Source organism: Amblyomma americanum, chromosome 6 (genome assembly GCF_052857255.1).
Source record: "Amblyomma americanum isolate KBUSLIRL-KWMA chromosome 6, ASM5285725v1, whole genome shotgun sequence".
NCBI lineage: Eukaryota > Metazoa > Arthropoda > Arachnida > Ixodida > Ixodidae > Amblyomma > Amblyomma americanum.
In genome coordinates this window covers 128,606,416-128,733,303 of record NC_135502.1, presented here as the reverse complement: position 1 = coordinate 128,733,303, position 126,888 = coordinate 128,606,416, and the positions used below count along the sequence as shown (strand labels likewise).

General features: G+C 50.9%; 1 protein-coding gene and 1 pseudogene across 1 annotated transcript; both read right to left on the bottom strand.

The window, feature by feature from the left end:
- Positions 1-5,406: 5,406 nt before the first annotated feature.
- Positions 5,407-119,095, bottom strand: pio (zona pellucida domain-containing protein piopio). The gene is made up of 10 exons (XM_077627991.1): positions 118,799-119,095; positions 92,658-92,699; positions 55,673-55,730; positions 30,642-30,847; positions 29,445-29,581; positions 19,787-19,935; positions 17,845-17,926; positions 17,073-17,235; positions 10,777-10,945; positions 5,407-10,635 (listed from the first exon to the last, which is right to left on the bottom strand). The coding sequence occupies exons 2-10, from the start codon at positions 92,688-92,690 to the stop codon at positions 10,409-10,411; spliced, it is 1,224 nt and encodes a 407-aa protein (XP_077484117.1). The 5' UTR covers positions 92,691-92,699; positions 118,799-119,095; the 3' UTR covers positions 5,407-10,408.
- A 6,228-nt stretch (positions 119,096-125,323) lies between these two features.
- Positions 125,324-126,888, bottom strand: part of LOC144095505 (uncharacterized) — a 3,061-nt pseudogene continuing 1,496 nt past the window's right edge.

The window sequence follows — 126,888 nt, the reverse complement described above, 5'->3', positions numbered from 1 at the left end:
TATAAGACATCTCAAATGCTGAGATTCACACACGCGCAGTAGCAACGCCACGTTTCAAGAACAACAATTCTTTTTTGATCGATAAACAGATGGGGTGCTGACACATTTTGAACCTTCTTTATCAATGCACATAGCTTCGAAAATTTCCCGTTCCGATTGCGTTTTTAGTGTTCCTAGAATGCTTGTTTCATGCAAGATTGGTGTGCAGGGTACAGGGTCAGGGTCGCCAGGGTACCGTTCGATGAGACAGCGTTTGCAGTGCACCGCGAGATTCCCCCCCCGCCGATATGGATTCTGTTGCCAAGCGGTGCTCTCTCAGCCATTCATTAACGCATCTTCCTGATTGCCCGATATAAGCTTTGCCACAAGTGAGCGGGATTTTATAGACAACATCCATTTTGCATGGTACGAACTTCCTTTGGTGGTTCTTAGTGCATATTGGCTTCCTTGCCTCGCTGTTCACGAGTGGGCACAAGCGCACTAGTTTCTTTGGGGCAGTCAAAACAAGATCGACGCCACACTTTTTCGCCACCTTTTTTAGACGGTGCGACATGTTGTGAACATACGGCATAGCCACAAGCTGAGTCCGCCGCTGGGGATCGTCACGGTTATGTTGCTTCCCAGTTCTCACTTCCTTCAGCAGCTTTTCCGCAACAGATGTCAGAGTTTCCTCTGGAAACCCGGCGTTCTCTAGGCGAAGCTTTTGCAGTCTCACACTTTCTGTGATGCAATGCTCGCACGATTTGTTGAGAGCAGCGCGGAAGGCATTCATGGCAATACCCCTTTTTACAAGTTTAGAGTGCGCCGATTGATAACTGAGAATTTCTTTTTTTGTTCTCGGCTGGTACATCCAGCAAACACGTGCCTTTTCAAACCTAATACATATATCAAGGAACTGCAGCCTCTAGTCGTTTGGAATTTCGGTTGTAAAGGCTAGACCCAGGCTACAGGAATTAAAAACATCAAGCACATTTTTCAACACATCGTTCGGTTTGTCAGACTGTGTTAGATTCATTACTACAAGGTAGTCATCAACATACCTAAAAATGCGTTTAACTTTGTCAGTGTTAATCCGCGCGACAATGCGTTGGTCAATGTATGCTAAAAAGACAGAACTAAGAACGGGGGCGATGCAGGACCCGATGCAAATGCCATCCTTTTGTACATGAAGGTGCAATTTGCATCGGGTCCTGCATCGCCCCCGTTCTTAGTTCTGTCTTTTTAGCATACATTGACCAACGCATTGTCGCGCGGATTAACACTGACAAAGTTAAACGCATTTTTAGATATGTTGATGACTACCTTGTAGTAATGAATCTAACACAGTCTGACAAACCGAACAATGTGTTGAAAAATGTGCTTGATGTTTTTAATTCCTGTAGCCTGGGTCTAGCCTTTACAACCGAAATTCCAAACGACTAGAGGCTGCAGTTCCTTGATATATGCATTAGGTTTGAAAAGGCACGTGTTTGCTGGATGTACCAGCCGAGAACAAAAAAAAGAAATTCTCAGTTATCAATCGGCGCACTCTAAACTTGTAAAAAGGGGTATTGCCATGAATGCCTTCCGCGCTGCTCTCAACAAGTCGTGCGAGCATTGCATCACAGAAAGTGTGAGACTGCAAAAGCTTCGCCTAGAGAACGCCGGGTTTCCAGAGGAAACTCTGACATCTGTTGCGGAAAAGCTGCTGAAGGAAGTGAGAACTGGGAAGCAACATAACCGTGACGATCCCCAGCGGCGGACTCAGCTTGTGGCTATGCCGTATGTTCACAACATGTCGCACCGTCTAAAAAAGGTGGCGAAAAAGTGTGGCGTCGATCTTGTTTTGACTGCCCCAAAGAAACTAGTGCGCTTGTGCCCACTCGTGAACAGCGAGGCAAGGAAGCCAATATGCACTAAGAACCACCAAAGGAAGTTCGTACCATGCAAAATGGATGTTGTCTATTTAATCCCGCTCACTTGTGGCAAAGCTTATATCGGGCAATCAGGAAGATGCGTTAATGAAAGGCTGAGAGAGCACCGCTTGGCAACAGAATCCATATCGGCGGGGGGGAATCTCGCGGTGCACTGCAAACGCTGTCTCATCGAACGGTACCCTGGCGACCCTGACCCTGTACCCTGCACACCAATCTTGCATGAAACAAGCATTCTAGGAACACTAAAACGCAATCGGAACGGGAAATTTTCGAAGCTATGTGCATTGATAAAGAAGGTTCAAAATGTGTCAGCACCCCATCTGTTTATCTATCAAAAAAAGAATTGTTGTTCTTGAAACGTGGCGTTGCTACTGCGCGTGTGGGAATCTCAGCATTTGAGATGTCTTATATTGAACGTTTTTTGAGATGTCTTATATTGAACGGATGTTGTGGACGCGACTGGTGAGCTGACTCATTAGCTCCCAGCAGAACGGGGACCGTAGTCATCTGTACCTCATAGAAACAAGAGACAGCCTAAAATGACTGATCATCTAGGATCTGAGTCTCCAGACCCGGGTCTTCCTGAGCGTGCCACTCTGAGTCCTGTGTTTGCTGCCCAGAAACCATCTGTCATCCAGGTATCACGACAGCTGGACACTCCTTCTGAGGAGTAAGTGGAGGTGCTACAGCCAGTGGATGCGCGACAAGCCCCTTCGTCGCTCGAGTGCAACAGTGCGCCGAGTGAGGTGATAGCCTCTAGCGCGTTTGGTGCTTCGTCGGCTGTCACCATTTCGCGCACTTTTGCGTGCGCTCCCAGACGCCTTTAGAGCGTGTGGGGGTAGCGGTCTCGGTCACAAAGGAGATGCCCTCGACTCAGCGTGGCAAGCTCAGCCGGAGACCAGCTACCAAGTGACAAGGGGGTTGGTCGTTTGGGGCCCAGCTTTCGTCGGTCGCAAGCCAGAGAATGGGTCTGAGCCAAAGGTTCACAAAACAAAACAAAGTTTATACAGCAAACAGACGATACAGAGTATTTCACAATCACTTGTACGAGCAGATACGAAGTGATTTACAAATACGATGCACTTGTGAAAAATAACAATAGAGAGAGAGATAACAATTCAACATCTTTGCACCTAAAGTGCACAAATACAGAGAGAGACAAACAAACAAAACACAATTTGTTCACCGGGCATTGCGACAGTCCGACGACTTCAGGAGTTCGACAGGGCCGATCCGCAGGCTGGCGCACGTTGCCTCGCTGGTCCTTGGCTGGTCGAGTGGTGTTCTCCAGGGAGTCGAGTGGGCGCGCTTCTCGGAAGCTTAAACGGCGGCTCGGACTAACCGACAGCGGTTGAAGCCCCTCATTTATAGGCGCAGACCGCGTCTGTTTGTTCTTCGCGCCAGGGCAGGCGCGCACATACACGCAGCTTGAACTGCACAAACTCCTTCTCATTCTCGCGCCAGGCGCGCGACCCCATTGGTCGAGCGCGGAAACCGCCTTCCAGAAATTTCTGGTTCCATCTCGCATGCGAAGACGCCGGCGCGAGAGCGAAAGGGAGAGGGTACCACTTTAGCGCGGACAAGGTTATCCCCTTTCCGTCGACAACGAGCAGAAACTTCTCCGACATTCTAGATATATCGATGCCGCGCGCGGCCATGCCTCCCTCGGCGCCGCCGCGCCGGCGAGTTGAGTGGCAGCAGCACGCGCAAAGCTACGCACTCACCGGGGGTCCTTCCCCGCTGTTTTTTTTGTTTTATTTTACAGCGCGCGAGCGCGATTGCTTACGCGCTGCGCCCTCCCTTTCGAATATGCGCCGAATTTCGTGACATCGGCGGTCAGCGTGGCTGCGAGCGACGTGGTCCGCTCGGCTTCATAGGCCGAAGCCTTCGCTGTCTCAAAAAAAATGTCACGGACAACAGCGTGCCTTTAAAGCGTCCTTCAGATGAGGAGGTGTGTGTCGTTGGCGATGAGCAGAAGGCATCCGGTGTAGTTCAAAACGAAGGGCTATGTCTGCCCTACAGGCCGTCGAATTGCAGGTGGCCCACGCCCCTCCATGAGATGGCGTTTAAAAATGGAGAGCGTCGCATCATTTCATGTCGCTACCCTTAACGTTAGGGGTTCGCATAATCGTCAAAGGAAACATCAGTTGCGGCGTCTATAAATGCAGTGCGAGTGTGGCAGCCATCCAGGAAACCAAGCTGCCCTCTGATGAGGAGACTTAAGCTGCTCTCGGGCTGTTTTTTCCAGAATTCAATGTTATCGTTAACCATTCGAGAGGCTTGTGCAGAGGATGCATGCTGCTCTTGGGCAGCACAGTGTGGATTGCATAGATGACGAACATGTCATATTGCATAGATGACGACGGGCGACTTATATGCTTTGACAGCTTAATTTCGAGTGTACAGTGGCGAATTATTCGTGTTTATATCCCCGTAAAGCAGCAAGACATCTTATTTTTTTTTCACTCTTTATTTGACATTTGCGCACGGACCATAAAATTGTACTGTTGAGAGATTTCAACTGTTTTTTAGGAATAATGATGATGATGGTTATTGACTTATATGGCACAAGGGCATTTATGGCCAAAGGGCGCCATGACACAAGGAATTTTCGACTACTCAATGTTGGGTAAAAGACCCATTTTCCAAGCATTTCACCCCAGACAAGCCGATAACCAGGCCAGGGGGAAGCTTGTACCCATTGTATCACCGGTGGGTACCCTGCGGCACTGGGGATCGAACGTCGCACTTCCCGCATGCGAAGCGGATGATCAACCACTTACCACCGCTGCGGTGTGTTTGTAGGGATGAAGTCCGAGCAGTGTTAAGTAAGCTTTATGACCATAGTGCTGCTTTACTTACTGATTTGGCGTGTAAATACAGCCTTGTGAGAAGAGAATATTCATTTTTCTCATTTTTCATTGTTCCTCTAATGCTCGGCTTTACAGAATTTACGCTTCAGCAGACGCGGTAGCCAACATCACCTCAAGGTCGTCTATAACAGGAGCTAAAAGCACTTCATGCTATCTGAGGGTCTGGCGCAGTGCTCTAGTGAAGTGGCCAGCGCAGCTCCACTGTTCGCGCCGGCCTGAGTTCGAAATCCACTTCGGGAGAAACTTTGATACTTTATTCTTCATTCTTTTGTGATGATGTAGAGGTGACATGTGCTTTCGGACCATCAGGCGTGGACAACTACAACGACGGATTTCCCGCCTCGTGAGTCATATAATGCCGTCGCATTAATAAACCAAGTTCTGTTCTAACCACCCACCTCCTTCACTCGACGGCAGTTCTGATCTGATAGGACGGGCGAAGACTTGGACCCGAGGATCTGTCCGGCGGCCCCGAACCCCCAATTCTGACAACACTCATGGATGAGGAGAGTTGTGTGGCTGCTCCGAGGGAAAATGAACAGAGCAGCTGCCTTATGCCAGGCTTGCGCAGTAACGGAATGCACAGGCTTGACAGCGGAAAAAATCAAACCACGTGATGACATACCCTGAAAGACATTTTATTTTTCACAAAAAAAAAAATAAAAGGTTCACGAGTAGATGTACACAGAAATAACCACATTCTGTACACAAGTGGGTCATGAACATTCGTGCTACGAAAGAGTTGACATGGGCGCAAGGATACGCCCGTTATTTTTCTAAAAAAAATAAAGACGCGATGAAACAAAATAAACAGCATAGGCGCAGTCACCACCGAAAGCAGTAGAACATATGTACGACTTGTCTAGAAAGGCACTTCTGCAGCAGAGCTTGCTGCTTTTTATGCAGGGCAGCCTATCTGCTGGCTCTACAACTAGTAAATAAAAAAAAACAATGAACCGGACGAAGTCGTGCGAGATTCGTCCTGTTACGGCGCGAAACAAAAGGAGCATGTGTGTTGTTTCAAAAATGAAACGTCTGGGAAGGCAGCAGGCAGTGTGGCGTATGTCTGTCGTGGCAGTGTTATGTCTTGTACAGCACAAACAAGTAACCAAAACTAAGGTAATTCTAGGAAAACGGCAGTATGAAAAACCGCTGCAGCTCATTTCAACAGCGTGAGTAGTAGGGAGTAGTGGCCTTGTTTACATTGGTTACTATTAGAAAGGCTGACCAGCTGTGCTGGACATTTCTAGCCTGTGGTGCAATCTATACGTGTCGGAAAGAAATGTATGTACACGGGGCATCGTGGAAAGAATTTCGTTCTCTGAAACGACCGTAAGTGGCGTTGTAGTGCTTTACTGATACGAGGACCGACGGAAATGCCTGCTTGTGTGGCAGTGATTGGGGCAAACAATGTTACTATCCGCAGATCGTGGAAACCAACGTGGGTGAATCGCTCCTTTGTCCTGTTCTACAGCGAATGGTCGGCAGATGAGCGCCTTCCATCGCAAGTCTATCTTTCGTTGCAACAAAGCTACAGGAGCACCACACCTTAAGAACACGCATGCTATATACTGCTGGCCTCCCGTATACTAGGACTAATGAAATCCACGCTGCAAAAGACGGTGGTTCGGTGATGAGCGGCATTGCAACACAGAGAACAAATTAGACCTTTCTCCAAGGGGAACTTTCTTTCATAGTGAGCTGAAACTTACTCATCTCACATAAAGCGAAAATGGCTCTGAGGTCCGTCATATTGCCGCTACACAGAGATAGAGAGTACGCATGCAGTTAATTACCATTAGCGCAGGGCACAACAAACACACTGCTCTGCTGTGACACAGCGCGCAGAGCAGATCGTCTCCGCAGCCATTCTCCAAGGGCCCACAACTGCGCCTCGCGAGCCGCGATCGATGCCTGACACAATGGCGGCACGCGCACGGCCCCGTCGTTGGCACGCAAAACGTGCTCCGAGATGCCGTCTTCAGTTAGTGTTTTGTTCGCTCCTGAACGCAAATGCACGCCGGATGGGACGTGTAGAGATAGCAGTACGACCCGAGACCGGACTCCTCCTTCGAACACGTGTTCTTCCGGTTGTGTTCCCCGGCTTGACGAAACGTTAATGGTTCGAAAGATCAGAATAAGTACCTTTCGGGCAACGCTGCCACGACCGAAGCCTACACACGCGGCCTAGTGCAAGCGAAACGTCTCGGGGCATCGACATAGACGACAGCACACGTAGTGCTCATCGGAAGAGCTTTAAAGCGCAGTAACCCAACACACGGCTCACGAGAGCAGTTGCGTGGTGCCGTGCACCCGCACACCGTCGAAAAATGGCTGGCTTGGTTCGTATTTTACGAGGTATCCACGGCTCGTACGAGATATAATGTAAAGTAAAAAAAAAGGTAGGGACAAATGCAGTTACAAATAACTCTGTAAAAGACGGACGTTGACTACGAGGACGCACTGAACGAAATACAGGGGCCCCGTCACCGGCTACGAGAACACCAACAAGCACGCGTGGTTACGGCTCGAAACACTAAATGAGAACATGGCGCACAGCCCGCATCAGGCAAGCACGAACTGTACGCGTGAATTGTACATAAGGCCACGGGTAAAAACCCTGGCTGATTACAGAAAAGGACGTCACTCAGTGGAAGCACTGCTCGAAACAGCGTCGTGTACGCACCAGAATGCCTCGGCAGGCAGACCACCCAGAGAGACCGCTGAACGATGCACTACAGAAACTACGAAGTATAGGAGCCAGCGTCTGCCTTTGCAACCATGCTTAATGAGCATAAATGAGCAGACATGACCCAAAGTCCGGAGGGCGTCGGTTAAGGTAAGGCCACTTGAGAGGTTTGGGAATGTGTCAAGGTTGGTCGAAAATCTTTAGGACAGTAAATCGCGAGGCATCAGTTGAAAATAGCGACGGAAATAAATTTGATTCAACTGTAGTATGACAGAACGTACTATATAGTTGCAGTTGCGATGGGAAATACTGGGAAGCAAGGGAGTACCGTTACACTTTTAATTTGAAGCAGGCGGCTCGCGCACTCGTGCTGAGCTTGCCGGGTGAACAGAAACAAAGCAGAACACACGCGGACCTTTTGCTTTTCGCAGTCCTTATCGCCGAAGGCAGGCAAATGTGCGCGTGGCACTTGGAGCGCAACACGCTTGAAAACAGTTCTGTGGAGTAGTAGTCTTGTGCCACCGAAAGAAGACAAGCAAAAAAAAAAGCGAAGAAAAGGCGAAGCATATACGCATATGAAAATCCTTTTGGCACGAACATGTACTACAGCATCTGTATGTGCGCTCAGATAAACGGCTAGCTGCCTACAGTGTGGGCTGGACGGTCCATCGTCATTCGCGTTAACGCTCAAAGGCGCCCTCTGCGTCGTCTTCGCAACTCGCAATAATTATATCGCAATAAATTAAGAGAGCGTAGACGGACAGTAGATACAAAAAAATAAACTGGAGAATATGGAACACTGTCCCCGTTCCATAACGGCGTATGAGAGCGTGCAGTGTGCCTAGTGCGTAATAAGCTGAACAAATGCCTCTCCAGCGCCATGCCGAGCACCTTTCCATGCTTGGCTTCAAATTTACACGCAGCGTCTAGTCTACGTGGTTTTTAGTGCGATCTTTTCTCTTATTTTGCGAGCTATGCGTGGCGTTGTAAATTTGGGAGAGGAGGAATGGAGAACGTTCTAATGCGAGTTTACACTCTATATCTTTTCTAGCACATAGGCTGCATATGTTTCTCGCTTTAGCAAGACATTTCAACGGCCAAATGTCTGGAGACTCAATGGATACGGTGCAGTTTATTCCGTGAAACACGCATTCATGTCCCATTCTCATCATTAACAAATGCAAGCAACGTCAATTCACAATAGTTCGATTACACCTACGTCTATTCAATGCTTGAGAAGGCAGAAGTAAGTGCCCTGTGCTACACATGTGGAATAACTCCAGAGGACCATCATATGATGAAGTAGCAAACTGCGCAAGGGCCATTAGAAGGTATAGATAGGAAAACAATACCCTCCTTATGCTAAGTTTTGCCTCGTGCCCATTCATGTCAGCTAGCCACGTTACCAAGCATTGCTGTCAGCAGCCAAAAGGCAAGTTCTGTATTTGAGGGTAAAGAATGTGCTTAATTAACACTATTTTTGCAATAAACGACAGAACCCACTGCTGAAGAAAATCCACTCACGCTTGGCACGATCCGGGAAATGGTCGCATGATAAGCGTAGTAACGAATGCATTTTTTTTTCTTGCATTATGGCAACAGAGGAACATCAAACTTGTCTTTCCGTACATTGCGCATCTGATATTGAATGAGGCTCTTGTTCGTGCAGAGTAAACTTATATGTACGGCGGTGACGACACTGATTTTTTCTCTTGTATGTATCGTAGCCTTCACTGTCGTTTCTGCAGAAGAACTAAAACAATGTTTCTTTCCAAAGCGATCTAGTAGGCTTGTACACAAATGAGGCACAAGTGAGAAAAACAAAAACACGGCTGGGCTTGGATTCAGTGGCTGTACATTACACATGCACGACGGCATCGACATGACTTAAACAAAAAATGAAAAGTAACCAAAAATTGGCTGTGAAATGTATTTCAAGGGTCGTATCGATTCCCAGTTTGGACATGTTGATAAGAAGTCTGTTATGTTTACCAAACTTATAGCGCTTTTTTTTTTTGTAAACAGGCATGCTGTACGAGCGGTAGCTTTGTTTTCTCAAAGCTGTGTGCGGAAAATTAACCTTATCCAACCAAGCTCGGCAGTGTAATGGGGCAAGCCGTCGCACTGTCGAGGAGTTGCGATTGTACAGGGTTCCCGAAGGAATGCTTTTGTTCCTGCAATGAAACATTCTAATCTTAGTACGGCAATCAACGATGGCATTGAATGAGCGCCGGTAGCAATGGTTTGGGAGAGGAATAACGGTGCCGTAAGAAGGGCAGCTGCTCAGCTGCTGCACGTACAGCTGGGAACATGAGAACAGGAGAACAATGCCGGAAAACCAACTGCTTTTTCTTTTCTTTTTAACTCTAGCCGGGAGTCACTCGACATGCTTCTAAAGAACGACTTCGTGTGGCGACTGAAACACTTTGATGCTCTCTCGCAGAGCCTTACGCTTGTATCTAGCAAGGCGCTGGATGAAGCAAGCGGGAACCAGGATTGCTGGACACCAGGAAAATGAGTCCAGCTCAAGTTTCTGTCGAAACTGAAAGTGGTGACACATCTACACCAACTTCGGCGTCCGCACTCTTTACAGGAACATCGTGGTGCTTCCGGTTAATGACGACTAAATTAATGCTGCGCTATGCCCGCATCTCAATGCCAGCGGCGCCGTCTGATAGCGCCTCGTAACCTCTAGAAAGTGCGCTTTATACATGGGGCGCATCACGTCTTCGGCCGGCTCGGACTCGTCGCTCGTTTCAGTCGACAGACGAAGATCACTTCTCTCAGGCGATATGCGCGTTTTTGGGAGCTAACGAATTCCTACGGGGGAGGCATTCAGCTGCTCTATTTTCGGCTCATGAGCGCCGACTGCTGAAGGATGCGCCGGGCGTTTGGAGCGGCCCGTGCGAGTGACTCCCGGTGGGGGGCGCCTATTCCCTCGAGTATCCGTGGTTGGAGTAGGGTCCCGAGTAGATAGAGCTGCCGGCGGTGCTGGATCCCTTCCTGCGGCGGCGGCGATGCAGGATGCAGGCCACCAGCAGCATCACGGCCAGCATGAGCAGCACGCCCGCGATGGCGATGCCGATGGCGAACTTGCGCGAGGACACGCAGAAGTCGTGGTCCGACGAGCTGGCGGAGGAGGTCGGCCGGGAGCTCACTGCCAAACGTCGGGGGGGGGGGGGGGGGGGGGTGAAGCGAAGAGAAATATAATAGGGGCGATCGTAAGCATAAAAAAAAAAAAAACAGGCGCGACCCACGTCGGCGTAAGGTGCAAAATTCTCGCACTCGGTGCGCTCACCTTCAGGGTCCTCGGAGTCGGTGACTTCATTGACGTACAGTCCGGAGAAGACCTCGATACTGAGGTCGCGAACGTCTTGCTCAGACTTCTCCAGGGCGGTCAGATCTCCCTTGGCCTCGACGTCACGTCGACGACGCACGTTGTGGCGCACGTCACTGCAGTCAGGCGGCTGCGGATGACAATCAATCAATCAATCAATCAATCAATCATTCAATCAACCAAACTTTATTCGACATCACATAAAGATACATGGAGCGGCAAAATGCCCCAAAAATGGGCTTGCGACGCTGATCGAACATGAGGAGGAGGAAAACTTCAGACGTTAACAGACGTTACAGGACGTGGCGCCACAAATATCCGTCAGCAAAAATTTTTTATGCGTTTTGTGGAAGATGAGTTATATGCATAATAATAATAATAATAATAATAATTGGTTTTTGGGGAAAGGAAATGGCGCAGTATCTGCCTCATATATCGTTGGACACCTGAACTGCGCCGTAATGGAAGGGATAAAGGAGGGAGTGAAAGAAGAAAGGAATAAAGAGTTCCCGTAGTGGAGGGCTCCAGAATAATTTCGACCACCTGGTGATCTTTAACGTGCACTGACATCGCACAGCACACGGGCGCCTTAGCGTTTTGCCTCCATAAAAACGCAGCCGCCGCGGTCGGGTTCGAATCCGGGAACCGAGGGAGCCGAGCGCCCTAACCACTGAGCCACCACGGCGGGTAGTTGTATGCAGTCAAATTTTGAATTTCCGCATCTTCGCGCCTTTCTCTATCTTGTAAATGAGTTCGATGCTGGGCTAGTTGGATTTCTAACAAAGTATACATATTTTTTTTAGTGCACCAAGAACAGGAACACAAAGAACGAAAGACAAACACTAGCGCTATCTTGCAAATGATTTATTCAGGGAACAACGACGGCATATATATCCACAGGCCTGCGCTGGTGCAACCTAACAAGTCACTTGGAAACTAGCCAGAGAAAAAAAAAGTCATCGCATTAGATGTGATAGAAAATTCACCTCAGCGTTGTACAAGGCAACTGAAGCGTCACTCACACAATCTGAGTCCCTTATAAAAAATGCCTCCAAGGTTTCACGAGCGGTTTTTTTTTTGAGAGGCCGATATGGTGGCCGTGGTTTCTCATCTGCGTCAGCCAGTTGGCACACATGACCGTGCGAGTGGCCGCCGCCAACATATCAGCCTGCCGCAGCTGCGGGGCCGCCGAGTCAAGGCTGCAGGTGATTTCGTTTGCTCAAACCACGCTTGAGAGCAGCACGATCGTGGCGCGCGAATGCGTTAGTGACGTGGTTTATTTTTGTATTTCGCGGGCTTTCTTTGGAGCTGCGAAGACACGCGGGAGGGTTTCCCTATCGTAATGATGGAATGAAGGTGTTTGAAGGTACTCTACAACTCTTCAAATGCAATTTGTTGTCTGAAGTCAATATTTTTTAATTTCGATAATTAAACTATTAATTAATTGCGAAAAAATTTGCATATGGTGCGCAAGATGGCTGTCACTAATATTCAGCTGGCTTCACTCGCCTGTCTCTAATAATTTATTTTTTAACCCTTGGCTCAAGTTAGCTAGGACACCCGGTATATGCCGCCGCCGTTCCCTCAATAAATCAATTGAAAGTTAGCGCTCGTGTTTGTCCTTCGTTCCTTGTGTTCGTGTCCTGGTTGCGCTGAAATATGCATACTTTCTCCCTCCTCTCGTCAATTTTCACACGCTGAAATTTCGGCGCCCCTCCCCCAGCCCCACTCACTCGGTCCCTTGCGCTAGCTCCGTCGGCTTCCCTGAAACACTTGAGAAGAAAGCAGTGCTGATATTTTCCTGTTCTGCATTTTTCCGCCCCTTCTTCCTTGGTTTCTGCTCGATGTAAAGAGGAACTGCGGTTCTCGTGTCGACTAGCGCAGCTTTGTGTTCCTGTCCTATAAGAAATTTCAAAGCGCGCGCGCAAAAAAGAAATGGAGGACGCTTAAGCTTCGCCTATAAGAGTGGAACGCGACAGCGTGTTGCAGCACTGCCAGGGAGTCCACGGAACGCCATCTCCCCGTTCGGCGCGACGCCTTGCCCGTTAGACAAATCGCACTGTTACGTACGTACGGTTAAACGGACGCGCGGAACGGCATACCACGTAGAAGCGCTGCCAGGCGCCTTGCCGAAACACGCGGGACTCAAGTTGCGATTGCAGATCGTCGGCATATCGTTCTCGACAAACCCGACGCAACGAACGCCAGCATAGCTTCCGCGCCGAGCGAACGGGCAGCAAGCCGCAATTTAGCTTCGTGGTGAACACGCTTTGGATGTGCGCTGCGTTGTTCGCCGCTCACTGCGTGATTCCTGCGTGTTCGCACGGCCCTACTGCGCCCGAACGAGACGAGCGGGAGGCGCTGCCGTCGCGCGCTATCTGTTGCGGCAGTGGCGTACATTGCGAGGAGGAGGAGGAGGAGGGATTTTTCGCTCACGGCCAACGCCACCGACGCCGACGACACCGGCTTTTCTGCGACAGGGGGCCTTAACGCCGACGCGTTAATAGATAAGCATCGGATACTCGAACTCTTTTCGAAGTTCCTGAAAGCGCATACAATTCGGTAGCGCCGTGGGTCTATAGCTGGCTAACGCCAATGTTACAGCCTCCGCGCGTCTACTATGCTTTGGTTGGGATTGGTACGTTCTCAGAGCTCGTAACTTCTCTTGCCGAGCGCATACCATGGACTTATCAGGATTTTGAAAGGAATACCGCCATTAGCTTATTTGGGTCGTCTGCAGAAAAATAAATAGCATCCTTCGTTGGAAACTTTATGACAGCGACAAAAAACACACACTTGCAGTTACATTTTCGAGCTGTGCGTTTACCGAGAACAGGAGTATCATTAGCATATCGATCGGGGCGCAGATCTTGGGATCTGCGTGAAATGCTTAGTTGCCATGGTAAACTGCACGAAGCAGCCTGTTTTCAGAAACTACGGAGTAGACCTCCTGTTCCTTTCCATCCTTGTTTTTTTTTGTTTCTTTACCTAAGTATTTCTCTTTCTTTGGGCCCTCAATGACAGCACTGTAACTACTGAGCGTGAGCGCATCTGGCGTTTGCTAACGCGTACACGAAATAACGTACAATCGCGCGTGTAATCGTGTTGTTTAGTATTCATCGAAGTAGCGATGTTACCAGAGCATCACAGGCTGCGGCATTTTCCTGTCTCGAGAGAGAAACAGTGTGCGTAAGTACTTCTCGCCTTGGAGATTGCGACCGAGACAATTTGCCCGGCGGCTCTCAGTTCGCCATTTATGCTCTCCAGTCGCGATAGGTGGACGCTCAGTCATCACAAAAAGTAATAGGTTCACGGCCACCGTTCGCGGTAACCCCAGGTTACGCGAGCAACGCCCGAGCGGTGGCGGTCCTCCAAGAAAGTATTCACCGCCTGTCTGTATAACGACGAACGATAACACGCGCACACATCGAGACCACGCTCGCCTTTGCCCTCGCCACACGCCGGACAGGGGAACCCCCTCCCTCTGTGCCCTCAATAGGCGATCCATAACGTGGATTCCGAGAACCCCGAGGTGAGTTTCCCCGCGGAAGCCCTTGACAGAAAGGCTAGACAGTATGCGGCAAGCGCTCGAAATGGAGGGAGCATGAAGAGTGCAATGCTTTTTTTGCACGAAATGAGTGCCTTCTGGGTCCTGTCGGATGTTGGTACGTGGTCTACTTTGCCTTTGTTTTTACCTGAGTTCGCGCGGCGGTTTGCCGTCAGCGCCTGCTGCCCTCGATGACGGCTACCATCGGTTAGAATATACCTCTAGCGTTGACCACCCTCCAAACGAGCATGTAATCACCGGGCCAAGCAGACGCCGCTTGCTCGAGAGGTTTTCAGTCGCATCCGTTTGTAATCAAGCAGCTTTAAAGACCCGCCCCCGCGACCTTGAATTGGAAAGTGCGGTACCATCTCTGTTGTCGGCCTCGATGCAGCGATATATACCGAGCCGCAGAACTCTAAATGAGTGCGTCCGCCGGAACTGAAGAGAGCGTTGAAAAGGTGACGGGGTGCTAAGTTGCATGGTGTACGAATCGCAGGGCGAGTTTAGCATCTCTCCAATTAGCTGTATGCGAAATGAGGCCAGATAAGCGGTGAAATTAAACACACTGTCGTGAATGCCTTCACAAGTTTAATGCGAACGAATCGTACTTTTTTTTGCACTGCATGCAACTACAAGCATGTACTGAGTTCCATAAGCCTGCGTACTTCACAGGAGGCGTACGACTCACTGGAACCCTTTTCTGTATCTCACTGCGAAGGGTTCTCGACTGTAGGAAACAGACGTAAATCATTAGCCCGGAGAGGAAAGAACACACATAAAGAAAGTCTGAGAGAGGCACAGACTGTCCGCATCGATGGGCATATGCGCCTCTCGTTCTGCACAGCACTACTTTCACGGTCGAGAGAAGCTAACGAGCCTGCTGTCTATTTCCCCTTTGCACAGGGGGCTAGCAATGCCCGCTCCTGCTCTAGGATGTCGGGCTCCTTTTTGAAGAATACTAAGAAAAACGCTCAGCACTCCTTCATCGGACTCCAGACTATATAAATAAATTAAATATAGAAATAAATATGTGAGGAGCCGCAAACGTTCGAGAATTTTTTACATGGGTGCACACAAAACACCTAGCAACGAAGATAACATGATTTTGATTTATAAATTCAGAAGGATTGCCCTATCATTTATACCGCGTCAGGAACGAAACGTGCGAAACGCGAGTGCGGCGTGCAAAACACAAAATTCACTGTCACCCTCACTGTTGCAAACTCGTATTTTGAACTCCTTCATCTACCACCGCAGATGCAATGACTTCAAGATAAGCTTGCGAAGGCTGAGGCTGAAAAGTGCTTTGGCCTTCGGCGCAGTTCCTGCATGCAATGAATATAAGATCGAGGTTCAGCGGAAGACTGGGGACCAGTCCGCGCTACATCGGCATTTGCCAGATGGCGACAGAAGTCGGCATGGTGACAGTTATGCGACTCCGTCCGCGAGTGCCCATGCGAAATATCTTCGCGACTTTTGCACCTTCCTGGAACAGCTCAAGCAGCGCGCATTTTCCGCTGTCCTTTGGCGCACCTTTTTGCTGCTGTGAGCGAAAAGCAGGAGAGCCGTTATGCCTCAACGGGACTCGTCAGCCCATGGAATCTGTTATCAGCACCGGCCGGCGTTTGGTTTCAGCTCGGCTATCAGTAGCACAAGCTGAGTGCAATGATGTCTTTGTCCCCGCAAAAAGAAACAGGATAATTCGAACAGCATGGTTACAACGATTGGGTGCAGAGCCGCCGGATAACGTATTCCTGTACTGTTGCCACCTATATGCTGAAAGCTATCTTCAACCCGATTATTGCGCCCACTGTACTTACACGGGCACTATTTAATATTTGCTATTCAACCTGCCAATGTTTTCCTTCACATCGAGAACAGTGGGCCAACCGCTAGTGTTAGAACTGCTGAACCGATCTCCACGTAAGCGCTTAGAGTACACAGCGTTTCGCTTCAAGCTTTTATTGCACAGTTCCATTTCGCCAGGAACTAAGTTTCGAAGTTTTTGTATCTACAGGGAAATTCTGCCAGATTTTGCTGCCTTTCCCCTCTTCTGGGTGATCAAAGCTATCGGGGCGTATACGTTCGTCTTTCCGTCGAAAGCGTAGACAAAATATGTGCTGGTGCGAAATGAAGCCCTGCACCACATCTCGAGCCAGAAGAGTCGCGCTTCGTGAACTAATGGAACATTCAGGCCATGTGGCTTCCACCTTAGAGTTATTCGCGGTGACACAGAGCTGCCTATAGCTATGCAGCTTGGATACTAGTAGCCCATGGACCAGATTCCCTTTCCAAGGAAATTTCACCTCTTGCTGACTTCCACCGAATTGCTTCGCTTCACATTTTCTTTCGCATGTCCTACGAGTTCGATTGGAGTCGTTGCGTCAAGAGATGCCCACCTGGTTGGCAGTGCCGCCCTTCTAGTCGGGCGATAGCAGCGGGATAGATCGTCGAATCCGTACGGAGCCTTCGTGAAATACAACGTTCAATTACGACTTACCGCCTAGCCATTTTCGTTTACGGCAGCATGGCTGCAATGGTAAGGTGGCACTGCAGGCTATAAGTTGTCAATTTACCTCAACAAGGGGCAAAAAAATACGCGGACTCAAGGGAAGAAAGCACAGGAGAGTTTTTTGGCGCCTCCCAAAATAATGCGGAAGGCGAATCCTTGTCCCGGAGAAATGATTCGCTCAAAGTTGGGGCCACGCACCACGTCATCGCAGCCGCCGCTGGACTTGAGGCAGAGTCGCACGTTGCACTGGTAGTAGACGGATGAAGTGTAGGGGAACTTGTGCGCCTGGAAGGTGACTGAGGCACGAGTCTTGTTCATCGTGTACTCGAACGGGCCCAAGATCTCCGGGTCCACGGGACATCTGCGCAGAGCGCGGCTATCGTCAAGGCGAGCCTCTCACTCTGCGCACGCTGCTGCTTTGCACCGCGCTAAAGTCGTCTACACGCAATACAGGAGCCGTGCACCGCGCGTCGAGTAATTTCAATGTGACAGCAAAACGGTGACATATGACTGGAAAAAGCGACAAATTCGTACGACACTTCATTGCAACGGATTCATCAGTCACAAAGTCTTCTAGGTTCTCTGTTCCTCGTCGTGTCGTCATGCTGGTTCCATGTCTCATTGTTAAACCAACCAGCTAGCTAAGCTGTATGCCCCACGTGGAAACTGACTAAGTCTCCCTGCACTTTGATATGAACTTGTTTATCAGCGTCGGGGGCTGGTTCTATAATACGTCCCTGAGTTAACGCTCGACAAAACCTGAACTATCCATATACGTGGCTATTGCCTGCTTCTACAAATTGTGCACAGCTGGTGCCCTTCTTTTCGAGAAAGCGTCACGGCGAGACCTATAAATGTGTCCGAACGACTGTTCGTCGCTTTTCAGGACTATAGCAGACACCTTGGCAAAGTCGCGGCAGCTGTGCTTACTGCTCACACAGTCTGTTCGCTATAGAAAATCGCGTCTCACCCTTCGTTGTTGATCAGTGGCTGCTCTCCCCAGTTGAGGCCGTCACGAACGAGACAGTTCGTGACGCGCATGCCGTAGGTTTCTGGAAAGAGGAGGAGAGGGAGCGAGATATGTCAGTCGTTGCCTTGCATACTTGAAGACACACTGAACGCGTTCGGGACTGGTGTGAATTCTGCCATGACTCCCTTACTCATGTTTCGATTTTTTACCAAGATTAGTCGGGACATGTGCTATTTAGAGCTTTTCGTTCGTGTGTTAGAAAGAAATGTAAACAGCAAAAAGAACCCACCCTTCCAAAAAAAAAAGCTTGAGGAGACACGTAAGCTTCGCCTTAACGGCACGACGCGGTAGCATTAATGGACCGCTTCAGAGGCCTGCGCTCCTGTTTGCACAACACTTCGCACAGGCGGACACTGTTCTTTCTCTCACCATCAAGTAAGAGTTAACCTGCCCTTAGGATTACGATGCGATTAGCACTAGAAATCCCTCCTGCGCAAGTATACTCCTTGGCTGTCGCGTGGGTTCTGCCTGCATGCCCATATATGTGGAATTGGTTAGTCTCTCCTTCACGTTCATGGATCGCGGGGAGTGCTCATGCCACTCCTGGCGCAGTGGTGCAGCAGTTAAGCGATGTGCCACTGCAACCGACAGGTGGCTATTGGGAACACGGCCCCCCGTGGGGCTTGTGAGACTCAGGTTGCGCTTCCGAGCAACCTCTTGCGACATATAATTAAACTGCCATCTGCCACTGTGGGCAGCGTGCTCACAATCCGCTCAGTAGGTTCAGAACCCGCCACAGTGGGCAGGTTCTGGTGACGTCACAAAGTCACATGACCTAGGTGACAGTTGGGCCACCCGCTTTTCGCGACACGCCAGCGCCGCCGATGGCGGGATTGCTGCTGAACAAGACCCTTAAAGCAATCGCGTTAACACACCACACAGGCGTTTATTCGCCGCGTACTTATTGATTGGAGGTGATCACTTCGTAGAGAAGGCCGCCACTCACTTCTTGCACGGCGGAACGCACACGCGCAATACCCTATACTCTCAACTGCGACGTATAGTCGCTTGATCGGGTCTTTTTTTTTCAGTTCTCTGCGGAGAGTTATAGATTCGGTTCAGGGAGCACTGTCTTAATATGCAAGAAAGAGAGATGAAGGTTGAAAAGAAGTTCGAGGGAGGGGGGGGGGGGGGGGCGCACATGTATAGAAGATCGCACGTATTTAGCACAAAATGTGAAACCACTCCACTGGTCATGCGCCAGTGAGTGCATGACTTTCATGTCAGGGGCAAGTTTCGTGTAACTTGCCCTGTGTCCTGTTCTAGAGAAAAAGCAAGCCTTAGAGCCATCTCTTAACGTTCATTAGGGACCAGCGATATACGGTGAGGTGTGGTATGGTATGTGCTACGGTACTGTATGGTACGGTGCGGTGTGGTGTGCTATAGTATGGTACAGAATGGTACGAAATGGTGCTGTCTGGTGTCGTATGGTATGCGGCACGGTGCGGTGTATGGTATGGTGTGGTATAGTATGCATGGCACGGTATGGTATGGTATATGATACGGCACGGTACTGCGGTGTGTGGTATAGTGTGCTATGGTATGGTGTGGCACGGCGTGGTATGGTATTTCATGGTATATAGAACGGTATGGTATGTGGTATGTGGGTTTGACATATCACAGCTACACATGCGCTATACAAGAGACGTGCGTTACGTGGAGGGCTCCGGGTTAATTTCTACCACCCGGGGAGCTTCAAAGTGCACTGACACCACATAAAACAAGGGAGTGTTTTTTTTTTGCATTTCGCCTCATCGAAATGCGACCGCCGGAGCCCGGATTTGGCCCCGCGTCTTTACTGAACTTGGGTGCCGAACGCCACAGCCACTGAGCTGCCGCGGCGAGTGGAGCCGTTGTAGGGTCGGACGGTCAGTGTACCCACCCTGGTAATCGATGCTGATGACAAGCGTGAGCGGGTCTCCGATCTTGACGTTCTCGGCGATCACCTCTTCCTCAGAGTCGCCGACGAAGATCTTCATGCTGCAGCCTGGCATGGGCGCAGTGGCCACCAGTGGCGTCGTGCCCAGCATGCTGCCGTAGAAGAGGGAGCTTTAGTCAGGGCTGGGCAGGTCTGCCCTTTTACACTTAAGCTTGCTTTCATGCATGCCGGGAGACGTGGGGAGGCAAGGTGGGGAGGGGGGGAGCCAACGTTATCGTCATGCTCTACATGCTGGGGCAGGGATTGTCAGGGGAGCGCGTCCGTGGCTCTACATGCTAGGGCAGGGGTTTTCGAGGGGAGCACGAAATCTCGTTGCAGTCATTTTGTTGGAACAATTTGTTGGTCAATTACGCGCCCTAAAAAAATGAAACCCGTCACAGCGCTGCAGACGGCTGCAGCAAAGCGGGTCCGAAACATCCAGAACTTCTGGAACTTTCTTGTTTCTCCATAATGTGCACTCTAAATATATAACTCTCGCGGATGCAAGAACATTCGTGGAGTAAAGTGTGTACAAAGTGTGTGGAGAGTGCTCAGAATGATCGCTCAGCTTCATTATTCGTTTAAATTTGAGCTTGATAATAAACCCACAACGAGGAAGAATTTTTGTATACCGTTATTGTTATGGTTTGGTTTGGTTTATGGGGGTTTAACGTCCCAAAGCGACTCAGGCTATGAGAGACGCCGTAGTGAAGAGCTCCGGAAATTTCGACCACCTGGGGTTCTTTGACGTGCATTGACATCGCACAGTACACGGACCTCTAGAATTTCGCCTCCATCGAAATTCGACCGCCGCTGCCAGGATCATTATTGTTATGGACGACACGCTTCAGTTTCATACCGTTACCATAAACCTGCCCACCATCTCTGACGGCTCGATCACAAAGAAGGATCATGAGTGGATTGATGCGTTGGGCTTTATGCCGCATACGCAGCTGTGGCTATCATGCGCCGAATACGAGGTGGGAAACATCTGACTGTTGTGCTGGTGGGCTAGTTCCCAAATTGTTGCAATAAGTTGATTAGAGAGAATTAATACGTGCCCTAGTGTACAAACAGCAAGTGCGCACTGCAGTGAGGGAAAGTGTGTTAAAAAAAAAGAGCCAGCTAGGTTGTCGCAGTGAGGTACACGTGTTGTACCAGCCGGTGTTGTCTTTTCCAACTATACGAAAGCGCTAGTCATGTGTTCGTTACGGAACCTAACAAGGTTGCGTGCACTCATAGACAAGCTGATCACATGCCGAGAAGGGGCCCCATTAGAGTGGTATTCTTCCGGGCTAGTTGGTGGGATTCCGTTTGTGGGGCCAGGTTGAACACTGGGACGCAGGGAGACACACACCACATCACTGTTCCCAGGCAAGTCGGTGGGATTCCACAGGAATATTGTCACGTAGTGGTGACGGCAGTCGAAGCAGCGATGAAGACGGACGAAAGGGTCTTCTAAAAGAACTGTTTATTGGGCTGACTTGCACCCAAAATGGACTGAATCACTCGGCGGCGGCGAAGCGACAAGAGTGCTCGGCGGTCGTCGAACAGAATGCCGGCCGCTGTCGGCCGTGCTCAATTTAAAGCTGATAGCGAACTTTCGAGATAAAGAGCGCAAAGTTACTAGAACATTCCGGAACAACGCAGAATCAGCTCTGCCTGGCTGCGATCAATCGAGATAAATCTAGTCGCGTCTTGCGTAGCAAACAAAGCGATAAAGTGATGTGGCGGCAGATTTGAAATACGAACACGCTGCTAATATTCGCGGCATTACTCCCCTCTCAAAGAAGCATCGACCCGATGCATTGAAACAAATAATGCGACTAGTAAGGAAAAAAAAAACGGATCTTGCGAAAATAGAGCATGGAAATGCAGCGGCCTTTAGCGCGCATAATACGGCTTCAGACGTACTACATGGACAACTTCTGGTCGTACGCGGCGTCGCTGGGATGCAGTCATTGCGTCAGGGATGACTTCATAATCCAGTTCACCCAGCCGACGAAGAACCTTGTACGGGCCGAAATAGCGGCGCAAAAGCTTTTCACTCAATCCACGGCGGCGAATGGGCGTCCACACCCAGACTTGGTCTCCTGGCTTGTATTCCGCATTGCGTCTTCGTAGGTTGTAGCGTCTGGCGTCGGACCGCTGCTGATCTTTGATCCGTAATCGGGCAAGCCTTCGAGCTTCTTCTGCGCGTTGTAGGTAGGCGGCAACGTCGACGTTCTCTTCTTCTGTAACGTTCGGCAGCATGGCGTTTAGCGTGGTCGTGGCCTCCCTGCCATGGAAGAGCCTAAAAGGCGTCATCTGGGTGGTCTCCTGCACTGCGGTGTTGTAGGCGAAGACGATGTAAGGCAGGATGACTTCCCAGGTTTTGTGTTCGGCATCGACATACATAGCGAGCATATCGGCGATGGTTTTGTTCAGGCGCTCGGTCAGTCCGTTGGGCTGCGGATGGTATGCAGTTGTCCTCCGGTGGCTGGTTTGGCTGTAGCGCAGGATGGCTTGCGTTAGTTCCGCCGTGAATGCTGTTCCTCTGTCCGTGATGAGCACATCGGGGGCGCCGTGTCGAAGAAGAATGCACTCCACGAAAAATTTGGCGACTTCTGCTGCTGTTCCGTTCGGTAGGGCTTTCGCCTCGGCGTAGCGGGTCAGGTAGTCGGTCGCTATGATGATCCACTTATTTCCAGATGTTGACGTTGGAAAAGGGCCAAGCAAGTCCATGCCAATCTGCTGAAAGGGCCTTAAGGGAGGTTCAATGGGGCTCAGAGATCCTGCTGGTTGTGTGGGAGGAGTCTTTCGTCGCTGACAATAACGGCAGGTTTTCACATAGTGTGCGACATCGGCAGACAGTCGGGGCCAGTAATACTTGTCTTGAATGCGGCGAAGGGTGCGAGTAAACCCGAGATGTCCAGCTGTCGACTCGTCGTGTGAAGCCTGTAGAACTTCTTCGCGGAGACAAGTAGGTACAACAAGGAGGTAGGCTGTTTTGTTCGCTGTAAAGTTCTTCTTCACAAGGACCTCATTCTGCACACAGAAGGAAGACAGTCCTCGCTTGAATGAAGCGGGGGGTAAAGAAACCTTGCCTTCCAGGTACTCGATGAGGCCTTTTAGGTCGGGGTCCGAGCGTTGCTGCCGAGCAAAAGAGCTGGGGCTGATGGGTCCCAGGAAGGCGTCCTCACCGTCGTCCGGCGGCGGTGCATCTACAGGGGCTCGTGAGAGGCAATCGGCGTCAGAGTGCTTGCGTCCGGACTTGTAAACGACGGTGACGTCAAACTCCTGGAGACGCAGACTCCATCGAGCGAGTCGGCCAGAGGGGTCCTTCAAATTGGCAAGCCAGCAGAGCGCGTGGTGGTCGCTGACCACCTTGAACGGTCGTCCGTAAAGGTAGGGGCGGAATTTCGACGTAGCCCAGATGATGGCAAGGCACTCCTTCTCAGTTGTCGAATAGTTAGCCTCGGCCTTGGAGAGGGAACGGCTAGCGTATGCAATGACTCTCTCCAGCCTGCCACTTTTTTGAACGAGGACGGCGCCTAGTCCCACGCTGCTTGCGTCGGTGTGAACTTCAGTATCGGCGTTTTCATCAAAATGCGCAAGGATCGGTGGGGACTGTAAACGACGCTGAAGTTCCTTGAAGGCTTCTGCTTGCGGCGCTTCCCATTTAAACGGCACGTCTGCCTTCGTCAGTTGGGTTAGGGGCTCGGCGATGCGCGAAAAGTTTTTCACAAATCGTCGGTAATATGCGCATAGTCCGAGAAATCTGCGCACTGCTTTCTTATCGGCCGGAAGTTGAAACTGTTCAATAGCAGCTGTTTTCTGCGGGTCTGGGCGTACTCCTTCCTTGCTAACGATGTGGCCTAGAAACAGCAGCTCTTCGTAGGCAAAGTGGCATTTCTCTGCTTTCAAGGTTAGGCCAGACGACTTGATTGCGTCTAGTACTGTTCGAAGTCTTTTGAGGTGCTCTTCAAAGTTCGAGGCGAAGACAACGACGTCATCTAAATATACCAGACAAATTTGCCACTTCAGGCCTGCCAGCACTGTATCCATTACTCGCTGAAACGTCGCTGGTGCGGAACAGAGACCAAATGGCATCACCTTGAACACAAACAGCCCATCCGGAGTGATGAATGCTGTCTTCTCGCGATCTCTTTCGTCGACCTCAATTTGCCAGTAGCCGCTCTTGAGGTCCATCGATGAGAAATATTTGGCGTTGCAGAGGCGTTCCAGTGTGTCGTCGATGTGGGGGAAGGAGTAGACGTCCTACTTTGTTATGTTTTTCAAGCGGCGGTAATCCACACAGAATCGAAGTGCGCCGTCTTTCTTTCTCACTAGAACAACCGGTGCCGCCCATGGGATGTTTGAAGGCTGGATGACGTCGTCGCGAAGCATTTCTTCGACTTGGTCCCGGATGGCTTGTCGTTCTCGCGGTGACACACGGTAGGGGCTTTGACGGAGAGGTCGGACGTGTTGATCCGTTATAATGCGAAGCTTGGCAATTGGCGTCTGTCGCACCTTCGGCGATGTCGAAAAACACTCACTGTAGCTTTGAAGCAGATTGCGGATCCGGTCTTGTCTGTTCCGGTGCAGGGCTGGGTTGATGTCGAAAGTGGGCGAGTTCTCTTGGTCAGGCGAATCTTCTGCGGAGGGGTCGGAGAGGGCGAAGGAGTCCCGTACGTCAGATATTTCGTCGAAGAAAGCAATGGTCGTTCCTCTGTTAATGTGCCGGTATTCTTCGCTGAAGTTAGTCAGCAGTACTTCGGCCTGGCCATTGCGCAAATGTGTGATGCCTCTTGCGATGCTGATTCCTCGGTCTAGGAGCGACTGCATGTTTCCCTCGATGATGGCTTCAGCGTTAATGACTTTCGTGGCGCCTACGGTAAGGATAACGCTTGATCGGGGTGGGACGCTCACTTCTTCCCCCAGGACACTCAGGGCAACGTGATTTTCCCGAGTTTTCATCGAAGCGATGGCTTCGTCCGTCGAAAGCGTGATCAGCTTGGATCGCAGGTCGATGATCGCCTGATGCTCATTAAGGAAATCCATACCCAAGATCACTTCGCGGGAGCATTGCGGTAGCACAACAAAGGTCGCATGATAGGTATGTCCTTTGACAGTCACTCGCGCTGTGCATCGTCCTGATGGCGTAATGAGGTGTCCCCCTGCGGTGCGAATTTGTGGGCCGTCCCAAGCCGTTGTGACTTTTTTCAGCTGCGCAGCGAATGCTCCATTTATCACCGAGTAATCGGCTCCTGTGTCGACTGGAGCGGTAACTTTCCGGCCGTCGATAGTAGCTTCTAAGTCAGAGGTCCTGGCTCTTGCATTGCACGTCGCTCTTGGCGTCGGGTCACGGCTTCGTCGCGTATGCGAGTAGCGGGTGGGGCGTGTGGTCGAAGCTCTTCTGGGTGGCGGCATCGTTTTCAAAGCAGCCTGCGTCGTGGTCGGGGTTCTCATTGTGTGCGGCGTCGGTGCAGCGAGTGCCGGTTCTTAATGCGGCGTCGCGGGTGCAGCGTTTTCATGGGGCGTGGTCGGTGGAGGATCTTCGGCGTTTCGCTCTTGAGCAACCTCACCTCCAGAGGTTGCTGCCTTCAGTTTCCCCTACGGGGGCTGGGGGACCTTCCTCGTACCGCGGCTGCGTAGCTGCGGCGTGGCGACGCAAAGCACGAGGTTGACTGCGATGGTGAGCGCGAAAAGCGGTTCGGCGTGTACTCTTCTCGCCCCGACGCGGTGGCTCAGTGGTTAGGGCGCTCGACTACTGATCCGGAGTTCCCAGGTTCGAACGCGACCGCGGCGGCTGCGTTTTTATGGAGGAAAAATGCTAAGGTGCCCGTGTGCTGTGCGATGTCAGTGCACGTTAAAGATCCCCAGGTGGTCGAAATTATTCCGGAGCCCTCCACTACGGCGCCCCTTTCTTCCTTTCTTCTTTCACTCCCTCCTTTATCCCTTCCCTTACGGCGCGGTTCAGGTGTCCAACGATATATATGAGACAGATACTGCGCCACTTCCTTTCCCAAAAACCAATTACTACTACTCTTCTCGACGCAGGTACTCGTCGAATTCCTGCGGACGTTGCCCGAAGCGTGGTGGTGGGGCGTTAATGGCAAATCCTCGAAGACCGATACGTCGGTACGGGCAGTGACGAAGAATATGGCCGGCCTCACCGCAATGGAAGCACAACGGCCGGTTGTCGGAAGTCCTCCAGGCGTCGCATTTCCTGGGGCTTGAGCGTCGGTCATAGGCTGGGCGGTCGGGGGCTGGGAGGCGGCGTTGTGGAACAAGTGGCTCATCTCGGGGAGGACGTGGGGGTTGTCGTTGGGGCTGGGCAGTCCTTACTGCAGCGGCGTAGGTCATGGCCTGGGGTTCTGTGGCCGTCGGGGTGCCAAGTGCCTGTTTCACTTCTTCCCGTACCACGTCCATCAGAGTCGCTGCTTGTGGCTGTGGGGAGAATGGCAGTAATCGGCATAGCTCCTCTCGGACGATTTCGCGGATAACTTCCCGCAAGCTGTCGCTGGTGGTGGCCGGCGTGTCCGAACGGATTGCACAGGCAGATGAAGGACGATTGTACTGCCGAGCTCGGACGTCGAGGGTCTTCTCAATCGTGCAGGCTTCTTGCATGAATTCCTCGACTGTTTTTGGCGGCTGGCGGACGAGGCTTGCAAAGAGTTGTTCTTTTACGCCGCGCATTAAAAACTGAACTTTCTTTTCCTCGGTCATCCCGGGGTCGGCGCGGCGAAATAGGCGCTTCATCTCCTCGACGTAACCGCGGGCGGGCTCATTCGGAAGCTGGATCCTGGACTCGAGGAGTCGTTCGGCTCTTTCTTTCCTGACGACACTGGTGAATACCTTCAATAGTTCTCTCTTTAATAGCTCCAATGTCGTAAGGGACGACTCGTAGTTTTCATACCACGTGCGTGCGGAGCCATCCAACGAAAACACGTGTCCAATTTTTGCCGCATCATCCCACTTGTTGAATGACGCCACGCTCTCAAATTGATCCAACCATTCTTCAGGGTCTTCGCCTAGGGATCCATTGAAAGTTGGCGGCACCCGCGGCTGCTGCAGTATGATCGGTGTCGACATCTTCGGCGAGGTTGCGGTGCTCGTAGCCGCGTCTTTTCGCTGTCTTGTGCGGTCCGGCAGTTTCCCGAACTCAGGCTCCTCTCCCTGGAGACGTCGGCTGGCTCGCTGAGCTGCTGGCTCGTCCTCGGGTGCGAAGCGCTGAGGGCTGGCTTCACGACTTGATGGGGGCGTCTGGAACATGGACGGCTACCCCGCACCTCCACCAGATGTCACGTAGTGGTGACGGCAGTCGAAGCAGCGATGAAGACGGACGAAAGGGTCTTCTAAAAGAAAACTGTTTATTGGGCTGACTGCACCCAAAAGGGGCTGAATCACTCGGCGGCGGCGAAGCAACAAGCGTGCTCGGCAGTCGTCGAATAGAATGGCCGCCGCTGTCGGCCGTGCTCAATTTAAAGCTGATAGCGAACTTTCGAGATAAAGAGCGCAAAGTTACTAGAACATTCCGGAACAACGTAGAATCAGTTCTGCCTGGCTGCGATCAATCGAGATAAATCTAGTCGCGTCTTGCGTAGCAAACAAAGCGATAAAGTGATGTGGCGGCAGATTTGAAAAACTAACACACTGCTAATATTCGCGGCAATATGTTCGGCGTCTCTCCCTCCGTCCCAAGGTTTCAAGATGGCCCCACAAATAGGTCACATCGGGTCTTTCACTTAATTCAATGAGCGATTTTTTTGTCCTTCTTCCCGACTCGCTGCCTTCGTACGTTTATGCAAACTCGCATGATGGGGAGCATGACGATGCTGCTAGGTGGCGGTGAAAAGAACAGAGGTACTTCTAATGGTTCCGTATTAACTCCCTCGCCGCGGTCACTTCCCTTCCCCCCACCCTGCCTCCGCTCCGCCCATGACCATTCGTTGAAGTGTCCAGATGAGAAACGTGGGGTGAAGAGCACGGCGACCTCTGGGCGCCCTCCTCCAGTGGCCCAATTTCTAGGCATCCACTGAGTGCTCCGTTAAATATTTGGAGGTACAAAGCAATTCATGACACTGTTTATAAGGTTCAAAGGCAATAATGAGAGGCTGTTTACGAATAAATTTATAATAATGACAACAACGACAAAGCCCTCCAGGCACACTACAAAGGAGACCGCAACGAGCCTGACTGGTACAGACATAACGCGTTCCCACCAAACCTAGACTCACTGCTTTTAGCGGTCACTGTCTCTGCGGCGCAATTTTGATTCGACATCCGTCCGACGGACCTTTCGCCTTCCAGCGCCTGGCAGGGCGCTCCCCAACGTGGTCTTGTCAGCTAGGGTAGTAAATTTCTCCGCGTTTGCGTCCGTGCCACCTGTCTTGTATTGCGTTCTTTTTCCGGCGAAGTGGCAGCCGAAGGGCAGACTCAACGCCGTGCGCTAGAAGGAAAATAAAGCTCCACGTCCGGCCTGAGAGGGACTCGCGCGTTGAATAGAAACGCAAATGCGGGCGTGACGTGGTTGACAGGCATCCCGGACAGATTAACCGCGCGTCGGCGCGTTTGTGCGCCTGCAGCGCCGCCGGTCGCCCGCGGCCGTGCCCCCTCCGGCGCCTTCTTCGGGACGCACCGCAGTGCGGCGGCTGGCGTGGGATGCAAAATGTACGCGAACCGGGCAGGCTCGTCACGGAAGTCTCCCCTGTCGCGTATATCATTGCGATTCTACGCAAGTTGCAGGCCCGGAACGTTCGTTAATGCACTGAACCGCGATGCGTCGTTCTTGCAGATATGGGACCTCCGGCCCAGAAGGAGTTATCCAGTGTTCTGAGGACAACTGCCGCAGTCGACTATCCGCTAACACCTTTCTTGCTTTGTTCAAGAGACAAAAACGTATTATGAGTAATTAAAGCACCTGAGAATTCTGAGACTAAAACGACTGAATTCGCAGTAAGGTAGCACGTTATTTTTGGCAATTTCATTCTTGATGTGATAGTTTCACTTCTTATGCCCTGATTATTTAGTTTTCACTGATGTTCTTCGCTCTATAGTCTCGAGTTCTTATCTCTAGCGTGTTGCGCAGGGGTCTTCTCGAGTACTCACCTATATGGGGTCAGATAAGTGCGACGTGTCACAGCCCTCGAATTTGGCTTTTGTTATTTCTTTTTGAAAACTGCAGGGGCCTCACGTCACAACAGCAAACGTCAAAGAGTTGCACAGGCGAATTCCGCAGCGGCCACCCAGGAGGGATTTGCTTGAGGCCAAATGACAGGTGGCACCGGAATAACTATGCTGTTCAATGAATTCAGAAAGGCGCACCGAAGCAGTGATTTATCCGACAGCACTTCTGTCTCTTCGAAAATATCGGCCTTACAGCGCCATACTGATTCGTACCATGCGCTGTCGTTACTAGCTAAGATGAAGGTACCTGATGCGCTGCATGTAGCAGGTTCAAAGTGACCGCTTTGGAGATGGGAGTAATTGCCTAGCCGTGTGGCTACAAGGGAAATATATGCAGGTTCCTCCTAAACACATAAGACCATGACTGCTTTGGAGATTCGCAACCGGAGAGAGAGGTGGAAAGACAGATGCTACAGCCACTTTTCGATACAGCTGCACTCTACAGGCATACCTGACGTTGAAGAAGTTTGTGATGGTCTTTTCCTTTGTCTGGTACCGGCACCGGATGTGGAAGCCACGACCCTGGTTTGTGACCAGCTTGCGGTGGGGCTGAACAACAACGGTGTTGAAGTACTCGACTCCTTCGTCCTGCGACCATCGAAAGTAACGTTTCAACGAAACTGCAATCAGCGAACAACCTGACAGAATAGAATTTTGAAAATTAGAAAAACAGAAGCCATGGCGGCAACAATTCTGAACAGCACCTGTGTGAGCAAGTTGGCTTGACGTAATATGTATGTGAGGAGCTGATTGCTTGACTGGAAAGAGAGGCTTGCTTTTCACTGCTTACGTCTAAGGAACAGTCGTGTCAAAAGTAAGGAACTAAGGAATTCGCTTCTAAGCCATGCATTGGGGTCCTTGCACCGTCCGTGCAAGTTTTAACTCTTTAATTCCCAGATTATGAAGGCATGAAATAAAAAAACATTGCTCCCATATTATGCTAGCTAAAGTACCCACGTTCAAAACCAATATATTAAAACTTTAGCAGGGCTTAAATTTGAGAAAACGGTAAGTCGGCAATTAGCAACAAAACAGCACTTGTTCTATTTCGTGCAGCTAGTCTGAAAGACCAAACCAAAGGCAACACGAATGCCCAGCGACTAAACAATGTTCCACCCAACAATTGTATTTATATTTCCCGGAGCATACACATTTCGAGGAATTATTGCACGCTGCCTGGAAGCCGCAGTTTGCGGCCCCTGTTTCTTCACCCAACTTGGTCACAGTGACGCCATACATTTTGTCCGGAAAGCGCTGGCTGCTGGGAATGTGTTGACTTCAAATTTTGTCTCCACACTTCACGTGTGCACGGCGTGCAAACGGTACGCGGCGAATTCGCGACACTGGGCAGTAATGGTGAAGTTTCTGAAGGTTAATGACGAGTTCCTGTCAACAAGAAGATATTTGTAACGCTGCCGATGCCACACACCGTGGCCTAGGAGGAAATCCTTTGGCATCTGCAGTCTTGACTAATGATGTACAACTAAACACGTAGCGGCTGATGTAATTTATCCTTAAATTTGGCGTCTTTCCTTTTACAATAAGGCGACTGTCAAACTGGTCGTCGAGCGCTACGTGCAAATTAGCGGGGAAATTCCTCGAAAGAGTAAGACGCGCTGCCCGAGCGGAGGCCAAGAGCGTCGCGTACCACTTCGGTGCTCATGGTGTTGCAGGAACGCAGCGGCAGCGTGTAGACGATCTTGTCGCGAACGTTGCTGTACTCGGCCATGCAGGTGGAGTTCTTGGACAGGCCCTTGGGGTAGATCATGCCGTTGAAGTCGTGCGTCGCCTCCAGCGTCACCTGGATGTTGTTGCTGTTGCATTCGATGTTCACGTCCGACGCCTCGCCGCCCTCTGCACGTGCGCAAGGAGGTTAGGGAATGCGTAAAATTACCGTTATTGTGCGGTGGTCGATAAAACGATTAGACACTAACGATATATACTTGTAAAAGCAATACCAACGCTGATGTGAGAGGATTTGTGCAAAACATAGAACAAGCGGGAATAAGTAACAACTTGAAACCTTTTCAGTTCCAAGTGTGACGAAGACAGATAACCGTGACGTATATGAAGGTAAAAAAGTGTTGCTATTACGTTCGGTAGTAGTCTGTAGGATTACTGAACAAAGCAGCAAACGAAAGCGTCGTTGCACTCCTCTGGATTTGGGAGAAACGTGATGATGGGTCATTGCAGCAAAACACAGCGGTGCTGAGAAGGACATTATGCAAGAGGTCACTCCGCGTTGTCGGCATGCTGAAGGATGATTAGCATGACCAAGTCAGGAAAGCTGCGCGTAAGAGCATAGCCTTAATGATAAGCGGCACTTATCGACGAGCAAAGCTTTTCTTCATTCCTTTCTGAAGTAATCTGTGAGACTTCAGGTCCAATTGCTCTCAAGAAAGAGAGGCTCCTTACAGTAATAACTGACTGCACACCACCCAACATGGGCAAATTACTAACTGCAGGTTAACGTGTCCTTTAGTATGTCATTCAGCGAAAAATAACTTTCTCTCCTTCATTCCGTCTTCTGGCGCCTCATCTAATGCCCGCAACGTCGACTTTCGGAGGCAGCTTGAGACCTCACGAGAAGCTCGCTTAGTTTAACGGCGCGGTGCAGGAAAAGAATAAAAACTAAACAAGTCGGCTTTTGGAGGAGCAAGGGATAGTCTAGTTGGTTGGCTGTGTTTATCTCGTGCAAATCCTCCATATATCTTTCTCGCTCACGCAGGCGAGACGCAAATGGCCGTCCGCGTTATTCTAGGGGTCTAGCATTGCGAGGTACGTCCTCTGGACCGCGGATATCGCGGTGGTGGACGGTGTTTGTCTTGCCGACGCTGGGCACCCCCGGACTGGAGGACTCTTCTCCTCTCTTCAGGGGAGCCGCTCTTATGCAAGCGCCTTTCTTTTCCGCAGCGAAGAAAACGGGTGGAAACAGGAACTGGTGGCCCGTAGCTGGAGGGTTCTGCGACCTCTCAGAAGGCCGCAAGCCCGCGCTCTTGCCAAAGAGAATGCGTAGCCCCTCCCACTGCGCGCACACACGCACCGAGAGAGAGAAGAATGGACGGCAGCGCCGTCTCGTGTCAAGCCACGGCGGCGCTAAGCCGTTCTGACTAAATTGCCTTCGGGCCCCGGCAGAGCTCATTAATCAGTGCGCAAGCGAAAGGGGTGAGACGGGGCGGCAACTTACGCGCGTCGGGTTCGTTCGCCCTCAAGGCGGAGCTGCCGCGCTCGTTCATGACCGGCTAACCCGGCCAACTCGCTTCTCCGAGCGGCTCCCGCCCCCTTCCTGGCCCTGGTCGGCTAGGTTGAGTTAGGCTTAATGAAAAAGTGCGGGTTCTTCCACAAGTTCGTCGTCCTCGACCACTCGATCATGCGGCGCCTTATGTCCCCCTTCTCAGCCTCCCCCCTCTCTCCGCCCACTTTATTTTTTATCGACTCCTTCCGCTCTCCGAGGTTGGAGACCTGACTGTGCGTTCGACTGATCGTCCGAAGCTCGTAGCGCATCCATCATGGCGGAAGCACCTCGGTGTGCGCTGGCGCGCCGCGCGCATCCCAGCGGGAGACAGTGCGCCGGTATCTGCCGCCGTCTCCCCGCCACGGCACACCGGCCATTGTTCCTTTCGCCTTGGTGCACTCTTCGTGTCGCTCGCGGTCTGGTGCCGCACGCAGCGGAGGCCTCGTCGCCGCCTTCGCTTTCTGCAACTTTGTGTCACTCCGAAGCACGTCGCCGTCATAATTGCTGCCGCTCGTCGGAAGTTCGATGAACGTCGCTCGAGCTTCCTAGCGAACGCTGCGTAGCTTCCTGATTGAGAGAGTTGCCGATGAAGGTGTTCCTCTATAGTGCTTCATTTCTCGAAGCTGGATCTCCTGTGTCTCCGGGGGACGGCAGCGGCTGAGTTCGCCGGGCTGAGAGGCAGGCGTATTTCGCGTTGGGAATACCGGACGGTAGAAACAAAGTTAAGGACGAGACTGAACTGGACGTCGAAAGAAAACCGCAAGAGAAACAGCCTTCTGCGACGCATGTGGGCGCGGGACGTCATCCAGAAAAGAAAAACGAATAGCTTCTTCAACCAAAGGTCTCCATTTGCAATACATATTAATAATGGCTTCGGTGTGTATCATTGAAGCCTCTTTCATCACGTTCGACTATGTATGTACTGTCAATGCTTACGCTACTTTTGTTTTAATTTTACGTTCGCTGACTCCTCTAGATCGTTTCTCCGCCGGTGCGCCCGTAGCTAGCACATCGTGAACTCTGATCGTTGGCCAGTTACACTGCTGAACGCTATACCGAATCGGCAAAAGTAATTTGCAGGCACGTGTTTGCAGGAAACAACGATTGTATACACGCTATGCGCAATATCTTTTCGCCATGACTGAAATAATTCAGCTCATTCCTGCAAAGCTGCTCATACCAGGAGGCGGATCCACTACTCGACAAGACCACCAGCCAGGCGAGAATTTTCATCTTCCCACGTTTCGTCCCTGGGTGCACTACAACAAGATGCTCCGACTCCTCGCATCGGCTCAAACTGATCCGTTTTCTTAATTTATGCTGATTTGACTACATTAGGGCCAGCGCCTGCACTCATTGTTCGCGCTGTCTTGCCTGCAAGCGGGCCGCTGCTTGATAGATGATACTGTGTTTTTTCTCATTCTTTCAGTACTGCGGGGAGTAAAACGCGCTTTCGGTTGTGGCGTTCCAGCCGAATAATGCCGCTTTTTTTTTGCCGTGACAGCAGCCCTCTGGCGACGAAAATGCCCTTGAGAGGGCACCGAAAATATATGCTGGTAACTGCTTTCAGGTACTGGTCTGCGTGGTGCATTACATCTTCCGGTTAACATTTTTAGAACGTTTTTATCTTTCTTTGTTTTCTTGGTTTTTGCTCTAGGAGAAGCGAAGCTACAGAAAACACTTCGGCCGCAGACAAGTGCCGAAGACAAGTGTCACATTCTCGAGCACATGCCCTACATCTACATATTGAGCGCATGTTCGTGACTGCGCCGGATGACACATAGAATTAATAAGGAGTTTTAGATAGGGGGTCCTACCCATTAAGGGTATAGGGGAATTGCGGGGCGCCAGTGTTCATGCCGCGAACAACAACGCCCCTCGGGTTATTGCCCTGCGCATGCGCACTGGCACCCCGCTATTCTCCTATCCCCCTAATCGATAGGGCCCTCCTGTTCCAAAGCTCTCTAATATACCGCCGCTAGAGCGAACGCGGCAGCCGTACAAGACTGCAGACCCTCTTCACAACATTGCTAACCGCGGAAGAAGCCATTTTGGTAACGCCTCCCGATAGCCAACGGTTACTCTCAGGACAAGGCTTAGTAACCTGCCAGGGCAATCCCTCTACGACCACGTGATTCTCCCTAGGACTATTATAACCGCTGTTAACAACGTTTATTGAACATTTTTAACGTTGCAGACAGCTCGAAGGTGCGACCGCATTGCCTATAATCATGATTCGAAAGCTCCTTGTAGCAGTGAGTCGTTGACTGTGTGCCTTCTTGGCTGCACCATGATGGCGCCGCGGGGGGTTAGCCGCGCTTTATCTCCCTGGTGTGACGATGGTGATGACGGCACCGATGATGACCTGAGCGAAACCCAGTAAGCGTCCGCCGCTCTTCAAAGGCAGTATATAGTGGTGCCGGCACTTCCGCGCCGCCTGACCGTTGGGTTGGCGGCCGGGTGGCCGTTCCGTTGGCCCTTTTGTGCGTGGCCAACTCGTCCTTTGTGCGCGCGTCCCGCCACAAAGGGCGTGGGCGCGACTCTCGCGCATTGTGGCGACGCTTCTCTCTCCTTTCCCTGCGGCGATGATTTTTGTCTTTGCCGCACCTCTCTCACTCACCGCGTGCGACCTCGGTCGCCTTTGTTTAAACGTGCGCCGTTGAAAGGGCCTTTTCTTTCACAGCTCTGTGCCTTCACTGTTCTTCACTCCACGGCTGTTGATGATGAATATTTACTGCACATATGCGCGCTGAGCAGTGCAATATAACTCGTCCACGTGTACGAGACCAACTCTTCACTCATGGCCGGGAACAAGAAGGAAGAAGCCAACCTTCCGGTGACAGTCCAATGCGTATGATGCAGCTAAGCATCGCTGGGGAAGCTTACCTCTAATACTAACTTGGAGCGTCTAAGTGCAATAAATAAAGCGCGGCAGTGTACCACTGACGCTTTTCGTTTAGACTACTTACTGTGTGAGCGTGATGTGATGCGAAATATTGACAACGCATTCGGCTGTCTGTTGCATACAGCTGCGTCAGTTGTATGCAACCGTGCCATTCTTGACACTCACAAAGGCTGCATGGTGAAAATCCGAGACGTACTCTGGCTGGTCCAAAATTTACAGGTTTGAAACCTGTCGCGAGGCGCCTGCGGCGGTCGTGAGAAGTGCTATATGGTTGTTCAAAGCGCCGATTAAGTAAAGTTGCAGGGCGCTATACCAATAGCTGATGAGAAAACATGTATATCCGGCTCAGCCTGCTATGCTTGCCAAAGTTCGCCGCATAGTATGCCCGAGTGTTGAACCGAACTTTCGCGACGGATAGCATTAAAAAACTCTGTCGTTACGTCACATTCCCGCCGCATTTGGTCCCCCCCCCCCCCCCCAATATTTTGATTGCTACCTCCTGCCCTGCTTTTGAATATTATCTGTAACAATGTCTCTACTTGAATTTGTTAATACAGTTGACTGATTCACTGATTGCTCGACCAATTGTTTGATTGATTGCTTGCTTGATTGACTGACCGATCAATCAATTATTAATTAATTAATTGAGTGAGTGACCAACCCATCTCGTTGATGGTTGAGGATGTACTACCGTTTGCCCGTCATTTTCATGCTAAGGGTCCAGCTTAACATTTCACTCAATGCATGCCTGTTCGTGTGAGAAAGACTAACTGATTAATCCTCCCTGGATGTTACTTTTGCCAAGGACTAACAGCGCACGGGTGCTGAAGACATCCTCTGCCGTGCTGCTTGAACGGAGCCGCTGTCTTTGTCCTGCCCGTTTGTCCGGAGGCCTGGCGGGTTTGTCGCTAAAGAAGCGTGAGAACAGGAATGCATGCTTTCACGGTGTCCTCTAACACGCAATTAAGAGAACTGGACCGCAGCTACGGCGCTATCGGAGGAGGCGCTATCTGCAGTCCGAGAGACCTTCGCGACGCCGCGTTGCACCACTACACGACTGCGCGTCCGCTTCGTGGCAGTCTGACGTTAGTCCGCAGTAGCTGTGGCACGTGTTACGGGCCGGCCGAGCGACTTTTTTGCTGTCTAAAAAGGCGCCCACCTCGCGGCATTGGCGAAAGGCACGGCTGGGGCGTCCGGCCGCTACCGGTTCTGATGGCTTACACGTCGCCGACCTTCGCGCGGATGTGCCCAGACCACGATCGCTATCTTGCGCGCACAGGCACATATGCGACCGGCATAGAAATTTCACTCGACGTATGAGCAGTGCGCGGGGCGATATTGTCGCATCCTGGTTTATGCGCAGTTTCTCTGACGCAAGTGGAAGACAGAGAGAGCAAAAAGAGGAAAAGTGATGATAATCTGGCGCATGCGCATGTAAGAAGCGCCGCAGTATTTAAGGTTATGTCTCGTCACGATTACTGGCTCACTCCGGGCGGTGGTTATGCCTTACCGGTTCCGGTTTGGCGGGATTCAAATCCGTGTTCAGGAAAGAAAATTGAAACGGACGGAACGCGGTAGTCAGACCATTTGTTGAAGATCGGCGGTAGGTCCAAGCTGTGTGCTTTGCTGAAGGTTGTCCGATAGCCTGCGTCTACGCATCACTTCAGCTTTGAGGCGTAGTTTGTTTTTCTATTCGGCTACCTTTTGTCGCCATGTTCACCTTTTCCGTGTGCCGGACGTAGTATACATATGCAGACGTAGATCCGGTTACCTCAACTTTCTTTTCGGTTCTCCTTCGCACCGTCCCTCTATATTTTTCTGACCCTCCGAATTTGTGCAAACGGCAGTGAAAGGAAAGCTTTGCAGTTAGCAGGAGGTCGCTAATGACACGCTCTGTGGAGAAATCATCACCACCGAGAGGCATCCACTGCTGGAGCAAAGGCTGACCACAGGGAGAACGCAGCGACTTGCAGTTATTTCTGCCAGAAGGCACCCGCCAGCCACTCCATCTCAGCAAACCTCCCGGCCTCATCTCTCCGCTCAATTTTCTATCGCCCTCGATGCTTATCTCTTCTGCGTATAACATAGCCTGGCTAGGTATTTCTCGACTCCATTTTGAATAACATCAACATGCTTTCGTTCCGTAATCTGCGCTCGCCTCTGTCCACCTCTTTGCGCTAGCCTTTAACGTTTCCTTCCCTTAACAGGACAGAGCTTGGGCACTGCGGAGAGCGTGCACTGCTTTCTTTACCATCTGTCGAAGCAGCGGGGCACGCCAGAAGGCCAAACTGGCGGCGGTGAGCTAAGGAGGAAGCGGTTATGCGAAGTGCATGCCCACTCTGCGGGCGTCGCCAGAGGGGTGCTTGAATCACGCGGCGAACACCAGAAGCCGGGCCGTCATGCACCGCCGACTCCGTCGAAGCGGCCCGTCCTCCACCACCCGCGGTCACGGCGACGGTCATGTTCGGCTCGCAAGGACCTTCGCGCTGTCTGGGCTGCCGTTCGCACCTCTCGGGGCAACTCCGCGACGCTCAATTCGGCGGCCAAGGCCGTGGAATCGTGCACAGCTGGCGCTTCGTCGAGCCTCGGTCAGCGGTCTGGCTGCGCGCCAGCGTTTTCTGTTTGCGTCCTGCGCCTCTCATCTCCTTGGTGCTGAAGTGGCCATGTGCGTGCATGCGCGAAGATCTCCTCACCTGGTGCTCGCCTCTCAAAGGACGCCGAATCTGTCTCAGAAGTTGGGCAACGGCGAAAGGAGCACGGAGGCGGCGGATAATATCGCGTCACGCCTATGTTTAAACCGGCCGCTCGCTCTCTATCCAACTCAGCTTCCTGGTCGAAGCAGCGGGCAGCGAGGCTTGAAACCCATTTTCTCGCGCCACAAAACTCCCGAGACTTTCGTCCGAAGCCGCAACGCGATAAGACAAATCTCGGAAACTGCGGCAGCCCTCGTGCGCATATGCACGTTTTGGCGTCGTTTGAGTATAATTTGGTTGGCAGAAATTGCTCCCGCTGTCGTAACTATATCTCGCGAATGAGCGCGAAAAATAAAACCTCTTTCATAAATTGTGTTACTTAGCGCCGTTCGAAATGGCACCAGTTTATGACTAAGCGAATTCGGTATAAAAGATGGGTATGAATTCAGTTGTCCTCGGTTGGTACAGCAGCGTGTACTCGGCACGCAAAATAGCATTTTTACGCCTCTTGTAATTTCATCTGATTTTCAAAATGATAATTGAAACCAACGTCTAGTCCTTCCTATTAGGTTCCGATTCGGCGAGTAGAACGGCGAGTAAAACGCAAGACGCGTTAAACTCACTGGTTCACCCAACCGCGTTCTCAGTCCCAGTGCCTGCTTGGAGACATTACGGTTTATGAGACGACGCTCCTTTCACTGTCGAGGCAGCGCTGAGCTCGCCACGACGCCTGTACCATCAAAACGTTCGCTACCTTGCTCCACGGCTTGAGAACAGCCCGCGGGAAACTGCAGACTTCTAGCTCGGTATTGTACAACTTAATAAAGCCGATTAAGCAGGGTAAACAAAGAAGTCCATCTGTTCACACGTTACACAGGCGCCCCATGAACAAATGCAACAGCCAGACACTGTTCCGTGTGGCTCATCACAGCGACCACAGGCCGGGTTTTTCACGCTGAGCGCTGTAGAACGAGTCTACACTTGGTCTAATGCGTTCTCGTCACGAGGTTGCCACTGTGCGAGCCTGGAATCGCGTCGTCTGAGACTCCCTTATCCTCGTTCTAAGAAAAACGGCTGCACAGACACCGCCTTCCCCGTTGGCACTCCTTTCCTGCACTGGCGACGACGCGACGGCCGAATGCGTGTGCGGTTATGTCAAGACGGAAAGGAAAGAGCTTTACGCAAGCGTCTTCCCTCTGCGCGGCTGGCTAAATGTGAAACATCCTGTTGTCGAGAATTCAGCCATCTCGCGAGAAAAATGAGCAGAAAAAAAGAAACTGGCTGCTTTGAATGTATCGAGCGACTGTGCCGCATTAGCCATATTGCAGGATGTGTCTAGCCGTTAATGATGTCTCTAAAGTGTCTAAAAGTACGCCCCTGACTTCCGGACGTAGTCTGTTTGCTTCCATGCCTTGCGTCACCCGACGGGCGGCGGCTGAAGAAGCTGGTAGTTTACGCAGCGTGCACGCGCTTGGCACAGCTGCGAGGCAGCGGCGTTTTTATGAAGGTGTAACGAAATGCTTCACTCCGGACGATGGGCAACGCAATTGTAAGTGATATCCTATAGCGAGGGAATTCCCTTCGCCAGAGCAGGCACAGTGCACTCCAGCGTACAGAGAAACTTTACTTCCAAGTGCAATTCAGTACTCATAAGAAGTGCAACTAGTAGTTTAGCAGTAGTACAGTCAGTAGTGCAACTAGCTGTAAGCTATTGGTTATTTTTTTCGGATACTGACATTATGCATGTGTTGCTGCACTGCATGCTTTTTTTCTTCCGTTTGCAGCTTTTTTCAGGGGATCCCCCGCCTGTGTAGACATTTTCTGTGAGTGACAGCTTGAATGGAGTTAAATTCATTGCTACCGCAGTTTTAAGTGACCATTGTCTTCCGCCTTTCCTTTTTTGAGAGGTGTACGTTGACTCGTGTCATAAAAGGAAAATGGGTATTCGTCTTCCTTCCTCGTGCCGTGTTTGCAGGCGACAGCTTATAACCTGCTTAGCGCCACTTATAACCAGCTTAGCACAATGCTACTCTTGTCTTTTCCTCGCTCGGAGAGGAACAGTTCGAAGCAACTATTTCAGATCGCCCTGCTACCACTTACTTCCAATCACAATATCTGCGCTAAGCTTTTTGTACTGAACCTTTATGCGAAGGGACATGTTCAGATAGCTACACAGCGCTATGAAATACTTAGAATTCACTCAAGATGAAGAAACCGGGGCCAGAAATTTCGGACAATCGTTCAGTTAATGCTTCTGTCATCACACGCCGCCTACGGCTTCAGCGATTCATATTTTATGTGAATGTTTACCTACTGTAAATTAGCTCATGTGTTTAGTCAGGCTTGGCTAACAGTGCAACATCGCAAAAAAACTTAGACTGAATGTGAAGGAGAACTACGATGCGTTTAATTTAGTGCAATGCGGTTGTACAAGTACGCATTTCGAAAGAGCCCGAATCAACTTGTCCTTGAGAAGATGATGTACCCACCATGAAAGTCAGCACTAACGCCGCGATGTTGGAAGCAAAAAATTGCAGCGATGGAGCAGGCGTTTCGATAGCTAACCCCGTTCTTTCATAATGTGACCCAATGAGCTATCATTTCCCTGATCTCGGCCAGAGCGTTCTCATGGTACCTGGTCAGCTGAAATTTCGTCGAACTCTTGACTATGTACGTAATACTGGTAAGACTGCATCATAAGAAGGCTCGAAAGCAGTGTAGCTGCGCTGCAGAGTAGATTACGCCTTACTTATAGACTGAAAGGCAAGCTAGCCTGCGGATTCAGCCGTATAGAGTACACTTGTTGAGCCTATTTGAATGGATGTTTTCATCATGTTGATATTGCATGACGTGAGTGACTACATTTGTAAAAATAGTAACAATGATTGTATGCGTATTCGTGTAATTTATCACCACAAGTGAACTACCCTAGAGTTCTGAAACTGCCACGAGGGGAAACAGCGAGTAGAAGTGAGAACATAAAGTGCCCGCACTTGTTGAATACGCGTGTCCAGTGCGCCTACAGGGACGTAACGCAGTAAGCTGGGCGAGTTGAATAATGTACACGATGAAAAAATCCGCCCCGCGTGTTCCTTTCGCGCTATTTTTCCACCATACAGGGACGTACGCAGCTTTCGAGAGGCAGCCGCAGCTGAAGCAATACAAAGCGCAGCACTCTTCCTCGTCGGTTTTTGTGCCTGAATTCGTCGCTAGTCGCCGCGACGCGCACTTGCTTATAATAAGCTCGCGCGCGGACGTAGTATGAGGACGTAGTACACAGCTACACCCCTGGAAGGAATTAGCGCGCTCGAACGAGAAGCGGCCTTGGCGAGGCGCAAGGATGTCTTGTGCTGACTCGCGCGTCGCCCCTGAAGAGGTCAAGGTCTGTATCGGGACGTGTATTCCGTCTTCCTCTAGGCCTTTGCGTAACCGAGTACGCTCCACGAAGAAAAAGAGCCTTCTCCTAGAGACATTTGGCGACGTCGCGAATTCAAGCTCCGCATGCGGGAAGCAATCCTTTTGTGTCAGTTTTTCTGTTTGTTTGCACGGTGCACTTCTTTCGTCCGTTGCGAAAGAAAAAAATGAGATCAGGGTGTAACGCGAAAGGCTCGAAAGATACATCACGGGTCTGATATTTTCATAGGATGCAGAAACAGAGAACACCTATATAGCGGCCTTATCGGCACTGGCACGACGGTGATGATGCGTGCCCTTCAACGTACCAAAGCTATATGCACATGCTCTACACGGACGGTCTAGTGTACGGCTCCGGATTAGCTTAGACTATGTGGGGTTCCTCGAAGTGCACTGACATCGCACAACACACGGGCGGTTTCACGCTGCAGCCGCCGCGGTCACGCCAGCACGAATCACTGCACGCAACGTAGTAAGAAGTCGCTCTTAAATTCTAGCTATGTTGGCCTAATCATCGTCCCTTGCCGTAACCAAGCCAGCATGTCCATGCCGAGCCAACGGGACGGGTTTTCGCTGTAATAGAGGCGATGCTTGCAAACATGCTATCTTACAGTCGTCTCGAATGACGCAAGGAGTCGCGCGCGGAGAGTGCGGGAGAATCCATGCCACGTAGGTTGCACGGGCTTCATAGTGGCCCCCATGTTTGAGACCATGCAGGAGTGAGGCGAAAGTCTGCAGGTTTCCTTAACCCGCTCATCACCATCTGCTCCGGTATGCACTGTTGATGCTATGCTCCGGGCCCCATCACGGCGGCCTAGACGTCACGTGCAATCCATCTTTAAATGACCGCTTGAAGACGCTCTACTCGCTAAGAGTTTATCGGCAAGTAATAAAGAAATAGACTCCCATGCGAAGAAGTGAACGCGAACCCTTAATTCAACTTCACTTCAGCTTTTGTTACATGCGTGTCTGATATTTGTGGACCGCCTGCTTGCCCAAGCCGGCAGGGAGAGTGGGACAGCGCCGCCGTCCGCGGAGTCGGCGAGAGAAGCAGGAATGTGGCGCCCTTTCTTTTTTACCCGTACACGCGTCGCGAAAGGAAGACGCGGCCTTGAGGATGCGCGCGGACGTTGGACACGGCGCGCGGAGGAATGCCGCCCGAGGCTGCTTCGCCGGGCGGGCAGAGAGGGGGGCGCATTGTGCTGCTCCGTCGAGCTACCTAATCTCCCAACCACGCTGCCGGAGAAAGAAACACGTCGGCTAGTGCGAAGAACACAATCGGCAAAACGGCAGGTGCAAGCGCCGACATGCGAGGTGCGCAGATCAATCAGGCTTCGCCGCAATGCACCTGCATCGCCGCGGCGGGTTAACTCACCCGCCAGACGCGGGCCGTCCGGGGCGAAAGCCTCGGCCCTGTGATAGGCGCGGGCTTTCTCTCACCTTCATTTCTGCTGTTACTTTCAACCGTGGGAGTTTGACGCAAAGGACGATTGATGAGCCCAAATAAAAGAGAGCTAGATCTTGGAAAGAAAGTGTTCCCCTCGCTACACTTTCGCTTTCTTCACCGAGAGGACGCCGAGGAAAACTTGGGCACGCTCGGCGAACCCTCTGAAACAGTCGCGTGCTTCACCCAAACAAATACGGACGCATTTAATCGCGTATAACCAGCTGGTGTTTTGAAGCTCTCACCTGTAAGTTCTCACCTCGTCGGGCTCAGGACACACAAGCGCAGACGCTGGCATTTCATTTAGAAAACGTTTGGCCAACCATGAGCGACTTTTTCATCGCGAACACTTCCGTCCAGATCTTGCTCTCACGCCACCTTCACTGCTGCAACGTAGATGTGAATGCAATTTTGCACTGTCCGTGTGCTCTGCTAATGACAACTCAATCCGTGCTGTATTCAGGCGTTCTCAGCCGTTTAACAACGTTCGGTGTACTTCACTGAGTCCTATTTTTCTCTTGCTTCTTTCACTCCTTCCGTCATCCCTTTTCCCACGGCGCTGTTCCGCCGAAGGAGAAACAGACACTGTGCCCTTCCTTCGACGATGACGAATTATTGCTGTTATGCGCGAGCGTGCAAATTATCCGCGGTCGACACTGCACTCACTGCATCGTGGCCATTGAATGCGCTCAGCAGCGGTGCGCCCGTGTGTTGAGAGGCAGTCCATGTTCGCTTAGTTGCGAAACGCAAGAGCGCATGTATCGGGCGCGTCCCGGCGAAAAGGAAACGATCGCCCGGCGAAAAGGAAACGGTCGGGCGACAAAGAGATGCCGCGGCCTCATCGCGCAGTGTGGTCACGTCTCTTCGAGACTGCAGCGGAGACTCGCTCTTTTGTCGCTCTCTTCTAGCTCCGCTTTTTCTTGATATTTTTTGTTAAAAAAGCAAGGTCGAAGCGCTACAGGGCTGGCCGCGAGGTCACCTTCTCGATTGCCACTCCGCTCGTGCAGATAGCCAGCGCCAAGGGAGTAAGAGGCGCAATAACGGGGCTTTCGCGAGGGAATTACGATAGAGGCTCTCGGATGCAACGCGAGATTTCCCTCATCGCTCCACCCCCTCGCCCTTGTACCCGTCCGATAACAGCGACAGTATAGGCGGCTGCGTTGCTTAAGTCGCTCAGCGTTTTCAATGTCGAGACCTCTTTCCGGGTGAAGCAAACGTTCCTTGATTAGGCGCACGGACCAATGGCTTTCTGCACTACTGGCGAGGAAAAATCTGCTATTCTTTCCTCAGACTACTCGCGTCTAAGATCGTTCGTCTCATATCTTTATGGTCTTAATATACTGCTAGCCTTGATAACCTGTTCAGGCAGGAAAAAAAAAAGCAAGAATCGGGTCTTTCTTGACGCGTTTATGTGCTTTATCGCTATACCACAAAGAATTAATATTGTATTCCGAACACGGCCGTACACAGGGCACGTGTCAGAGCAATATGCGGTCTTCCGCACAGATGTATCACTTCTTCTCCGACGGTGTCAGTGAATCGTAACGGATCGTACCAGTCGCCGTGAGGCCAAGGCGAATGCTAAACGGTCAGGCGATACAGACGCGCGGGAGCCGCCAGCGAGAAAATCGCCCCATGGCGGGATTTCCAGAATAAATGCATAGAGATGGAAGCCGACAGTACGTTACGCAGTGGAAACGTGCGCCCCATTTAAACGTGCGACTTACTTGATCGAGCGCAGCAGAGGTTGGCATGCGAGACTGATTTTGATTTGCTGCTGGAGAGGCGATGTGCCCGAGGCTCGCCGAAGGTTGGCAACCGTTCTTGGAAAACGCAGGACTTTTACAAGTACGGCACCTGTGGCCGTTCGAATTTGTATTCTCAAATGCGTCGAGACGCTGACGGGCTCGACCTTCTCTTTATCGAATTAACGTGTGGACAGTTACGTAAGCAAGACTACACGCGTCCTTTTGGCTAACCGTGCGACGTTAAGCAGATGCACCGGTCGGCGCAGGACGAAGTATATACAGGTATCTGGAAGAAACCGCAGCTGCATAGACACGCGAATCCTCTTCAACTTGGCACTTCACATGACAGGGTCAAGGTGATTACTTTAGCGCACAAAATAAATCCAGTGAATGAGGGAGTACACATGAGCAGCAGTGCTGGCTAACGAAATCAAGGTAGAGGAGCGGGCTAGCTGGTTCTTCATACCTTAAAACAGCGCAAAAGGACGCGAAAGATATAAACGACTAAGTACGGTGCCCAGGAGTTAATGAAAGCGCTCACGAGACGCAGGCATCGCTTCAACTTCATGAGCGTACAGTATCTGCAAACCATTTGGAGCGTAAACTGCAATGACCGCTGAAGGACCTAAGAAACGCAACACACGCCCTGCACGTTGTGGCTGTAAACGAAAACGACCGCCGCGGCAGCATGAGGGGCTGCCTCACCACACCGACTAGAGCAGGCAACTTAGCTAATGCACGACAACTCGACCATATTATTAGATCTCTGGCGCAGCTCTTGAAATGTTCTTCAGCGTTTTATGCGAAAGAAGAAGAACAGGTGGGTTAAACACCTACCTCTGCTTGAAATAGGAAGCAAAAGGCGCCTTCAAGAAAATGATGCTTGCCAGAGGAAAAAGCTGAAGGAGGCATCGCATGGAATATGACGGACATCTCGAGCCTGTTGTATCCAGGTGTCTTCATTTACAGTAATTGATTTCATGCCTGTATTAACAATCTTTATCCACCTCCGCTTCAGGCTGCGAATGTACGCGAAGAAACAATCGCAGAAAAGAGCAAAAGAAGAAACGCCTGAATGGGTGAGGAGTTTGTTGGTGCAGCCTGATAGGTCTACGCTGATTATAGAAATAATAGGGAAAAAAGGAGCATTTACACGTCCCGGAGCAAAAGGAGTGCCAACAGTTGTTTTATCCTTCAAAAATAACACAGTCTTGGAACTGTTTGTTGGAAAAAATCTACTTGTACACGATTCCAAGCAAAAAAGAAAACAGCATTGGGTTGTTACGCCATGTCCCAATAGCAAACAATAAAACTCGAAAATGAAGGGCCTTGAGTAAACTGCATCATTGTGTTGTGCGAATTCCTTCACTACCCTTTACATCGCAGCACACGTGTTCTCACAAATCGTTGCCTTTCTATGTTACCCCCCGTGATGACTTGGTGGCCGTGAAGTGATACGGGTTCATGGCTTCGATCCAGGCTGCAGCGGGCACGTTTAGAAGGCAACAAAGTGCAAAAGAAAATGCACTCGTGGGCCGATATTTTGGTGCATATCAGGAACCCATAGGTGCTCTTCTCTGAATAAAACTCTCTCTCTCTTTCTGTATCCATCTCCGACATTCTCGCACAAAAATTTTGAAAATTGAAAAATTTTAAGACACTGTGATGAAAATATTGAAGGTAATGGTCCATTCTTCTGATATGGAGCAAAATGTTTCTTTTAAAGCGTTTCCATCGATCGCATCGAACAGTTAAGACCGGTATAGAAAACCAATGGGGAACGCTTTTGACGATAGCTTTAACGTTAACAGAAAAAAAAAATAGAAGACTGCCGTCGGGTGATCTGCGGATATACAGATTGCTGCAGTGAAATTTTATATTATATGAATAAATTGCGTTCATAAACGGTTTCCCGCTCAAAAATGCTTTTGTCCCGAATTTTTCGGTATGACAGAGCCCGAGGTGGTAGAAATTGATCTGGAGCCCTCCTTTAGGCTCCGTGGCTCGTATGCAATTAAATTAATATTTCTGCGTATTGGTTTCGTGCCAGTTTTGTTCCCCACTTAGATTTTGCATATGCGCAGTGTGATCTTGAATGAGAACACTAATTTCGATGTATAGACCTGAATCTAGCTCGCGGCTACAGGTACGATAGGCCGGAATTAAATGTCAAGAGTGCCTGGCAACAATGCAGAATCAATCTGCTTTTTTCCCCTTTTTTTTACGTTTAGCTGTGGCGATGAACATGCGTGAATCATGTTTCTGTGCAATAGCTCTGGCGAGTTGTAGGTTCGTCAAGCGGTCGATCTTGCGCTCCACGCTTCAGAGACAACGCATAAGACAGCGTTCGCGTTTAACTACGCCTTGGTAGTACAAGCGAGGAACCAAAAAAATCACTCGCATGAATGGATGAATGAATGAATGAATGAATGAATGAATGAATGAATGAATGAATGAATGAATGAATAAACTTTATTCCCGTCATCATGCTTCAGAGACAACGCATAAGACAGCGTTCGCGTTTAACTACGCCTTCGTAGTACAAGCGAGGAACCAAAAAAATCACTCGCATGAATGAATGAATGAACTTTATTCCCGTCATCATGCTTCAGAGACAACGCATAAAGGGCGGTTCACATGCAAGCGAACTGGCGAACAGCGGCGCGGCGCTGCGAAGCGATTCGCGAGCTTTCGTTTCACATGCATCGCCGCTCCGTGTTTCCCACCGCTGCGAAAACCAATGTTGCGGGCAAAAGATATGCGCCTGCAACCGGTTTTGGTGGCCTCCAAAAACACAAAAAAAGCGTCATATAAAAGCACTATTTTGTCATTTCTTTTCATAGTTTATTTAAATAAATATAATTATTGCGTTTTAAGCATTAAACAGCGCTTTATACAATTTCTTTCCTAAACAAAAGTTCGTACGTGCGGCGTACAAACTCGCGTGGCAACGCCGGGCCAGTCTAGCCACCCTTGCCGGGCGGTCATTGGTTGAGATGCGGTGCTGCCGCGTCGCCGCCGCGAAAATTTCCAACTTGCCCGAACCTCGCCGCTCCAGCCGCTGCGGCTTTCTCTGCCGCTTGAGAGAGGGTGTATACGCCGCGGCGGCGGAGTTCGCGAGCGGTTCGCTTGCATGTGAAACGGGCTTAAGACAGCGTTCGCGTTTAACTACGCCTTGGTAGTACAAGCGAGGAACAAAAAAAATCACTCGCATTAGTGAATGAATGAATGAATGAATGAATGAATGAATGAACTTTATTCCCGTCATCATGCTTCAGAGACAACGCATAAGACAGCGTTCGCGTTTAACTACGCCTTGGTAGTACAAGCGAGGAACCAAAAAAATCACTCGCATGAATGAATGAATGAACTTTATTCCCGTCATCATGCTTTAGAGACAACGCATAAGACAGCGTTCGCGTTTAACTACGCCTTGGTAGTACAAGCGAGGAACAAAAAAAATCACTCGCATGAATGAATGAATGAATGAATGAATGAACTTTATTCCCGTCATCATGCTTCAGAGACAACGCATAAGACAGCGTTCGCGTTTAACTACGCCTTGGTAGTACAAGCGAGGAACAAAAAAAATCACTCGCATGAATGAATGAATGAATGAATGAATGAATGAATGAATGAATGAATGAATGAATGAATGAATGAACTTTATTCCCGTCATCATGCTTCAGAGACAACGCATAAGACAGCGTTCGCGTTTAACTACGCCTTGGTAGTACAAGCGAGGAACCAAAAAAATCACTCGCATGAATGAATGAATGAATTAACTTTATTCCCGTCATCATGCTTCAGAGACAACGCATAAGACAGCGTTCGCGTTTAACTACGCCTTGGTAGTACAAGCGAGGAACCAAAAAAATCACTCACATGAATGAATGAATGAACTTTATTCCCGTCATCATGCTTCAGAGACAACGCATAAGACAGCGTTCGCGTTTAACTACGCCTTGGTAGTACAAGCGAGGAACCAAAAAAATCACTCGCATGAATGAATGAATGAATGAACTTTATTCCCGTCATCATGCTTCAGAGACAACGCATAAGACAGCGTTCGCGTTTAACTACGCCTTGGTAGTACAAGCGAGGAACCAAAAAAAATCACTCGCATGAATGAATGAATGAATGAATGAATGAATGAATGAATGAATGAATGAACTTTATTCCCGTCATCATGCTTCAGAGACAACGCATAAGACAGCGTTCGCGTTTAACTACGCCTTGGTAGTACAAGCGAGGAACCAAAAAAATCACTCGCATGAATGAATGAATGAACTTTATTCCCGTCATCATGGGGCCCCACGGTCTAAGCGGAGACAGTTTATTAAAAACCACTCGTGCGAACCACTGCCTTCGAAATTTGATTTCATGTGTATCGTATGCCAGGTTGTGGTGCACTGGGTATATAAGCGATGTGTGTCTTCCGTGCAGCAATGAACTGAACTATGCACGAGAAGCTACAGCGTTAGGCGACTGTTGAAGCCCGGTTTCAGACCCACAAACGAGCGCACTGATTGTCTAGAATGACCTTGAAGGGACGGTTTGGTCCAGGTAGGTTACCAAACACGCCTGAATATTGCGCACATTATTTCAGGACATACGGGCGTCCTACCCCAATAGCAGCATCTATGCCGCCGATTAATATCGCCTCTCAGAACGAGCCCGCGTTCGACCTACAGCACTGCGCCATGCAGCAGGCGACGGCGCGTGAATATCGACGCCCCGTATGCAACGGACACCGCATTCGGGCCAGTTCAGTTCCGCCAAGCGGAGCTCCCGTGGCGGCCGCACTCGCAGGCGTGACCTGTGGCCACCACCTTCTCAGGGCGTGCGTGCCGATTGGTATTCCGCTGCGCGGTCGCGCGGCGTCTTCGTCTTGTTCTGCCGAGTTCCGTCGGGCGTCGTTTTCATTACGACCCGATTGTCGGGTGGCATTCCCATCGCGGACGGCGCCTATCGCGGACCGCCATCAGCGTCGCTGGAGCGAGACGCCAGCAATTTTCACGGTCTCCGCGCCACCTGAGAGTGGCCTCATCCCCCCCTGCACGCGTTCCCTAGGTGGTTCCTGGTTTGGCCGACGTAACCTAGAGACAGCTAACCGGATAGCGCAGTGGGGAACAAAGGGCGCTGGTGTCGATGTTAAGTTCGATTTCGCGGCTCGGTGGCCCTAATAAGACGCAAGGGTGCAGGACCAACTGCGTGTAGGTCAGCACCAATCACGATCTGCTTGGCACCCAGACATGCATTATTTTTTTGCACCTTTTTTTTTTGCTTTGATCAAAAGTGAAGCTCAGTACGTCTCTTCAAAGGAAAAGTTCTCGCTGTGGGACGGAGGAGACAGGGCTACAATCCATCCCTCCTTAATTCTGCTGCTTTTCGGCAAACATAGAAAACCATTAGGACTGTACAGCACACGTGGCTACAAATAGCCAAGGCAGCAGGTCTCATTCCTTGCAACCCTTACCCACAACGTTAAGCACATTAGATCTTACCTGCCGGTGTAAAGACTGGTACGAGAGTCAGCTCTAGCAGTTATTGCCTGCAGGAGTTGTTTATCTTAGTGAACCGCAGCCATGCCGAACTGTAATTAACTAACCCGGCAATAAGCCTTCTTAAGCGTTATTCACGTAGCGGGCGCATGCTTCCAGTCTATTTCAGTTGGTGTCGTTGCACTGAAGAGTCGTTCACATTTCGACTGGCAGTTTTTGCCTCCTGGTAGTGTCCACCACATGCTTCGTGTTTCTTAGCACAACGTTTGTGCACTCTCAGCCTAACGTGCGGAAATACTGCGCTTGCTAGAACGCATGTTCGCTTCAATGTAAGCTATTTGCCAAAAGCTTAGAGCCCAGGGGAGTTTGCCTCTAAGCTTTGTGGTGGATGTCTTGCAGCATCCTGAGAAAGTCCTTACTTTGGAAGGTCTAAGGAAGAGAGTTCCTCCCACCGCGGAGAAATTCAAAACGCTGAAGCAAAACAAGCCCCGAGCAAGGTCTTAAAAACAAGCCTCTTGGGCTGTATTCTTTTGCAAAGGCCGCACCTACGTAATGCGGGCCCCTACATACGTGGCGTTATGCCTTTCGTCGGACCACACCGGTTCCAACAAACGGCAGACAACCAAAATGACCAAGGCTTCAGCGCGAAGCATCCGCATTGTTCCCGGACCGCCCGTGCTTCGCACATTCCGCACTCATTTGAAGCCTGCTCAGGTCGAAACAGCCTCTATTGGACAGACTGCATCTTCTGCAGTGGCGCTATCCGCGACTGCAAATACCGTGAAAAAGTTTCTCATTACCGACCCTCTAGGACGTGGGGCCAGCTCACGTCTAGAGCATTAAACAGAGCGCCCGGGTAATTGTCCTAAACGTGGTCGCCGCTCATCTCAGTCTGGGCCCTGCCGCCGTTTAAGGTTTATTAGGGCCAGCCTTAGCACATTGTTCCTTCTGTTCCTTTCTCTCAGAGCTCGACGGCGGCTCGTGATCGTTTATTTCCCATTGTTTCCTTAACCTGGCCTGGCGGCGAAGCGTTGCTGCCAGTGCAAGCAACAAAACTCACAAAAAGCAACCCCCAAGTGCTACTGCTGAGAGGCGCGCGCTAATGATATCGCGAAGCGCTCACTGTTGCTTTTCAAGTCCTATTTGTTTTGTCTTTTCGCTTACCCGCTGATACCGGCTTTAATGGACATAAATCCTTCAGCCAAGGATTACTGAGCAAGCCGATACTTTTTTTGTTTTTGCGCGCGTCCGTGAACGTAAATACTCCCGCTGACTTCGCACATAAAGAGGCCTGACTCGAAGAGAAGGTTAAGCCCGAAGAAGTACCTCTTTCGATCGCCGAACGCAAAAGTTGGCAGATGTCTGCTAGACGACACTCACGCGAACGAACGAGGGAGAGGGCGCGCGCGCACGCTCACACGCATACAGACTGGGTAGGTACAGTCCCGGGAATAATATTACGGAGCATGCTTCGGCGATTTGCGCTCGCGTATGAATACAATAAACGATCATATCTTCTGCACGGAATTCGGGAGAAAACTTCGCTCTCTAAAGCGTGCTCAGTAATGTTTTGGCCGCATCTGCACATTAAATTCCAAACGCCAGTGGTGCATCTGCAGATACAGGGTGGCTGTTGAATAGACCGGGCTTATGGAGACCGGTCGCGGTCACTCAGCGAACGCTTACAGCCGAGTACCTCCAAAACAGGCACCGCATTTGACATCAGCCTGCCTTGTGTACCGCTGAGTAGACGGAGATCGAGCTGGCGTCGATCCCTCCTCCCCCCAACACCGCCTTCAGGCTGGCGCCGATGCCCTGAGTCGGTCCTTTCCCGCACCTCCCACAAGCAACCCGGAGAAGCGCCCCTTCACGACTGCGCACTCGATACTGCCTATCTATTGCACACTTATCAGCGCGAAAGGAAGCGAACAGAAAGAAGGCTGATAGAACGAAGCGACTCGGGGGGGGGGGGGGGGGGGGGGAGCAAGAAAGCTCGGCATCCTCGCCTCGCCTGCATTACTCTGCGTTTAACCGCCCTTTCTTCGCCTCTTTCTCTTTCGTCGCTGGCCCCGCGTCGCCGCATCCGACGAGCGCGGTGGCCGCGAAGGAGGGAGAGGGGAAGGCGCGATTCCGCGGCCCCACGCGAAGCCCGACCTTGGGTGTCCCTCCGCCGCCCTTTCGCCCTAGACACACACACAATAACACGGATCAGTCGGCTGACGCCGTTGGAGCAGCTGACCCGTTCCTCGCGGCGAAGGCTGTGCGGAGGCGGCGCGCCGCGCACGAGCTTCGCGTGCGCGAACGCGCGTGTATGCGTGTGCCGAAGAACGTCGCTTTTGTACACAGCTGGGCGCCGGGTAACGGGTCGGTCACGCCTAGTCGCGCCAAGTCACGCCGACGTCTATCTCTTCCCCCTGACGGGATGCCAGTGCGGCCCTGCGGTGATGACGGCGTAGTGAGTGTCCGCTGAACAGCAAGCATTTAACTGAAACGGCAACAGTAATGAAGACAGCAGCGCTGGTAACAAGCGATGGCCTAGCTGAAATCAAGAAGAGGCGTACCGAAAGCGGCAGAGAATGATGCGAAAGGCGACGTCGCTAGCTTATAAAGTTCGCCTGGTTTGGATGGCCGCAGATGGTGCACGGCAGAGAGAGATTAAAAATAAGCAGGAAAGGCCTTTGCATGGAGGAAGAAAAATTAGGAGGGAGCATGACGTCACGCGCTCATCCTCCTCTGACGCCGCTGCCGAGGGCCCTTGTGCGCACTGACTCTTGCCAGACTGCCAACCAGCTTGGATCGCGGTGCTTTTTAGTCCGATCCAACACAGCGACAGAGCGAAACCGAAATCCAGCTAAGAGCTACCACTGCCTTATCACGTGAGGGCATATTTCCCATGATGCTTTACACTATATTTTGTATGACTAGGTTTAAAGTTATGACGTCACGCTCCCTCCTAGTTTTTTTTCCTCCATGGGCCTTTGTACTATGGTAGGCTTAGCTGGGCGCACGATGATAAACCAAGGAATGCTCGCTGGAAATAGTACTTCCGTGAGCTGCGCGCACACACACATACATACAAAAATCGTCTCAATCTGAACGTAGCTACAGGAATCTCGCTGGGAATTGATTTCATGAAGCAGACGCGATCTGTTCCGCTTGTAAAGAAACGGAAGGAAGCCAGTGAGCCCTTCGAATTGCGATGCTATGTGGCAAACATTGGAGAAAATAAAGCGTACTTTGAACCTATGGTTGACATCGAAAGTGCCGTTGCTATCAATAATTCACTAGCAACAAATAGGGTACGTATACTAAGAGCTAGGTATCAATGCTGCCATTTTCAGTGCTACAAAATACGTGGACAACAACCACAGGACAAATGTCAAGCCGCTGAAGGGAATTTTGGCAATGAAAAGTAAATTACGCTTTCCACGAGGAACAGAAATCCCCAATGAACAATGCGCCAAGAGAAGAAGAGAAGACGCATACAGCGGCATGCAGCAAGCGCCGGCAACGCCAGCAAGCACCGTTTAGTGCGTTTACGCGACTATTACGCAGAACGAAGTAGTAAGCGCCTGCCGACGAATGCAGCCTTTAATAACGCCTCGCTAAGGGGGAACAACAAAAAAAGCTCGCTCCTTCGAAACGAGGCCGCCAGATTGTGTGCCCTCTTTAATGGCCGCTTCCTGCCTTGGTGGCTTGCTGACCCGAGCAACAAGCTCGCCCGGGAGCAGCCGCCAAGCGCCTTACGCATTCTGGGGCTGTGGGGCTTCTTGAACGCTGCCCCCTTCTCCCCTCCAATCTCTTGCGGCGCGCATCGGGCTTCCTGCAGAGCCGCGGCGGCCCGTACGTATACTCTTGTGCGACCCTGCGGGTACTGCCAGGTTCACGCGCCGGACATGCATGCGTGAGCCCCAGGCGGAACGAAGATTCCTGCGTGGTCACGCACCGATGCTTTTCTCTCTCCCTACACCGCGTCTGGAAAGGGACTGAACAGAGGAAGAGGGCTGACGTCGGCGAATTCCTACTGTTTGCGGAAGTAACAAACAGAACAAACTCTCTCCGGGACTGAGGAGCGGCTCATCCGAGGAGCCGAACGACAGACAGCAGTCAGACGCATGCGCCGAATAGCGACACCCTTGACAACAGTACCAACTTCCTCAGAAAATGTATGGTGCCCAGTGGTGCCTAGATACCGTCTCAGAGGGTTCACGAGGTTGCATGTAATACGTCGCACGATTAGCGGGAGGGGGGGGAATGGAAAGATATTAGAGGCTAGCAGTGGTGTTCATGCTCTTTTAGTCTGCAGATGGTCTAAAGTGTACTAGTTAAAAGCTTACAGACAGAAAGTAGGACGATGGGATTCTTGACAACACACAACAAAATGAATAAGGATTAAAGGAGAGCCTTAATCCGCTAACCAACGTTCCGAAAAGAGGGTTCCCCTCTCCGGTGCTTCCTCCTCAGATAAATGGTTCTGTTTAATCTCCGCAAATGATCACATTTCTCACACGAAGACAATTCCTTTTGTGGAAACCTCGGCTAGCGGGCTGAGGCTCTCGCTCAGCCTTTGTAGTCATAGGCTTGGTACACTTGCTGGAGTTAATCAGAACTTTCGCCTAAGTTGAAAGCAAGGGCTACATAAATATGCAACCTGCAGGCCGTTATCTCCGGCTTGTAACCTTGTTCCCGCTTGTTCTCGGCCGTTTCAGGCGCGCGCGCGCGCGCGCGCGCGTGCGTGCGCGTGCGTGCGTGCGTGCGTGTGTGTGTGTGTGTGTGTGTGTGTGTGTGTGTGTGTGTGTGTGTGTGTGTGTGTGTGTGTGTGTGTGTGTGTGTGTGTGTGTGTGTGTGTGTGTGTGTGTGTGTGTGTGTGTGTGTGTGTGTGTGTGTGTGTGTGTGTGTGTGTGTGTGTGTGTGTGTGTGTGTGTGTGTGTGTGTGTGTGTGTGTGTGTGTGTGTGTGTGTGTGTGTGTGTGTGTGTGTGTGTGTGTGTGTGTGTGTGTGTGTGTGTGTGTGTGTGTGTGTGTGTGTGTGTGTGTGTGTGTGTGTGTGTGTGTGTGTGTGTGTGTGTGTGTGTGTGTGTGTGTGTGTGTGTGTGTGTGTGTGTGTGTGTGTGTGTGTGTGTGTGTGTGTGTGTGTGTGTGTGTGTGTGTGTGTGTGTGTGTGTGTGTGTGTGTGTGTGTGTGTGTGTGTGTGTGTGTGTGTGTGTGTGTGTGTGTGTGTGTGTGTGTGTGTGTGTGTGTGTGTGTGTGTGTGTGTGTGTGTGTGTGTGTGTGTGTGTGTGTGTGTGTGTGTGTGTGTGTGTGTGTGTGTGTGTGTGTGTGTGTGTGTGTGTGTGTGTGTGTGTGTGTGTGTGTGTGTGTGTGTGTGTGTGTGTGTGTGTGTGTGTGTGTGTGTGTGTGTGTGTGTGTGTGTGTGTGTGTGTGTGTGTGTGTGTGTGTGTGTGTGTGTGTGTGTGTGTGTGTGTGTGTGTGTGTGTGTGTGTGTGTGTGTGTGTGTGTGTGTGTGTGTGTGACGTATTCATGCTGCCGCCTGCCGTACAATGTCGACCGCAGCTTTATACAAGTCGAGAAGGCTAGTAAGTCTATAACGCGCTATTCGTGTTCTATTCTTTCTTGCAATTTTCTAGTGGTTTGCTTCTGCTAGTCAGCGGCCTTCTCACATCATGAATTCTTAGACACTTGATACGTCTGACCAGGAGTTGCCAGGACACAAACGCCATAGTCAAAGCGTGACTCACCAATCTTTGCCGAAACGGCGGTGTCTTCCTGGGCAGATGTGCATGCTGCCAGGAACGCCTGCAAAAAAATCGATGAAACACAACATGAGTGAAAGAAGTACAACGAAGCTTGGTAGTGGCTCTTATTGGTATGCGCCACCATTCGAACCACTACTAGTAACACATCGCGAGTAAATCTGCGGAGGTAATTATAGCTGCAAGATGGGAGCATTCTCATGACCTGCGTGTGAAATACTTTACTGCTCCCATTAAAGATCGTTTCATTAAACACATTCACGGCTTCCATTAACACGGAAAGCGGCGCCGGCGCGCAAGAAAAAAATAAAAGTATAAGTTTAATCATGCGCAGCCACCAGCGATCCTCTGCAATGAGTCTGAAAACCACGCCAGTCTTTGGTATTCAAAGGGTTGCGCGGCGCCTCCAGGGGGCGACGCGATCGCGAGTCGCTCACGCAATAATTCAATCAACGGTCAGCCCGCCCGCGGACCAAAGCAGCCTTGTTCCAGCGAACACCAAATCGGAGGCCAGTTTTATCGAAGAAAGAAAGGAAGGACCGACCAGGGCATCCCTCTCATCTCGCCCCCGATTGTCCCGCAGCCTTCCCTCCTCCCGTCTTTTTCTCAGCTACTCTGGCTTTGCCGCACGACTCGGCGGCGCGATTCGTGATGAATGGCGCAATCGCACTCGGCGGCTAATTGCACCCTTTGGGAACGCTCGGCGCATCCCAGGGCGGGGAGGGACTCCTCCGAACACGCCCCTGAATCAGCCTGGACGGGGAAAGTGGTGGCCCATCGCCTCCGGCTTTGGTCGGCGCGTCTCGGGAGATGAAAAAGGGTTTCCGTACCAGCCGGTCAGCGGGTCAGGCGGACGCCGCCGACTTCGATTATGTGCCGCCATTAGGGCAAGGAAAGCGTGCCCGCAGTGTGCAAACAACTCTGGGGCGATTACGATATTGCTTTTTATCGCGTGCACACCAAGCACAATTGATGACCACTTGGCGGCAGCGAGATAAATAGTTGTTACAGGCAGCATCAACGCACTGCAAGTGAGGTGCGGTAAGCGTTGGTTGTGCTGCGCCTGCGAGCTGTAAAATAACGCTCCTCTTAATACTCGGACCGTGCGGCCAGTCCATTGCTGCAGTCGCGCAGGTTACGCTCGGTTACCTGGGAGGGGATCTGATTTGTTGCGCGAACGAAAGATTTTGCACTTACTGCAAATTTAATGGAGGGCAATTGCGCCTCGGCGCAAATTACAGACACGGTGGCACTGGATTACTAGCGTTAACCAAAATGCATTTCTAAAGTATGGGTGCTTCCATAAATGCAAAAAAAAAAAGATTGTAAAGAAGAACATTCCTGACATAGGCGAAGATGAACATGGGCTTCAGCGGCAGTGTCATCATCGCATGTGTCTGTGCTTGACCTGGCTGACCTCGGACCGTTTTCGCCGCTGCTCCCATCGTCCCAGTTTCTTGAAATAAACCCCCGTCTTTCAATATATACATTCTCCGCGCTCTTTGCTAGGAAGTTCTGTATGCCTTCAGAAACATGCAACGACGTCTCAGGACATGTAGTTAGTAAATTCCGTGCGCGGCAAAATGCATATTTAAATCAGAATTACAAATACTCAAAGCGATGCGTAACAAACTTGGGAGCTGTTTGGCTTGTGGGAGACAGGAAGAGGATTTATACAGCGCAACCAAATTGGAAGGCTGCTCGGAGAACACCTCTACTGTTACACATTTTTTGAAAAGCTGACTGCGTATATAGGCACAGTGAGTACTTTATGAACTTTCAGTAGCACTGAGGCTGCAGATTGGCTATAGACTGTTATAGGTGATTGTGTTTAGAGCTATGTAGATCAGTCAGGTCTCAGGTGCGTGGCTGATTTGTGGACCTCATTTAGCATTTAAGTGTCGCTACGGTGGACAATTGCTGGCAGAATCCGCAAGGCTAACCCCACCAGTATCTTACAACAACCTCAATGATGATGCGTTACTGTAGTGCAAAATCACTACTTAACGGGGTCAAACCCAATCAAGAACCTTGTGTGAAGCCTCGGAGTAACTCAGGTAAGCTCGGGTGAGTTCGGAAGAGCGCCGCGCCAGATATGTAGCCAATGGGAGGAGAGTGTCGCGGCAGCTGTAGCCAATATGAGGAGAGTGACGCGCCAGCTGTAGCCAATATGAGGATTGCGTCGCACCAGCTGTAGCCAATAGGAGAGCGTCGCGCCAGCTGTAGCCAATGGGAGGAGGACGTCGTGCCAGATGTAGCCAGTATGAGGAGAGCGTCGCGCCAGCTGTAGCCAACGGGAGGAGGACGTCGCGCCAGCTGCCGCCGAGTGGATGGAGGGTGTGAAGATGAAGAACGAGAAACGCGGTTGCGTGCACATGCTCATGCCAGAGAGAAGAGGTGAAGAATGAACACATGATTTCGCACGTCTACTCGGCTATCACTACGTTAAAACCAACCACTCTTTTTGAATTGCGTAAAACAGAAGTGTGCTTTATAACGCATACGCGGGGTCTGACGAGGACATGCCTGGGAGCAATAAGAGTGCGCGACGTTTCCGAGTATAATTTTTGTCTATTCAGAATAACAATGAACGAAAAAAATTAAACCCTCCTCACAGGAATTTAGCGTTTAGAATTCACATGTATCACTTTGTACTTTATTGTGAGCCAACACTCGCGCCCAACCCGCTCCCCCTTGGGTGTGCACCATATAGTGACGTCACTGGTAGCATATTGGCAACCCACTTCCATTTCGAGAGGCTGTTCGCATCCCATCGCTCTATCAACAGCGCGTGAAAGCTTTCAAAAATTAGGAAACGTTTGCAGTGGTTCCCGGTGGAGCGCTGTGCAGCTGGCTAGCAGTCTAAGAATGAATTCCCACTGTTTAACCGAAATGTCGGCAAAGTCCATTTTAGAAAATGCGGTGAACACAAAGCACTGTGCTTGTGAAGAACAAATGCGGAATTTTTTCTCTCCTTTGTAACGTCATAAAAATGTAACTGGCGGCATAAACAAAGCAACGCCCACTGCCCGAAATAGACCGGGCACTTGGCCACTGGGTCATTTCCAGCGAACATGAATGACGAAAGCGGTTGAGGCTGCTTCCGCCGGACACCACCGCCAAGAGGCCTTCTATTACCTTCGTGTTTTTTTTTTGTTCAGAATTTTGCTTTAGCCGTTTTACCGCTCGAGTTTTCCCCGCGGTATAGAACCCGCTAATTCGGGCATTGTGCAATGGCCGGCGCTTGAAACCGCCGCCAGGTTGTTAACGGCGAAAGCGGGTTTTCACGAGCCGGTCGCCGGAGTACTCAAAGCTGCACGCTTCGCCAAATTGCAAACCGCAAGCTGGCAGCGCGCATAGCTGCCCGCACAGCTCAAATGAGAAAAGCGAGAGGGGTCCGGATGTGCTACATTTGCTCTAGCGCGGAAATGGGCCGCGATCATATACGCTGGATCAGGCAAGAAAGCACTATGTTCCGACGTTGCGTGTTCGTGAGAGAGGCACATTGCGCGGCTAACTTGGTCAGGAGTGATCAGCGAATGCTGTAGCGACCGTAGCACGCGAGCTGTTCCATAGGTATACACACTGCGCCGAGCAAACAGCGGCCCAAGCTTAATTCACACGTCTGTACAGAGTTTTTTTCTAGCATCTTCAGCGCGCTCGAAAACAGCGATACACTCTTGTGGTATACGCGATTCGATCATAGTGCGCATCCGTCCTTTGACTACACGCGGGTGAGCTCGTGCCTCGACGATCGTTTATTTTCTTTCAACGATAGGAGAGGCTCATCGACAGGCGCGAAGGCTTGCAGCGCAGTGCGAATTACCATAACAGTCCGGGCAGGGTAATTTGCATTTCCCTGGCTCCGTACGCCGACGACCCCTGCTGCGTGTCACGTTATTAATTATCGCATTGAAAAGAACGCGCATTATGCTAACCAAGACTGCATCCAGCGAAGACTCAAACAACACGGGCGCGCTCTGAACAAAAGAAGCATTTGTTTCGCATCTCCGACATGATTTACAATGGAATCCCCTACTCCTTTACATTGGTCTGCGTTCAACGAGCCGCGCCTCAAAAAGGCAAGAACAGGACAGTTATTTCTTGCGCACCGGCTTTCTGGTAGCGCCTCAACCGATCTCATATGTTCAATGTGTTCACGCACAACATGAACATAACGTGATCCAATAAAGCCACATCCCAAGAGTGAATATGGACGCACGTATTTTGAGAACGTATAAAACTCTTTCTGCAGAGTAATTAATTGGGACGGAAGGTGTGGAACGATGACGTTGTACACTGGATCCATACCATGAATGTGTAACCCGATTACTGTGATGTCCCGTAATGGGCACATTTTAATTTCTGTCGCCCAATAACTGCATTTATCGCAATAAAAGCGTTTGTTTGGAAATATCGATCTCTTTCCTAGCCCTTCCCGCAAATTTTGGGCGGAAGCGCATCCTGGCACTCGAATGCCGTTCAGCGGTGCCTTTTTGCGAAGGGAAAACAAATATCATCTAAGGAAATGAGTAATACACTAACGTGCACAACAATCTGAAACGAGATAAGGGCAGTTACGGGGAGTAAAGATGGTTGTCTAGCGCCCTCATCCTCTTCCTCGGCCAGCCTTTCCCTTCTCGCTCGCATATTACCGGCGGCTGCCGTCGCTGGAATTCAGTCTGTCCAACCTTCAGCAGCGGTAGTGCGATTTGCTCTCCATGCTCCGCTGGAAGCGCAGACAGCGCGCATCGCGGCACGCTTGAACGGAACTCCACAGCCTCGTCCAATGCGCTTCGATGCATGTGTAACAGTGAAGCACGCCGGAGACAGCCGGTACAGGGGTCACAGCTGTCAGACACGCCTCACGGCTTACGCGCACATGGAAAAGCAAAACGCGGAGACTGGCCTTCACGTCTGAAAGTCACCAATGCCACGAAGATGCCGTAGGTGGAGGGCAATTAACTGCGTGATTCGCACCACTGACCAAGGCGATAGTTTTTAACGTGCACTCAGGGCGGAAGTGTTCTGTCTCCTTGTCCTCACTGCTGCAACGGCCAATTATTTGGCTGCCGCGGTCGAAACAAGAGAGCCTTTTCTTATTGTTTGTTAACAGGAGTGCTTGCAGGCACACGCTGAGCCAATAAGCGATTTGCTATAGCGTTATTCGAGCCTCGTTACTGGCGATCACCAGTCGCGTAAAGCTCCCGCGACAGCAACCGCACCTATCGAGCGATAATGCTGCACCGGAGTGGCGATGGTCACCATGTTTCTCCGTGAGCAAAGCTGTTGCTTCTCGAGTGCACGTTTGTCGCAAGAAAATGGCGTCACAAGTGAGAATGAAGCGTCGGAAACAGTGCTGCATCATTCTCTGCCTATTTTCTGGCGAAATTCCAGTTTTTCCACTTTCTTGGCTGCCGTTATAACCTACAAATCCTATAAACAGACTGCACGCACTCTATAGATTTATGGCCTGCCATACACTTTTAGTAAACTTTTGTCTACAGACAGTCAACAGATTATTAACACGCAGACGGAAATTTCTACAGGAAGGCGATGAGTCTACAAGAAGTCTGCAGAAAGTATATGGGCCATTTCAATAAGGGCCAACAGGAGCAAAGCGCGCTAGTATAGCGATGTAGTCGCGCGAAGAGACCGCTCAGATCGAACGTCGACACACAGAATGAACGGTGCCAGAAACAATGCGGCGATCGAGTTGCAGAACGCCGCGGCGTCTATGCTACTGGCCAAGAATATCAAATTCCTGATACATAGAAATATTAAAGCGAAAGCCCTAAATGGCTTATCAGTCAAAATCCGACATTGACAGACCGTCCACGCGAAGCGCAGAGAAAACCCACGTGACCTCAGGACGTCATCGGCAGTGCTTACATCACCAAGAGAGAAAAATAAAATAAAATAAACACTGGCAAGATGCAGCGTAGCAGGGGGCGGCAGAAAGTTAGGTGGGCGGATGGGATTAAGAAGTCTGCGGACATACGGTGGCTGCTGCTGGCACAGGACAGGGTTAACTGGAGCGGTATGGGAGAGGCCTTTGTCCTGCAGTGGGTGTAGTCATGCTGATGATGATGATGACTAACAATTACTAGCAAACAAATATAGTTAACTGGTAGCCCACGATGACACACAAACGCTTTCGCGTTCACAGCACGTAAGCGTTCTTAAGCGGTCTGTATTTTTTTTTTTCAGCAATGCAATGAAGAGCCGACTCTCTTTTTCTTCCGTGCTGATACAGGCGTCACGTCGGATGATGGACAGAGTCAAATTCGCTTCCTTTTTTCTCTCTCGTGTACAGCAACGTAACCTTCGTCAGTTGCGGAAAAAAACTAACGAGCTGGAGGATTTTCTAGAGCATTTACTCTGGAAGTGCAGCATCGTCGGAGAACAGGATGCAGGACTCGGCGCCGTGTCGGGTTAACCATCTGCCTTTTCGTTTTTCTTTACTCTTTTTATTCCTTACACAACTGCAGCAAAACGCCACTCAGGTCCCAACGCACTTTCACCACGAGTAGTGAATAGCACAGTGACGTCAGCGCACTCTATTAGTGAAGAAGACAAATAATAATGAATGAACAGTAATACATTCTCCACCGCAAGCAGCTGCCTCTCAATCTCGCGTTACGCAGTGGTAACCGTGCTCGTGTGAATTTTGTTTATTCATTTAGTATGCCTAATACTCGATCGGCGGCCCGTGAGTCTCCTCAGAGCCGCTGCGGACGTCCATAGGTGGGTGTCCTCGAGTGCAGCGTTCACCCAGGCGTTCCGAACCGATGCCGTCCAGATGCCGGACGCGTCCTCGCACGTGTCGCAGCAGCTACTTCACCAGGAAGCGCCTCTTTTCCGCGCTCGTCGCCGCCGCACACACAAAGGGGGGAGCCCGGTCACGACCGCACACAGCCGGCGTGTCCGAGGGGCGCACGACAGGCGCGCTGACTCACGCCGCAGAGTCCATCTGCCGGCCGCGAAATATGCAGAGGCACGGCGATAAGACGCGGCGCCGGCGGCCTTCCCGTTTTGCACAAGGTCGCGTAACACGCCGCCCGTATCCGTTCTACGATCCAGCGGGCACGGCTCAGCCAGAGCTGCCAGGAAGCGCCCCCCCCCCCCCCCCCTACCCCCCCCCCCCCCCCCCCCAAAAAAAAAAACCCCGTGACGGACCGCAGCGGCCGTGACTAGCATACAACGGAGGCAGACTGGAGACGGACTCCAAGATTAAAGCCTGCCCTCCTCGCCCGGCAGCATACAAACATGACTGGACCCGGCGCTGGATGCATGGCTGCTTAGGGCATGCACAGACTCTTCTGTGAGGTAGCACGCAAGATGGCGGGTTCCACTTTGGTCAGCTAGTCATGCGCGAATAGTGATGTCTACCAACGCTGACCAAGGCTGCAGACGACATTTTTCCATCGGGAGCGAAAACATCTCGCGTATTCATTCAATCATCTCCGGTATGGCTCCCACCAACAAAAACTGAACTAGTTAGGCGTAGATTACGTTGAGGCCTGTTACACTATGCAATGTCAACCAGAGACGTAACACCAAATTCCCTATTATATTGCACGGATGAAGTACTGTGGGCGATGTTGGCGTAAATGTAGGTTTTCAGCAGTGCCGTGTCAGTTACTGGTACCATGAAAGAACAAAGACTGCATCCTTTTTAAAAAGTAAAAGGCCCAAGGAATTTCATTCTAAGCCACGCTGTGCGCATCGTCGACGTTCGAAATCATTCGAAGGTGAGGAGGACTCTCGTGCTCACGTCTTCTGGTGTTAGGACTTCCGCGGATGCAACAGAAGCCCCACTATACGCGACAAAAAAAAAAAAGAAAAAACTCGGGATCTATATTTTCGACACATACAGTAAATTTTCTGTATTACTCAGTTTCCGGTACCTACAATTCCACGTCTGCACAGGCGAATCGAAAAAGAATGAGGTCCCCCGGTCAGGGTTTACTTCGGGACCTCCTCTTCTAACTCTGATATCTTTGTATGTAACATGTATCGCACAATCGAAACCAAATATGATGATAATGAACGAAAAGCCCCCTCGTGCAATTACCTATAGCAGGGCCTTACAGGTCCAGTAAAAACGAAATCAAAATGAGAGCAAAATGCTTTTTCTTTTCTTCTTGTCCCTGACAGTTTAATGCTGCGGGAAAGAGGAAGCTCTGCAATAGTAATAAAAAAAATGAATTCATCCGGCCTAAAGAACAGCAGACGTTGGGGAGGGGGCTTAGGGACATAAATGTGGTAACATAAGGGTGTACAAAATAGTTTCAAAAACACAACGTGATAGCATTACAAGCTGTTAATGTCTTTACCGAAAGTGACGTCACTTCCCTCTGGCCAATGGGCGAATTTTGTGACCGACGGCGCATTCTTTTTCCCGAAGAGGATTCTAACGCTATCGCAGTAAAAGAAACCGAATGCACAAAAAATATGGTGACAAAGTTGGGAAGAGCGGATTTCAAGAGGGATACGAAAAGGATTGAACATTAAAGGTTGCACAGGTGCGATTTCCTGCAAATAGGCAAACAAAAGTTTTGTGCACGGACAGTGCTTCGATGAGCATTTCATTGTAGTGGTATTTCATTATATCGCTACGACTGCTCGCCTAGACAACCTGGGCAGTCTAACACTAATGCAGGCTTGTGTCTCAGCACCACAATTGCCTCGCCATAGCAGTCAGGCCCTTTTCCTTCCTGGCCCTGACTGACCCCAATCCTTCACGGCGCTGTGCTGCTACCGCACACCATTGGTCTTTCGCGCCTTGCCGCATAAGCTAAACGGAGAGAAAGAAGCTTACTATGACTCTGCGACTCGGCTCCCATGGTTCGTTCAAGTAAGAGTGTGGGACAGGGGCACTCCTTTGTAGAACGCGACTCCTTTGCCGCAGAACTGAGATGAAAGTTCGTAAGCTGTGCGCATGCGACGCAAGGTTGCGCAGTACTCGAGACTTTGCAGGGTATCTGAAAGGGTTGTCAAGCCTTTCGCGTTGCGCACCAGCTGCCAGTGTCGAAGATGCGGGAGTGAGAAATCTTCAGGGTAACGATGCCCGTTCACTAGAGCCACAATTTTAAAGGCACTTCGCTTAATGTCCCGTAAGCGCCAGTCTTCCGCGAACGGCTTTGGGAATTCAGTTGTTTGCAAACACCAGCTTATGAGACTGGTCATATCACTACAATTGAATACTGTTTCCTTTCGACGCAGTACTATTAACGAGATCACTGTGCTGACAAAGCATTATAAACCAGGGAATTTGGCGACTGGCAGGCGTTTTAAAATGCTCAGGGCCAGGGCGTTGGCCGGCGAAGCAATGAAGGAAAAGTTTTTTTTTAACCTTGGCCGCTTCGATACTTTCAATCTGTTCCTGGCACAAGAACGCATATACATTTTTAAATCCATAAAGAACTCATAAAAAAAAAGTCCGTGGTTTTACTGAAAATGGAAAGAAGAGGAGATATCTTTCGGGTCATTTAGCTTGATCGGCTGCGTTGAAAAAAAAAAAGCAAAATCTGAGTTTGACGTCTGCGGCCAAGCATATCGAGCTTCTGCGCCTGTGTACTCAGCGCTTTCGACGTGTGGAGCAGGTTCTCCGCGACACGGTGCAGGAAGGCACGGCCGTGCGAGGCAGGGCCATTAAAACGAGGATAGGGGAAGGTCGCACACCGGTGTCCTTCGGTGGCGGGGTGATATGGGAACCAGCGGAAAGCCTCGAACCAACGGCCAACGAGTTTAAAAGGGGATTATAAAGAGAGGGGCTCCTGTTGGCGCCCGGCTGATGCCGTCTGCAGCGCTGACGCACGCGGAGCTTGCCAAGTGCGCAGAAATGACTGAAATCTGAGCCGAACCTGCAGTCGTGCGTTTTTATTGATAGCTTTGGTTGCTTTCTTTTTCGCTTGTCACGCATGTGTATTGCTTTGGCTGTCGCTGCCTGGTTGAGTGTTGCTGAGTTCCTCGTACCGAGCATGCTCCGAGCTTGGCTGGGGAGCAGCAGCCAAGCGAATGCGGGGACGGGTTTCCTGGTACGAATACCAGTGGCCGCACGTGGTGCTCTGACTCCCTGCCATGCAACGCGCCTCGCAGAAACAGAACGTGGAGTCTCTAGACTCACTTTATGCATATATTTGCCCCAGCTATGCGCAAGAATACATTTATTGTCGCTGTACGCATAAGCCAAGAACTGAAGTGCTAGGCGATTAAAGCCAGCAGGCGGATGTTACAAAATAAAAAAAATCCTAGTTCGTATCGGGAACGCGTGTATTCTACGAAAGTGCAAGTAAACTGATCCACCATGACAGTTCGAAATAGCTAGGAGCAAGAAAAGAAGCCTTTCATGTTAAATAGAGATTGGATTCAGTCTTAAAGTTAGCGCGGCAGTAAAGAACAGAAGAGTGACACCGCCAAACTAAGCTTGGTTCGTTGAAACTTTCAACGCAGAGTTCCAGCAAGAAGCGAAGTGGTAGTTACAAGCCCGGCTGTACCTCAACTGCTTCTCACACCGGGAGAAAAGCTGCACGTTCGACTCATACGTCCAACACTGTGCGTGCCACAATTTCCTAAAGGGTAAAAAGTGACGTTCGCGGCAGAGCCAAGTAAGAGAGACTGACTGCAGCCGTCCGAAAGAAGAAGCTGCATAACCGCGACAGACACGACGGACGAATGCTCGGTGCTCCAAGCTTGGCTGCGCGTAAGACTCGAGTGGCGTCCTCTTCTCACGTCTCGCCACTTGTAAAAAGTCTCCCCAAAAAGTGCGCAAGCGTCTACGCAGCACATTCAACGAAAGGATGGCAAAGCATTGCAGCGCTTTCAAACGATCGGCCTCGCCTGTAGCCCGTGGCTGCATCGCAAGAAGTGCGGATGCAATCCAAGGCCCGCTTGCGACAATGTCTCAAACAAGCGCAATGCGAGCGCCGTTTGTGTACCAGTCGAGCCTTCACATGCACGAAATACTCTCGCCAGCGCACCCAGTGTTACATTAATTCCGTTGTTTGATGCTCAGCTGATAGCCGGCGGCAGTGAAGCCCGCTTCTGGTTCCTCTCTCGCGTTTCGCGCTGCAAAGGCCAGTTAGGCCTACCATTGCACCGAAGCAACATGTGACGACTCCCCTGCGGTTGTCATTCGCGCTTTGGGAACCGCTGCTGTGCCATCTCCCTACACTGACTCATGGGTTAGAACAACCCTCTAAGCATGGCCCAGCCACAGGGAAGGCTAGCGTAAGGATCACTACCGCGTGACACCGCACCAGTGTGTTTTAAGCGGCTTAGAAAGGTGCAGTTGCTCTCACTGGCTGAACCCTCTTGAGTGCCAAGAGTCCAACGCCCTGCACGTTCCTTCCGCATGTACGCGCATGCTGGACAGTTTTTTTAAAACCAGCAATTGCAAGGCCATATCCACTACAAGCAAATTACGTGTGCTTAACACTTTTTGCTGTTTAGCAACGTGCATGCAAGGCAGAAGGGAGTCCCTATATGAAACAGGTGTACCCAATTTTGCGCTTGTCTACGAAAGGACGCTAGACGATCTGTCAATAATTAGAAATCACTGACATAAAAATGCCTCGACACCTGTGAGAAAAAGAAAAAGACAAGCAGCGAAACCTGTCGCTGTTAGCAGAACCAGTCTGAGTCGAACGGTTCGTGCGCGATGCTGAAATGCGCAGCAGCGTAGCGGGCAGCCACCTTCTGGTCGCACTGCAACTGCAATCACGGACGCCAGCGGTGAACACATACACTTCCCTGGATTGCTCTCTCCGTTCCTGCGCAGTGTCTGCTACGATCATTTCACTCGCTCCCCGCGCGAATATCCTTCCCCTCTCCCTGCCTCTTCTGGCAGGACCGTGATGTCGTATTGCGGCGGAGGCTGGAGAAAGGAAGACAGGTGCGCCTTGAAGTGAACGCTCAGCACGAACTCTGCCGCGCGCGTGCAGTATCGCCCCGCCACGAGCAAGCCCCGCGTGCCACCGACCCGCGCCACGGCGGCAGCGCACGGAAGGGAGCAGCAGCAGCGGCGGAATCCGGCGGCCTCTCCCTCCTCCGTCGTCTCCTGCTTTGCTCGTCCGTATACCTCGATGCCGGCGGAAGAAGAGCGCCGACAGTTCGTTGACCGACCGACGGCCCGAGCGGGCGCCATAGGCGGCGAAGCAGGTCCTAATTTCGGCCTCCCCTCCCAATGCCGGGCAAGGTCGGCTGCTGCTGGCGTCGCCTCTTTTGCTTTTCTCTGCGGACGCGTCTTCTCGCGGCTTCGCCAGGGCTGACCGCTCCTTTCGTTAGCAGCCACCCTTCGATTCCGCTGGGCACACTGGTGCTGACACCTCGCCGGGGGGCTCGAATGGACCAACGTCGGTAAACAAAGCGCGCGTCGTGCCTTTCTGCCAGACACAGTGAATCAACGCTTGCGTATTTCTGTGCTCAGCTGAAGCACTCCTCCAGTAGAGAATGTGCTACTCAGCAGACTACATCGCAGAAGAGAGCTGACACCGGCTGGTGTCATCAGTGAATACGCGGGAAATAGAGTTATGCAGCGAGACAACAGACGAGATGACAGCTCAGTCGTCTCTCTTGTTGTCCCGTTTTATAGCGCTATGCCCGTCTTCGCACTGACTCCACTGCAGTTCCGACGCTGACGTTATCAGAAATTTGCGCGCAAACTGGTCACACCAGTCGACCGGAGTAAAATGCGCTACTGAGTCGCAATGAAACGCAGGTTCCTTCGAGCTTTTCACCCATGCGAGTCGCTCGCGTATTTCACTTTCCGGCAGAAATGCCACTAATGCACGCTAAATAACTTGTTCCGCTTCAACTGCTACATCACGTACTCGACTAATGACGCTATTGGGTGTTTGCGCTTGTTGCACTCCGTTAAAGTTGCTGCAAGCTGCAGGTGGGATTAGCCTTGCGGATTCTGGTGCTTCTCGTGCGGATTCTGGTGCTTGGCAGTCGCGGTGAAGCCGGTTTGCAGTCAGACGACAGAGGCAAAACACATTTCACCGGGTCGTGGGTGTACCGCTTCGAGATATCCTGCTAGATGCCTGCCTGTAACCATATTGACGCGACACTATAAAGGTCTCTCCTGGACGTGTGACAGCAAGACCTCCAAGATAAACGGTTGAGAATTCCATGTTATGCCTAGCGCACCGTGCTCTCCTGGGGCCGTTAACCGTCTTTTTTTTTTTCCGCGAAAGGAAGCTGCAAGAGCGGGCCTCGCAAGACCCGCGGCGAAGAGAGAGGCAGAACACCCTCATCATGTCTCTCAGGCGAGCTTTGGTAGGCTTAAAAGGGATAAATAAACAGGCCGAATATTAGGCTCGTTTACTTGCGCTCATTAAAGAAGAGAGCAGTAAGGTAAAGAGGCAAGGCGACGCCTTCCTACTGCCTACGATTAGTATGCAGTGCTTCGACGCACTGGACAGCAGTTTTTACGCTACACGAAGTTGAAGACTGAAGCGTTGTATCCTCGATGCATGTGTCAAACACGCGTTTATTCGGAGCACTATTCGCTGCGTTATTCGGCGTGCTATTCAGTGCGTTTATTCGGTTTTTCCTGACGGACAGGAAGATGCGAACACAAAGATGGTCATTTGCGCGAGTGCCACACGCGTTACGCTGTGGCGAGTACGCCGTGGTCGCGATAACCTCTGCAGAGAGCAAAGGTCGCTCTCTCCCCGCACGCACGCAAGGACCTGCCCTGTTTACAACAAAGGCCACTGACCTAAGAGATGACCGCGGGAACGGTATGCGAGTGCACGAACCTTCAGATGCGTTGAATTAATCGCGTCTGGAATAGCTCTCGTTAGGCCGTCGGTGGAACGGCCACGCCGCGACCCCCCGCATGGCGAGCACGGACAAGAAGAAGCGACGATTGCCCCCTCTCGTGCTGGGCTCGTCGTCGTCGGGAAGTGACAGGAGGAAGTCCTCCGCGACCCTTTCGGTGCCGTTACTACACGATCGTGGGAATGACGCTGGGGGCGTCCCCAAGGTTAGGCGCTCACCCTCCCCTTCTTCCATCCTCCCTTTCGTGCAACGGCGCGTGCTCGTGCGCTGCGGTGGCTTTCTCGCAAAAATGGTTTAGAAGAACTTTTTGTTGGGCTAGATGGTGCATACTGTAACAAAAGAACTGTAGCGCGACCAAGACGAACACAAGACAGAGGCACACAGGCAGCACGGTCGGCCGCCGTAACGATCCCCCGTGACTGCCCCGCCCCTGTACGGAAGCGGGGGGGGGGGGGGAATCTTTGTTCGCGTGCGAGCAATGGAGGTCGTCTGCGCCCCGAACGCTGTCGTGCGCCGGGAGACGGCGACAGAGAATGACGTGGCCGCTGATGGTTCCGACTCTCTCGCCGCCTTCGCTCTTCTCGGTTTTCAAGCAACGCGCTGTTTGACGTCGCTTTCGTCCGGGAGGCGCATCCTCGCCGGGGATGCCTTTGAACTTTCCCGGCTCACGGGCGAGGCCATTACACTGACGACGACGCCGGCTGCATGCTCACGCGTCGCTTGGACCGTCAAGGTCTGACGTCGATGGCGAAAACAGCGTCGGCAAACAACGCACTCTGTTATGATAGCCCGCTGTGCACGCCAAAGGCTTGGAGACAGGAAAATCTTTACAACTTCTAGCTGTGGAGAGATGCCTCGCGGACGAGGATGAAATGGAGCACTAAACTCGTGACAATGGTTTGCTGCCAATTACCGACGATGCTTTCATTCCGAATCGAGGTATGACATAACGTATGCGTGAACAGCGCGGTGAGGACCTGATACGCGCCCGACCTGTACATATGCTATTGTGTGAATAAAATACTTGTCTGCTGTGCGTCTCTCCTGCCTATCCTCTCTTCCTGTCCCCTCACCTCTTTCATTTCATTTCTCCAGTCTGCCTGCTATCCCTTCATTTCCGCTGCCCCAGCTCCTGTGCTTCCCTTATAACCATGGTAGATGCCGGGGCTAGCAATAATCCTTTCCTTCATTTTTATTACTATTTTTAATAAACCACTACTACTACTAACAGCGAGGTGAGACTTCTTATACGGGATGCATAGGTCAGACCAGCCTAATTCAATAGGCAGGGAGAACACGCATGGGCGCACAGAAGAAGTCGAAGAAAGGTGCCAGAAGAACGGTTTAATAAGACCACTTGTTGAAACAGTATGTAAACCTCGCAGTCCTGTGAAATGAATAAAGATAATATTATGTGACAAGTGGGATGAGACAAGAAAGAACTGTGACGTTCCTTGTGGAGTGTGACTTTCCTTGTGTGTGCTACGAGGTTCCGCGTTCGACGGCGCGGCGTAGACGGAGACCCAGATGACAGCGGCATCATCAATTACCCAGCCATGCTCTTCGAGAGGGACGACCAGAACGAAGGGGTTTAAGCCCAACCGGACCCAACCGGACCCGCCGCCGCCGGCGCGGGGAAACGGGCTTTATCCTCCCCAATTGCCGTGGCGGTTCCAGGAGAGGCCTCCCGAGCACATCCCAGGACAAGGGACCACTTTCCCGGCCGGTGACCCGCGGGAACTGTCAGCGATCCAGAGCGCGCCTTACCTTGAGGAGCGAGTGTCAGTTGATGGATGGAGAGCGGAGGCCGGTGACCCGCGGGAACTGTCAGCGGGCCAGAGCGCGCCTCACCACAGCCGACGCTATGCGCTACCTCGAACACAACCTTCTTTCCCTCGGACTCAACACGTGAGGGGGGCGAGACCATAAGTGCGGTGGTATGTTTGTGCGCCCAAGTGAAAGCCCTAGCCCCCCTCCTTCCCCTCCGGCGTGGGCGTCCTCACCCTAGGGAGTGTGGAGAAGAGGATATAAAAATCGACAAGCAGTACGGAAGGAGGACGCTCAGGACGACATCGTTCGCCAAGAGGGCCTTCAGCGCCGAAGCCCGACGGCGTGCAGCTTCTGCCAGCAACCGCTCGAGCCCAACTCCGGAGCCACTCCATCGCCCCCATGAAGTCTTCGGCACGTAAGCTCGGACGCCCCAGCCTCTGATGTATAATCTTAATCATGTGTAATTATTGAATATATCTGTTTGTTTAAACTGAGCCATACGGTGTCTCTTTGCCTCTCCGTCCCGTGTGGACCTGCGCATTATGGGGGTCATCACACTGGTGTCAGAAGTGGGGTCTCAAAAGCAAATGTCCTCTGAATGCTGTGACATTCATGACTTCAAAATTGTAATCAAAAGGGAATCACGGGACTGATTGTGGGACTTTTACCCCCATTTGAGAGGCTTGAGGCACTGGAGGGCTTGAGAAAAAAAATGTCTGTATCTGAGGGAGCTCCCACTCCACAGCCGTCGCTCGGAGCAAGCAGGCTGGCATTAGGAAGCGTCATTCCGACGTTCACGGGAGATAAGACAGGGGTTCCAATCTACGATTTCTTTTCCATGCTAGAAGAGATTGGGAAAATGGGGGGATGGTCCGATGCTCAAATGCTGGGAATGGCGAGGTGTAAGATGGCAGGAGCTGCTCATGATTTTGCATGGCGAGACGAAAAAGTAAAATCCACAAAATCATTTGCGGAATTTAAGAAGCTCGCGGTTGAGCATTTCGACACTGAACCACGTCACGTGCGGGTACAGAGGTTCCGTGACGCCGGACAGATGGTAGGGGAGGACGTGCGAACATTTGCGTCGCGGCTTCAGCGCCTAGCACGCGATACGTTAAGCAGGGAGGAGGAAGGAGACCAGCTAAGGGAGAAATACGCGGAGGATCTACTTAAAGAGGAAATGACCGCTTTGTTCGTGGCTGGTCTGCAAGACCCCGTGCGCCGGTTCGTGCTCTCGCGCAAACCGAGCAATTTCGACCAAGCCGTGGAGGCCGCATTGGATGAGGAACGAAATGAGGCGTTAACGACAGCCGCAGCGAGAGTACGCGTCATAGAGAGAGCGGTGCTCAACCCTGAGGTTGCTCTCTTGACAGAGCGGTTAGATCGCTTAGAACAGCTGCTATCTCAGCAGGTAGAACGCCAGGTTGAAGCGCGCGCTCAACAGCGCCCATTCGCTGGAAACCGGAGACCGCCACAAAGCTACAGGCGCGGTATGCGAGATTTTGAAGAAATCGTATGCTTCGCTTGCCAGGGTCGCGGACACATCGCCAGGTTCTGCCAAAACGTGCGCCGTGGGGAGCCACAAAGAGAAGCAGGCGAGACACGCCCTAAGCAAGCCTACAGCGGGGCTCCAGATACCGAGACAAAAAACTAGATAGTCCTCCCCAGCCTGAGGAGCGTGGGGAGGGAGCAGTGGATGATGAGGTGGTGGTAGTTTGTGTGGCCGACGAGGCATGCCCTGTTGTGCGTTGCAAGTTAAATGGTTGTTGCATGGAATTGTTGATAGATACGGGGTCAAAGGTGACATTGCTTAAGGAGAGCAGTTTTAACACGCTTCGAAGGAAGGGGGACCGCGAGGTGTTGGAAGCGTCTGGTGGTATGGCAACCAAATTTGTAGGCATAACGGGGGATCCTCTTGGCATAAGTGGACTCTACCGGTTACACTTCTCTCTCGGCGGAATTGCATTGGAGCACCCCTGCTACGTATGCCCGGACACGGTGTCTCTGCCAAACGGAGTGTCAGGTATATTAGGGCAGGATTTTTTGAGAAAAGGGAAGGTAGTAGTCTCATTCTCTGAGGAAGAGGTTAATGCGGGCGGATCAAAAGTTCCGTTTTTGAACAGGAGAGGGGCTGAGATTCGCATTACCGATATTGACACCCGTCAAGCAGTGGGATCATTGGAGAAGGTATATTCGCGGGTTGCCGTCAGGCTGGTCGATGAGGCGGTCGTCCTTCCTTGGTCGGAGCACATTTTGTACGCGTTTGTGCCTTCAGATGTAGAGAGCGGCGCCGTGGGAGTGCTTGAGCCGGTCGACTCTCTCAGCAATGGCCTGAAGGCAGCCGCGTGCCTCGTGACAGTTAATGACGCCCACAGAGTGCCCCTACGGGTGGTTAACTGTAGCCAGCAGCCACTGAGCCTTCCCAAGAACAAAACATTGGCTTTCTTCACCTCTGCGATAGAGAAACGTGAGCCCACCGATACGGTACTCGCAACTGTAGAGCATGCTAGTCCTTCGGCTGCTCCAAAGGTGTCGTTCGATCTTTCTCACGTAAAATCCAGGGAGAGGGAGGCTCTGGCTGGTTTGCTGAACGACTACTCGGAGGTATTCGCCGCGTCCAACCTGGATTTGGGCTGCTGTGGCGTTATAAAGCACCGGATAGAAACTGGCACTTCATCGCCCGTTTACCAGCGTGCGTACAGGATTCCTTACTCCTAACGTGAGATGGAGCGGCAGGTGCAGGACCTGATTGATCGCGGCATTGTCGAACACTCAAAGTCACCCTGGGGAGCACCAACACAATTGGTGGAAAAGCCAGATGGCTCGTATCGATTGGTAGTGGACTACCGCAAACTAAATGCCGTAACTCGCATCGATCCATACCCCATCCCCAATATACAGGAGACGCTTTCTCAGCTGGGCTCTGCCAGGTACTTCACGGTAGTGGACATGGCGGCGGGATTCTGGCAGATAGCAATGGATCCGGCAGATGCCGAGAAAACGGCATTCAACACGCCCTCAGGGCACTATGAATGGAAAAGAATGCCGATGGGTCTGGCCAACAGCCCTGCTGTCTGGCAGAGAACCGCTGATGTTATCCTGGCAGGTCTTCTGGGGAGGCTGTGCTTCGTGTATATGGATGACATTATCATATACAGTGACAGTTTTGAGAACCATTTGCGCGATATTGAGCAGGTTTTGGTGCGACTAAGAGGAGCGGGTCTCAAGCTGAAGCCCTCTAAGTGCCAATTCCTCAAAAACGAGGTGAAATACCTCGGGCACGTTGTTTCAGCTGACGGCGTGCGACCGGACCCTGAGGAACTAAGGTGTGTCTCGGATTTTCCATCCCCGACTAGCGTCCGCCAGGTCCGGCAGTTTCTCGGCCTGATCGGTTACTACCGAAGGCACATAGAGGAGTTCGCCAAGCTCGCTAAGCCGCTCACCGCCTTAACAGCCAAAAATGTCGCCTTTCGCTGGGACGAAAACGCGGAGAATGCTTTTGGGGCCCTGAAAAGGAAGCTAATGAGTGCACCGCTGTTGCGCCACCCGGATTTTAATTTGCCCTTCGTTATGGCCACAGATGCGTCAAAGTTCGCAGTTGGTGCCGTGCTATCTCAGGTTATCGAGGGCAAAGAACATCCCGTTGCTTTTGCTAGCCGACAGCTGAGCCCCACAGAGCAAAAGTACGGAGCTACGGAAAGGGAGTGCCTCGCCGTTGTCTGGGCAGTAAAGCACTTCAGATGCTACCTTTACGGCCGCAAATTCAAGCTAGTCACAGACTGCCATCCTCTGAAATGGGTGATGAGTGTCAGGGACCCTAGCTCGCGACTCGCTAGATGGAATATACACCTGCAGGAATACTGCTTTGAAGATGAGCACAAGTCAGGAAAGACGCATCTGAATGCTGATGCACTCAGCCGCACAGCTGCCGTGGCAGCTATAGATGAGTTTGTCCCCGTAGTCGACCCCGCCGAATTACGCACAGAGCAGTGCAAAGATCCTGACCTGAAGCGAATAATCGAAAGCTTAGAGGGCGCACCGTCTCACCCCGAACAGCTAGGTTATTTCATTGGCAAAGACGGCACCCTGTGTCGGCGCACGAGGCCAACCAGGAAAGGGAGACCAGAGAAAACCGCTTGGGAGAGAGTCGTCATACCTCGGTCGTGGACAGAAAGGGTTCTTCGCGCGTTTCACGATGCGCCATGCGCCGGTCATTTTGGCGTAGCGAAGACACGCAGGCGTGTGGAGCGTTTGTACTTTTGGAGTGGCATGCGACAGGATGTTAGAGACTACTGTGCGAAGTGTCATTCCTGTCTCGAAAGAAAAACACCCAAGGGACGAAGACCAGCTCCAATTCAGCCGTTCCCTGAGGTTTCGGCTCCCTTCGAGCGGACAGGTATGGACATAATGGGCCCATTGCCCACGACCACTTCCGGAAACAAGTACATTTTAGTATTTGTCGATCACCTTTCAAAATACGCGGAAGCGGTAGCACTCCCAGATCAGAAGGCAGACACGGTTGCAAGAGCATTTGTCGAACAGATCGTGCTCCGACATGGACCCCCGAGGCAACTCTTGACAGATCGGGGAACGAACTTCGTGTCGCAGCTAATGAGGAGAGTTTGCGAGCTGCTTAAGATCGCTAAGAAGCAGACAACACCGTACCATCCGGCTTGCAACGGCGCGGTGGAGCGACTGAACCAAACCGTGGCCGGGTTCCTGTCGCATTTTGTTTCGCGCGACCAGCGGGACTGGGACTTGTGGCTCCCGTATGCAATGTTTGCCTACAATTCCGCAGCACACGAGAGCACGGGCGAATCGCCATTCTTTCTTCTCTACGGCCGAGACCCGGACCAGCCTAGTGAAGTGCCAGAGGGCCCCCGTCGTGTCCCATACGCTTCACTGGACGACTATAAGGTGGAGCTAGAATCGCGCTTGCAAGTGGCGAGGGACATCGCAAAGGAGGCCTTAAAGAAAGCGGCGAAGCGCAGGAAGGAGGTGCACGATCGCAGTGCTAGAGACGCGCCGTTTAATGTGGGGGGCAGCGTGTACATTGAAAACTGCCAAAGGCAGATTGGGCTAGCTCGTAAGTTCCAGACGAAGTGGAGAGGACCGTGCGAGGTTGTCGAGAAGCTTTCCCCGGTAAACTTCAGAGTCCGAGACGTGAACCGGCGCTTGATAAGGATACACGCAAATCGCCTCAAGTCGGCACCGGTTCAGTATTCACGAAATGAGGAAAGGGAAAGCGCGGATTTTGATGGGGACAGAAGTGAAGCGGAGCGCGCAGATAGTTCGCAAGAAACGCCCTCTCCTGCATTTGTTCGGCAGGCGCCAGAGGTGACGGCCGGAATGCCACCGGATTTACTTCATGCATTGCTAGAAGAAGCGCGCGAGGTTGCCGCGCAGATAACGCCAGGAGAGGCTCCTGCCACGAGCCCTCGCGAGTCCCAAAGCAGACAAAGGGTCACAGACTTACTTAGTATGACTCATGAAGGCCGATATCCTCTGCGAAATCGGAAAGCTAAGTCGGACTAATGGCGTAAACAGAGCGGAGTTGTGAACTGGTTAGAATTGTGTAATGCCACAGCTCATAACATTGCTATGTGCTTATGTGTTAAGTTATCGGAGTTGGTAGTTAAACCTTTCTGTCATTAAGTAACACCTTCACAGGAGAGCATGCGGAGCGCATGCAGAACCTGCCCTACTTCCTTTCGTTATCTATATTTTTGTCTGTGCCGTGATCGTGCTAGAAGTGGGAGCTCCTTTGTAACTGTGGTAAATTTATTTCGTCCAGTTTGGACTAGAAAGGAGAGGCTTGGGTGCTGAGTTTCATGTTTATCTGTAAAAGAAGATCAGTGCTGCCCCTGGAGACGCCAGTTATGACAGCGGAGGCATATGGTGTTGTGCAGTGGTGTTGAGTGCAGCGAAAAGTGTTTTGTCGGACGCACTGTGCGAGGCGATTCAGAAAGACAAGGGGAGCTGCATGGACTCAAATGTTCGGAGAACATTCTTCTGGAGGGTGAGCGAGTGTGACGTTCCTTGTGGAGTGTGACTTTCCTTGTGTGTGCTACGAGGTTCCGCGTTCGACGGCGCGGCGTAGACGGAGACCCAGATGACAGCGGCATCATCAATTACCCAGCCATGCTCTTCGAGAGTGACGACCAGAACGAAGGGGTTTAAGCCCAACCGGACCCAACCGGACCCGCCGCCGCCGGCGCGGGGAAACGGGCTTTATCCTCCCCAATTGCCGTGGCGGTTCCAGGAGAGGCCTCCCGAGCACATCCCAGGACAAGGGACCACTTTCCCGGCCGGTGACCCGCGGGAACTGTCAGCGATCCAGAGCGCGCCTTACCTTGAGGAGCGAGTGTCAGTTGATGGATGGAGAGCGGAGGCCGGTGACCCGCGGGAACTGTCAGCGGGCCAGAGCGCGCCTCACCACAGCCGACGCTATGCGCTACCTCGAAGACAACCTTCTTTCCCTCGGACTCAACACGTGAGGGGGGCGAGACCATAAGTGCGGTGGTATGTTTGTGCGCCCAAGTGAAAGCCCTAGCCCCCCTCCTTCCCCTCCGGCGTGGGCGTCCTCACCCTAGGGAGTGTGGAGAAGAGGATATAAAAATCGACAAGCAGTACGGAAGGAGGACGCTCAGGACGACATCGTTCGCCAAGAGGGCCTTCAGCGCCGAAGCCCGACGGCGTGCAGCTTCTGCCAGCAACCGCTCGAGCCCAACTCCGGAGCCACTCCATCGCCCCCATGAAGTCGTCGGCACGTAAGCTCGGACGCCCCAGCCTCTGATGTATAATCTTAATCATGTGTAATTATTGAATATATCTGTTTGTTTAAACTGAGCCATACGGTGTCTCTTTGCCTCTCCGTCCCGTGTGGACCTGCGCATTATGGGGGTCATCACAGAACGCTACAAGTCACACATCGCTTCGACGCAGCTCTAAAAGGCGAAATAAGCAATTGAGGCTTGATCCAAACTTTGCGATGTATGTAATATGGGAGGCCTGGGAAGACACTGCGCGTCTGTCGCGCAGCACCTAATTAGGTAGAACCGCCTGTCTCATCTTTCGCCAAATGAAAGGGCTCGTCCGGAGCAGAAAGAGGCAAGGCGCACAACGTCTTCTTCGCCGGCTGCAGCGTTACGAGCTCGGCCGTCGTCCGCCTTCTTTTCCAGTCTCGAAGAAGGCTGCAGTCACGATTAAGCATCGGCTCACCCAACGGGCAATTCCCGGTGGGCCCGTTGCCCTAACGGCGCGGCACGACTAATGCTCGGAGCAGGACGGGGTTAGCCTCCCGCCTTCGTAAAGAAAGTGGAGGGCAACGACTGCTGCGCGTCCCTAAGCGGCGGTGATCCCCTCGGCGAGTTGAGCGAGCATGGGAGCAATCCTCTCCCTCCATCTTCGCCGCGGAGAGCCCCGATCAGTCGCCCATCCTCCTCGGCCCGCGCAAGGCCGCGGGCGAACCGCAGGGGCAACGGTAGCGGGTTGCGCAACCAGCCCCGTGCGAAGACGGATGGCGCGGCGCACGCGCACTCGTATATGCATGCCACGATTCGCTTCCTCTCTCACAAGTGGCCACCACCCCGTCGCGTGATTTGGAACAAGAGGAAGCGACCCCACTCACCGGAGCCGCTAGCGTGACCACGCTGCGGGACTGCGCACGTGCAACCCTTGCCAGTGTATACTTGGGGCTTCCGTGAAAGCTGCACGCCAGCCAGCGAGGCTCACAACCCCTCCTCTGCCATTAAACCTGGCCTTCCCCTCATTAAAGTATGAATGAAAAAGAAATCTACGGCGGCTTCAGGCGCGCAAGAACACCGAGAACTGCCAGCGATATGGAGCGCCCTTCGCTTCTGTGTGCCCGACCAACCCGAACGCCGCTGCAGTGGATCGGCGCCCCACAATAAATCCCTGGATGACCGACGCCCGAGGAAAACGAACACCTTGTGTGTTTTCGCGCTGCTCCTCGTGAGGGGGTAGGTAGCCATTGCGGAGTCTGGACAGCAGCCCGATGCCAACGTCCTCTCGTGGACGCCGCGGCACGCAACGAGAGTAGGAGGCGCTCACTGGTCCAGAACGCCGTTTTCAGGGCTCGCATTCGCAGTCTTCCTCTGAGTTCTTTTCGGGCCTTCTCTTTTCAAGGCCTCCACGGGAGTTGAAGCCTAACGCCGTCTTCTATGTACGCGCCAACTTTTGCAGTAACGTCCCTTTCCCGTCCTTACTTTCGCTAGTCTCTGCGCGCAACAACTTTGCGAGAGAGCTATTGTCTCGCGGTCAGTGCACTTCTCTCACTCCGTTGATAATGACCAAATGTATTTTATTTCGAAGGCGATCTCCTTTACTGTATTCTTGAAGGCGAAACACGGATGCACTAGCAATAAATGGCGCAAGATCATTGCGTCTTCACGGCTTCTGTAATGGTTGTTTTGCTGATAGGATTTTTCTTTTTTTGGCAAGGTCTGCAGTGGCTGAACGATAACTGGGAAGTATCGATTCTAGATTTCCTTCTTCTCTGACGCCGATAGACGTCGGTAGCGCAGTGCATCCTTCAGCCACAGCAGGAGAGAAGACAGAACGCATATTGGACGACCTAGGCATGCTGATGAGCTTTTTGTGCTGCCTGCCTCGCCGCCCATCTCTCCAGCCTCGATCGCAAAGATCTCTCCATCTTTTATATGCCCCAAACCATGCATCTATACACACTCACGGGTCGTGACTGCACTGCTCGTTTGCTTCCAACACGGCTGCCGCCTCCGGGCGAGCTTTGATCGGACCGAATCCGCGCGACGTCGCAGCCAACGGCGAAGCGCAAGATGAATGGGCATGGCATGCGGATTATACCTGCGTCGAAATCGAGTTACCGCTGCTCCCTAGCACTGTGCCGCGTCTGCAAGTTGCGCGAATCGCCCTTTTAAATTACGCCGCGGAAGAGGCAACGAGTTCCTCTGTGCTTCCTGTCACGCAATGCGGCGGAGGGGGAGATGGCCACAGGTTCGCTGGCCTCGAGAATGGGAGGCGCCGGTTTGCGCTCCCTGAGCTACGGCGCCACGAGCGCTTTCGCTGATCCGCCGCTGTGAGGCTCTCCGAGAGCGATGGCTAGGGGCGGCGCGGCCAACTCATCTCCGGTGCTACGCACGCGAGGCTAACGGCACTCGCGCCACGGGAGAGAGCGGGGAGTCGTTACGCGCAGGCAACGTGATCACGCAACATGCGGGGCTGTCTTCTGAGTGTCTGCTTCCGAGCACGGTTCTCGACAAGTTAGTTTGCTGACTGTGTTGATCTCTGCAGGCCTGCCTGCGATAGGGCTTCGATAAAGACGTCTGTGCGTGGCCCGCGGATGTTTGCTGTGTGCTTGCGAGGTGAGCAGGCGTATACCCCAGGCCTGTATACTGGCTCGGCTGGTGCTCCAAGCGCTCCGCTCTTTTGCGAGAATAAGAAAACCGGGTGAAATCAGGAGAAAAAGGATGGTTGAATACAGATGCGGGACGAAGCAAGCACTGGGGAGCGGCGCTTGTTTCGTCCCGCATCTGTATTCAACCATCATTTTTCTCCTAAACTGTCAGGCAGAAGGACCTGGCCCCGCAACAAAATCTTACAGTTGCTTAAATATGTATTTTGCTTTTCTTTATACTTGTTCAATCCGTTTCCTTTGTAATGGGTTTCAACTTTCATGAAAAACAAGCCACTGATGACGAAAGAAGACCGGACGGTATATATGAAGGCGAAAACTTACAACCGGTCATTTCACACACAAAGAAATGTCCTCTACACAACAAAACAAAACAAAATAAGATTTTTCACGTTCTGCGCGTGAAACTGCCTACCATAAGCGACGTTCATGCAAACTCGTCTATTAAGGGTAGTTCTGCATGGGACGAAGCACTTGTCGCTTCTGCCAAAAGACAGTTCTCTTGCTTTAAGCGCTAAACGTGATGAAAGAAATCCTTACTCATGAGTTTGCGCCGCATGTCATGATGTGTTGCTGTTTTTTTTTTCGAATGTTACAAATAAAACGCCGGAAGTGTACCTTTAGCTTCTTCTCCCGAAATGCACATCACAGGATGCCCAAAGTACTTGGAAGACTAAACAGAAACACCGCCCTCCGACGCATAGCGGAAGTACGTCTTGCCCGTGGCGAATTTCAATGCGGTAACCAACGCACGCGCAAGCCACCCGTGCGTTTGGTACGCGGTGCATGGACCAAAAGTCACGTCAGCTCAAGTGTAAGCATGACCACGCCTGCCACGCCAGAAGTGAGCAGCGGGCCCCTGCGTCTCGTTCATCATTCAGGCTACCTAAAGCGATCCCTGGACAGGAGTTGAGCCAAGTATGCTCTACCTGCGTAAAAAAAAACACGAGCAAATAAAAGAAAAAAAATGCGCGGAACGAAAGTGCCTCGTGTGATCTGTGCGCCTCTTTACGCGCTAGGCTAAGCGGCTTGACGATTCCAGCCCAAGGCGTTACCTGCAGCTCCTCCCCAGAAGCGGACGTGACGTCAAAGGCCGCAGGAAAAGAGGAGAGAGCCATCGGGCGTGTCCCGTTCTAGGCCCCAGGTTTCCGCGGCGCTTCTGCGCTCTCTCTCTCTCTCTCTCTAGAGAGAGAGGGTAGGATATGTGCGTGTCTGACTTTCGCGGTGGCGCTCGGTTGAATGATCGGAAGATGGTGATGGAGTGCCTTTGTGGCGTGGGTGGTGGCGGCCGCGTTTTGCACTGTCGCGGTGCGTCGAGGGTTTCCGTCCTCCCTCCTTTTGCCACCCTCCCCGCGCGATGCCACTCCCGTCGCTGCTGCCGAAAAGCGCGAGCCGTCCGGTCGTGTCATTCACCGTGAACGTCGTTTGGCACGTGCGCAATTGGGCGCCTCACGGGAACACCCTGACACGCTGGTGCCTTCTCTACCTGGCGAGCTGACAGCAGTGCTGGCGGGAGCGTAATTGCCGACAGTGTTCCGGAGACCCGTTGTGAATGGCTTAGAAAGAAACAGCCTTGAAAAACTGCAGCTGTCGCTGCTGTTTACAAGGTCTCTGCATTCACAAACCTCGCGGTGAGGCGCATTACGCGTGTCGGCCAGTGAAAAGAGCAAATTTGCAGAAAGAAACGGTCGGCCATAGTGGATGCGATGCTGGTGCCATGTACGGAACCATATTTTATGCACGGAAGAACTGCCGACGTGAGACGATGACCTAGTGAGATGGCAGAAAAAAAGAAAAGAGTCTTCGTTGCTTCCGGTTGCGTAGCGGATGTCTGTCACGGCTCACCGAGGCCTTTTTAGTTATTGTTGACGCTGTTTCAGCGCCAATTCGCTTCTGATGATTCGAAGTGACGCCTCGCAGAAAGCGCACAAATCAAACACAAAGAAGGAAGTGACATCTACACGACCAAATGCGCCGGGCAGGGGATTCTCCGCGCTCTATATTGACTCTCCGGGTTCCTTTCCTCCTCGGAAGAGTCACGTTTGCGAAGTTCACGGCTGCCGCCGCCTAGACTTCGCGGAAGCGCCGAAGGGCGCGGCGTCTTTGCGCAGGGCGGCTGTGCACGAAACTCCTCCGCGGTCGGTCACCGCCGAATTGGACGGTCACGACCGGAGGGGCGGAGACACGGCCGCGACCCGTCGATTCGATGGCGTTCAGGGGAGGCTGTGCGCGCCGAAGAAGCTCGCAGCTTCCGCTCAGGCGTAGCCGCGCGCTACGGTCGCTGTGTAGGGCGTCTCGCTGTTGGCCCGAGACCGCTGCTGCCTTGGTCACGACAGACATTTCTGCGATAAGCGTATTCGTAGTTTAGCTTAAGCGAAATGTAACGTGCATGCAGGAGGGCGCGTTTAGCACGAAGTGGTCAACGTGAGAGGGATTTCCTATATTGGGATTTCGCATCGAGCGCGGTACGAACGGATGCTTCGTGCGGCAGTGCCTAGTCTAGCACTGCACTGCTACCCGCTTGGAGGGCCAGCGTGTTATGCTCGTGGTATTATGCCTAATGGTGAAGATACTACTTTTGATCATTTTAAGCCACGCTAGAAACCTCAGCCTTGTCACATGGAAATTCTGCTTGCTAGCTGATAGCAGAAGTAAGTGTGGCGGGATATCGCAGGCGAAGACAATGGACACATTACTGCGCGTTTTTTTCGAAGACTTGCTCACGTCAATTTCTGCGCCGTGAGCTGTGAGACGGGTGCTGGCAGGCCACACAATGGACGCAATTTATGATTTATGGACTGTGGAGTTGTGTAATGAAAGTGCAATGACGAACAATGCCGAACCTCTGTAAGTCGCCCATTTTGAGGTGTCGATGACGTCTAGAGGCTTTCGTATACGCAGTATATTTCTCTTCTCAAAGAGGACCCTGCGGTATCGCACACTGGACTGTGCGACTCGTCATGTAGAGTCGAGGTACGGAGACACGCGAAGGCCTCCCCATTTTCCGAAATCGACCAGCCTTTATAGACATGAAAAACCTTTTTGTGAGCACATAGAGCGCGAAAGTAGCTCTCTTCAAAACCATCGGCAACGTTACTCAACTTGGCGAACTGTCTGCAGCAACTTGCACTGAAAGGAAAAAAAGAAACACCAGCGGAACGGTCTTGCAACTACAGTCGAACACAACTTAAGTCTGCAGTGAAGCTCCGCCGACATTCACGACCGCCGCATAGAATTTCTCCCCGACAAGAAACTGGACCGGACCTAAACAAGAATGTAATAAAAAATTATAAGGTCTAGAATTTAGGTACCTGCGGAGCTTAAAAAATGAGAAGATTTAAGCTCCGCCTTAAGGGAATGACGCGTTACTGAGTTAGTGCCCATATAAGCGGAAATTGTGAACTTTACATTCATAGATCCCCGGGAGTCCAATCCTTCCGCAATGGTGCAGGGATCAACACCCTCTAAATACTTTCTTCAGGCCTCTCCAGGCCCTCCTTTCCACACGCGCTACGTCACGCCAAGTGTCCGGTCAGGCTGCTCACCAAGCGCGGCTCCGCTCCGCTCGGTTGTCTCCCTCGATGTGCTCGCGCTTGCCCGGGCAAGCACAGACACGAACGCAGTCTTGCAGTGAGCGTCTAGCTGCTGCTTGAGTCTTTCAGCCTGGCGTTGGGTGCATTTCCGTTCGCTCCTCGCACGGCTGTGTCTGTTTCGTGTGGCCGTTTCTTGTGTGGCGTGCGTACCTGTGCTAGCGCACGAATGGGAAACTGATTGCCTGCCGTGTAGCGAGTGCAACCTCGTGAAACATGGGCCGGTGCTGTGTTCCCGGGTGCCGCGGGAACTACCAGAATGGTCCCAAAGTACGTGTTTATTGCTTCCCAAGAGACGAAGTACGAAGAAAAGCCTGGTTGCGAGCCATTCCACGGAAGGATTTCACACCTACAGAGCATTCGAGGGTAAGACTCTGAAATATTGCTTAATAGGCGCTGGTAATTATCTTAGTTGTGAGCTGTCGCTCCCGGAAAGGCATGCTGTCTTTGTAGGCAATGATATCACTTCTTACACTTATGTATGAATTGTCCAGGAAGCATTTAGTTCTGTGGATGTGCATAAGGCTTGTGTAAAAGCTGTGTAAATATGTAAAAGCTGTTCACTATTCAGACTCTTTTTACTTAGTGTTTTAGGCAATGGAGAGTCATGGCGAATGGCCTTGCTTCATTTTCTCGTGCAGGTGTGTGAACTGCACTTCCACGCAGGCGACTTCATTACGACGTTGTCACACCAAGATGAACTGACAGGGAAAATAATAGAGGTGAAGCGTGACAGGCTACAGTTGAAGATTGATGCTGCGCCTTCTGTTTTTCCAAACTGCCCAAAATACTTGTCCTCAACGCCTGGACGGAGTGAATCGCCAGAGACGAAAAAAGCAAGAAGGGAAAACGCTGCTTTGCAGGAGGCTATGAGGAAGTCACTTCAGTCTAATGAGCTTGAACAGAAAAGAAACAAAGTTTCATCTTACGAGGAGTTCAAATCTAAGTTGCCTGGAATCTGCAACACGAAATTCTGGACCGTTTCTGTCGATGAGCAGTGCGTTAGGTTCCTTCTCATCGAGAATGATCCTTCACCTAATGTGAAATGCGCCTTGGTAGTTCTCCCTGATCTGTCACTTTCTGTTTTCTTGAATGGAGTGAAGCTTCTGTCGCTTCCTTCAGGCAGGATTCTGCCAGCTCAAGTATGCGACACCTCCAGCCTGTCCTTGCTGCTAGAAGAACTCGAGATAGGCTTGCATAATATACCTGAGGTGACGAAAGAGTCGAAACATACTAAAGTATTGCAGTTTGTCGGTTCACTGCTTGCAGACCTCATTGAGGACAGTGATACGACGAAAGAACAGTCTTCTTTGCTGAAATTTCTGGTTGAGCAGATAGAGCTTCTCCTCGCGAAACAGCATGTGTATAGCGCAGAGCTGCTGGTATTCGCCAGTATTTTGAATTCAATTTCTCCTCACGCATATCACTTCACAAGAGCTGCATCAAGAATCATTCTGCCCCATCCTTCCACACTGCGCCGTGTTTGCTCAAATTACAAAGCTGACCCTCTTGTGGAGCAAAATCAACCGCACTGTCTCTCCTACATCCGAGAACGAGTCAAATCAATGAAAGACCACGAGAAGACAGTGACCCTGATGATCGATGAGATCCACATAAAACCATACTTCGACTACAAAGGGGGCACAATAGTAGGATCGTCGGTTCATTCAACGGAACCAGCAACAACAGCCCATGTGTTCATGGTACAATCACTCCTTTCTGCAAACAAGGACGTCATTCACATATTACCTGTGAGCAAACTGAGCGCAGAAATTTTGCACGAGCATGCTAAGAACATAATCATTAATGTTGAGAAAATGGGGCTCAAAATTATCGCTGTGATAACGGACAACAATGCTCTGAACCGCAAGATGATGTCGTTATTTGCTACAAGTCCTCAGGTGAGCATTGTCTATCCCCATCCAGCCGATAACGCTCGCCCTCTTTTCTACGTGGTCGATCCTGTGCATCTCTTGAAGTGCATTAGGAACAATTGGATTAACCAGAAAAACCCTGGAACATGCCTCTATTTCCCTGAAATGGACTTGAGTGGAGCAATGCCCGAAGGGCCTCCTCGTATGAAAGCTGCTTCTTTCGCAGCTGTGCGGCAGCTTTATTCTTCAGAGAAGACGTCGCTTGTGAAGGCTGCTTACAGACTGAACGCAAAAGCCGTGAATCCAACCTCAATGGAGCGGCAAAATGTAAAGCTCGCTCTCGACGTCATTAATCAGTTTGTTTCAAATGCCCTCAGGACACATGGTTCCGCGTTCAAGATTCCTCAAGCTGAGTCGACTGCTCTTTTCATTGACGTTATCCTCACATGGTGGCAAATAGTCAATGTTAAGACCCCTTGCAAAGGCCAGAGGCTAAGGGACAGCATGCAAGACCCTGTAAGGTCTGTTGATGACACACAGTTAGCTTTCCTGAGCGGCGTTGTGGACTGGTTGGACGCTTGGGCAAGAATAAACATCACCAGTGGCTCGCTGACGAAAGAGACTCACAGTGCTTTGCGACTGACATGCTATTCTCTGGTAGAACTCTCGCGCTACTGCTTAGAAGAACTTCACTTCAAGTACGTACTGCTGGGCAAATTTCAGACGGATGCGCTAGAAGACCGGTTCGGCCGTTACCGCCAGCTGGCAGGATCACAGTACCACATTTCCGTGCGTCAGCTCTACGAATGTGAGAAGAAGCTTCGTCTTCAAAAACTTTTGACATTTCCACGCGAGGAAACAGAGTTTGAAGACGTAAGTGAGGATCTTGTCCCATGCAACTTTTCTGTGGCTGTCAGCGACGACGATATTACACACGCCCACTCTGACATGGATGCTATTGTCTACATTGCAGGATACGCTGCTCATGCTGCTTTAAAGAAGCTTTCATGTTCTGCTTGCTTCAGCACATTGGTGATTGAAAATCGAGAGATCGAAGCGGAAAATACTGCCATGATAGCTAACCTGTCGAGAGGAGGGCTGAAGTTTCCCCAGCCATGCACAGTTCACATGGTACTGATGACTAAACTAGTTGCAGAGAAGTTGTCTTTTGGAGCAACCGCGGAAGATTTTCTCTCCTGTAGAAATCAACGTGGTGTCGTGATTTCACAGACGATTTCCCTCCTGGACGAACACGACATTGAGACATGTGAAAATGGCCACACTGCACAAACTCTCCTGCGCTTGGTAGTACGCGTTGCAACCAACGTTGTTCTAAACAACTTTTGCAAACTAAGAAATGATGCCATACAAGACAATGCGCAGCAGAAGGCCGCAGCCCGGAAAGCAGCAACGCTTAAGAAGAAGTAAGTTTTATTCCCAAGCAATAAAAATGCTTTGCGCACACTTCATTGCTGGTGTCTCGTCGTTTTTTATTGTAAGGGTCAGATTAGCTGTACAAATACTCAACAGCGCAACATTATTGTGAGTGTCATTATTGCTGTGTGTGAAAGCTTTAAGCAAAACACAATGCAGAATAAAACTAACACAATGCGCAGTAGACGGTGTTTTTTTTTTCAATGTTCACGAACTTCTACTTTAACAACTAGATATACGCATGTGCGGTCTGTGCGGATGGATTTTACCGCACGGCAGACATCATGTACGTGATAGAACCTAATAATTAGATGATTAATTGAAATTAACTAATCAATTTTTTATTATAATGACCAATAATGCGAAATTGGCGGCCGTATGCTAAATTGTTTATTATAAAAAACTGTATTAGCAGCTCGAACTTTCTTGACAATAAGGTGTTCTGCAATAAAAAAAATATATAAAGCAGATAAAATGATAGCCTAAGGCGCGCACAAACTAGCGAATTTCTTTTCTGCAGCAACGACAAAAATGAAAATGAAGGAATCACTTATAAGGCAGCTACGTACGGCAGTACCCGAATAGTGCAGACGGGCGCGGCGCGCTGAAATCGCGGAGCGCGGGGCCTGCACGGTCCCTTGGCGTGACGTCACGCGGCCGGTGGAGAGGCCTTAGCATTGAGAGGGTGTTGCAGGGATGCGCCCCGAGATGTCAGGTGGGGCTTATGCGACCAAAGTTGCTCTTCCCTAGCAACTTCTCGCGATCAATCATTACTGCCACCTGTCACGGTGGTGTGCCACCCTACGCCACATTATTTTTCGGTCACAACGGCGACGCTGGATTTTCTGGGTAAGGGTGCCTTTAACGCTATAGCTTTAATATACTCAACCATTAAAAAGCTGATTTTGTTTATTGTTGTGATTGGCCAACGGAGTTATACAGGACTCCGCGCACCGTGGCTCAGTGTTAACGACTGCTATTTTTAAAACCTGTATTATATTATAGCACATAAAGCTATAGCGTGTGACCGAGTTGTTTACTCAGGGGCAGATTTTGGGGGAGGGTGGGGGCGAACATGCTAGCCCCTGTTTTTCCGCGAAAAAGTCCTAGATATGCAAAGGCACTGCTTATTTGCAGTGTTCCTTGCTCGACCGGTAGCACGTTCAATGACGCACCTCGTAAGCCGTGGGCGTCCATGTTCGCGTGACAGACACTCGCCCGATCGCGAAGAGGTGCTTTATTGTTTTCTGCCGGGCCAGTGCTGCCTGGACTTGCACTGCGGGTGTAGACGAGCGATTGACACTCGTTGGCGTCCCCCTCAGCCGAGGAACGCACACCACGCTCGCTCTCACTTACTCATGCATACAACCGTTAGCTGAGGGGCGCGCATTCGCCGGCGTGCATTTTATATACGGTCGCATCCCGCGATATGCCGCCTTGTTTTGTGTTTAGAGTGTTGCCCGAGTCTATTTCCGCGCGATCGCAACCGGCGCGTGACGCCTCGCTTCCTCGAGGTCATGCTGGCGGAGAAATTTATGCCCCGGGTGCGGGCGCCCCCTTCCCCGTCCTCCCCCCTGGCGTCGTCTCTGGACGGCGCCCCTGCGTCGCGTGGGCGCTCCTTCTTCAGCTTCCTTCCGTTCCTCCGCGCGCTTTCGTGCCCGTCGGAATTAATTCATCGCGCGCATCTTGGCGCTCCTTACACGAGGCAAGTTTGGAAGTTGGGGAATTCGGCTGGGCGCTGACCGGCAAGAATGAAGCCGGGGTGAGGATATCCGGGCGACGACGGATTCCTGGCTGAAAAGATTCCGAGAAAGTGTTTCTGCACTCTGAAGGAAGGAAGGAATGCGGCGGGGGGTGGTGGTGCAGGCAGTCTGGCAGCTACTGGAATGCAGCTCTCAAATATGCGCCTGAATGTTTTTCAAAGATTCGATTCGAAGGGAAAGGATGTGTGGAGACTTTCACTTCTGGCTCCGAAAGAATCAGGACGGAAACAATAAACGTTCCAGATGTACGATATCCCCAATGGCATGTCGAAGGGAACGCGGCGCAGTCATCGTACTTGTCTGGTGAATTTCGCAGGCCTCTCAGTGGAAAGATTTACACTTTCAGATACTGCGTAAATAGATCAGAAATTACAGTTGCCAATTATAGACAGTGATGGGACTGCCAACAGCAAGGTAAGCGAACACAATTTTTGTTAACGTGTCGGGAAACGCAAACAGGCCTGAGACCTACGTGTGCTGTGACGGTCGATAATATGGTACTGAACAGTACGCTACGGTACGGTATGGTATACGGGACCCGACTTCGCGAAGGCCAGTGTCATGTGAGAGTACAACATACTGGAGGGCTCTTGATTAGTTTCGACCACCTGGGGATTTTTAACGTGCGTTCACCTCACCCAGCCACCAGGGAGTTTTTATATTTGCGTCACCACTGAAACGCGATCGCCAGGGCCGGGAACCGATCCCGCGACCTTCTGCTCAGCAGCCAAACGCCATAGCCACTGAGCCACCAAGGCGGGTCGTAATGCTGCGGTGCATTACTCAGATGCAAATGCGCAGTTAAGCGGGCCGTCCAATCGCCGCATGGAAGCTTTTTATCCTAGTGAAGAGTGAAAGAAACGAGTTGAAATGAGGGAGCGACCGGACCTCAAGCTAGAAAGCACGCAGAGGCTGCAAGACCAGGCATAAGCGCTCGCTTCGGCCGGCACCAACTCTTATCACCATTGCGAAAGGGACACGGACTCTTCCTGGCGTTCCCGGAACAGAAACCGGAGGCAGCACTGCGCCGTTATCTCTGCGCGCACCGCAGCAGTGTTGCAGGTCTGGCTGTCGGTCGGCTGCCCCTTACGCAATGCCCGGCCGCGCGTGAAGGGCACTCTGGATGGCCGGGCTTTGAAGACGAGCTGCTCATTTGTGATGTCTCCCAACCGGAGGTCGACTCAACGGGGACAAACGGTCGCATCGCTGCTTGCGTCTTGCGCGCGCTTGTTCAACAATAAACGCCGAAGAAAGTGCTGCATGACGTCTCAACAGGAAAAATTAGAGGAGCAAGCACTCTCGCAAAATGAATGCAATAAAAACACAAACAAATCGACGGGCGCAGTCGACCATGCGAAGGCGCTGCAGCCTTCGTCTGCATACAGGGCATGCACACGAAGGAAAGAAACAAAACTGGGACAGAGGAAAGAAAGTGTGACTTTTCTGGGAACTTCAGTCACTACGGACGAAGATCTGCTGCACTTTCTGCTCTTTTGATCGCATTTGGGGGGCAGTCGTATTTCGATCTTGCCAGGCTGCTGGCATTCTCCGCGCCGACTTGTTTAATATGTTAGGAGCGTCAGTTATACGTCCCAACAGGAACCGTTATGATTCGCACAGAATCGAAGCGCTTGATTGGGGGAAAAAATATAGTTGAAAAGGAATCCATTTTCGGGCAGCACTGAGTCAAAACACCCTTTTGCTTCGGTCACAATAGTTATGAACTCGGTGCAGAGCACGGTAATTACTTGTGGACGAGAATATATACAGCGTGCTAGCTAGAACAGCAGTCGGATTTTGTAAAGGGCGACCAAACTGACAATCACCAAGACCTAAAGGTCGGAAAGTGAGTTTTGAGAATTGGGTTTCGTGCATTTAGTCTTGCGGAACATGTACAACTTTACTCCGCGGTGTCATGTGCCGTTCGTGCATACATTTACGTCTGATCACTGCTGTTCTTCATTCGGTCTGCAGCTCTGAGCGATGTGGACGTGGAGGTCGAGGTTGCAGTGAGCTACAGGTAGGATTAGCCTTGCGTTTTTCTGCCATCAAATGGCGAGAGTTTGAGGACGCGAAGGGAATCAAGGCATGCTGCTGCTGTGTTTCGCGACACGGCACTCCCTGCAGCTCCTCACTAAGTGCGTCTGCGCTGCGTTGCTTTCTGCGCAAGGCGGCCGCACACACCCGGGGTCGAGTGTTCCCCCAAGCGTGAGACGGGCCTGAGGGGCGTTCGACACTTGGACGGCGGCTGGTCGTTCCCGATGCTGTTTAGCACTGAAACACGCCTTTCTTCTACTTCTTTCATTGCCAGCGGCTGCCAAGGTGAATGCGCCAGACGCGGCCGAGCGTGCAGAGGAGGTTGCGCCGGCGGAAGAAGCGGCTTGGATGCCCCGTTCTGACGCGGTGGCGCGCGCGTCTGCCGGAGCTGCACGTGAGTTTCTTCTATTTTTAAACCCTATTTGTACCGTCTGATTCCAGGAACTCGTGTATTGTGCACGGCAAGAAACTGATCCGTTCATGCGCCGACGCCCATCGTGCTGCGAGAGAACGTCGGTGCCCCGCATCTTACGCAGCGGTGTCAAGCATGCGGATGCGTCAGTTTTGAAGATTATGTTGACAAATGCTGTGAATTTTCATGTCGCCCGCGCTTCGCTCATTTGGGAGAAACTGGCTTAATTTTTCACTTATTGCTTACACCGATATGCCGGTACAAAGTGTCCATACTCCTGACTGGGTAGGCGAGTGAGTTTACGTTCGTCAACACAACATGAACAAAATGTCCATCGTCGAGAGCGTGAAGTGTTGTAAACGTGACTGTGATGTCAGTGTGCCAGGAGCGCACGGTGCAACTAAGCACGAAATTGCATGTCAATCAATTGCAAATCACTCAAAAGCTGTGCGTAAACATGGTCACGTACACGGGGTAGCTACTAAGCATTTTTTAAATTAAAAGCAACAACATATGTTTAACACCCACAATTGTAGCAAATGGTTGGTGTTAAGGTTCGAGGACTTAGCTATGGATCTAGAGCAAAGACCGAGTATTTGCACGCAATCTCCAACGCACGGACCGCACTAAAGGCAACAAAGCCGGCAACTCAGGCAGAAACAAACAACGTTCATTTACAGCCACTTTGGAAGACACTCTCACAAGACTGTAGCAAAAATCAGTCCACGGGCACAAAGTTGCACGCAGCGCTACTACATCGCGTAGCTTTCTTGCGACTTGGCATGTTTTACGCTCGGCATGCCCGTACTAGTCCTCCTCTCAAGCTTCTCGGGGCTTCGCTCTGACGCTAAGTGCGGTATTAACGAAGCGAAAAACGTACTCACCAATAAAAATATCACAGGTAGCCTTGGCTGCATGTCGATGGACTGAAACGAAACGAAAAGGGCAACGTTAGGAAACAGCGCACGTATACCAGACTCAAACAAGCGCCGCGCAGCCAGCTTCGAACGAAGCCGGCCAGGACAAAGGCCATCAGCGAACCGTACGTCACCGGGCGTAACGGTGGCAAGATCCGGGCCATAAAGATCGCACCGCTAGGGAGGCAGCGAACGGCGGGAAACGCAACTGCGTGCGTGATAAACGGTTCCGGAACGAGCCCTTTCTTGCTGCCTGCTTGGCCCGCTTCGTTTTGTTTGCGCTTTGGGCCGTTGCCTCCGCTGTTTCACTCCTCGTGTTTGGTCTCCCTTGGACGCACCAACAGCGTCTGGCGAGGCTGCGGGAGCATTTTCTCTGCTACATCCTTTTTACGTGGGCAAACTTTGAAACGAGTGACACTGCACTTTCTGTGATACTAACACTGCAGCTTCAATTGGGTGAAATGAACCATACTCGTATGGAATGCAGTTCTGCACAGCCGACGCTCTCTTTAAAAATGGCATTTGCATGGGTTCAGTCATAATAGCCTCGAAACTCACGGGTTATTAGGTGGCCTGAACAGTGGTCTAATTTTTTTAATGTTGTTGTTGAGTCTATTTTTCCAACAAGAAGTCAATACTGGCGGTATTTTTTTAACACAAAGTAGAACTTAACGCATAGCTAGCTGGTAAATAAAAAAAGAACTACACGTACGACCTCTGCCCACTGCACACGCTATAATGTACTAAGCGGAGAGGGGCTGCTCGCAAACCAAAGGCCACAAAAATCTCGCCTATCCCAGCATGACTGACCGACACCGCAAATGACTCGGGGAGCTCTTCGTGCATTAGTAAACGGAGGAAACGGCTTCTCAGCGAAGCTTATCGCGGCGAGTTACGACCTTTCGGCCGCTGCGATTCGCATCGCGATTTCAATGCGGCCGGAGCGCGCGGCGACATTTCTCTTGGCGCAGACGGGTCTGCGATTTGCCCCGTGGCCGATGCGGTATACCCGCTCAGACTGCTGGCTATCGCCGTCCGCTCGAATCACATCGGGGTTCACACTCGTTTCTGCCGACATTTGCAAGTCTAACCGGGCCGGTGAGCGTGCTTGTATCGTGTGTGTCCGATTCGCACGACTCCTCCGAGCGACGCACTGCGCCGGCTTCGCCTTGACACAAAACGGTCGAGCCGATCCTTTTCTCCCGGGGGGGGGGGGAAGAGGAGCTCGCCGCACAACCTTGACCCGAAGAGCCGAGCGCACCCGCCGATCTGTGCACGCGTAGACGGATGGAGCCCAAAAAGGCGCTCAGTCGGCGTTAATAATCCGTGGGAACGTCTCGCATTTCCACGAAAGGGGAATAAGGAGACGCCCTTATGCGTCAATGTCATCGTTTTTTTTTTTCCTCAAATAATGGCGCCGGCAGCTTTCTGTTAGCACACAAAGGCGCAGGCGAGCGAGAGTCTTATATCTTGTGGCGAAGAGCTGCTCCTGCATTGCTGCTAGCCTTCACCTGTCGTTAGAGGTGCTGAGCCTCCGGACAATCTCCGCACCAGTAAATCGCTTTGCAAGGAGAACTGCGAAGGCCTGTTCGAGATACCACCGCCGTGAACTGGAGATGGAAGCGTGCATTGCACAATGCTGCAAGCACGTCCTTCTAATGCAGCGAATCGTTGGGGTCGGCATCTGTGCAATACATAAGACTAGTTGAATGCCGCGTCCGGTGCAAATATTCTTTGTTGTGCTTAATGCTCCATCCTGATCACAGCGCTAACCGCAATTTGTTTCGCATTTATTCGACTCGCTAAGCACGCGAGGTCTTTTCAGTTCCTTGGGGCCTTCTGCAAACATGATTCCTTTCTAACACACATAGTTTGTCCTGTAAGTAACCAAAATTGACCTGTTTATCAATAAAAAAGAATAGCCTTAAAAGAGGTGCCCGTTGATAAATATTTGGTTTAATAAATATTTGTTTATTACTACGCTGCCTGAAGGTATTCTGCTTTCAGAAACTCGACCATGCGCACATTAAGAAAGTTGACTCCACGAACCTATCGAACTATGGCGTAGCGTGCATAATAAGGGTAAGGAATCTCTTCGGCTTCCTTGGTGCGCTCTTGCTAAGCTCCGTTCGGAGAGATGAAGAAAAGTGGCAACCGCACGTGTGCGTTTCTTCACGGCAACAAGTCAGCCATGCTGCGGGACTCATTCGTGTAGAAACTTCTCGACTGCCAACGCTGATCGCACAGTCAATGAGAGCAGCGCGCGACTTGGTGCAAGCAGGCGAGCTCCGCGTCTCGTTCAAACGACCGTAGCGGACGAGACTGCCTGCAGCGCGGTCTCAGAACCGGAGCAAGACGGTGCTGCCTCTATTCCCTTGGATGAGGCCCTCGCCGCCGAGCGCTCGGCCTTCCGTGAAGTTCAGCGGGCATTAACTCTCGCTACCTGCTTTGGTTATCTGGCTGTCTCTATCTGGTTATCGTATCTAAGCAAATCGCGTTCAATGATCGATGCGTCCCTCCTCGAAAATAGACGCGCAGCAGCCTTGATCGGTTCTTAGCTCGCGACAGGCAACAAAATGCAGCACAGCGCACGTACTACATTGGTTTGACCGCGTTTTTCACATTCGCGCTGTTTATCCTGAACAGTGAACCTAAATAGGCACAAATACCACTGTTTACGAATTCGCTTGATTTTCTTGCCACAACTTACAAATAATTTGCGGATTTTTAGGTAGTTAGAATAAAGAATAACGTATACGCTTTCGGAAAACAGCGTCGATAGAAGGAATTTATTAACTACCAAACAAAGAAAGAACAAGAAGGAAAAAGGCAATGATTCCACATGTGTGCATAAACAATTACACACAAGGTAATAAATCTACGTCCCTATTAGGGTAGCGTCTATAGTAGACGAAGTTCGCAGTTGTTGCGTTTTCCCGAGTGTTGTTGGTTTCGAATTTGCATGGATTCCTTTGTGATGCTATAAAAAAGCATCAAAAAGACGACTATCAGAAGCGAAGTATAGGCCACTTAGAAAACTGCGTTCTATCAAAGCTCGATTCAGAGACAGCTGAAGAGTGGCGCAGCAGATATGAAATGCCACAATTTTCGAAGTTACCCGTACCGTCCTCGTATTCCCCATCAGCGCTCCAAGTACAGGCGCGCGAAAAGGGCGAGGTGAGGAGGTGGGAGGAAGGGGCGCAATATACTGATCGCTCGTGGTTGACAACGGTTGATAGTAATTGTTTCGTCACTGCAAAATTCGTTTGATTCTCTCAAGGTTTTTTAACAGCTTCCGTTCGCACAGAATGTCTCTCAGAATACGACCTCTCGCGCTGTCCAACGTGGTGTACGACCATGTGCTAAATGTTTATTCTCCAGAGTTCAGTGCCTATACGGTTTAGTGATGATAACGCCTTAGACATAGCCATAATTCATCTTCAGAAACAAAGGGCGGGCCACTCCGCAACCCCGAGAGGCATCGTGAAAACAAACGAGTTTGGGCCATAGATCAGAGTCTTAATTCTTCCCGCATTAGGGCATAATTATAAATGCTCATTTGTCCAATGACCCTTGCATATCTCAGTTATCCAAAAACGTAGGTCGTACTTTGTCGAACTGCCTGCACGCGATCGGCTTAAAGGGAGAGCCTCGCCTGCCACTCATTCTCTCCGGTGCAAGCCTCTGGGGGTGACCTGGTGTATGTTTCTTCCCTCCGTGAACGGTTCTTCCGCCAGGCGACCGTGCTCCGATGACCGCCGGAGGCTTTGCACAGCGGCTGCCGTCAGCGACGTGGGCGGAGCGCGTGTGGGCCGGAGTCGACGTCACCCGGCCGTGTCTGGCGGCGGTTATGAATGCGGCGAAGGTCGCCCCTCGCCTCGAGGCGGCGTGGGTGTCCCGCGTTGCGCGCGCTCCTGTTTTGTCTACGCGAGGCCGCGCGCGCTTTCCGCGATCGCGCCCGACGCATTCTTGTCCGGTATTGCCTCCGTCCGCCGCACGATTGCCCGCTCTTTTGTGCGGTTTGCCATTCCGCAGGCTTAGAATTAAATCACATTAAATAACAACCGGAGAAAATGGAGCGACATATATTTTGCTCACAGTATGCCGCCCTCAGATAGCAAGTTCTGGTGGCGTTGAAGAGGTGGCGAGAAATCACATAACGAGGCGAGGCTTCTTAACAAGAGTGGCGGAAGTTTGCATCAAATTCTGATTAAACCTGAATTTATACTTCGGATTCATTGCCTAGTCGGAGGGTCGTCACTGAGGCTCGTTCCGGTGATCTGCAGTAGAACACTTCGAAGGTAGTCATCGGCCCAAGACGAATTAAGGTGGAACCAGTGGAAGGGTTTCGGGTGCACACTATTTAACGACAGCAAGAAAGGACTGCTCAAGAGTAGCAAAAAGGGCCCTATGAAAGAATACGATAAACTTCAAAAGGATAAGCGCGAACGCTTTTCTCCCGACCCTCAAACACCGAAGCCCAGACAACGATATGAACCAGATCAAGAGAGAAGGTGCAACTTTCCTTCGGCTCTGATCTTGGCCCGGCAATAAAACGAGGTCGTCATGAAAACACCTTTCTATCGCTATAAATTAACTCGCCCAACATCCCATCCTGTTGTACCTATCTATCCTGGCGCTGAGCTAATTTCTCCCGGTTGACCGGCACAAAAAGGTAAGTTATTCTGTTAACAGGTTACTTGCTTAGCGAGGTTATTTGCTTTACATGACCAAGTGCAGCACTCGGACGGCTTTGCAGTAACACCCACCCACAAGACACCTCTGGTCATCCCGCTCAAGTAAAATGGTGCTCCAGACACGACGTGGTCGCAAAACTCGCACCGCCATTTCTTGCAGTGTCACGTGGTCGCAAGGCGACACTGCAAACCCAAAGCACTCGCTGTCGCGCCGTTTCTTGCCGCACGCGCACTCGAAAATCACAGTCTCACATTACAATCCAAAGTCCGCTTTACTATAGTCGGATACAACTTAAGTCTGCAGTGAAGCTCCGACCGCAGTCAGGACCGGCGCATAGAATCCCTCCACGACAAAAAAGTAGTCCGTTGCAAAAACTCTAGAATTTCGATACCTGGCTTGTTTAATAAAGTCAAACATTTAAAAGGTGATTTCGTTTTTTTTTTTGTGACTGGCTAGCGGAGTAACACAGTACGCCGCGGATCGTCACCAAGTGTTAACAACTGCTGTTTTTTTTTTTAAAGTTGTATCCTACTATACCTTCCTCTCTCTTCGCGCTTCTGCCTATTTTTGCTTTCGAACAGGGGCGAAAGAAGACGCGCTCGACGAGCCACTTCCTTGGGGGCTTACCGAATGTCGTCGGCGCGTGTCCAGCGCATTCGATCTCGCCGGAAATATTTCGCGCTTGCGAGAAAATCCTCTCTGGTCACGACTCATCCGGCGTTCGCTATAATGTGCCACAGCCTTAGTCCTGCATCGAGCGCTATCCGGCCCCCGCTCTTTTTAACGGCGTTTCTACGCTGGCCAACGCCTAGGTTGCCTTAATCGCCGCCTCTTTTGACCACCGCAAGCATACAGACCCGCGGTATAAGCCAGCAGTCACGACTCCACTCCCTTCTTGCCCTCTCTCCCTGCAGATTTGCAGCATGTTATAACGCTTTTCATTAATGTTTAGCTTTTGTGTAGCTTTTACGGTGGCCTTCTCATCGGACTGGAACCGCTGTTCTTGAGCACGAAATCTACAGGCGGTCATATCGCAGCCGTTCAACCCTGCGCACCTCACTTCCACCAGGAGGCAACCACTTCTGGCCCTCTTCTTTCCCGCGATTCGCTTCGAGGCTCGAAATTTAAGCCTCGCCACTCTACTCCTTGCTTCGCAAGTATGTGGCGTAACAGCCAGCGTAAGTCCAGGCAGAGGAAGAGTGCAATACTTTTCTCGGATATGGGCCTCCAACGACAGCCATGAGGTGAGAACATTTCGCTCATTGTTTTTTTTTTTTTTTAGCCCGAGTGCTTTCGCAATGTCTGACCAAACTTGGCCTTGTCAAAAGTTGGCGGACGCAAGCACTGCCCTGGCCGCTTCACACATCGAATGTAGCAATCATTAGGTTTCAAACGGGTGAACACTTAATTTGATACCTGGAACGATAAATCGTTTCGGAATGTGAACACGCTTCAAGCGGCACCTGCGAAGTACGCGGCTCGCTGAAGGGCGTAAACTTCCAATTTCACTCCCAATACCTGGAGCAGTAAATCATTCCGACACCTTGGAAAAGAGAGGTATAATGTAAGTGCGCAACATCTTCGCTGTGTGCAGAAAACACAAAATAGACAGGGAAGGAGAGGAACCTGGAACAAAGGCCGTGAAAGCCGAACCGAGTGCGGTCGGCCTCGCGTGCGGAGACCGCGGTTCCCTCCGTCTCCTTTCGGCGCCTCTCCTTGGGGGTGAAAGGTCTCTAATTGTATTTCTCTCGGGCCGAGGCGTGATTTCGAGCCGGGCGGCTTGGAGCAGTGAGGAGAATAAAAGAAGCATCGCTCATACCACTGGTGTTGCGTTGTTGGAGCGCGATGCCGTCGGGAGCCCGAGAAAGTGACGCCATTACGAGGTACTCGCGTGAGGAAGGCCACCGTGGGCCGCTCCTCGGGTTCACCTCGGAGGCGGCCACCCTATGCGCGGATTTCTCCCGGCCGCATGAAAGAGAAAGCTCGCCGCCATGAGCGATGACTCGCCGCGTCCCTAATCATACATATCCTGTTTCGCCCGGACCGAGCGATAGCTGCTCGATGCGGCGCCGCGCGTTTTGCCTTTCGCCGCGTCATTAGCCGTGCCCAGGATTTCGGCGGGTTGCGCAAGCGCCGTGTTCTGGAACAAGCAGCGCCCTCGTTTGTCGCCCCGTAGAAGCAGGGCGCAGACTGCCGCCAGACGATTACAGCCTCGAGACGATTCGCATGTGTACCGCCTCTAATGCGGCACCCCTGCTTCCTTGAAGGCCGCTTGTTATTCGCAAATGCAGCCCACATGTAACGACGCTGGTGTTGGGAAATTGTTTTTTTTTTTTTAGAAACTAAGTGAATGATCCGAGGGACGCGTAACGTCACTTGCTATGTACCAAAATAACGCCTCTCATCGGAGCTGGCTTCCCAGAGATGTTTCTGCGCACCAACGTTTAATGACTCGCCACATACATTTCGTCGCAGTGCAGGTGTCAAGGCGCCCGATAATCTCAAAACATTGTTTATGAGAGCAGTTGAATTGATAAAAACGGCCTCTGACATTCACTGACGCCAGCCTCACATTTCGCAGCTATGCGCAGGCTTATACCGAGACGGAGTGGAGCAGCAAAACTGCTAAGTGGGAGCTTAGTAGCAGCAAAGCCAAGCTTGGGAAACACATTTGCGCCCCGGAAGTAAGCGAAATCCCCGTTTACGTTATCAGCAGGAGTGGAAAACATGCTTAAAACCCTTCAGCACACGCTGTGTTTGAACGCAGGTATCCTAGGCGAGTGCACAAGAGACGTGGCGGAATGCGGAGGTAGTCAAAGAAGAAAATGTTTCTCCTCTCGATCGGTGTGATGAAAAGGGTTCACCGCTGCTCCGCGAGCGTTTGAGTGGCGATTACTCCGCCCTTCTTGACAGTGCATGTCTGTCGGGCACTCGTCCGATGCGTCACGGTCTTCAAAGAAGCGCTCGCGATCTGCCCTCGCTACACTGTAACGACGGCTGGAATTCGGCCCTGCAGTTGTGGCCCGCAGTAAGGGGTGCTTCATTTGACGGCATCAGCTCCAGACGAGACAAGGCGGGCAAAGCCGATAGCAGACGCTGCCTCCTCTGACGCGCCGCGTTAACGTCAGTAAAAGGAGCGCTCGCAGCCCCATCCCTGAAACCTGATGCTCGAACTTTGACCGCCCTTCTCCATCCTCTCTCTCTCGAAATTCCAGAGCAGAGAGATTAAATAAAGCCGAACCGGCTTTCCGAGTGGCGCCTCTTGTGTTCCAAGTGCCCCCTGGAAGGGGATCTCACGTAATCGATTTTCACGGCACGGCTTTTCCGATACCCATCTCGGCCACGAGCTGTCCCGTCCGGCGCTCGTGCGTGGGGCCGTTCGCTTCCTAATCCCGGCTCACGCCCTGACCACAGTCGGGAGCGGTTCCTCCGGGCGTCCACCTTCCCTTTCGGAGGCTGGAAGGGCCAAGGATGACGGCGCTCCCTGAATCGCTGGCTGCGTCGGGTGCCCGCCCCAAAGGCGTCGCTCGCTGTCAAGGTCGAGTTTATGGCTTCGCTACTAGCGGATAGAGCGGAGCGTAAAACAGGATGCGTTCCTTTAAGCCTCGAGGCAGTAACTAGTGAACGCATAGAAACATGTGCTACCGGAGTCTCCACTGGTCTCAAGAAGGTTCCCAACACTCTGCACATTAGAAACGTGAGTGTAATAAGGCATGGCTCACTCATTTGGCATGAGGAAGAAGTGGCCGTCAAACGTACCTGCACGTCATAACAGCTCAGGAAGAGACTTCAAGAATACAAGGGGCCTTGCACTGATGACTTGCCGGTGCAGCGGCAAAGCGTCGTTTTTTATTCTGTGGCGACGAGGGTGCGTCTTGCAGAGCAACCATGCGAGCTTTGCCAATGCGTAGCGCACTTTCCGTCATTTGCGCTTTACAATACTGCATCAGCCGCTTGCCCACGTTGCATCGGGTGTGAAAGAAAACTGAATAAAAAGGGCGGAAACCAGCCATTGTCAACACGCCTGCTACTCGAATTGCCGCGTACAACGAGCGCTGGGTACCGCAGCACCGAAAGTAACTTACTAAAAATGGAGTAGCCTGACGCTTGTGTCTTCCTTTGGTCGCGTCCTTTGCTGCGGCCACATTAGTTTACGTTCTGCCTTTTCCGGCGATGTTATACGTCAGCCACACGGGTGATATTCGACAAAATGTGCAGGCTAGTTCACAGACCATGCCCCTTCATCGCCCGAGGATCACGCAGTGATGGGACGTCTGTCAGCTGCAAACCTTAAAGTTAATTTTTGCGCTCACGGACCAGAGCAGCTACAGCCATAAAACGACGATCCGCTAAAGTCTATCGCTGAGCCTATATTCGCCGCGGTAAAGCGGCGAGTGGCTGCAGTGACGCAAAGCTTGTGAAAGCGTTTAAAGTGCCTCTTCCACTTCTTTTTTTTTTTTCTCCCGCCGCCATCTCGGACCCACGCGACAGGTTTCCTTCTTCCCCCGCTGCTCGCTTCGTTAGTCCGAACCGACGGGACCGGTACGGCCAGTCCGGATGTCGAGCTCGCGCATGTTAGACCTGTGCATTCGTGGGCCAGTTCGGACGTCCGCTTCGACTTATCGACCGCGGTTTCCTCGTTTGTTCCAGCAACGAACAACGCCTTTTCTGAAACCACGAAGGGAGGAATTATGAGTCGTTCAGGCAAACCCCCTCAGGAGGAAGGCGCAAAGGCTGACTTCCTTTTTCGCAAAAAGGTCTTCAAGTGATGAGGGCGAGATTCTGCTACTTTTCGTTTTTGAAGAAACGGGTGTCTGTGCTCGCGTACGGATGGGAGGCTGCTCTCATGAGCATTCCAAGGGACGGCGCTATCGCGCCTCGCACCGCTCGTAAAAGAGGGACTGCAAGGTGGCACGCGCGAGAAACGTCGAAGACCACTAAACAACCGTTGCGACGGCTGCTTGACAAACCTCTCGATTACGCAAAGAACGACCACATGCCGACGGAGAGGCTCGCAAAAGTTTTTTTTTTTTTTAGACACTCCCTGCGATTTTTGTGGTTGAGAGAGTGCTTGAACTTATTTCGGCGAGAGCGTCGGTTATAAGTGGCATCGCGAAAAAAAAATGCTTAAACGCCTAATTCATTACTACAAATATTTTGGATCTCGCCTCAAGAGCCTTGCTACGGGAGCGAGTCAAACCTGGCTAGATGGAAACAATTTTCAGCCACAATCAAAGAATTTCGCTTACCTAGGAGCGCTATGTGATATCTAGGAGTAATGGCGACCTCCAGTCATCGAATCCACGAAGAAATGTGCACTTCTCAGCGACGAAACATACTTGCGTGACATATTCTCTTACTGTCCGTCGTGATCTTGTTTTTCGTCAATAAAATAGGAATAGCATGCGTAAACGCTTTATTGCTCTTCTTGCATAAACCTTATGGAAAGCGGAGGCCCTACGAAGATCTTGGACACGTTGTAGAAGCCTTTCAGAAATGACACCTTGAGACAGACTGCGTGATTTTCACCGCCTTCCCTTTTTAAACGAACACTGCTGTCAGCTCCTTCGTGTTTTCGCTCTTAGTTTGATATCTGATAGCTAGACAATTCGTGGCGCTGTTATTTTGCTGCCGTTTATTCCGAATCAAGAGACGCTTTCATTCTCGATAAATCCGGGGTTAAGGTTGAACACTTTTTCCCGCCGCTCTGATTCAAACTCGAGAAGCTATAGTGACGATCGACGTCGAGGGCCATGAGTTTGCTTTGTTCTGATTTTTTTTTACGTTTGCTTCCCTTTTCGGCCTCCTAGTGCGATAAGAGTTGCAAAGCAAAACGAATTTGTACACTCAGCAAGGCAATCGTTCATGTTCTCTTGTGTGCAACAAAAGATTATGGGGCCACTTAAGTCATCGTAAGCTGGCAATGCGATAGCGGTGTGTTGTGGATCCACTGAGCACGGATGGAAGCCGATGAATACGACGACATCCAAAGCCCAGCAGCCGCCGCGGTGGCTCAGTGGTTATGGCGCTCGGCTGCTGACCCGAGAGACGCGGGTTTGATCCCGGCCGCGGTGGTCGAATTTCGATGGAGGCGAAATTCTAGAGGCCCGTGCACTGTGCGATGTCAGTACACCTTAAAAAAGCCCAGGTGGTCGAAATTTCCGGTGCCCTTCACTAAGGCGTCCCTCATAGCCTGAATCGCTTTGGGACGTTGAACCCCCACAAATCCAAACCAAAACCAAACCAAAGCACACTGCGAAACACTGGCAGTTAAACAAGCGGGATGTTCGGCTGCGGCGATGGCGTAGCGGTTTAATGCTCTGGCCGGCCCTGTTCGCGCCATCACGGGTTCGAATCCCGCTCACACCGTGAAGTGCTCTTACTACATCATACGCTTATCTGACACTCGACGCCCCCTGCTGCGCCGTGCCCTCTCCGGTAGCGACGTTGATACTGTCGCAGCTTCCTTGATACTCCGGTGGTGATGGCCTTTGAAATTTCACGGCCCGCTGTGACTAGCTCTTAGTGGCCACGTGACACCTGTGACGTCATCACTGTCTCTACCAAAAACGGAACTTCCTGGCATCTGGCGGAGGGTGTTTTGTGTGACCACAGCTCTAATGCTATGGCGTTAAATGTCTTGCCTGACATCTCTGCAATGCACAACTAGCTAATTTAGGGAATGACCCTGAGGGAACGATGTCAGTATTTCATTTCTTCTCTGTGAATAAAATGTGGTAATGCACTGACGTGGACGAAGCTTGGTTTGTTGTCAGCAGCTGTTCTGTAATCAACGGAGGTGATAATTACGGACTCGTATCGCGGCAGCATAAGGTACACTATTTTTCTCAACGGGCCGACGCGTTCATTAACTGTCCTTAGAGACCATAAAGCGCCCATAGAAATGGCACAAAGAGTCGCATTTCGCGTACGGGTTAAGCGCGCCGGTCACACGAAAGCCTTTCGAATCAACAAAGAAGTGCAAGAGCCTCAGACCGCCGATACCTGGCGAGGGATCGTTCGATTGCAACGGCGCCGCGGGCCAGATGCCGCCGAGCCGTCATCGCACCGGCGGCGGACAGGTGGGGATAGCAGCGAGTAGAGCGCTCAACGGGGTGCCGCAGTGCTTATGCACTTTCCCCTTAGGCACGCCTAGTACAGACGAGCGCACGACGAGGCTTCGACTCACGCTCGTCCTGCCACAGCCACACACCGGAGAGGCGCGCGTTGGGCCGCCTGTGCAGCGAGTACTACGCCGAGGGGCGCCTGCGGGGACCATCGACGCCGGCTGCGCCCCGAGCGGACGTCTAGATGTCAGGAGGGATGTGTGCGGTCGCCCTGTCGGCGACTTCGTCTGGGCAGCTCCCGGACGCGACTGGAAGCAAGAGTGTGCGGAGAAACCGGTGCACGTCGGGGCTCTTGACCCGCTTGGCTGTCGTGCGCCCATGCCAAAGCGCGCCCGATGCGAGGCATCCGTCTGCCTGGCTGTCTCTCTCCTTTCGCTTCCCAGAAGCCAAGTCTGCGAACGGCCGTCGTCTCCGTGGGCGCACGTCAAGCAGCCTTTTTGTACCGGGTGAATCACTTCGTCGAGCATGCTCTGCGCTGTCTGGAGCCAATCGCCAGCTCACAAAGTGCAGCGATTCTTTTGTGGGCTGACAATGTCCTTAGGAGACCAGCTTGGCCACCCTTTCTAGGGAGAGATATTACGTCGCTCATCGTCGCTGTCGCTGACCTTCAAAGGATGCACGGGACTCACTTTCCTCTCCATTCGCATCACAAACCGTATTCGTGCGCGAGACAAGCGGAACTAAGTAAGAGCAATGCGAATTCATGAGCGGGACTTGAGAGAACGTCCGGAGCTTCCGTTCCTCACTCAAGGAGCCAGTTCTTATTTCGAGCCCTGGGCGGTTATCGTTCGCGCGTGTCCGGTGCACAACTGCCTTGTTTTTTCGAACCTTTATTTCGGGGAGGCAGGGGGTGCGCCCGTCCAAGGGGACGGAACTCACCCGATTCCGGTTGAACGGCGAAAGTGCGGCTCCCAGATCCTTCGGGCCACGAGAAGCGGGGCGAGAGCGACGCAGTCGAGGAATCTGCTTAACCCGTCTGGACGGCCGGAGCGCTGCTCTTGCATTACAAGAGAGGACCCCCACTGCTTAGTTTGGTTGCGCAGGTTCAGGGGATAGTCGGTCTGAATGCCGAACCGGTGGAGAGAGTGTTGGGGGGACCCCCGCTGTTTCGTCCCTTCCAGGCCCTCGTGGGTCATGAGACAGCACGTGCCTCGTGGTGCCGGGGAAAATGGATAGCGCTGGTCGTGCACGATGGGTCCGCGCCGCCCGCTGTTCCCGGCTTATACTTGTGCAGCGAAGGAGACAGCTGAGCCGCGTTCTTAAACCTTGTAAGCCCCAAGGGCGCCGAGGTTAGTGACCGGCATTGGCAGAAACGTTTACAAGCGCGAACGCTGTCGGCTGTCTGCCCTTTTTAGCCTCGAACGAGAGCTGTTTCGTGTTTCGAGCGCTCCTACTCACGCCCTCTCGTTCGTGTGTGGTGTTTCATCATGCACGTCTGTCTATGCGCGTTATTCGACGCTGTCGCGGCTTGTAGGATCACAGCGCTCCCCGCTGAGAAGACTTGCAAGATCGTGTTGTCCGGGACAGCGAGAACAAGGCGCACAGGAATTCATCTGCATGCGTAAGCGGTTGGCTCGATGCTTAGTAGGCTAATCGACCGCGAACTGACGGGCGGTCGGTGAGATCCAACCTGGCAGTTGAAGCGACTGGGACGGGAACTCACTCGAAGCGCATTGTTGGGAGACGCCGTCGATGCTCCAAAGCTGCGCTTCTTCGCAGAGTGATACATACACAGAGCGGTGCGAAGGAGCCACTCCTGTAGTTTTGCGCTCGTGACAGGACCCTTTATCCTTACTAGCCCAGGCCGTGTTGTTCAAAAATTTAAATGATATGAAAAAAAAAACGTCGTGTACTATATATATTTTTAAAGATTTCACTATGGTTTAGCAAAAATGTGAAGCTCAGAGCATAATTGAATCACCAAGTTCCTTGACATCGCGTCTATACATGTTACGGAAAGTGCGTACTTTAATACAGACTACATACGAACCCCATCCTTATCCCCATCCCCATATATATATATATATATATATATTATATATATATATATATATATATATATATATATATATATATATATATATATATATATATATGTATATATACCACCCTCGTTCATAGCGGCGGACGCAGCACGTCCTGTATTACCTCGAGTTGTTGTTGTTGTTGTTGCTATGGGATATTCTGGGGAGGGGGTACTGGTCCCGACGTATGTTGGCCCTTAGGGCGGGCATCACTCTTGGGGACCAGGGGAAGGGGTTAGGGGGATGTAGGGTGGGGAGGGGAGGGGGGGGGGAAGGTGGGTCGAGTGTGACGTGGAACGTCATCTAACGGCGAGGGAGGAAACTGTGCGAGAACCCTCTTATGCTACCTATATTCGGAGGTCGTTTGTTCGGATCCCACTGGCTACATGGTTGTTTTTCCTGCTGCTGTATAAACAATTTTCTTTAAGCGACAGATTAATCGAAGTATTATCCTCCCATTGGGGGGGGGGGGGGGGGGGGGAATCAGCACTACAAATAAAAAAAAGAAATATTCCCCTATGCACCTTGGTTTAGGTGACTGCTGGCTTCCTTGATATGTTTGTCAAACGAGCCTCTGATTTCCTTTGCCTTGTCTGCTAATATATATATATATATATATATATATATATATATATATATATATATATATATATATATATATATATATATATATATATATATATATATATATATATATATATATGCGAGCTGGTAGAATGTCAGTACTGTCAGAATTAAAGTGCACTAAAAGATGTTAATCTTCCTGTGTACGTCATTCGCGACGGGCGTTTGTTTGCACTGTAGTACCTTTCACGACGTGAACTTAAAAGCGCTTAAATTTGATCATCATTATTAGCAAGATGATTATTACAAAATCTGGCTAGATGCAATCTATAAAAAGGACTTATTATGTATTATCTGCTAATAACCCGCGTGGAAATACAAACCTTCTAAAACGCCATAGTTGAAAGTTTCAGCGGCTTCAGCATATACCGTAATAACCCGAGTCGTGCTCCAGATTTTATGAAATGCCGCGTGCATCGGAACCTTTCCGCGACTTTGGTCAAGCTATCAGACGGCTGCTGCATTGTACTAACCGTAATACGATATCACGAAAAAAAAAATTCGCACGGCTTAGGTTAGGGGCGAATTTCGATCTCCTTGTACCTTTGGGAAACAGTTCCCGCACAGCATACAGGCGCTTAGCGACGATAGAGTTCGAGCTGTGGTAGTGCTGTTGCCAAGAAATTAGGATCCGACCACAGCGCTTGTTTGTTAATAAGCGCAGTCTTTACTAGAAGCGGAGCCTATTATCCTCATGTTATGATCATACTAATGACAACAAAAATCACCATCATGAACGATTGTCCTCCGCGATCTATTAAAGAAAATAATGATAGCCACCATGTCGAGAGTTATTTCGGCGGTGTCCATTGTGATCCGTGCTGTAAAAGAAGCCCTTATGTGGTATTTCTGCACTGATACTTATCAGAAATGATATATAACTCTGCAAAACAAGTTGTCTTTTATATATATATATATATCCTCGCCTAACCCACCACATTGACCACGATCGGCCCTCCAGTAAACAAGAAGAAATGTGGGCTGTATTGGTTTGAATGCAAATTACAGGTTGCAGGTTGAGTATGCATACTTATTATTTTTAAAGAACACGAAAGCCCGTTCACGACTGTCCCAAGAAGTTTCACAGCCTTGCTCTCAGGCTTCTGCGATCGTTTTGCCGCCATTTTCAAGCCATTTCTGAGTAAAAAACAATGCACGTCGAGAAGGTATGTACCAAACGCATTCCGGCGCATTTCTGATTACTAATTTGTCGCATAAATAGCCAGACTTTCGACCTAGCTTTTGCGCATGCTCCAATCATAGTATTTTCTCACAACGCAGACTTGGCACCTCGTATTTAGAAAAAAAAAAAACCCCTTCTCGGACACATCAAAATGCTTTGCTGCTTCGAGAATCTCGAGCCTAAGGACTTTAGTCACCACCGCGATTATTTTTCGAATCTCCCACTTATTCCTTCCCTGCAGGGCCATGCGAGCGACTCAATTAGAGGCGCGAGTAGCTGCGACTCGTGCTTGCGTGATACTGCAGAGCTGGCCAAGGAAGCGCCTCCTTGGCCTGAATGCGGTGTGGCGGGGCGGACTATCGGGACGAGGCGATCTCGTTATCTCCAGCGCGCACCTCGGTTGCGTCGAAAGATGCGGAGTGAGGGGAGGGAAGCCGCCTGGCGCGACCTCGCGCCACGCTTGAGCGCAGAACGCCAGGCAGCGCTCTTCACGGCTGCCCGTCGAATAAGGACAGCGAACGTCACTGCGGATGCGTCGACGCACTGATGTAGCTGGCGCCTGTCCGCTCCAGCTTGGCGTTGCACGGTAATAGAGCTATGCAGCTAGCGCCAGCGAATCGAGGGTCGAGTGGCGAGAGCTATTTGAGCGTTGGAACTACGCACCGTTGGCCGTCGCGTTTGCTATGGTATGGTACGACGGGGCTATGGCGAGTGCCGACGGGACGGACGCGAGGTGTTTTGATAGAGCTTGGTTCGAATCGCACGAATAAGAAGATGAAGGAACGAACGCGAACACGTACAGGGCTGATCAAAAGTGCCCAGGCCGGTGGGTCTGCTTTTGAGCCGCGTAGCGGGCATTTACGTCGCCCGTGAAGCTCAAATTTCTCGACAATAAGGAGTCTCGTCCTTGACGGCCTTGGCAAGTTCACAGCTGCCTTAAGCGCTCGACACTACTGCTCAAAGGCATACCTTCTGGCCTGGAAATTTTTACCTACCTTGTGCATGGAGGAATGGTATTGTTTCCGATGATATAATTATGCTTTTGGTGTTTGAGCCGTCCCAGTAGCTTTTCTAGATGCTGATAATTTTTGTAGTCTTTATTTGTTTTCCTGCAATGTTCGCTTGGTCTTCTCTGAGTTTTTAGTCCAGTGTAATGATACTTGATGGTTAGATTGCTTTACGAGATTAACACGCTACAGATTCACTTTGTTTGGCTTTATGAAATGAGGCTGCAAGTCGGCGCACGTGGTGCGTGTTCTTTCTTTGTCTTCGTCTTTTTCGCTCAATTGAAACCAAGCCCAGAATGAAACAACTGGCCTGATAAGTCTTACCGGCACTTTGATATTAGGGCCTCGATTCGCCAGCCAACTTCTACTCACCTAGCCTCCCCTGTTGCGCTCACAGATGCGAGACAGAGTACACGGCGCAAGCCGTAGCGCCGGGCACCGAAGGCAGGCGGTGGAAAATGAAAGCCGGCGGAGCTCTGTTGTCGTGTGTCTGGCGGCGAAATAGTGTGTGTCCGCGGTGCTGGGCAGCACATGAACGGGAAAAGTGGTGCGCTCATCTCCGCGCGCCACCCCTTTCAAAGTTTGCTTAGCTAGAGGCGCATTCACGTGCTACGAGCGCGCCTCCGAGGAGCGCGCAGTGATTACACCCCCTACTAGGTTATAGTTGGGACATTAGTATCGAAGCGTAGAATCCTAGTTATAGTTAGCTTCGTCGCTTTCAGCTGCGATGCTTCGAACAATCGTTTTGTGCTTAGTACTCTTTCCGTGACTGACAGAATTAGAAAACAGCTAATCGGTAATTCCCGGTCTTTTTAGCAATTAATACCCCGTTCATTTGTACCAACGCATAAATGACTTACATAGGAGAAGAGGGAAAAAAAATTGGAGAGGACACCTAAGCTCCGCCTTACGGATAAAAGACGCGACAGCGTAGTGGGTTAAGCTTTCCATTCTGAGCAGTTTGACACCTTTGAACGCATTTTTCATTTTTTCAATTGCTTCAATTAATTAACTGATCAATTACACACTCTAAATTTTCTCAATTTGCATCATCAAGTATTGGCTTTTCATTCTGAGCATTCTGACACCTTTGAACTCCTCTTTTTCCAATTGTTTCATTTCTTTAATTAATTTATTTATTTTATTTATGTACACACTGCAGACCATGGTTAGGTCCAAGCAGGACGGGCACTGTACAGAATGAGTGAATCAGAAAAATCACATGGCAACTTGCAGTTTACAAAAAAAAACGAAAAAAAAAACATGCATACAGTTACAAAGCATGGCTCATGTCAAATATGTCAATGTTGGTCCGTGGGGGGTAGAGAGTTCCAGTCCGCTATTGTGTGCGGAAAAAAAGAAAATTTGAACAAATTTGTGCGTGCGAAGTATGGTGCTAATAGGCTGGTGCGATAGTGGCGGGTGCTTCTTGCGGGCTGAGGGAAAAGATATAATGACGGTTCAAGTCCCAACTTACGTTTGATAAAGAGGGAAAGAAAATCTACCTTTTCGACGACACTCAAGGCGGGGGGGGGGGGGGGGGGATGCCACGAGACTGCACTATTTCGGAGAGTGAATCAGAGAACACGAACCTTCCTTTGTATTTTTTCAATCTTCTTTATGTTGGATGCCGTATGCGTATTCGAGTTTTGGCCTGATCAAAGATAGACAACTAAGAAGCTTTACGTTGGGAGGGGAATTCCCAAGTTTATGTCTCAGGAAACATAGTTTTCTGAACGCAGATGAAAACTCGTTCAGAATAGATTAAGTACAATGATTTCATTATCTCGTCATCACCAACCACACACATATCAATCATCAATGCCTAGAACAACAAATTACCATGGTACGATTTTTTTTTACGCAGCCCCCGATTGTTTTCGATACGCTGTGCCGACTACTGCTGCGCCGACGGCTTTTCGACCGAACGAGCTATATGTATACGCTGTCGCGTAATGAGAATGTAGTAATATCGAGCACAGTAAGCAAAACAGATAATTAAAACATAATTGCAATAAAAAGAAAATAATTTGCTATTGTTCTAAGTGCTAGTATTTTGTATTTTTAAGCTTTAGCGCAGCACCGAAAGAATTTAACAGAATAAACACGCTGACCTCAATGCAATGCCAACTGGTTTTATGGGGCCCAAGTTATTAGAAAGACTCACTGCTCGAAGCCGTCTTTCCCGGTCACTGTAACACCTGAGGTGAAGGAAGCTTCATAGGAAACTAAGGAAAGCACAACTATTTTTTAGTGCGGTCAGTTATTCTCTGCACCAACTCAAAGTGCCCAGTAAGAAAAGCTGTATGCACCACGCGATTTGGCTTTCGGAAAAGCATATGTTCTCCGAAATGCAGCCTGAATAAGTATTCTAACTTGAAGCAGCTACACGGAACTTGGACGCCATTTAACTGGAAGCGAAATAAAGTTTTCATTTCTGTCTCTCCACAACACATGCTTGATTCTGATCAACCCTTTGTGCACGATCGGTTTCTTAACCTTTCACGCTTCCATTATTTCAATCACATTTTCTGCTTAAGCACGCTCTTTATACTTGTCCAGTGCGCTTCTCTCCAACGACGATAACACTTGAGTACGGGTATGCATCCTTCCAGTATTCCACTAATAGCGTGCAGCTAAGTTTTGAAACGTCGAATGTGATTGGTGCCATAAAAGAGTATTGATGACAGACTTGACACTAGCGCAGTAATCGCATGTATGACTAAAAGGCTGGGAAACTGAGGACAAATGCAGCTCCGAGGTGAGCATCACGAGCTCATAGAGAGCGAGGAAGAGGCAGCAAAGAGGCGCCGGGTGGTTAGCTGGAAGAGCGAGAAAGGGCAAGAAGTGGAGACTGTGGAGGACAAAGCGCGTGACGAAACGGGCTCGAAAAAAGCGCCGTTTCTCAAAATGAAGACCTCGGGAAGCGGATCTGGAAAAACGCTTGTTGTCCCAAGTCATTCCATGCATGAGTGTCAGTGACGCCTAGTCTCGGTAAATCAGCCGTAAACGCGTCGATAAGGGCTCCGCAAACGGTCCGGGTGCAGCACGTCCGTGCACACGCTGCTCTGTTCCCCGCACAGGTAGACGCTGCATGGAAGTCAACACGCGTGCCCGCCTCCGCCGACAGAGAGCATTAGCAAAGTTTTTCACCACCACCACCACCGGCGAGAATGGGCGGCACCAAAAACACGCGCAGGAAGAGCAGCCGGCCGCGATTATTGCGCATGCACCTTGGCTCTCGACGGCACCGCTTCGCGACCACGCGTATTGCCTTCGTATTGCTTCTACCTGTACGCAGCCAACCATCTGAGCGGCTGACATCTGCAGCGACTGCAGTCAGGTATCCTGCAGAGCGGCGGAATTGGGAGGCCCCGGGGCTCGCCAGTGTATAACTAACGCAGCAGCCTGTGGTAGTGCAGGAATGTGGTGGAGATATGCCGGGGACCTCACCGGGCACCGAGGAAGAGCGATGTGCGGACGAGAACGCATCTAGCAGGGGAAATTGCTGCCAGCGCCGCTCGTAGGCGGCCAAAGGGGTAAAAGACCTCGGTGACTGCCACTCCATCACCACAGGTGCCGCTGGCGCCGCGAGCGGCCCCGGGGCCCAACGGCGAACGACACGTGATGGAACACGTGACGGTTCGCCTTTGTGCTCTGCTCCTCGCGCATACGCTTTTGTTCCTTTCGCGCGCCGCCTTTGGTATTGCCCGGCAAATTGCAACGATCGCGCGACTCTTCGCTCTCTGCTGAACGGAAGGCGAGCTAACAGCGCCTGGCATCAACAATCGACTCGTTACTGCAGACGCTCCCCTGGTGGGGGGCCAGCCTGCCCCGAACCCTTCGCGCTCTTCGCCCTGTCAGCTGCGCGGGGTCTGGGGACGGCAGACCGCGACCGATCACGTCGTGTTGCCGTCCACTGCGCCAGGCGCCGTTCGTCAGACGAGGCGTCGGAAGAAGTTAGCGGGCCGCCAGTCGGAGAGTTTACCAAAAATGCGGCGAGGCCTCTGACGAGACCATTCATTCGGTCGCACGCACTTCCCTCGGGCGCTGCGGCGATAACGCTATTCCTTCGACGACAGCTCGCGCGCATCCCGCACGGCAGCCTTCGTGGGAAAGCGATCGGCCCGAGAGGGCGGGCAGGGATAGCGTCGGATCTCATCAATCGAATCCCGCTGCCAGCTGCGGTTTAAGCGGCGCGCATTCGAGGACGCGGCCATTCGCGATATTTTCAGCCTCCTTTGTTTCACGCTCGGCATTCATTGTGACGAAATGGACCGCTAACAGTTGGTTTCAGGGGTAAACAAAGTACGGCCTTCATACCCTGCCTTCCATCCGACTGTTCTCATGCGGAGTGCCTGTGTAAAATACGCTCGGCTGTTGAAGCAGCGACACTTTCTCCGTTATCGCTCACCTCGAGCTTGTTGACAAGGCAGGCGTGTTCCCACTCATTTAATGTTACCTTGAATTACGTTCACTTCGCGTACGCCGTAAAGTTTTCAACAGCCGACCACTTTAGCCACGGCTTTAACGGCACAGGCGACCTAATTTGACGGGCCCATTCCATGCACTGTTCTTTCATTACGGCTCGTTTTCGCTTTCACCGTGGGACACAGGCCGGACGAGAGACGTCAGTGAAAGAGAAATTTCTAAGTTAACGACCCTTCCTCGTTTACCACGCCCAAGTAGTAAGCAGTTTATCACGCACGTGTACAGTATACCAGGTGTCTCTGATGACTTGGTCAGAGTTGTGTGCAGTCAGGACGCTTCATGCGGACAGAGGACGCAGTTTGTTCTCCACCAGGTGCAGCCGGCTCATGGGCTCCTTCTGGAAATGTAATACGACCTTCTCGTCCGCTGCTCAAGAAAGTTTGAGAATGGTATTCCACAAAAAGCCATGGCACGTGGAACGTTCTTTGACGGAATGAAGCATGACCGTGACGCATGCAGTGATTCGAGCTTTCTATCTTTTTTTTTTATTACGAAGGTTCTGTGCGTGAAGGTTCAACATTCTCGGCTCCTGCCTTCCGATATCTACAGTCTTCGTTTCGGCGACAGCGTCAAATGCACGACAGAAATAGTAAGACCGAGATAATAAAAGTAAAAACGAACTTTGAAAAGCCTTGACCGGGGCACGTAATATCAGAATTAATCTACCGAGATTCCCACCCCCCTGCATCGCTCCTTGACGTGCAGGCGAGAGGACCGGCTCCTGCTTGAGCCAGGACATTTTTCAGCTTCGATGCCGGCTTTTACGGGGAAAAACAAATCATCCCGCAAAAGTCGTAAAGAGAAGAAGCGAGGCCATCGGCGGCTCGTATGCGGGTCGCGTGCGAACGGATGCGAAGTCGCAGTTGCGACGAAGCACGGGCTGAACTGCCGCCGCTAGAAACAGTAATGCGTTCGCCAAGGCCACTACGCCCCGCGTCACGTCGAGTGGATCGCGGAGAAAAATTGAGGGAGTGGAGTGCACCGCATGGAGGAAAATAAGCCGAATATATAAGCACATATATCTATGATCTCCACTGGATTCTCCTCCCGGAGAGATCGAAGTGCCGAGCAGGCGGCGCACAGGACGGTCAATTCGCCGCGTGCCGTCCCGCGCACCGAGGCAAAAAGTACGTGCATAAAGTACTGATTTAACGATTTTTGTCTGCAGCGCTGATCAGGTGCAGGTAGCGGGACTGTAAACAAATTGCCTGACTTCTTGAACGTCTGCTAGTATGAGCGCTCAGCAAGCAACATCCACTGTTGTCGACACATAACTGCCCTATAATTACCAATTTCTGGCACAGGATGGACTGACTGGGGGGAGTGGTGTTTGCTCAACTTTGCTGGCAAGTGCGAAAGTCGTCGCACTGGCACAGAAGGAGGTCCACCCATCTACTACTCGGTTCGCTGGTAATGGAGGCAATCACCTCGCATCTTACGAGTCCACGTATGGGGTTTTACAACTGCTTCGGATGGGAAGGAAGGAGCACAAAACTTTGATCGCCTCGAAATACAGGCAATAAATGCGGTATACACGCCACGTGTGCTTCACTCCTTGCGTATGTGAAACAGTCGCTCACAGCTGTATATCGGGCACATGGCGTAAAAAAGTGGGGCTAGGCTTTCGCGCGGCCGCGGGAAAGCAATCAGGGCCGTTGGTCCAGCTTCTTTTGTTCCGTGAAACTCGCACTTGCGCAATGGCGGCAACCCTGGCGACGCTGTTTCCCGCCTCCCTTACTCGCATTCCTATTGCTCTTTTTTTTTTTTTTCACGGAAAGCGAGGTTGGCGTCCTACTCGTGTGGGGCTACCTGGATTGGTGCATACATGTGAGTCGAAGGTAGCAAGGACATCTCGGGACGCGCAAATCTCACGTGGTGTAGAAAGCAAAGACAAAATACTCCCGAAACAGTCTAGTGTGTTTTACACACGGCATTTATTATTATAGAAATATGCGCTGCTTTCAATTGAGCTTGAGCTTAACGTCGTCCTTTCAATATAACTACCGTTAGTGTGCTGCTAAGCTTGCTTATTCACAACTCTGTATCCGTTCTGGTTCCGCTAGAGAACCAGCGTGAAGTAAATACGCAACTGCACCATGAATTAAATGGGCAAACTTTTGCCTAACCATAAATAGTCATGCTCCCCATTTGCAATAGGAAACGCTTTTATTAACGCAAATAAGGACATAAGCAACCCGCTCTAATCTTTGCTGTTTCGTGCTGCTGTTTCAAGAAACTAGACTGCCAAGTTGAGCATTTCAGTGACGTACTGCAGGCAAATTAAAAGCTTACGTTTACCAAGTCGGCAGCTCGGTCCGACCCAAAATGCGTGCAGCCTTCACAGCGACCGCATTACGCAAATGTTACAGTGCTCACTAGAACGGAAAGCTGGCCGAGTTGGTGGAAATTCGCACTTAAAAAACAAGCGCAATACAAGCGTTCTTACTCAGTTACAAAACAAAAATTGGCGTCAGCCGAGGAAATATAGAATGCTCAGGTACACTGAGGACCGCTCCTTGCAATATTTGTTCAGTGAAACGTGATTGTAAGGTTCTTTTGGCTACGTTGATGCTGGCTCGGCAGCAAAAGACGCGTTTATTTCTGATAAAATTTGACTGGAAAACTTTCCCACCACTCGATTCAAGCTCGTCACGTCCAGGCCGAGACGGACTCCGTGATTCGTTTGAAATGTGAATAAAAGTGTAGCCTTGCCTCAGAGATCCGGGCTAAGAAATCTTTCTGAACTTCGCTTGGAAAAAGGGCAGTTGAGGCGGGAACGTATCTTTCGACAGAGGCCAACCTTAATTTGTCCCCCTTGTACGTTTAACCACACTCAGATGCCCTTCCTAGTTTTCCCCCTTACATCACTGATTTCCATGTGCGCTCCATACGCGAGACATCAATGGAAGGCTTCGTGTTTGCGAGAGCAGGTTCGTTAAGGAGTGCAGTGCATTTATTGAGTGTGCTTCGCTCCGTGCAGCCTTCTGCTCAGTGCGCGGCGCTGTTCAAAACCAGTTTCAAGGTAAGTGAGAATCTGCAGGCGCCCTTTGTTTATCTTGAAAAGGAACTTCTCTTCGGCTGCGTCCCCATCCTCCGCTGACAGCGCGCATAACAGATAGCGCCGTTCTGCTCTCCGTTTCCGGCACGAAGACAAATTGTCGTTCGTGTCAGTGTCGGATTAGCTGCTTTTCCGGTTTGATGAGCGTAATGGATTTTCATTTGGAACCCGATCGGGACTGCGCTCAGGAAAACTCGTTGTTTTTGTTAACAACTGACGTCGTTTCACCCTGTCCTGTACACTGTGCACGGGCATCTTATATGCCTGCACGCGGAATATTAGAGAGAGAAAAAAAAGAACCTTGCTGTCAAGTATGCTGGTTTCCTGAAGCTACATTCACAGAATGGCGCTTGTGGTGAAGATGAGATTGTATTTTAGCTCCTTGATTTATGTCACGTATAGGCACTTAATGGCGCACTCTTATGTGTTGTTTGATTTGCGTAAAATGTGCAGCTGTAGTTTAGTTGCTATGAAAAAACAAAAATTGTTTTCAATTCCGACGCGACTATTTAGAACAAGCCTTTCTCTTCACCACAGCAACAAGTAGAATCTGCGGTGCTAGCTTATTACCTCACTGAGCGTAATTGTCCCCCGCAGCAATTTGCTCCTGGCAGGAAAGTGAGACAGATAAGGTCGATCGTGGAGTGGCTGTTTAGCCTGATAACAAACAATTCAAGCTAGCCAACGAAAAAGCGCCGGCCCATCGCAGCGGTCATTTAGTGCGAATCGCATGTCCAATCGATTCTTTGTCTATTTTGCCAACTTGCAGCACAAAGCTACGCGATAGGTTTCTGAAACCTTGAACTGTTTAGCCCCAGATGTGCGAGAATTGGTTCAGGATGTTTAGCGCTGTGATGTGTTTAGTTTGCGAGGCGAATACCGCACGACGACAAAACGTAATCGCGTCTATCAAAGGATGAATCAAGCCTGCGTTTCGCAGCCGCCACCTTTGTCATTAAATTTTTTCAGAAACATGTAAAACTTTCAATGAAAAGGCAGCACACACTCTTTAAGAATCACTTTGCCGTTTCTAAGAGTCTTGCGCGGAGCTTCATTCTATATTTCGATTTCCTAGGCACGATAGGATGCTTGTTAGCAAACTGCATGCACCGCTATTTGATCGGTCTCTTCTGTCCTGAAACCAAGCCCTGCTGACACGATCGAATGAGAGAGTGCTGTCAGGGGCTACGGGGCACCTGTGCGTTTTGCAAACGTACAACATGCACTGTAATCATTTTCGCATCGCCAGCGCTTGCTCTAATCCAGCAAATCCTTGTCAAAACATCGATGAGGCTGTGCTGCGCTGCAGGATAGCGTCCACGTGCAACAGGTCATTGCGAGAGTCGTGTTTGATGCGGGACACCAGCTGTTAACACACACCTTGGGAACGTGTCCGCTCCTCGGCGATGTCTGCTCCACTATCGGGGATGAATTTCAATGAAGCGGCAGTGCGGAGGGAAAAGAAAGAAGCCGCAGTGGAAAGCAGCGAAATGGAACAACACGATTCGCGACGACGAACGGGAATCGACCGTATCGTGGGGTCCTTCCGCAACAACCCTCTGGGCGGCCGTGGTGTGTGTGGCCGATGCCAGGCGCGGCAACCCATTGGAAGTCAAGTCCCACGCTACGCGGCCCTCTCGCAACCGCGTCCTTACAGGAAATCTGGGACGCAGCGCTCGCAGCGAGCGACTGCCGCATCTCACGGCCCGAAGCCACGCCGCCCCGAGGCGCTCGCGGCCTCCCCGTACACACTATCCTATCCTATCCTCGACGAAGGAAGACACCGACCGCTTCTCTAGCCTACTTGAGAGCGCCTGGTTAGGACACGACGCACGAACGCAGCCCCTGCACGCGGCGTACTCGCCGGCATTCGCAGCACAGCGAGCCTTCACTCACCTAGAGGCAGTGGGCGACGTGAGTAGGCGCCGACGGAGTTCAGGCTTCGTTCGGCGGTCGCTTTCGAACAGGTCGGGCTACTACGCAGGCTCGCCGAGGCTGTACTCTGCTGCGAAAAGCACTGCGCTCTGCTCCGGCTGCGCGCACGCAAAATCCGGCGGCTGTGTCAGGCGGTCCGGGCTCGTTGGCGGCGGTGGTCGGAGCCGAGCTGGCACACACACATCCGCGGTAGGCGACGTCGACGACGGTTCCGCACTTGGGGGACCACTCTCGCCAAACCCGTTTTCGAGTGACCTCAAGAGGAGAGCGCGGCCCACGTTTTTATACGGGGAGGCGGGTCTGCTCACGTGACTTTCCTTCTCGGCACACAGGTAGACCGGCGGCGGCTCCTTTATTTCTTTTTATTTCCCCTTTGCGAAAGCGCGTGCCTTGGAGCAGTTTGTGCAGCGCTTCTTTTCCCTGCCACCACCTCTCTCCCTCCGCCGCCACATCTTCCTTTCGCTCAGCTTGGTGATCGCGCCCCCTTCCTTTCGGTTTCCACCCATCTCGCCGGCTCCTGCTGTTCAACCCCCTGTTACCAGCAAAAAGAGCAAGCAAAGCATATTTCTCTCGCATATTTGCACGGCCTGTCTTCCGTCCTCAATTTACAGGATTTTGCTTTCTCACAACTATAGTCGTCCTTTTTTCTCCTTCTTGTCCCACTGGTGCTCGCCACCAGGCTGGTTCCCCTCATTTTTGGGCCCCGTCCTCGCTGGAGCTTTTCTGTTGACTTTCCTTTTCCTCGCCGCCGCCAAACTGCTGCTTGAGGCTCCTTTTTTTTTCTTCTCCGTGCCTACGCAGCTGAGCTCCTGTCAAGGGCCTTGTCTTACGATGCGTTCGCCGCTCTTGCCCCCATGGAATATTCGTCGGCTCAACCTGTCATTGTCTGGCCAGCCTTCGATGTAGGGGTCTGCGTTGTTCGTTAAATTGACCGCTTGCATACCCCGATGATTTATCACAATCGCTTTTATGTATTTACGCCTCTCGCTAACTTTCTGTCTCCTTGTCTGCTCACGGTTTCCCTCCCGGCTTGCATGGTGCTATGCTTGTAAACTGAATGCACTTGAGGGCACACTTAAGCTTCACCTTAAGGTATGACACGATAGTGCTAATGAGTCCCTTCAGTGGCCTGGGGTACTCTTTGCGTATCACATCGCAGACAGCGTCATTCTCCACTGCACATGCATAGATCCCTGGAAGTTCTCATGCGTCTCCTGGCACACTGCTGCAGCGGTTCAGCGATGCGCCAATGCCCCGGCAGGTGGCTCTTTCAGACACAGCCACCGGTGCGGCTTTTAAGACGCATAGGTTACTCTTCCCGCGCAATCTCTTGCGACAAATCATTAATTAAACTGCCACCTGCCCCGGTGGGCAGTTTGCTCACAATCACATGGGGAGGTTGCCGTCTGCCACGGTTGGCAAGTTGTGATGACGTCGCTGGGTCAGGTGACACAGGTGCAAGGAAGCACCTTTTGTTCGGCGTGCTTTAGTTTCTGTATTAGGAAACTGAGAATAAACTTCAAACTTCAGGTGGCAGGGGGGCCACCTTCTTTTTGGCTTACAGTGCCGCCGCCTCTGCCATCGCCGACGACGCCGGATTTCCTGCAGAACGGCAGATTGAACCCTATAGCTTTGAAAATTTGCAACTCCAGTTATGTTATTGCAAAAAGTAACGGGCGCGGCGCATTTCAGTGTGATATCACGTACTAACGGCACGAGTAAACAGCAGAATGAATGAAAGACAGCCTGAAAAACGTTATTCGCTTCCCTCATTTGCTATTCAGCAGCGTAAGTGTACACAGCTAGTTAAGCCACTGACTTCGGTCGGTCGAAATTTACATTGAATTCGGCCTCAATTTGGCGCTACTTTTATAACCGTTATCAACTTTAAAATGATACATTTGTTTTTGTAGAGAACTTTTACATGCCCGCATAGCACCGCCTGTTTTATGTTATAACGCACACCGTAGCGAGCGCTCATTTGAAATTATCGTTCACCAGCTGGGCCATCAGTGTGAGCTTATCAGTTGTAGTGTAGAGAGAGGAATTAATTTCTCACACCTGCGGTGTCTACGTTACCATAAGGGGTTAATTATTTTTGAGGTTAAGCTTCATTTCCTTAAGGGACGAAAGACGAAGCTGTGACAAAAGGTGGTAAAGCCTGACGAGGTCGCCGTTCCCCTGTATGGTGTACAGCGGTGTGCAACAAAGAAACTGAAACTTGGCAGAGTATTATAGCAAACGCATTATTCCTGGCCGAAAGCAGTATCTTATCAATGAAATCAAACGCACACCTAGACAATAAACAGAACACTGAAAGCCACCTACAAAATGGCACAAATACGTTAAAAAGGAATCGTACACTCTTTACATGACAAAAAAGTATGCTTCGATGAAAGAAATGAAATTAATTTATGCCAAAGTTGATTAATTGTTTTTTAATGTGGGTTTTAAAATTTGCGGTTAGAGGGACCAAATCGGCCATTAAAGATGGGCTATTGAGAACAATCGCAAGCTGGTAACTTATAACTTTTGTTTTCCGTAACTATTCCTTACTTAAGGGACTAAATTTCTGATGAGAACAACTTGTTGGCTTAACGTTGTTTTTACCCTGCATATGGCGTCATTGTTTCCTATTAATTTCCGCAATTCCTTTCATATACCCATTGTGCGCCATTGTCTACTCTGAAAACGTTCCTTATCTAGAGCATTTATTCTTGTATAGATTTCTGTTTTCTTTCTTTTTTTCCTTATGCCAAAAAACTGGGGAAGAATTTCAATGCTGTTGCAAGATGAAGCCAAACTACTTTTAAAAGCGCTAGTAAATGGTATGGTATAGAAGGTTTCACGTCCCAAAGCGATGTGCGCTATGGGGGACGTGCTCAGACGACGGGCTCAGCAATCGATCGCTCTGACCACTGAGCCACCGCAGTGGGCCGCAGTGGGAAATACCTTAGCAGCGAGACGCAAGCTTTCAGGACGAGACTTAGTTGAGTTTGATTAACTGGTAGACAAATATATCGACGTTATGTCTGCGGCAGGCAATCCATTTCTTCTCCCCCAAAACGAAAACAACGCCTTTTCTTTCTTTTTTTCAGCCTACAGACGTTGCAGATATGCATGCTGCTTCCCAGGGATTTAGAAAGAGAGAGAAACAGAGGGACGGAAAGCCAGGGAGGTTAACCAGGCGATGCCCCGTATAGGCTACCCTACACGTGGGGAGGGGAACACAGGAAAAAGAAAAGGAAGAGCGGCAACGAAATGAGTTAATCATAAGTCTATGGGGACAGAGGGCGCGCACTTACAGCTTAAAGTTTATAGTCGGGATCTCATCTCCGAGTCCTTTTGTAACTTGAGGATTGCGTACACCGCTGTATTTCGTGAGGAAGGTTTCGTCCAAGGCCCCAGAATCTTGGCTTCCGTGAGAGGACGAGAGTCAAAGCGGCAGAGTGTAGCAGCCAGGAAGGCACGCTCTCGCTCAAAACGATGGCAGTCACAGAGCAGGTGTCCGATCGTTTCATCGCAACCGCACTGCGCACACGCTCGAGAGTCTGCCATTGCGATGAAATGGGAACGCCACTCCCAGCCACAGATTTAAGAAACAGGCAATATATAGAGCTGACGGGATGCACGGTATATATACCTGTAAGATCTGCCTCACATGAAATCACTTATCTTCTACAAAGACTTAACTCGTACATTTCAACAGGCGCGTTCCCGATCAAGCTGAAAGTCGTGAGAAATGCAGAGCTGCAGGAGAAACTTAGTAAGCTGGCATGCACGATTAGCCGGCGATATCCGCGTGCTCAATCTTTTTGAAGTACTTAGGAAAAATGTCTGAGTTAGTTGCGCTCCCCTTGTAATAAGTATGCATTAAATGCATACTCTAATTATGAAAAAGAAATTTTCAGATCTAGCGTTGCAAGTGCGTATAGAACCTATCTTGAATTGCACCGAAAGTAAGCCTGTCACTGTTGGTATATTTGTAAACTTTACAAAATCACATAAAATATTAATCAGAGCATTGTTATGAATAAGCTTAGCTGGTAGAGCATCTTGCGAACTGTTCCTCGAATGGACAGACATTTATAATATGTGCCAATATAAACAGGTTGACTCTTTCGGGTCCAAAATAGGAGTAATACTTTCAAACGTACCAGTAAGCTGTCTTTCAGTAGTAATGGTAATGATATTAACACACAAGCACAAGCAGAATTATTAATTTACGACAGGAAAGCACAGTGTATGCCTTACAGCGCTCTTTTACTTTTATTCGGGCAAGCGAGAGGCTGTCTTCACTGCCTGAACATTTCGCTTATGCAACGCTGACATAAAGCCATTCAAAAGTAAACCTGTCATTTTCGCTTTATTATGGCATAGTTAGGGACGCAGAACTTGCATATATAAGAATCATATAAAATCGTCAATATAAAGGTAATAAGAATCACTGAAATGTAAATACCTGTAAACCATCATAAGGCTTTTTTTTTCAGAATCAGAATCAGTTTATTTAAACAAACAAACAGTACATACACATATTTATTAAATACAGGAGGAGGTACCAAAGCCAATAGCTTCACAGGGGACCTCTTTTGGAGAAACTTCTCCCAAGCCCTTTGGAAATAAAGCCAAATCACCTTAAAATTGCGGAAATAAAAATCGACATCTGCCTCAACATGCTTAAAATTTGTCAGAAGGAAAGCTGCAATTTTTTGGCGTGAGGTAGATGAATTCCATCTCATCATGTCATAGGTACGAACATTGGAAATGCAGGCGCAAAGGCAGGTCTGGTTTATTTGAGTTTAACGTCCCAAAGCGACTCAGGCTATGAGGGGCGCTGTAGTGAAGGGCTCCCGAAAATTCGATTACCTGGGGTTCTCTAACGTGCACTGACATTGCACAGTGCACGGGCCTCTAGAATTTCGCCTCCATCGAAATTCGACCGCCGCGGCCGGGATCTAACCCACATCTTTCGGGCCAGCAGCCGAGCGTCATGGCCACTGAGCCATTGCGGCGGGCCGCAGAGGCAGGTCTAGACATTTAAGTACTTTTTATACTACTCGTAGCAAAATGACCAGAAAAAGCATACAAATTTTGTTTCGTTATGCCGTAGTTGCACGCAGTGAAGATGTAGATTTCAGAACGGTCTGAGCGTATATACTTCTCCTACTACTTGCACCGGCATCACAGCGTAATAATCTTTGTCCTCCGAAAGCCAAGTCGTAGATCTGGTGTATAGCGCTGTAACTCATTTCATTTCAGGGGGGTTTAACCAACACCCTCTAGACTAGGGAAGGCCTCTCTGCTCCTCCGTGACGTCATCACACTACGACGGGCGCCGGAGTTCGTGTTCTTCATGAAGGGGCGCTGCGGCGCGCTCGTTCGTTCTTGTGTAACTGCAGCGCTACGTGAAATCGTCCTATGAAGATTTTGGCCCCATGATTTAATGCTGGCGTATATGTATGATGTTATTTCCGGTACACAGTCAGCAGTGAATAGGTTTAAAAATTGAGTTAGCGGTTTCCGGATTATGAATATATGTTGGCTATTTAGTATCCTTTAGGAGAGTTAACTGCTGGGCTAGTTGGGGATGCATACTGAAAGAAAGATTTTGCGCCTAACACACACCACACACAGAAAGAAGACGACACCACGGTGCGCCCGTGGTGTCGTCTTCTTTCTGTGTGTGGTGTGTGTTAGGCGCAAAATCTTTCTTTCACTATTTAGTATCGTTTACTGTCGCCTAATATTGCCTGAAAGTCAGCACACTTTTTTTCTGCGGGGCATTGATATTCCGCTGTGCGTTCACATATATCTTTATTTTTGTTAATAGCTCGTTGCATGACGCGGACTTAGAAATTATTTTCGGCAAAAATTGAACCGTGTGGTATATCACCTTGAGCCGACTGTTTGCCAGGAATCCGACTCCTATTTGTAACCTTTTTCTTCCAAACCAACACTCACCCTCCCTCCACAAACATACACAAAAAAAACATTGCCATAAGTTATGGCTCTCAGAACAGCTTACAGCTTCATGCATGGCATCTGAACTGATCGACTGAGCAGATGCCTTTCGATTTTATAATATTGAAGCAAGCTGTGTTACATACAAAGGATATGTTTATTAAGAAGTACTTGCGGCTGGGCTTGTTGGTGCGTATTAGTGAAAGACATGAGAGCGCAAAATGGCAGCACGGACGAGTAACTGAACAGGACGAGCGCTGCACTTTCAACTAGATTTATTCAAGGAAGAGCGTTTATATAGCTTCTGCCCTTATCAAACTGCGATTAAGAGCATGGATAAGGGCAGAGGCTATATAAACGCTCTTCCTTGCGTAAATCCAGTTAAAAGTGCAGCGCTCGTCCTGTTCCGTTACTCGTCCGTGCTGCCATTTTGCGCTCTCATGTCTTTCACAGATATCTTTATTACAGAGTACAAGTATTCAGAAAACTTTCAGAGGTGTGCAACACAAGGAGTTAGAAAAGTCAATATTTCAAAGTGTTAAACTTCCGTTTTTGAGCAACTTTTGCTTGCACAATACTGTCGTTCCTATTTTTACAATAGTTTTTCAGCAGAATGTTTGTTGCAGCGCTGAGAATGTGATGCATACCAAGTGAGGACTATGACCTCTTTCACATTCGTCGAAACCGTCACCGGCTCTTATCAGGTTGGTAGCCAGTGTGAAAAGGGCTTGCCTTTGGTTCGCTAGAGAATGGAAGTGCACAGCATACTTTTCACTCCGCAGCTTGTCCAGGACGATTTCAGCAGTCATTACAGCATTCACAACTGCAGGTTGGGGGAACTTGAGCCCACCGCGATTCATGTTCGCTATAATTTCTGCATTCTCAATTATGACGTCCTCATCTTCTACCAAATTTGCTCGGCAAGCAGTGCATGCAAGTTTTTTAAGTGCTGCATGGGCGCAGTATCCGGCCACGTGCGTTATGGCTGGAAGATTTTGTGCCTTCATTTCGAAGTCCTTGTCATTTACTTCAATGCTGAACCTCTGTAGAATCGCCTCATCAATGCTGACAGCAGGTGCCCCTGAATCCATGTCTGGAATCGCCAGGGCTCTTTGTAGGCGAAGCTTGCGTTCAGATTCGAACACTTGTCTGATGGACACATGGTATTGCGACCCGAAAGCTGCCTATACTTGCCAAATCTTTCCTCCAAGCAGTCTGTCTGGAACTTCCCCAGAAGTACGTAGTCAAATCCAAGGTCTTCAAGGCAATAGTTTATTATCTTGATCAAGGCTTCCGTAGTGAGATGCAAGGCACTGTGGGTCTCCCGAGTGAGAATTCCATTGTCAAACTTCAAACTCTCCCAGCGGTCAAGCCATTGCATGATGGTTTGAAGGAATTCGACTTGTGGACACAGCTTTTCTGAAACAGGAGTCTGCAAGTCATCACGAATCCGGCGTCCTTTGCTGGGCGACTTCACATTAACAATCCTCCACCAGGTTTCGACAACCTTTAAATATTCCGCTGTTCCAGCTGCATGCTGCAGTGTATAGCGTTGACCGCATGTTTCTAGAGCAGCTATGGTTGATAGGTTGAACACTTTCAGTGCAAGCTTCACATTTTGCCTTTCCATATTAGATGGATTGAGGGCCTTTACCGATAGTGTTGGAGCAGCTTTGATAAGGTGGTCTTGTTCTTTTAGGTGGAGATCCCGGAGGGTCTTGAACGAAGCAGTGATAATTTTTGGGTTGGAGTCAAAATTCATAAGTGAAGGAAAAAACATGCAGGTTCCATGGTTCTTTTGGTTGATCCAATTGTTCCGAATACATTTCAACAAGTGAACAGGGTCAATAACGAAAAAAAGAGGACGAGTGGGATCTGATGGGTGAGGATAGGAGCTGCTGACTTTTGATGACAATCCAAAGAGAGACATTGTTTTGCGATTGATAGAGTTGTTATCTGTGATGACTGCAATGATGCGAAGCTCAACCTTTTCAAGCTCATTTATGATGCTGCGGAGAACAGTGTTCAGCTGTTGAGCATTGATTTGTTCTACTGGCAAAATGTGAACAACACTTTTTTGTGATGAC

What these genes read in the sequence shown, in the direction of transcription:
- pio (XM_077627991.1), bottom strand. Translation starts at nt 92,690, where the DNA reads ATGCAGCCAAGGCTACCTGTGATATTTTTATTG. An exon ending in ACACCATGAGCACCGAAGTG is followed by an intron (nt 29,582 to 30,641) that starts GTACGCGACGCT and finishes CGATGGTCGCAG; the next exon opens with GACGAAGGAGTCGAGTACTT. An exon ending in CGACTCCGAGGACCCTGAAG is followed by an intron (nt 10,636 to 10,776) that starts GTGAGCGCACCG and finishes GACGTTTGGCAG; the next exon opens with TGAGCTCCCGGCCGACCTCC.